This window comes from Sorex fumeus, unplaced genomic scaffold, assembly GCF_029834395.1.
Source record: "Sorex fumeus unplaced genomic scaffold, SorFum_2.1 ptg000207l, whole genome shotgun sequence".
Taxonomy (NCBI): Eukaryota; Metazoa; Chordata; class Mammalia; order Eulipotyphla; family Soricidae; genus Sorex; species Sorex fumeus.
In genome coordinates, this window is record NW_026606264.1 from 195,196 (window position 1) to 334,945 (window position 139,750).

The following is a 139,750-nucleotide window of genomic DNA, read 5'->3' on the forward strand; positions in this document are numbered from 1 at the left end:
CCCCTTTCAACTTGTACGAAGGGTTTCAATCTGCAAGCTAGAAGTTGGGGGCAGGAATTTCTGGAGCAGAGAGATGGGATGTGTGTGGGCAGGTGGGGTCAGGACTTAGTGGCTGGACAGCTGCCCCCTTCCTTTGATGACTGGCATGTTTGGGATCAGGGGGTGGTGTCACTCACGGCATGTCCCAGGAAGATGGCCTGGGCTTTCTGACCCTTTAGCTCTTTTTTTTTTCTTTTTGGGTCACACCCGGCAATGCACAGGGCTTAATCCCGACTCTGCACTCAGGAATTACTCCTGGCAGTGCTCCGAGAACCATATGGGATGCTGGGAATCGAACCTGGGTCGACCGTGTGCAAGGCAAACACCCTACCTGCTGTGTTATCGCTCCAGCCCCAGGCCCTTTCTTCATAAGGGCCCCTGTGCTCCGTGGCCTGCCCCCCGTTTTGGCTTGGAAGGTCACCCTGCTCAAAGTCAGTGGACTGGGCGCCAACATGCACCTGTGGGGGAGGTCGTGGGGGGGGGGACAGGCAGGACCCTGCATGGCCCTGAGCCCAGAGCTTCAAGCAGGCTCAGAGCCAGCAAAGGCCGAAGTGCAGAGTGGGCTGTGGTGAGAGGGTCAGGCAGTGGGACACCTGAGGGTCCACATGGGGAGTTCAGATCAGGGGTACTTGGGGCCCAAGGCACTATGTATGGGTCTGGTGACCTCAACAAACTGGGTTTTTCTGCTAAAAACGCTTCTGTTTGCGGTTCGTACTTGTGGTGTTTTCTTCCTGTGTGAACCGTGTGAAGGGCAGGGGTGACGAGCAAGGGGCAGGAGCTGCCCACTGCGCCAGACAGCGACTCTGCAGGCAATAAACAGGCTGGCGTTCTCCTAAGCGCTCAGGCGCCATGATAGGGCTGACTTCATCTTTGTTCCAGCGGTTGGCATTGTTTTTGTGGGATCTCTCCCAAGAACCCCATTTTCATGTTGTCAGAGCACCTCTGTCCCTGGACCCCATGGTCCTCCGTTCCTGCCAGCAGGCCTCCATGTGTCTCAGCCCGTTGGCCTCTGACGTTCTGGAAGGCTCCCTCGTGCTCACGCCTTGCCATTCTCCCTTTGCCTCTCAGAGTCTCAACATCCCATCTTCCCGCCCACTGGACGGCAGATGTTCCCCAAAAGTCTGGTCCTTCTGGCTGTGACGTGACAACCCACTGTGCCCTCTTCTGTGGGGGTGGGGCTTCCTCGGTTCCTGGGGTGACCCACCTGCAGACACATATCCCTCCACCCTTCCAGGATATTCTTACAAGCATTCCCTGTCGCAGATGCTAAGCCCTGTTTTGCCTCTCACCATTTGGAATGGTGAGTCCTGCTGTAACCTGATTAGCCACCGGGAACATTCATTTCGTCCTTCACAGACATTTCAGAATCAGCGTTTCACACTCATCAAAACAGCATGCAGAGCTTCATAGGCCTCCCATTACAGCTGCACATTGATTTCGGGGCTTCCGGGATGACGCGAGCCTTCCCGGGTTGCACATCACCTTGTCCCTCTGTTTCTCTCAGCAGGGTTTCCATTCTAGGAAGTTTCATTTTGCTCTTGCCAAACCGCCTCTGTTTACTTGTTCTTGTCTGCATTGCAACGTTCGTTTACCAGGCAGAAAATCAGACTTTATTCATTCCGTCATTTGTTTCTACTCGCGTGTAGGAATTCCTCCTTCTGTGTATTGATTTGAGGTCTGTGGGTCGAGCCGAATTCATTATTAAGAAATAACAATACGGCAGTTCCTTTCACTCCCGGTGTCACGATCACACCCTCTGCCAATGACCGCTTTTGTGTTTGCTCTTTTTCAAGTCTTCACCCGCCTGACTTCGCATTTCCTCTGCTCGTCTGATGTCTGGGGCTTCCAGCGGGACGATAAACAGAAGCTGCGACCGCAGCACAGCACTCTCCTCCCTGGGGTCCAGAGACAGAGTTCCACCAGCAGTGTGTGTGTGTGTGTGTGTGTGTGTGTGTGTGTGTGTGTACGTGTGTGGTCTGCTGGGGTCTGCGAGGCGGTACCTGATGCCTGATGAGCAGACCCTCTCCTCTGCTGTGACATTTATCCCTGGCTCTGCCCCAGAGGTGCAGTGTGGCCACCACACCCGCAGGAGTGGACACAGCCTCTTGCCTGGGGATTTTTCCTGCCTAAATGCGGCTCGCCTGTCTCAGCTCTCCCCCACGGCAGCGGCCAGACTCCGGAGTCTTCGTCATCAGGCCTGGGTGGATTCAGGTGAGGGTGGAAGACCAACTGCTTCCCGGGCAGAGGCGGACTGTGCCAGCCTGAGACCAGCACCAGCTCTTCCCTGGCGCAGCTGCCCCCTCTCACCCCTGGTGCCAAGTCTTGCTGCCATCGGGCTGGGGTTGGCTCAGGGAGCCGTGGGCCGCCTCTGACCTCTGCCCTGGGGTCGCCACTTAACCAGGCTGCAGGGCTGGCACTCCTGGCCTCACTGCGGCGTGGGCAGCTCCGAGGAGGAGGAGAATGCAGGAGAGGCCGCATTTAAAAGTCGGTGGCAAACAACCGCGACTCTGCAGGCTCAGCCCCTCTCCCCTCGGCGGGCGCTGAGACACCTCTTCTCCCCACCTTGGAACTGCAAGGCTCCCGGGAGAGCGGAACTCTGAAAAGACACAGTGAATCTAGCTCGGAGGATGTTCTGCACAGGGACTAAGAAGGGGCGTGATTGGAGGTACGTAGGCGCGATGTGATTGGAGCAAACTGGGACGCGCTATGGTTGGAGGGACTTAGGCACGATGTGATTGGAGCAAACTAAGACGGGCTGTGATTGGAGGGACTCAGGCATAATGTGATTGGAGCAAACGGAGACGGGCTGTGATTGGAGGGACTCAGGCGCCATGTGATTGGAGCAAACTAAGACCGGCTGTGATTGGAGGGACTCAGGCGCGACGTGATTGGAGCAAACTAAGACGGGCTGTGATTGGAGGAACTCAGACGCGATGTGATTGGAGCAAACTAAGACGGGCTGTGATTGGAGGGACTCAGGCGCGACGTGATTGGAGCAAACTAAGACGGGCTGTGATTGGAGGGACTCAGACGCGATGTGAGTGGAGCAAACTAAGACGGGCTGTGATTGGAGGGACTCAGACGCGATGTGAGTGGAGCAAACTAAGACGGGCTGTGATTGGAGGGACTCAGACGCGATGTGAGTGGAGCAAACTAAGACGGGCTGTGATTGGAGGGACTCAGGCGCGATGTGATTGGAGAAAACTAAGACGGGCTGTGATTGGAGGGACTCAGACGCGATGTGAGTGGAGCAAACTAAGACGGGCTGTGATTGGAGGGACTCAGACGCGATGTGAGTGGAGCAAACTAAGACGGGCTGTGATTGGAGGGACTCAGGCGCGATGTGAGTGGAGCAAACTAAGACGGGCTGTGATTGGAGGGACTTGGGCGCGGTGTAATCGGAGCAGAATCTCAGGTGGAACCGCGTGGGTTCAGATCTTCGGAGCCTGGTGGGACCCGCTGGAGCCGGGGTCACCCGGGGACACGCCCTGTGTGCCCCCAGGAGGAAACGTGCAGTCCTGCGTGCGGGCCCCACGCCCCTGAGCAGCCAGGAGCTGGACCAGTGTCTGAATGGACACGGTGCTCCGGCCCTCGGTGGAGGCCTCGCGGCGTCCTCAGGCCTGGCAGGAGCGAGCAGAGCAAACCCGCATCTGGGTCCACTTTCCGCCTCCCGTTGCATTCCGCGTTACTGCAAGGCTTCTGAGTGCGAAGCGTGGGGTCATGCTAGGTCCTTCGCTGCAGGGAGAGGGTTTTGAACGATGACTCACCGGTCCCGGGGGGCCCGGCCGGGAGGTGCCGGCCTCTGCCCCTTCCCCTCTCCATCACGTTCCTTTCCGCTGCTTACAACCCACCTCGGTCCTTCTTTGCACCCTGTCTGGCTCAAACCTGCTGATCCGTGTCCCCCCACAGCTGTGGCCTCGGGTACACGTGGGGGAAGGGAGGGAGGGTGGCACAGGTAAAGCTTTGGCCCGCCCTGACCGTCCACGTGGCGCTCCCTGCGTCCCCACCCCCGTGTCGCCTGGCTTGGCGACTGGAGATAAACTCAGGCTGTTTCCCTGACGCCCGGACCCGCTGACCCTGGCACGCTGGAGCAGCGGGATGGTCGTTTTCCAGGATCCTTTACTCAGAGCTCTGGTTCCTGACACAGGCAGGAAGTCTGCACAGCGCCTGGGAATGGACAGACTCAGCATTTTCCGGCAGCCTCCAGGAGGATCTGTGTGTCCCTGCAGATATGAAGCCTGGTTCCCTCCCAGCATCCCCACGCCGAGCACGTCCTGGGGTACAGACGTCGCCAAGGCTCACACTGGCTCACTGAGGCCTTCCCAGTAGCTGGGCATGATGTGATGGGGTCCTGCCCTCACCTCCGAGACCCCCAGTCTCTGGTGTGAGAGGTCAAGTACCCTTAAGGTCAGCAGGGGGTGCAGAATAGCCTTGCCCACTCATCCACACACTTTCCCTCGGTCCTTCCCTGGACACTTGCTCCTCAGTGGACCTCTCAGCAGCAGTATGAATTCCATCAGGGCCGCCCACTCCCCCGCAGGGAGGCCACGCAGCCCAGCCTGTCCTTCTGCTGAGTCCAGCTATGTCAGAGAAAACCGCAGACAGCCCAGGTGCTGAGTGATCTCATTTCCGTGGGGAGAGCGTGTTCGTCAGAGTCCAAGGAACAGAGGGAAGCACTCGTGGCCAGGGAAGCTTCCTGGCAGCCCTGTCCATCCAGGAGAGCCGGGGCCCCTGCCGCACGGTCCTGCCTCGATGGACTTCCTTCTACTGGCAGGGCCAGAACAGAACCACACAAGGAGGGTTCTTGCACCTTGCCACACTTTGGAAGCTTCTGGAAGACTGGAGAAGGATCACTACTGGGTTTAAAGCTGGGACTGAGTGGATGTGATGGTCACAGCAGCGTGTGTGGCCAACGGAGGAGGGGAGAGAGCTTCTCAGGGTCCCCGAGGGAACTGGACCTCTGAAGTAGAAAAGGTTGAGGGCTCCAAAGGGGAGAGGGCCCAAGTCGTGGGCTGCGTTCCTCAGCTGGCACCGGGTAGCCCACCACAGGCTCCAGACAGTGAGACAGTGTGAGCACTGGAGTAGGATGCAGAGTTCCTCAGACCAGTGCTGTTTACATGAACTCTAAGTCACAGACATGAACAGGATGATTTTTTTTTAATATGTGCTAACAGAAAGATACTTTGGACAACCTAGCAGGCAACCGAATGTAACCTGCCCACACGGCAGAGTCTGGCAAACTCCCCGTGGCGTGCCCAATATGCCAAATACCAGTAACAGTGATGGGTCTCATTCTCCTAACCCTGAAAGGGCCTTGAATATGGTACTTTAAAATCTCAGGTCTAGGACGAAGGAGATGTTACTGGTGCCTGCTCGAGGCAATCGACGAACAACAGGATGATCGTGACCGTGAACAGAAAGATGCAGAATGGAAGAAAGCAATCGTGGTTTGACTAATAGAAAAAAGGAGTAAGAGATGATGAGAAAAGGGAACGGGTGGGCAGGAGAGTAGACGAATGGATGACGGCTGGGTGGATGGATGTCGATGGGTACACAATTGATGAATGGAACCCGGGTAGATGCTGGATGAATGTATATGAGTGAACAGCGGAGGGAGGGCCAGGTGGACATACAGAAAGATGGAAGGCAGCAAGCAGACATGTGGAACGGCTGTCGGGAAGGCGGACGGATATGGTCTGTGAACCGAGGAATGTCTCTATCACAATCCTTCGGACTTGAGGACTAAGAAGACAAAAACTCAGGATAACAGAGCACCTAAGCGAATTGGCGAGAACAGCTGAAAATGCCGAGAGGATTAGGGGAAATGGTCCCCTGCCCTCTCCCTCTGCTAACTTCGGGCCTGACTGGGAGGAATGTGTGTCCCACCCGTGGGTGAACTGCCAGACACTTTTATTTGAAACTGGAAACGAATATCCTCGTCTGACATCTGGTTTTCACGTGTTGTGTGTGTGTGTGTGTGTGTGTGTGTGTGTGTGTGTGTGTGTTGAATCAAGGCCCACAGTGGCCAGATGAAGCTAGCAGGCTTTGCTATTTCAGGAGCAGGGGGTGCTGGGGGGCCGATGATCTCATCTCTGTTTTATATTCTGCCTAAAACATTTCCAAATACCCGCAGTGACTTTATAAGAACTTGGGGCCCACTCGGCCCCGTGAAGTCCTGGGACGTGTCTGTCGTTTCCAAGGAGTGTTTGCGTGTGGGTTTGTGTGGAATGACCCGTCTTTGCTGTCGAGCTCGGCTTGATGTGGAACAGCTGCTTCCTGCGCCAGCCTGGAAGTTGGCCTGCAAGGCGATCCGGGTGCGGCCAGGTCCTGGCTGATCAGTTACTCCGTTCAGGCGCGGCCAGGTCCTAGCTGGTCAGTTACTCCGTTCAAGGGCAGCTAGGTCCTGGCTGGTCAGTTATTCCGTTCAGGGGCGGCCAGGTCCTGGCTGGCCAGTTACTCTGTTCAGGTGTGGCCAGGTCCTGGCTGGTCACTTCCTCCGTTCAGGGGTGGCCATGTCCTGGCTGGTCACTTACTCCATTCAGGCTGGCCAGGTCATGGCTGGTCAGTTAATCCATTTTGTTGAAATGTGCTGTTGGCGCAAGCGTCCTGACATCACAGAACAGAGGCCAGGCAGACTCTAGAACTCACTCTGACACCCAGAGGCAGAGAGAAGCTTCTGGTAGCTGTGCTCTGGCTCAGTGGTTGAACTCTGCCGTGTCCACTAGTCACCGTTTCTTCTGACGCTAAGGCCAGGGCTGCCGTGGGCGAACTTGGGATCATGTGGCCGTTCAGGACAGGAATCCGAGCCGCTGTCACAGCTCCTCCATCGCTGTGGGTCTCACTGGACACCCCTCGGTCTATGTTCCAAGCATGCACGTGACCACTGGGCCAACACCCATCTCTGCGCTTCCCTCATGGCCACTCATTAGGCCAAACCCGGGTCTGGGTTTGGTCACTTGATAGGAGAATTCAGGGGGCTCTCTGAGTTCCCTCTGAGCATGTGGTCATTGCCGGGAGTCCCCTGCTGACCTCCTCGAGGCTGGTGCCCACCCATGCCTCCAGAGCAACTGCAGCTGTGCCCCTCTCCGCTTCCTCCCCAGGAAGGTCTTAGGCCCTGCACCCCGATTTCTGGTGCCTGCACTTTCCTCCCCAGACTACTCCCAAAAGGGCCGTGTGCATCCCCCCACCCCTGTACCTTCAGGGTGATCCCTGGGATTCCCGGCAGCAGTAAACAGCCGACTGAGTGACTGATGCCCAATGAGTGCCAGTTAGAGACACCCAAGTATGATATAGTTGATCAACTAAATATGTTCTTCATTAGGCCCCGTGTCTGCCAAGCTGCCAGTAGCTGAGTCTCACCCTGACCCTGACCGCACTGGGGCCAACGTCCTCCTGCCAGGTCCCGAGCCCCACCCGCCTCACCTACCTCCTCAACAGACACACTATTTTTGGGTCGCACCCAGCAATGCTCAGGGATTTCTACTGGCTCTGCACTTAGCAATTACTTCTGGCGGTGCTCAGGGGACCAGATGGGATGCTGGGAATCGAATCCGGGTCGGCCACGTTCAAGGCCAGAAGAAGGGGAGGGAAGGGCATGGATGCATTGGTGAGGGAATTGTTCTGGCTGGAAAGAACAAGGCTGGGGGAGCTCCAGGGATAGGTCTGGTTTCAAGGATATTATCAGGCAATGTCGGCAGCTGGGATTTTTTTAGAATTAGTCTTGGATTTCTACTGGAGGCACGTTGACTTCTAATACTAACGACGGTTTCGAGCAGACGGCAGGCACACACCAGGCCCTCCATCCCTTACCACAAGCTCGCCTCTGTAAGGGCGAAGGTCATTATAGTCACAAAGATGAGTGAGAAACTGTTTATTTGGAAGAGTAGAGAAACTAAAATGAAACATCCAGGATTCTTGATATGGAAGAAAATGAGCCAGTATGGAAAGTGAAGGAGAGAAAGACAGAGAGATAGAGAGTCAGAGAGGGGCGGGGCAGAGAGAGAGAGAGAGAGAGACAGACAGACAGACAGACAGACAGAGTCAGAGAAGAGAGAGGGAGACAGAGACAGAGAAGAGAGGGGGAGAGAGAGAGAAGACAGACACACAGAGAAGAGAGAGAACCGTGTGGCAGGAACGCCCACAGCCTTTGAGCAGGTTGGGAGCCAGTGAGCTGCAGAGTAGCCAAGGCCACGCTGATGGGTGACGGCTAAGACTCTCAGCACCTGTTGTCGAAGAAAACCCAGAAAGATGAACATCTTCCTGCCCCAAAGAGCTCCTCCAAACTTGACAGAGAATTACATTGTGTAGAAAGACAGGATAATAAGCATAAAATCTATCATGGCAGGGGACCGTGACCAGAGCACGTCAGGGCTGTGCTATCGTCGGTCTTTCTTACAAACACTTTCACAGAACTGAATTCAGCCGACCCAATTGGAGATTATTCTGGAAAGGGGGAAACGGGAGCCAGCAAACGCAAACGCTTTTAATTTTGATGCAGACAGCGTTTCACAGAGACTTATATCTGACCAAGACAGAATTCATTCCGGGGAAGAGCTGTTTCACAATAAGCTCCTCAGACCCGCTAATGGACGGTGCACTCCAAGTATTCCCGGAGCAGGAAGTTTCTGAGGTCAGAGCCTCATCTTAGCCCAAATGACTTGCATTGAGTTGCTCGAAATGGCCTTTGGATCGCAAGTCTGTTTGCAGTGACTGCTTCCCCTTTCCATTCTGGTGTATTCATAGTTTCTTTCTTCTCAGGACACTGCAGACATTTAGGAGCTCGCTTCAATGTGTGTCTTGCTTCGGGGCTGGGACACACCCAGAGCTCAGGGGCTATTCCTGGGCCCGGGCTGAGCCTGAGGTTCTCGGGGTTCACACTGGGCCCTGGATCGAACCCAGGTCTCCTGCAGGCACAACATGCCCTCAGCCTTTCTGGGCCTGAGCCTGAAATCTGGAAGTGAATTTCTATCATTCGTGCATCTGTTTTTCCAGGAAGGAAACTACATCTACTTTCAAAGGAAGTTGACAATGTTTCTGCGTGAATAAATAATTCGTGTGACGCCCAGCTGGTCGCATGTGAGAGAACGCTCTCCTGCCGCCCTGCCCCCGCGAGAGGCCCAGAGCTGAGTGGGTCCCCCTCAGCAGCTCGGACCTTCGGTTCAAGAAGAGGGAAAGTGTCCTTCCGGGCTGGGAACTGGCGGCCACCGGCGGTAAGTGTTTGCTTTCTCTCCTCGCTGTGGTTCGGCCTGTTGTTTTAGGCGGGTCGCACCGTCTGCGCCGGCTCTCTCCCCTGTGGAAGACCCACGTTTGCACTTTGACAGATCACCCAGGAGCCGCGCCCAGGTCCCGTCACTGACCGAGCGTGACTCGCCCTGGACTTGGGCCCCGCCGCCCCGAAGTCCACAAGGATCTCCCCTGGATGCTCACTCCATCCCAGGGCTGGGGCACATGGCCGCGTCAGCTGGGGGCCCCTCCTTGGCTGTGGGTGCCCCCCAAAAGTTGCTTTGGGGGGTTGGGACTTGGGCAGATGGAGAGATGAGAGACGGGGAGGGTGCGGGGCCTCAGCCTCCTGGTACAGCTTTCCTGGGTGTGCAGGAGGCTCCGTGCCCAGTGGCGGGTTCCTTCTTCCAGACGGACAGATGGAAGCCGCGTCTCTGCTTCTGCAGGTCAGAACAGAAGCCTTCCCTGCCCTTGACCCCTCCGTGTAGCGGTGGGCAGGATCGGGCCGAGGGGGTAGCTTTCCCACTTGGGGGTTTATCCCTTACCTGGAGGTACGGGGACCTGGGGACAGCTCAGGCACCATCTTTGCTCCCCATCACAGCCCAGGACTCACAGTCACATTTTCTGGGTTTTTTTTAACCTATTTTGGGGACCACAGCGACAGCACAGCAGGGAGGGCATTTGCCTTGCACGTGGTCGACCCAGGTTCGATTCCCAGCATCCCATAGGGTCCCCTGAGCACCACCAGGAGTAACTGCCGAGTGCAGAGTCAGGAGGAACCCCTATGCATTGCTGGGTGTGACCCAAAAAGCAAAAATAAACAGAAAAACTATTTATTTTTGTCTTTCTAGGGTTTTGTTTTAAAGAACTTTAGAACTCTTCCCCCCCCCCCACCCCGGCATGGTGCTCAGGGTTCATCCCCAGGGTCCTTGACCCCAGCTGCGTTGCTGGGCCCGTTGATGCTGGGTTTGAGGCCGCCCCCCCCTCGAGCTGAGGTGGGATCTTCTGACTTTACAGATGGCTCCGGGCGCCCAGGGCTGCAGTCTCCCATCACGTTCTCCCAGGGACGGGCTTTGGAGAGTGGAATGGAGCCGATGAGGCGGACACAAGCCACCGTGTCTACACAGCTGCTCCGTGTTCCTGCTCACTGAGTCACTGCTGGACACCAGCCATGGAAATGTCCTCCGGGTGGACGCTGCCTCTCCTGCCGGAGCCTGACCAAAGCACGCACAGCACAACAGCTTCTAGACCAAAGTTTGGGGCTCAGACTGCGCTGTGGCCTCTGTCCAGGCTGCCGCCTACTTCCAGGGTGACAGACCCTCTCCAACACAGCCACAGGAGCACTCAGAGCACGAGGACAAACGCGGGCTGTTAGCCACAGCATTGGGGGCTGTTTTGTTATGCAGCACCGAGCCACAGCATTGGGGGTATTTGTTTAGGAAACACTGAGCCACATTAGGGGGTTTGGTTACATGGCACTGAGCCACGGCATTGGGATGTTTGGTTACACATCACTGACCCACGGCATTAAGGTGTTGGGTCATGTGGCACTGGACACGGCATTGGGGTTTTGAGTTATATGGCACCAAGCCACGGCACTGGGGTGATGGGTCATGTGGCACTGAGCCATGGCATTAGGGGGTTTGGTTATGTGGCACTGACCCATGGCTTTAGGGTGTTGGATCATGTGGCACCGAGCCACGGCATTAGGGTATTTGGTTATGTGGCACTGAGCCACGGCATTGGGGGTTTGGTTATGTGGCACTGACCCACGGTTTTAGGGTGTTGGGTCATGTGGCACCGAGCCACAACATTGGGGTTTTGGGTTATGTGGCACCAAGCCATGGCATTGGGGTGATGGGTCATGTGGCACTGAGTCACGGCATCGGGGGGTTTGGTTATGTGGCACTGACCCACGGCTTTAGGGTGTTGGGTCATGTGGCACCGAGCCATGGCATTGGGGTGTTGGGTTACGCAGCACTGCTCTGTGATGACTAGCTGATAGTGAAGTGGTGCCCGTAGCCCAAATCAAGGAGGCGTTTACTCCTGCACATTCAGAGCTGCCCGTCTCGAAATCCCTTCCTGCTGAGATCACGGCTGTGGGAAACCAGGACTGACTTGGGGACCGTCACCTCTGCAGTACAACTGGCTATGGAAGCTTCCAGAAGCTGCAAAGACCAACGAGGGTCATCTCACAGGAACCCTCTCAGGAGGAGGGGTTGCTGACAGATCCCGAGGATTTCTGTTTCCGGCTGTGCCACGTAAATGTTTTATCTGCCTAATCAGAATCAAACACACCCATACCTGACCGCACTGTGCTCCTGCCGTGGCCACGCAGGGTCTCAACTGAAAGCATCTTCTCCATAAATGTTCCCAGCACCAGAATGGTCATACCTGTAGGCAAAACAGATGAATTTCTTTCTTTTCCTTTGTTTTATTATTTATTTGTTGCTTTTTGGGTCACACCCGGCGATGCACAAGGGTCACTCCTGGCTCTACACTCAGGAATTATCCCTGGTGGTGCTCAGGGGACCATATGGGATGCTGGGAATCGGACCTGGGTCGGCAAATGCCCTACCCGCTGTGGTGTCACTCCAGCCCCATCTTTTCCTTTGTTTTAGTGAAGCAAGTTTTGTTTTATTTTTTTTCTCCTCTTTCTTTCCTTTTTCCTTTCCCCACTGGATAGTTTTTATCGTAGAAAGACATGAGGGGAGGGAAAGAAAGGAAGATGTGAAGCGAGAATGTGTGGGCTTCTCTGGAGTGAAAAGACAGAGACACAGACAAGTGTGGAGACAGCGCTGGGGGACCCCAGGCCGAGGCCCCTGGATGGCAGCACTGGACCCCTCTCGGCGCCCCCTGCCCTGACGCCTTGAGTGAGCCGCGTGTGGGTCATAGCAGCCCCGTCTCACAGTCGCTGCCGACGCAGGTCCTGTGCAGATGGAGCCCACCTGGGGGTGCCAACGACCACTTCGACTTACTGGGCCTGCCACAGCGAGGGGTTATCACAATCCTCACTCAGGTACTGCCAGGTCCAGCTCTGCTGGCCATCGGGGACGTGGTGGAGACTGGCCATCGGTGGAAAGGACTGTAACACTCTAGCATTTCCTTTTTTTTTCTTTAAAAAAGCTTTTTTTTTTTTAATTGTATCACTGTGTGATAGACCCTTACAGAGCCGTACGTGTATATTGGAAGACTAACATCCAAGACCAGGGAAAACAGGGGCTAGGAGGCCTGGCCATTCTAGCACTTTCTCACACCCCCTGGAACCCCTTTTCCTGACATGCCGTACCTTTTTTTGCTCAACACTGGGCCCTGGGGTTATTCTGGGGGAGTGGGTGTCTGAGCACCCCTGGGCTTTGTGTCCTGGCCCCCTAGCTGAGGCTGCTGTGCGGTGTGTCTCTGTCCCCTAGAAGTGCGGCTGCGGGGGTCAGGGCTCCAGCCTTCCCCTTAAATTCATGACTCCAGCCATGACAGCCCCCAAGGCCCCCAGGGAGACACGGAGTAGGTTGGCTGTGGGTACCCGGCCTGGAGGCCCAGGGCAGCTCTGTCCACTTCAAGTCCACTGGGAACCTCTGTCGGGGCAGCCTTGACAGAGCCCCAGCCCTACTCTGAACCAGTGACTCCACTTCTAGACCCTTCCACGACCTTGTGGGGGCCTTGGGTCCAGGAACAGTGCAGGAGCACTGCTGGACGGTGAGATACAGCTCTGGGGGGGGGCTTGGGGTAGCCTTCTCTGTCCACGAGGCTTAGGGTGGCTTTCTCTGTCCGCGGGCCCTGGGCGGGTTCCTCTGTCCACGGGGCCCCAAGCCCCCAGAGTGGGCCTCCTCTGTCCGTGGAGTCGGGGTGCTGGGCCCCTCCGGGGATATGGGGGGGGGGGGGGCTGTGGCATCTGAGGCTGGACGGCCACTCGTGTGTCCCCTGCGTCTTGCCCGCCGACCCCGGCACCCGCCTCTCTGGGGGAGCCCAGAGCCCCGAGCTGTCCCGAGGCGCCTCCCCGAGGCCCTGCAGTGCCCGCTCGGCCCCGCGGCCCTTCCCACGGCCTGAGAGGGAGGTGCGTGCGGGGTGGGCTGCCCCGAGTAGCGGGGGGTGGGGGGCAGTGTCCGCTGTGTCCCTCCCTCCTGCTGGGAGCTCCCTAAGGGGGGTCCTGCTCCCCAAAGCGATAGCCCGGACTGGCGCCCGCTGCTCCCCCCACGCCTCTCCCCAGGGATGTCAGCCAGAGAGACCCGGGGCGGGCTGTGATTGGAGGGACGTGGGGGCGGGCTGTGATTGGAGGGACGTGGGGGCGGGCTGTGATTGGAGGGACGTAGGGGCGGGCTGTGAGTGGAGGGACGTAGGGGCGGGCTGTGATTGGAGGGACGTAGGGGCGGGCTGTGAATGGAGGGACGTAGGGGCGGGCTGTGATTGGAGGAACGTAGGGGCGGGCTGTGATTGGAGGGACTTAACGGCGGGCTGTGATTGGAGGGACTTAGGGGCGGACTGTGATTGGAGGGACGTGGGGGCGGGCTGTGATTGGAGGGACGTAGGGGCGGGCTGTGATTGGAGGGACTTAAGGCCGGGCTGTGATTGGCGGGACTCGGGGGCGGGCTGTGATTGGAGGGACTTAACGGCGGGCTGTGATTGGAGGGACTTAGGGGCGGGCTGTGATTGGAGGGACTTAGGGCCGGGCTGTGATTGGAGGGACTTGGGCGCGATGTGATTGGAGCAGAATCTGGGCAGGGCTGTGAGATGTACCCAGGCCCAGAACCAGCCCTGCCAGGTCCCCAGGCCCCTCGCATGTGGGGAGATGTGGGGGCGGGCACAGGGTCTCGTTCCAGCACTCCTGGCCCTGCGTCTCCCCCAAACACAGCTGGTGTCCCTGTGCGCTCTTGACCCGTGACCCCTGCAGGCGCATCCTGCTTCCGTCCGCACTGAGGCATCTCCTGGACCGCGAGACCCACCCCCACCTCTTCTGTCCGCAGAGATGTGGACCAGGCTGTCTCACAGCGGCTCCACCTACGACTCTTTCTAGAAAGATTTTTTTTTTTTTTTTTTTTTTTTTGCTTTTTGAGTCACACCCGGCGATGCACAGGGTTCCTCCTGGCTCTGCACTCAGGAATTACTCCTGGTGGTGCTCAGGGGACCATATGGGATGCTGGGGGTCGAACCCAGGTTGGCCGCATGCAAAGCAAACGCCCTATCCACTACCCACTGTGCTATCGCTCCAGCCCCTAAAAAAGTCCTATGACCTGCCTCCGGCCAGGCCTCACAGGGCAGGTGCTCCTGGGCCCAGGATTCACCTTCACATGCGTTCCCACGTCCTCATGATCCGCATGCATTTGGCCGAACCTGAGCTCTGGCTTTGCATCGCTCGGCTGCTCTGAGGAAAGCAGCCTGTCACATCGCCGGAGAGCGGGCGCTCGCCTCGCCTGACTCAGCCGGCCCGGGCCTGGCAGCCGTGGGACCCACGGGGGCTCTTGCAGTGGGAGGCCTGGCGGTGACTCACCCCTGCATCTTGGCGGCAGATGTGGAGCCAAGGTCACCAGCCCTGGCGTGAGTCTGACTCGGCATCCCCTGGGCAGGCCCAGGGCTGCGACGCCCTCGTGGCCTGGACGTTTGTCCCAGATCCGTCCAGTTCCCGGATCCGCGCTGCTGCCTCGGTGCTCGGAGGGGCCCAGACAGCAGCATCGGGGTCCGAGGGAGGTGGTGGCACCCCCTCCCCTGTGCAGGAGCTCTGGACACTCCTCAGAGCCCCCCGAGTCGCCGCCCCACAGTCCTGCCCGTCCATCTCCGACCCCGAGGCCAGCCGAGCCCTTTCCTCATGCAGCCTCGTGCCAGCGCTAGTGACCCCGGGAGCCCCACCGACAGTGGGCAGTGCCTGTACCCCGAGAGCCTCAGCATCCCAGGGAGCCAGGCCCACCTGGGGCTGAGGCAGGGCAGGCGGGGAGAGGGAGAAGAACGTTCCGGTGACGGGGTAGCACAGGGGCGCAAACCCTCCACAAGGACCCGGTGCAGCCCCTCAGGGACCCCTCGGACCCCACAGTCGCCACTGCCACACCGGGGGGCCGAGATGGGCCCAGAGATCCCGGTACACAACAGACACCTCATGCTCACACTTTGCGACCCCTGCTGTAACCTCCCTATCCCTGCACACTCCTCCCTTCCCCTGCTCGCACTTCTCCACCCCTGCTCCAACTTCCCCACCTCTGCACACACCTCCCTACCCCTGCCCAGGCTTCCTGACGACCCCTGCTCGCACCTCTCCACCTCTGCTCACACCCTCCCTACCCGTGCTCACACTGCCCCGTGTGCCACTTTCCTTCCTGTGCACAGAGCCCCCTCCTCCCCCGCTCCCCTTCCCCACCACGCAGTGGCACTCAGGCCCACCCTCGCAGCCCAGCAGGAAGCCCCTGCCCCGCTAAACCCTCATTCGCGCCGCCCCGGAGGGAGTGTCGGCGGCAGGAGCGCCTCTGCGCCCCCGTGTGCCACAGGAGACCATCGGGGGTCGGTTCCGGACAGGGCTGGGCTGGACCGCGCGGTCCAGACTCCAAGGCTGCAGCCCCCCGTTTATACGGAGCCGCGGCTGGACTCTCCGGCAGGCAGCCCCCCGACACTGAAGCTGGGGCCACGCAGCCTCTTCCTGTCCAGCTGCAGGTGACCGAGGGGGATTGAGAGTGACTGTGCCTGCTGCAGCCGGGGGTCAGTGGGCAGCCAGGGGTTCAGGGGTGGCCCAGGGGGGTCAGTGGGCAGTGCAAGGGTAGAGTCGGGGTCCCAAGTTTGGGGGCTCGTGTGTACCCTTCTGCCCGCTTGGCTGCTGAGGTCCCTAGCAGGGTCTGACCCTGGACCTGTCTCCAGTCCGGCCTGTGCCAAGGCTGTGTGGAGCAGCCGTGGCAAGCAGGGGGCCGGGCTGAACCCCCAGAGGAGTGGGCCCCAGGACCCTGACGTCTGTCCTTCAGCTCACGGGGGAAGGGCCCAGCTGGCCCTGGTGCTGCAGAGGCTTGGGGGCACCCGCCCATGTCGAGGAAAGGGGGTGCTCCCGCAGGGAGGGATCTGGGGGAGCCCCTGGGAAACCGGCAGAGCCCAGGTGGTCCAGGTGGGCCTGCAGAGGCCACAGGCTTCTGCCAGAGCCGGGCCCGGGTCCGAATCCGGCCCGCCTTCCTGCCATGCTGGTGCTCCCTGAGGGGAGCAAGTGGGTGGGACCTTGGGCTTCTCCTGGGTGCTCCTTCTGGGGCTTTGCAGGAGCGTTTGCTGCAGACCCTCCCCAGGTGGGCCCCGCGGAAGGACCCCACCACCCACAGCGCGAAGGGGGAGCCGTGACGACGTGGACCGGGCATCAAAACCCTCTGAGTTCACAGCCTTTCCTCTCCACTCTTGGGGGGGCTGGTCCTTGGGGAGACCCCCAGGGAACGAGTCTCTGGAAAATCAAAGAGCTTCTCGAGGGGGGCCCAGGCTCCCAGGAAGATTCTAGGTCCTCTGACTGTCCTGTCCGTGACGTGGGAGATCTAAGGAGCCCACAGACGTGTGGAGTCACGTGGGATTGCGGGGGCAGGGCTTCACCCCCACCAAGCGGGCAGTCACGAGTGGGATGGACAGAGGACAGACACCACGGGCCTGCTTCAGGGAGCACCGTGGGCCAACTTCAGGGAGCACCGCAGGCCGGTTTCAGGGAGCACTGTGGGCCTGCTTCAGGGAACACTGCGGGTCAGCTTCACGGAGCACCATGGACCGGCTTTGTGATTGTCCACACCAAGGGGCCAGTCATGTGTCAAAGCCCCAGGAACTGGAACCAGGCGGGGCTTCTCTGGTCACTGGGGCCCCAGGGGAAGCCCTTGTCGCTCTGAGTCAGAGGGCCCGGCTTCCTGCTGTTTAACGTGGGTCCAGTGAGTCCTGGGGCTTGGTCGGACTCTGCCCCTGCACAGGCTGGACCCACTGTCCTTGGTGTCGGGACCCCTGAGCTTCACGGCAGCATGTGGGGCACAGGGTGTGGACGGGAGCGCGGCGGGAGGAGCATTTGGGGTGCCCAGCTTGCTTGTGGGAGACCCTGGGACGGCTTGGGGGGGACTCGGGCCTGGGGGTCTCGGTCACCGCTCGGTCTCCTGGTGATGCCCTGGCCTGACTCTGACCCCAGCTCCCCCACTGACCCCCAGATCCTCCACTGACCCCCAGCTCCCCTTGGATGACCCCCAGCTCCCCTCTGACCCCTGGCTGACCCCCAACTCACTGGCCATCTCGCACTTGCATGTCACCCCGGGGTGAGTCCATGAGTCAGTCCTGGAGCCGGGACCAAGCGCCTCCCGTGGACAGGCCTAGCTGCGGGCGTCTGTCTCAACAGGGCGTGGCCAGCAGCAGGGACCTGTCCCTGGGGCCCCCGGGCCTTTGCAGGTGACACCGATAGAGAAGAGCAGGTGACCACTGCCTCGAAACATGCCCCCGGGCAGTCCCCACTCCCAGGGAGATGGGCCGAGCTGGGCAGGGCGGAGCAGAGGGCAGGGCCCATTCCCTGCAGCCCGGGGTTGGGGGGGCTTCACCTGAGACTAGGACAGAGGGCAGGCGGGCAGGTGCCCACAGTCCTGGGGACATTCCAGGCAGATGAAGGCGTGCGTCACTAATGGGGGGCACTTTCCACTTCTGATCTAAGTGATTGCTCCCTGCTCTGCCCTAAGAGGGGCCAAGGTCGGTGGGTGGGAACCTGGAGGAGCCGCCTTCCTACCAGGCGTCCTCTGCGACAGGCAGGGCTGAGGCCTCACTCCTGGCTGGATCTCAGAGATCTTCGTCCCTCTTGATGGTTTGGTTTTGATTATTGGGCCACAGCCGGCGGTGTTCAGGGCTTACTCCAGGCTAAGTGCTCAGGGATCACTCCTGGTTGTTCTCAGGGGACTGTATGCGGTGCCAGGAATGGAACCCAGGTCCAGTGTATGGGCGGCAGGTGGCGTGCCCCTTGCCCAAACCGAGTCGTCTCTCCTGGCCTCGGTCGGTGTCGCTAGCTGCAGGGTTTGGTTCTAGAAGCCTCTGTCCCATGGGAAGACCCCCCTGGTCTCCTCCGACGTGTTGATTGTCTCCCCTTGGTTAGGGGCACATGGGCATTGCCGAGCTCTTTCTCCGTTGCTGTGGAGACCGTTTGCTCCCCACCCCCCACAGGGAAGCCCCGTCACCATGCAAGGCCTTCACAGGGGCTGTTCGCAAGTTTTCAAATGTGAGTGCAAAGTTAGGTGCCTGCCACGTGTCTGCAGGAAGGTTGCCGATGAACAGTGTCGACCTCTAAGAGCTGATGCAGTTCAAAGCAGCGCAATAAAATTTCCAGTGGGCAAGTGGGTGCAACAGAGAACAGGGAAACTCTGGGTCCGACCAGATCCACAAACACGCGTGGGTCAGTCGCTTGTGGGGGACCCCACTGGGACAGGAGGGTGACCCCCACCCCAGAAACAGGAGAGCCAGGGCATGAAGACACAGAGTCATAGGTCATGTTTGAGAAAGTCTCATTGTCACTTCAAATCAATATGGAAAATGGACCTTGGATGAGACATTCCTGGGACAATTGCAGAAAACTAATAAATCTAGCTCTTTGGCTCGTTCTTCAAATTCAGATAAGATCCAGATGGATAGCCTACTGAAAAACAAAATATAAAATCATAAAAGAATGAGGAATGATTTTGAGTGATATCATTAATAGTATTGAGATTGAGTATTTCAAAATCAGAAGTTATAGAGGAAAAGAAATGGATCAGAATATACCAAATTATTCTTTAACAACAACAATAACTGATGAAAAACAGTTCAAAGGAAACTACTTGGACAGTTTTAATCACCAATGACATATGAGGGAAAAATATTTGCAACAGGAAACAGATGGCTCATTTGCTTAATAGACAAATGTGCTTATAACTAATAAAAAGATAAATGCACCAATAACAGGATAAAGGAAATTATTTTCCCTCAGCAAATCGTCACCAAAACAAACAGTTGCCAAGATTCAAGATCGCGCCTTGTCAAAGAACCCCAAAACAGATGAGGAATCCGTGAGGGGACAAGCCCGAACGTTTAGTACGAGTCTTAGAGACTGGCAAGAGAGCTGAGACATTTTTGTTCAAGATCTTCTCCAAGCTTCTGCAGAGTTAGAAAGTGAAATCTCGTCGGACAATTTCCTCTGTGAATTTTTGAATTTGTGAATAAGAAGCTTCCCCATCCTGAAGTCGGCATTTGCTTACAGTTGTTGTTTCGTAGGGGGTTGTTGCTTTGTTTGGTTTCACGGGAGCCTTTGACGCACTCAGGGTCCCCGTTAGCGTCTGACACAGGCGCAGACTAGAGCAACCACTTCAGCTTGTTCTGTTTCCCAGTTTCCGGGTGTGCGTCCCGCAAGGCCTCCTCCCGAGCTGTGAAGAGCACCGGACATGTCACGTAGCTTAGAGCAGCACCGCAGGTAGGCCTGTGTCCGCCTGTCTGTGCCTCGACCCCGTGTCTGCCTGTCTGCGCATCACCCCTGCCCTCCCACTAGGCTGCTCTCACTGCATCTGGAGGGACGGAGGCAGAGGCCAGCTGTGCCCATTCACAGGGCTGGAAAGTGGGGAGGGGCCTGTCCACCGCCCCAACCTCTGCTCTCCCGGAAACACACAGCCTCCGCAGGGTCACTCTCAGGGAAAGGGCCCCTCTCCTGGCCCAGTGACCACGCATCCTCTGCTCAGGAGGGGGGCACCCATCCTGCAGGCAGGGGCTGTCTCGAGGTCATGTCCTTGGCTGAGAAGAACGTGGCCATGTCCGTGGGTGGGACAGCGTGGCGTGGCTGTGGGTGGGAGAGAGAGTGTCCATGTCCATGGGTGGGGACAGTGTGTCCGTGGGTGGGAGAGCGTGGCTGAATCCATGGATGGGGAGAACGTGGCGTGGGAAGTGTGTCTGTGGGTGGAGGTGCGTGATGTGTCCATGGGGGGGAGGGCGGGGCTGCAGAGAGCAGGAACTTTCCTGATCCCCCATGAATAAACCGTGAGCCGAGAACTCAGTCTCCCCGAGCTCAAACCCCGGATGTGCGGCCTCTGCCTCAGTTTCTCCTCCAGAGAAGGGACACGGAGCTGCTGAGCTCACAGGCCATCCCGGTAGGGCCCTTGGCAAGGTGAGCGCCCACCCGGCTGTGGTGGCCATGCCGCTGTCCACTGAGGGTCTGGCCATCACCCTCAGCTGTTTCTACTAGGGCCTCGGCGCGGGGCCTGGGCCAGTCCTGGGAGCACGTGGCCGAGAGCAAGAACCTCTCAACTCGCAGCCCGGAAACGGAGCTTCCGTGCCGCCGTCCACGTGGGTATTCAGGCCCAAACTGCCTCCTGGGCTCGGTGCCGGTTCTTCTAAATCCCCTCTGTTGTTTGGGCTTTTGGGTTCTGCTGTGTCTGTGTTCTTGAAGGTCACTCCTGGCAGTGCTCGGGGCTCGCTTTGGGCTCAGTGCTTAGGGCTTGCTCTGAGCCTAGTGCTCAGAGGATCCAACCAGCCTCAACCCGTGAAAAGGCCTCCCCCGTGCTGTCTCCTGGCGCTCCTTGAGCACTGTTTCAGGGTTAAGTGGATGCACCCCGGCGGTGGTCAGGAGGCCTGGGAATCCTGCCAGTGACCTGGTGGGCCGTGGCTTAGTGCAGGGGCTGGAGGATGCAGTTGTCCGTGCCCTGCTGTGCCAGGGACCCTAAGGCCGCACCCGGTCCTGCCTGGAGCTCGTTGCCCTCCTCACGGCTCGCTCTGGAATTAAGGGGGACTTGTGGAACAGAGGAGAAGCAAACAGGACCTCAGGCCGCTCCCTGCTTCTTCCAGCTCGGGGGAGCAGCGCTTTCACTCACGGGGAAAATATTTTTAATATCTTATTCAATGAAAAAAAATTGACTGCAGAGATCAACTGTTCCTCTGCCTGCATTTTTGTCTCATGAAGAACCGACTGGCCTGTCCCGAGCCCACGGGCCGGGTGCCCCTCTCCGGAAACCGGCTGACCCCGGCCTGCCCGGCCAGAGCACACGTCCACTCACGCCGGGTGGGGCCCGGGGCCGTGTGTGGAATCCAAACTTGGGCCTGGCAGAGAGCCACACGCATGGCACGTGCGGCGAGAGCCCTAGGAAGTCCTCCCGGCTCCGGGAGCCCCAGGAAAGTCCTTTTGGGTTTTGCCGCCACCAGGAAGCCCCGTGATTGGGCCACACCGCTGGGCCCCAGGTGAGCGGCTGAAACGGGGCTCGTGCCAAACCTGAGAACTTCCTTTAAAATACGCTTGGTGATGGTCTGCTAGAGTCCACGTTGGTTTGCGGACCCCTTTGAGGCCAACCTCAGACGCTGGGGCTGCATTGAAGTCTCAGACCAAACCGGCCCGCAGGGGGTGAAGCTCAGGACAGCCTCCCCCACGCTCCCCACGCCCTCCCCCGTCCCTCCCCCACCCCCCGTCCTCCACCCCCTCACACCCACATGCCCCACTCTCCCACCACCAGCCCCGTCTCTCTATCCCCACACCCCGCACCCAACACCCCTACATCCCTCCCTCCCTCCCCACCCCACGCCCCATGTCCCCACACCCCCAGTCCCCAACCCTCCTCCGATGAACAAGAGCCCCGTGGTCAGCATGGCAGGATGGGCCCCTGGAGTTTCACTGACCTCTGCATGTTGGAGCTATGCCCGGGGGCCTCTCTGGGACTGTGGACGCTGGGCCACAGTCTCTTCCTCTCCCGGAGCGGCCCAAGGGACAAGCATGAGTCAGCTTGGGAACATTCTGGAAAAGTCCTTGGGAGCGGGGAGGGGGGATAGGGGGCGGGGATGGCCCAGTGGCCCCGCTGGGAACCGTCAGCACTAGGCAGAGGAGCAGGCGGCACCAGGCACCCATGGGACCCTCAGAGACGCTCCGACAAGGGATGGACGCCACTCGGGCTAGGCCATGTCCAGCCCCTCCCTGACCAGCCCCAGAGCCAGGACTGCCTGGTCACTGTGACCCACCTGTCCCCATATCCCACCCCATCGCTGTGACCTGCCTGTCTCCATGACCCGCCTGTCCCCAATCCAGTCCCGACACAGTCCTGTCCTGTCCCATGGCTGCTCCCCCCCGGTGGATGCTCATTGGGTGACAGTGGCCAGGGAGAGTGGCCAGGGGCGAGCAGGGTGACGGTCCCCGAAGCCTCTGGGTGTGAAGCGGCTTCTGCGGCCGTCCTGGCAGCCCTGGGGCCTAACTCTTCCCATCCTGCTTCCTTTAGCCCCTGGGGCCGGGAAACGCTCTGTGTTCCCGACGCCCAGATGGCTCCTGAGAGAGGATGGCCAGTGTGGGCGGGGGGCACCCGCGGAGGGTCTCCTCCGGCTGCTTCTATTTCTGCGGGGTTTTCATTGATCTCTAACATCCTGATTCACCGAGTCGTTCTCACCCAGCGTTTTTGGGCATTATGTGTCCCCCCCACCAGCCCCCACCCCGAGTGCGGCCTTCTCCCCACCAACACCCCATTTCCCGCCCACCCCCAGCCGGCAGGAGGGGCCCCGGGAGTGTCACACTCTCGCAGGCACCCGTTCCCTTCATAGCGTTTGGTCCAGCAGAAGGGCAAGTGGGATCATCAGAACCCAGATCACTGAAGGTCCCCTGGGATGGGCTCCCTCCCAGTGGGGGCCCTCCAGTCCCTGTCCTGGGCCGTCCTAGGCTGTGTGTCTCCCCTCAGGCCTGTGGGACTCCTCTGGCTGACAGCGCTGAGTCACAGCTGTCACTCAGCTTCCTGGCGCTGTCGGTGGTCTGGCCGCTTGCCAAGGCTGGGCTGTGGAGCTGGGCCACTCCTGTGTCAGGGTGGCTGGGGGCTCGGGACCTCAGGCAGCAGGAGAAGATGCCCACTCCCTCCCAGAGGTCCCAGGGTCTTCACCGGGGGCAGCAGTGTACCCGGAGACAGTGGTGTCTCTTCTGAAGATTGTGGCAGGGCGGGGTCTTCTCTTCGGGAGGAGATGGTGGGCGTGGCAGGTGCTTGTGTTTGTGTGTGTGTGTGGGGGGGGGGGGGATGGCATACCCAGCCACACTCAGGGGCTTCTTTGGACTCTGCGTGGGCGTTGCTCCTGGCTGTCCTTACGGGACACACACACACACACACACACACACACACACACACTCACACACACACTCACACACATACACGCAGCCCGGGCCCTCAGTGCTCAGCGTCACCCGTGTGGGGTGCAGCGTGGGAGGGCTCATTCATGGCTCCCAGTGTCGCCTGTCCCCCTCCTCTCAGCCCAGTGGCTTCTGTCCCTTCGCGGGGGTCCCTGCCCCTGGTCAGTGGCCAGAACGAGCACTGGAAGGGGCGGCCTTTGCGAGTCCTTCGGGCTGCTCAGGACAAGTCCAGGGCGCTTTGCCTGCAAATTTAGCCACTCCCAGGCCTGCCGGGAGGGACAGAAGGGCGGCCAGTGGCTCAGATGGGCATCTGGCTTACAGAGGTCGGATGCCCGACGTCACCGCCACCCGGCAGCTGGACAGGAATGGCCTCCTGGGTGGGGAGAAGGGACGGCCAGCAGCAGCCCCCTCTGTCTGCCCGCCACCCGCCTTCTGAGAGGGGCAGAAACGGCTCCCCACCACCATCACGTCCAAGCCCAAGGGTCTCAGGGCCCGGCAGCCGGGTCACGTGGCCCTGAGCCCGCCCCTCTCAAGGGCACGGTCCATGCAGTGGGTTAGAGCAGGACAGGGAACGCGGCCTTCGGGTCCCAAAGAGCATCTGCTTTGTCCCTCGTTCCTGGTGGTCAGCGGGGGAGAGACAATGGGTCACTGGGAGGCGCCACGATCGCGTCCCTGTGGTGATGCCGGTGTCCCAGGTTTGCGGGCGTCCCCTCGGTGTGGGCTGCGGGCGGGGTCAGAGGCGCCGGACACACAGTGTGGCAGGGCCTTGCGCTACAGGGCGTCCTGCAGGTGTGAGCGGACAGGCAGCCCCCGCGTGGGCAGTGGGGTCCATTCCAGTGCAGGGTCGGGGGACATCTTGGAAGAGCACGTCCCAGGGAAGGGGGAGACAGGTTGCTGAGGCTGGGGGTGGGGGCAGCTGCCCACACAGGCTCTGTGCTCAGTGAGGGGGTGGACACAGGTGCCATCCGGTCTAGGGCCCGTTTGGGCACGTGGGTCCCTCTGACGCCCCGGGCAGGCCGGCACCCTCAGCCACTAGGAATCGTCCCTCTGTGCCTCCACGGGGGTGGGGGGCTCCGGCTTCCTCCCGGCTCGCGTCATCCAAGCTGGGAAACGGCCGGTGTGGGGAGGGCAGGGGCCGAGCCTGGGAAGAACCAGCTGGAGGGTTCGGAGCGGGCACTGGGTTTCCAGCGCTGTCCTGAGGGAGGCTCTCGTGGCTACGCGTCTCCTGGCCCGCGGCCACCTCCGGCGATGTGGGTGCTCGCGGCACGCACCCCTGCACGTGGCCTGTCTGTGCAGGGGCGAGGCGGGACGTCAGCGGGAAGGAAGCGGCGTGTCACCCAGTGTCTGGGCGTCCTTGAGCCTCTGATTCTGGTTCCTCGGATGGGGAACAGCCCTGGCTAGCCCTGGAGGCCACAACGGCCAGGAGGGGTCTAGAGGTCACACCCGCGGGTGAGGAAGGACACCGGGGACGCCAAAGTTCCGGTCCTCGTCTGTCCCACTCTGACCCTGGGGCTCTGGGGCTAACAGAATCCCAGCGGCAAAGGCCCTGATTAGGGTCAAAGGATGCTTATTTGGATTAACGGAACCCGGAGTCACGGCACTGGGCCCTCAGGGACACGGAACACAGACACGGTCCCACGCTCCCTTCCCAGAAGCGGCAGCTCTCGCCACGCCCGGGTCAAATCCGCCTCCCGGGAGGTTCTCGGGGGTCTGTGGAGTGTCTGTGCCCGCCCCTGGCCGGCCCCTCTCTCCTCGTCCCCATCCTAACGCCGCCATGGCCGAGGGCCCGTCCCCAGGTCTGCAGGGGGAGGCAGTGACCTCGCGCTGTTTTGTGTCGGCAGCCGTCCAGCCCGGAGCACGTTACAGGATGTGAAGGGGGTGGGGGTGGGGTGGGGGGGAACGTCCTCGTGGTCCGGGCGGGTTTCCAGGCAGGGAACGTTCACGAGATCTGGGCCGGAATGTTCTCGCTTTCACAGCTGGGAGGGCTTTACGAGCTGGCGCTGGTCATCGGCTAAAACTTGGATTCAGTGGTGACCCACATTCACGAGGGTCACCATGTCAGAACTCCTGGAGGCCAGCGTGGAGGAGGCAAGTGCTCAGGGAGGCAGAGGAGGTGGAACTCACTCCCCTTCGTCCTGACTGTCCTCGGGAGGCCCCAGGGGACGCTGGGGATCGGGCTGAGCAGCACTGTGTCACTGTCACTGTCCTCCCGTTGTTCATCGATTTGCTCGAGCGGGCACCAGTAACGTCTCCATTGTGAGACTTGTTGTTACTGTGTTTGGCACATCCAATACGCCACGGGGAGCTTGCCAGGCTCTGCCGCGCAGGCAGGATACTCTTGACAGCTTGCCGGGCTCTCCGAGAGGGACAGAGGAATCGAACCCGGGTTGGCTGCATGCAAGGCAAACGCCCTACCCGCTGTGCTATTGCTCCAGCCCACTGAGCAGCAGCCCTGGGAAACGTGGAACTTCATGAGAGATGGGACAGGAGGGACTCACCATGGGAAGAGACCCCGATATCGCACCCCAGGATCCACGGACCCCAAGCGATGGGCCTGGGAGCCGCAGCGAGCGTCGAGGTGAAGTGGACTGCCAGGTCCGTGTGAGGAAATGCCGGACACCAGGGCTCGGTGCTTCCTGTGAAGAAACGGTTCCTCGGGTAGGGGGCGCCAGTGTTAGAACCGGCCCTTCCAGGGCCGGTGGGCACGAGTTTGTCCAGAAATAAGCTTTGCCCAGAGGCGGGGAAGCTGCACCCCGGCCGGGTCAGTGAGCCCAGAGCAACCCCAGGAGCCCGGAGGAAAGGCAGGTCGGTCCCCTCAGCCCTGGGGCTGCCCGGCGAGGCATCCATGGTGATCGGTGGTCATGGTAGTGGCTCAGGTGATGAAGCCCCTCACCGGGTGCCCAGGGGCCTCTGCTGCCCAGCATGGTGGCCCTGTGTCTGTGTGGACACGCGTCTGTCCCTACCGTCCCCCCCACCCCCGCTGGGAGGACCCCGTGGGACCCTAGACGGGGTGTTACCTCCACCCTGCCGACAGCGCCAGGAGGTTCAGGGAAGCCCTGTTGGACACCTCCCCGGCCTGGCCTGCCCGGGCAGCCCCATGGCACAGTTCCCACAGCCCGTGTGCTTCCGATGACAAAGGACAAGGACTGAGTCAGCACCGAGGGGCCCGCACCAGCCCACACTCTCCCTCCCCATCCGCCAGCCCAGGGACCCCCGTGAGTGGCTGGACCCGGGCACGGAGGCTGAACGAGCATCCTGAAATCAACGTCTGAGATTTGACGCCCTGCCCCCACCCCCACTTGGCCAAACACCCAACCCCCAAACTCAGTTTCCCCGCGGAACTCAGCACGAGGAGAGCAACACCCAAGGCAAGCTCCAGGGGCCGGGCTGACTTCCAAGGCGCCCAGGGGCTTCAGACTCCTGGGAACCAGTTGGGTGGGGGCTCCTGTGGGTCGGCCAGGCTGGCAGCAGGGACCCGACTGCTGCGAACTGGTGTCTCCTTGGCTCAGGGCCCCAGGTACACCGACGGCCACCCGGAGCTCTGTGGGCGGAGAAAGGCCGGACTTGGCGCATGAGTCAGTGTAGACCACGATGGTCTCTGCGCACGTCCCTGCAAGGTGCTGCCTCACTCACACCCACTCCCGTCTCTGACCCAGGCTCACCCAGCCGGCTGCTGCCCCCCCCCCCCCACCTCATTGATGAGCAGACGCTAACCCAGGCCAAATGTTTATCCTTCGCTGTCACTGTCACTGTCCTCCCGTTGTTCATCGATTTGCTCGAGCGGGCCCAGTAACGTCTCCATTGGAGACTTTGTTGTTACTGTGTCTGGCATATCGAATACTCTCGGTAGCTTGCCGGGCTCTCCGAGAGGGGCGGAGGAATCGAACTCGGGTCGGCCATGTTGGCTGCGTGCAAGGCAAACGCCCTGCCGCTGTGCTATCGGTCCAGCCCAAACGTTTATCCATCAGAGTTTATTTATTTATTTATTTTGCTTTTTTGGTCACACCCGGCGATGCACAGGGGTTTCTCCTGGCTCTGCGCTCAGGAATTACCCCTGGCGGTGCTCAGGGGACCCTTTGGGATGTTGGGAATCGAACCCGGGTCTGCCACGTGCAAGGCAAACGCCCTACCGGCTGTGCTATTGCTCCAGCCCCTCATCCATCAGAGTTTAAATATCTCTCCTGGCTGCCGCCCCTGGCAGGGACGCCAGCACGGCAGGCAAGGAGACGCCTAAAGTTCGGTGCTTCTGGGAAATGAGCCCCAGAGAGTGAGCGAGGCCCCCGAGACACAAACCCCAGAGGTGGTGAATCACCCGGAGTGTCCCGCCCTGGAGACTCACGCCCCGAGACAGAACCTTCTGGGAGAGTTGCTCTGGGACGGGCCCGGCCGACAGCCGCTGGCCGCCGTTGCTACTGGCCACCCGCCAGGGCCCTCCTCGGCACAGGCCACTTACCCAAGCTATCACTGTGGCGCCTGTCTCAGCCTGCTGCGTGGACGGGGGACACGCGTGTGCCGTGTGTTCATGGGAAGGGCCCCATGCGGAGGGACATTCCCGAGCGTCACACACAGTGGCATCGAGCTCTGGGTCAGTCACAAAGCCCGAGACCGTTTGTTCTGGCTCTTCCTAAGATGTTTGACCCCGTTGTACTGGCTCTGACTCTGTGATTCGGTGGAAAGTTGGCCTGCATATCGCTGGGAGCAGGGCGGGAGCCCCAGGCAGGTCAGGAGGACTACAGGGCGTGAAAAGATGCCAGAGAGAGAAGAGGGGGTGGGGCCCCCAGGGTCAGACCCTCCTGGAGCAGCTCTGGGTGTGCGTGGCTCCATCGACCCTGACCCGAGGGCACATCCACACCTTCCTGGCTCCCCCTCTCCGCTGCCGCCCCGGGATCCCCGGGGTCTCCATCACAAACACCGCCAACAGAGTTTGGCCCTACGTTGGCCTTGGAGGTTCCTGTGTGTCGCTACAGGTCAAACACCCCAACACGGGCGGATTCTTGGGGTAAAACTGCACTGTGAATCCTGTGCTCGCCGGGAGAGCAGAAGACTCTTTATTTTTTATTTTTATTTATTTATTTATTTTTGCTTTTTGGATCACACCCGGCAATGCTCAGGGGTTACTCCTGGCTCTGCACTCAGAAATTACTCCTGGCGGTGCTTGGGGGATCATATGGGATGCTGGGAATCGAACCCGGGTCGGACACGTGCAAGGCAAACGCCCTCCCCGCTGTGCTATTGCTCCAGCCCCCAGAAGACTCTTAAAAAAAATAAAAATTATAAAAAAGCGTCTGGCTGTCACGTGGAGGGGGGAGCGGCTGGCCCTGGGCCTCAGGAGAGGAGCGGGGTCCAGGCAGACGGGGCAGCACCCGTTCCTACGCCCGCTCTCAAGCCAGAGTTGCAATCTCCCTTCGAATCGCCCTGGTCCCGGCTCTCTCCACTTCGTGCCCACCCAGCTCTCCGCTCCAAGTGTGGCGGCTTCTCCGGGATCTTGGGGGCTCGGGTGGGGACGTTCACAGCTTCCCACCCCCTCACCAGCGGGCCTGCTTCCTTTGGGGACCTCAAGGACCCCCCCAGGAGTAGGGCAGGGCTGAGGGGAGGCCCAGCAGCCCCTGTGCAAATTTGTGCCCGGCTTCTGTGGTGGGCTTGGAGCCCCCAGAGGCCAGGAGCAGAACAAGAACACACGGGGGGGCTCCAGGCAAGGGGGCACTTTCAGCCGGGCGGGGACACAGGGCATGTGGACCCCCGCGTCTGGTTCTTTGATAGGAACCGAGACTTGCTTTCAGAAGACAGATGGGAGGGAGAAGATGCTGTGTGATATTTGACAGAGCACACGTGGTGGGGGGCTGGTGACCCTATTCTCACGGGGTGGAACACATCTCCCCAAATCAAAATCAGACGCGTCCCCCCGCATCCGGCCAGCCGAGAGAGGGAGGCGGCTGATAGCACCGGCAGATTCCAAATCCACCCCGGTCCAGCTGGGCCGTGCCGGGAACTGCCATTCGGCGGAGAAATTAAAAACCCATTTTCCTTTGAAGTCGGGGCTCCGTCTTCTCCTGTTTGTCTCTGCACTGAAAGATCCCAGTCTGAGGTCAGAGAAGAGCACGGGAGGAATTCCCCGGGCCAAGGGCGCTTGACTGGGTACCGTGTCAGCCTCCACGCCGCCTGGCACGCCCGCCGTGGACACACGTGGCTTCCAGCTTGGCCGCCTGGCGAGCACGGGGGGTGGGGAGCCGTGTCCGGCGTTTTCCTGAAATGGAAGTCTTTCTCTCTTCGCCGAAAGCTGGCCGAGGTGCCCAGAGGGAATGACGCACGCCCGCCCAGCGGCCAGCAGATGCTTTTCTGTGGAATGTTTTTAGAGATAGGGCCAGAACAAAGCTGCCCCCCGCCCCATGCCCCCAGAAGCCAATGCACAAACCATAAAGAACATATTTTCAATTAAAATGAACTTGGCCATATGTTTCTTCCGTGTCACGTTGGCTTTGAAAAATGTTGTCAGGCTGGGATTTCTTTTCTTTTCTTTTCTTTTCTTTTCTTTTTTATTCTCCTCAATTGGCGGCGGTTAGGGGAGGAAGATGTGGCCAGGGAAAGTTTAGTGGGGACAGCCTGGCCGGACGGGGGTCGGGGTAGCCAGGGCTAGGCCACCAGAAGGAGAAGGGCTCGGAGTAGCCAGGGCTAGGCCATCCTGGCGCCCAGAGGCCCAGCCCACGGGCAGCCCCATGGAGGTGGCAGTGTTGAGGCTGGCAGGGTCAGCGCAGGCCAGGCAGGGAACGCTAGAACTATGATTCACGCCATGGGGAGCACGCAGGGAAGGGCACCGGGGGCCTCTCATGGCCCGATAAAGGACCCTCGAGAGGGGCCGGTGTGATAGGACAGCAGGTAGGGCATTTGCCTTGCATGCAGCTGACCCGGGTTCAATCCCCGGCATCCCATCGGGTCCCCCGAGCACTGTCAGGAGTAAATCCTGAGTGCATGAGCCAGGAGTAAAAACCCCTGAGCATCGCTGGGTGCAACCCCAAAAAAGAAAAAAAGTGCATTGCGGCCAGAGTGACAGTACTGCGGGGAGGGCATTTGCCTGTCGTGTGCCAATGTGCCAACCCGGGTTCAATTCCCAGCATCCCATATGGTCCCCCAAGCACCGCCAGGAGTAATTCCTGAGTGCAGAGCCAGGAGTAACCCCTGAGTATTGCTGGGTGTGACCCAAAAAGAGAAAAATAAGAAAAAAAGGAAAGGACCCCCGAGAGCCTGGAAGAGTTGCCGCCTTTGGTCAGTCCCCCTGGTGGCCTCCCCTAGCCCACAGGGCGACTCGGGGGAGAGTGTGTGTGTGTGGGGGGGGGGGGTTCTGAGACTCAGAAACGAAGGCAGGCGGGAGGGAGAGGGTGTGGTCGGGCCTTCCACAGCTCAGGTCCTCAAACCTCTCTGCAGCGTCCGGAGCACGGGGCCCTCAGCTTCTCCCTTGGATTGGCAGCTGGCAAACAGACGCATGGAGCTTCACAGTGCTCAGGGGTCACGGCCGGCCGACTCTGTGGGAGACTCACAATGCACCCCACCCCCCCGCCAGAGGCACCCAGACAGCCCTCTGTCCCTCTGTCCATCTGCCGAGTTTGCACAGAATTGGGGTCAGGCCTGTGAGGGGCACTGAGGCTCAGCCCCGGCCCCCGTCCACCCCTCCCCCCCAGCAGCTGCCCCTCCCCCTGGGACTCAGGGTGGGTCTTGCGGCCTTTGGGCCAAACCCTGGTGGCAGTGGGTATTATGTTCTGCTAGAATTTTCCCACCACCATTCAAGTCTACCTGCCAGGGGCAGGCACTAGATAATCTATTTTCCGTTGCTGATTTTGAAGATCACGAAAGCTCGCGGTCACGCTGTTTGTGGTGCGTCGAGAAACGGAACAAGGGCGAGAGATGGTGGGCGCTGGACCCGGACTACAGAACCACGGGGAGCAGGTAACGGGGTCGCTCACGGGGGGCACCGCGGTGGACTGGGAGGGACACAGGACCCGGGTTGGTGCTGAACAGCCGCTGGTGCCGGGTGGGGACCCCGCCCACGACCCCCTCAGCATGTGGCCTCAGCCACAATCAGGAAACAGAAACATGAGATCAGTATTTTTTTAATGTGGTTAAAAAGAAAATAAGGTTATTTCCAGTTGTGGTCATGTGAGCAGAAGATCACTGGTGCCAGGTTGATGTTTAAAACTTTCAGAAGTGTGTTTTCTCTCCGCAGAGTCCTTTTCCCATGAAAGAACGATCTGGAAGAAACGGGGCGGGCTCCGTGCGGGCAGCCGCAAGCTTCCTCGTCATCTTTGTCACCCTCCCGGGCAGGCCTTCAGGCTCGGAGGGAGGCCGGAACCTTCTAGAGTCATGTATTATTTCTGTCAGCTCAGGCGATGTCACAACCTGGAAAAAAAAAAAAAAGTGAGGGAAAGGGAAAAACGGGATCACTTTTACTATGTGGTTTAACGGCTCCAGGCTCCCAGAAGCTTCTCGCGCTCCCGTTTCTTTTTCCTGTCAGGGATTCAGCCCCGTCCCTGAGCTACTTCAGACGGGAGCAGAGCAGCGGGGACGGGGACGCAGCCCCGTGGTCCACGTTCCACAGCCTGGCGGGCTCCTCGGGCGCGTGTCTGACGGTCTGAGAATTCTCAGTGTCTCGTGCTGTTTCCCGGGGCGGGGAGAAGAGCAGGCGGGAGACGGGGGCCCAGGAGGGGGGAGACCCTGCCACACCCGCCAGCCTTCTCGACCCCCAGACAGTCCTGCCTCGAGTCGGCCAGGAGCCAAACCCCGTCAGAATCGCCTGGTGCTTGCCCGCCAGTGGCTGGGGGCTCCTCCCTGTCTATGGTCCTGTTGCTGGCTCCACATTTGTCCTTGGGACCCCCCCCGCCCGTCCCCTCAGTTGGGATCCCTAAAAGCAGCCAACTCCGCTGCCCACCAGGGCTGCCCAGAGCCCGTGGGGACCCTCTCCTGGGCACCTGGAGCTGTTGGTGCCGTCTCGGCCCCTTGTACAACACAAGGAGCCAGCATGTATGGGTGACGTGCGTGGGTGACGCGACACACAACCCGGGCCAGGACCGGGGGACCCAGGAAGGGCGCCCTGCGGACCCGCGGTGTGGCCACGCTGGCTAGCACGTGGCTCGGTGCCCGCAGAACGTGGCAGGCTCACCGGGAAACAGACTCAAGGTTTCCTGGGATCTGTCTCTGGGCAACCGGCTGAAAGAGTCAGGCCCAGCACTCGCCGGTGAATCAGCACTGGGCACGAGTGGTCCACGGCCCGCCACCCCCCACCCCTGCTGGCTGAAAGGGCTGTGGGTGGAACAGCCAGGACCGTGGGCGGGAGTGGGCTGTGGGCACTGGCCAGCCGTGGCTCAGGCCGATGCCTTCAGGAGCGGGCCCCACACTGGCTTCTGCTGCTGCGGCCTGGCCAACAGCTCTGTGAGCCAACCGCCAGCCAACACCGGGCTCAGACCCAGGGGTGCAGGGGCCGGCGTCGGGGTCTCTGAGCAGAGGGAGCCCGGGAGTAGCCGGCATGCATGAGATAGCCGGCTGGCTCTGGCACTCAGGGCTGACTCTTGAGAACAGGGAGGAGACGAGGTGAGGGGCAGCTTCTCCCCAAAGGCCCAAGTCCACGCTGGACCTGCCAATGGTGTCCCTGCTTCTCTGACTTAGACAGAACCAAATAAAGTGGCATTGGAAACTCCGCTTTTTGCCTTGCACGCGGCTGACCCGGGTTAGACTCCTCCGCCCCTCTCGGAGAGCCCAGCAAGCTACCGAGAGTATCTGGCCCGCACGGCAAAGCCTGGCAAGCTGCCTGTGACGTATTTGATATGCCGAACACAGTAACAACAAGTCTCGCAATGAAGATGTTACTGGTGCCCGCTCGAGCAAATTGATGAACAACAGGAGGACAGTGCTACAGGGCCACCCCAAAGGCCCAAGAGCTCTCTTCAGAGAAGCCCTCTGTGCACCTGTAGCTCACGGGAGCACTGTTCAGTCAGCCGTACCCCGGACATAACCCAAGTGTCTCAGAACCACTGTCACTGTCACTGTCCTCCCGTTGTTCATCGATTTGCTCGAGCGGGCCCAGTAACGTCTCCATCCTGAGACTTGTTGTTACTGTGTTTTGGCATATGGAATACATCACGGGGAGCTTGCCAGGCTTTGCCATGCGGGCAAGATACTCTCGGTCGCTTGCCGGGCTCTCCGAGAGGGGCAGAGGAATCGAACTCGGCTCGGCCAGGCCAGCCACTCACCAGGCAAACACCTTGTCCGCTGTGCTATTGCTCCAGCCCGTCTCAGAACCACTGATGGATAAAGAAGCTATTGGTACATCTGCACAGCAGGATAACCCCTGGCCATAAGGAAAGACGGAACCACGTGCTTCGCTGCTGTGTGGATGGTTCCGGAAAGGCTCATGCAGAGGGCGTTAGTCAGCGGGAGAGGGACAGACGGAATGATCTCTCCCGGCGGGTACTGGGCGAGACACAGACCGGGTAACTCGTGGCCAGAGGCAGCGGAAACCGAGCCCTGGTCTTTATTAGGCATCTGACCACAGGGGCCCGGGGGGGATAGGATGGTGGGGGACCCAGGGACAGTGCTGGGGCGAGGGTGTGGTGCTGGAATGTCTTGGGCACGAAGCCCTGCCATTGGCAGCATCATAAATCACGATGCCCCAAATAAAACTCGTAAAGGATCCGATGCGCTGAAATGAAAGCGGCAATTACTCGCCGTCTCTGAACGAGACTCCACCCAAGGCCCAGCACGGGAATAAATCATCGCCAGGGACAGGGCAACCGTGTCGCCCATCTGGGAACATCACGACCCAGGAGAAGGACAGGCAGCAAGTGGAAGGATCATGCACAGACCCGGAGCTCATGATGAGACATTACAGCTGGGAGTGAGCCCTGAGCACAGAGCCGGGAATCAGCCCTGAGCACAGAGCCGGAAGTGAGCCCTGAGCACAGAGCCGGGAGTGAGCCCTGAGCACAGAGCCGGGAGTGAGCCCCGGGCACAGAGCCAGGAGTCAGTCCCGAGCAGAGCCGGGAGTCAGCCCCGAGCACAGAGCCGGGAGTGAGCCCTGATCACAGAGCCGGGAATCAGCCCTGAGCACAGAACCGGGAGTCATCCCTGAGCACAGAGCCAGAAGTGAGCCCTGAGCACAGAGCTGGGAGTCAGCCCTGAGCACAGAGCCAGGAGTCAGCCCTGAGCACAGAGCCAGGAGTCAGCCCTGAGCAGCACCACAGGGCCTGAAACCACAGCCCTAGGAACAAGTGAGCCATAGAACGCGGCTCTCTGTGCTCTGGGAGAGTCTGTGTGACAGTGACACTGAGGAGAAACTCACCCAGGGAAACCAGGGACACGGGCTGCCCTCTGACCTGATGGGCACTGGGCTGCCCTCTGTCCTGGCGGGCAGTGACCTGCCTTCTATCCCCTTCTGTCCTTCCCAAGCAGCCTTCGCTGTCCCTGGTCACGCTCCTGTCCTGAGGCAGAAGCCGAGCCTGTGTCCACCCTGTGTGGCATCACTGTCCAGCGTCCCCTGGGGCCTGGGCTCTGCCCAGCAGTGAGGGGCTGGCGGCCTCCATGGGGTGCCAGGGCCGTGGCTCCTCTCGTGCCCATGAGTGGGGGCGCGTCCTCTGGAGAGAAGCGTGTCCACGCACTTTACGCTGGACAGTCACGGGGCGTGAGGCTGTTCCCGCCAGGTGACCTCATGGCTCCTTTGCCCTGAGCCCGTCTCTGCGTCTGTTCAGCGGCCGCGGGGAGCAGTGTGCGCGTGAGAACCCTCGGGAACGGGTGACGAGAGCCTGCACCGGGGGCCGTGTCGCCCAGCCAAAGTCAACAGCCCAGGAGCTGTCACCCTGGCAAGGCTCTTCTGGAAGTTTCCCGGTCATTCCTCACCCTCAAGGGCAGCTCCCGCAAGAGCTCCATCCTGACACCCAGAGCTGGAGGCCAGAGTCCATCACCGCCAGGCCCCGCAGGGACCTAGGTGGGAGCCTTGCCTCACTGCCACCCGCCTGTCACCTATTCCCGTGCTCAAGTGTCCCTCAGACCCGGCCTCCCGCTGGACTGCGGGGGCAGCCTCCCAGCCCCACTGGCCTCGAGGTCAGACTCTGTGACAGCATCTGGAGGTGGGGGGTTCCTGGGGGTCTCAGCAGGCAGGCCTGGGATGGACTTTTGCTGCCCCTGGGGATGTCCAGTGAGCCACACTGCGGCCACACGGGGTCACTGCTGCCCGTCCCCCCACACACACATGGCCATCAAGGAGAGTAGCGGCACCCAGCTGGGCCCACCTTCTCCGCTGCCCTCCCAAGCCCCCGATTCTATCAGGAGACGCTCCCAGGCAGAGCGTCTCCCGCGGGACCCTGGGGTCAAAGGGCAGTGGCTGGTACAGTTGGCCTGGAAACGGGAATTCCCCTCTCGGCAGGGTCGGACCAACCAAGGGTCCAGGCTGAGCCTTCGAGGCTGCTGCAGGCCAACACCACGGACAGGTGACCCCCGGCTGGTGGACCCTTCTTTGGCATGTCTCTGTCCAAGAGGGGACATGGCACCCGAAGGTGGGCAGACAAGGTGCCCAGGGGTCACACCGAGACACGGGGCAGGTCCCCCATCAGCACCCCCCAGCCAAGCACCAACCAGGCTCCCCCCTGACCCGAGACCCTGTGCCCAGCCCCCCCCCCCCCAGCAGCCTTGCCCCTCCCCCACCCTGCTCCTTCCTGCCCTGTGCCCGGAGGTGGGGCCTGGATGCCAGTGGCTTTGGGAGACGCCCAGAGAGCCCTGGGCACAGGCGGGGCAGCGTGTCCACTCTGCTGGGGCCGGGGACTTGCTGAACAGCAGCCCGCTGGGCCCGGACCCAGCACAAGCCGGTTCTACCTGCCAGCACTGCCCACTGTGCCTCACATGCCCACTGCCGTCAACCACATGAGATCTGACTCCGCGCCAGGCCCATCACCCGGCTGGGAGAGCAGGGCCGGGTGTGCCCGGACATCTGGTATTCGGGAATGTCGCACGCGAGTGTGGGCATGGGGGAGGAGCAGGGACCGTCCCTGCCCACGGTCTGTCCCTGTGTGGGACGGAGGGGCAGGGGCTGAGCCAGTGACCGCGCCCCGGCCCACACCCTTCCAGGAGGGTCTGTCTCCCACCACCCCAGCACCCCTCCCTGCAGCCCTCCTGGGGGTCCCCACACTCCCAGCTGGGCGCGAGAGCTTGGCCCCGGGCACGCCCTGCAGGAAACGCTCCCTCGGACTCTCACCCCGAGCTCCGGAACCCACTGATAAATCCCCATTTTACAACATAATCTGGATCATTCTCGCGCCAGAATGTCATCCCGACCTCATTTCCAACCTTCCTGGAAGAAAGAACCGGAGCAAAAGCCGCACAAAAGAACAAGAGCTGAGGGAGTGTTCTGCCCGATTGCGAAGGGGGTGGCGGCGGGGAATCCAGGACACTGGCGGCAGGAAAGGACACGGGTGAAGGGCCGGGGGTTGGGACGTTGTAGGACTGAAACCCGATCACGGACAACTTTGTAACTATGTCACAGTGATTCCATCTTAGAAGATAATTTTAAAAATGAGACCCATCATTTCTGAGGTCAAACTCTGCAGGTCCCCTGGTCGCCCCCAGGAAGATGCTTCGAGGGTCTTTGCAGGGATGAAAGGGCCCCAGGACTTGAGTTTTCTCTCTCTCTCTCTCTCTCTCTCACACACACACACACACACACACACACACACACACACACACACACACTCCGCATGGCACCTCAGTTAACTAGATTCAACTGCGAACCAGGTTCTGGTCATTCAATCTGTGGGTCAGTCAAACAACCTTTTTTTTCTTTGTTTCTTTTTTTGTCTTTGCTTTTTGGGTCACACCCAGTGATGCTCAGGGGTTACTCCTGGCTCTGCACTCAGGAATTACTCCTGGCGGTGCTCGGGGGACCATATGGGATGCTGGGAATCGAACCCGGGTCGGCTGCATGCAAGGCAAACGCCCTCCCCGCTGTGCTATCGCTCCGGCCCACAACTGTTTCATTTTAACCCTGTGAAAATGTTCTCCTAAAACATCATGTCCATGGGAGTGACCGTCTGGAGTGACCTCGCACCTTCTTGGCTGAAGGAGGGGCAGCTATTCGGGGTGTACAGCCGGACTCAGCAGGAAGGAGACAGGCCCCTTCATATGCTTGTTAGTTTCCAATCAACTTCCCTGCCGAGACAAATTTCACAAGGACAGAAGCCCAGCCTGTCCCCTGCGCCCAGCACAGTGTCCGTCTCTGGGAGCCCACAACAAATCCGCCTCCGGGCGTCTCTGAAATCAGTCCAGCATTTATTCATTTTCTCCCATTCTAGAGCATGACATCAGCCCACACAGAGGAGGATTAATTGTTGGAATCATTAGGGTCTTACTGTCTACACAGAGCATTTCCATATGGAAAATCAGAATATCTAGACAGTGACCCTAGAGTCCTTGATCTTAAAATAAGCGTGAATGATTTTTTCATGCTTAATTAAGAACATAAGGTGAGCTAAGAAAGGTCCCTGATATCTAGCATCCTGGTGGCAGGTCCCAGGGATGCCCTTGGGCTTGGGGAGGTCTGAGGGTTTGGGGAAATGGGCACAAGGTGGGAGTTGGGGAGAGTTGGCCGAGAGGGAGAATGAGGTGGAGGATTGGGACAATACAGCTCCAGAAAGCCCGGTGGAGAAGACACCCCCAGGCCTTCTAGAAGACCAAAGAAAACCACCTGGGCCAGAGCAATGGTGTGTGTGGGGGGGGGGGGGGAGGTTGCCTCACGTGCAATCCGCGATCCCCAGAATCCCATATGGTCTCCCAAACTCACCAGATTCCTCAGCAAAGACCCAGGAGAAACCACCGAGCATCACCTAGTGTGACCCAAAAGCCTAACAAGAGAAAGACAAGAAAATCATCAGTGGCTTTAGATGACCATGAGGGAGCTGCTGGAACTCAGGAAGGACCAGAACCCAGGACGAGGCCTGGTGCCCCACGTGTGCTCGCGTGGGAGGTGGGTGACCTCCCTAAGGGTCAGTGGGAGCACACCAGCTTGGCCAGGGAAAGGCGGGAGGCCAGACCCCCAGACCTCTGACTGGCCACTTCACAAACTCTTGTTTGCAAAAGGGCAGTTTGGCTGGTCAGTTCCCCAGACCCCCATTCACACGGGGCAAAGCAATCAGACCCCAGAAGCAGCTGAGGGGGAGAGACAGCCTTTGTGTACCAGCCCAGGCTGGCGGGAGGCTGCCTTGCACAGCCAGCGCGGGCGGGATGGCACGGAGACCGTCTCTGGGCGTGTCTGGCGGGAAAATGAACTGAAGCCAAGTTCTGGGGGTGGTTGGCACGAACCCTCCAAGCCACAGCAGGAAAAGCAGATGGACCCCTGCCACCCCGATCCTGGGCCGTGTGTGGGCCAGGGAACCCCACCCCAAGAGAGGAGGCACAGCCTGTGTCCACGCTGAGTGGTCAAGGCGTCTGGGGCCCAGGACTGCCCCATCTTGAGAAATCCCATGCTGTGGGGTCGGGCAGGACTCAGGAGCACTCAAGGCCCGAGCAGGAGGGAGAGAAGAATCCAGAAGGCCAGTCCCGACCCCTCACCTCGCCTGTTGCTTCCAAAGACCCCGGAAACTGCCGCTTCCAGCTCACCAAGGCCAGAGCCCAGGCAGCGCGCCCATGGGGTGCCGAGACAGAGCAGGAAGTGGGGGTTGGGGGTGCCCCGGCACCCACACATGGCCCCGGGAACAGCACCCTGGCAGGGTCCGAACCAGGTCTTGTCTGGAGGCCACTGTAGAAGCAGCGAAGCTGCTGGCATGAGATGGAGAGTTCAGTGCTCGGTGCCACAGACTCGTCTGCTTGGTACAGGCTGGGCCATTAGAAATCACAGCCTGCAGGGAGCAATCACAAAACAGCCCACGGTCAAGAGACAAAAGATCACAGAAGCAGATGGAGAGCGCCCGGAGACGGTCTAAGAACAACAGAACGGCGTTGGGGCCAGGCGGGCAGCATGGGGCGTGTCCCCCACTCCGGGCTTGTGGCTAGCCCATGGTTCCCTGAGCACTCTCAGCTGGGTCCCGGGAGCCCCAGCACTGCTGGTCACCCAGCTGGTCCCCAGCACCCTGGGCCTGAGCAGTGCAGTGCTCGGGCCCTGCCCTGTTGTCAGAGAATGGCGGGGAGGGGTCCCTGGGCCTCCTGACCTCCAGTTGGGAGGTCCTAATAAAAAAATAAATAAAATAAAGCAGGTGTGTTGCAGTCGTGAGATTCTAGGGAAATGGCATGCGTGCGCAGGTGAAAAAAAAATTATCAGGGGAACTGGAGAGCGTGGAAGTGGGAAAATCCAACAAGCGTGGTTCCCTGGGGCTCACCACAGGTCTCAGCTGGCCCGACGTGCCAACATCAGTGCAGAGAAAGAGGAGGACCCCGAAGCCGGGGGCCTGTGGAAAACTCAGAGACGGACTCAGCATCCCGGGAAGAGGGGGAGGAGGAGAGAGGAGCCAGGTCACAGATGGGCAGTAGGTGATGGACGACTGGATAAAGATGGACCCACACAGAGGAGTGACTCGAAGCGGATGAAGCTTGCAGATTTGGAGAGTAAGTTCAGCACGGAAGGGACAGAACACAGGGAGACACGCGTGTTCCAGGCCAGGGGGGACGAGATCGAGGCACAGTCCCGTGGGCACAGGATGCCACCCAGGGAAGCTCAGGACCCAGCGGGGTCTCACCCGGGGCTGGAGCTCGGCAGTGAGGCGTGGGGGAGCGAGCGTGTGCGCCCTGGTGGGCCGGGTGCCTGGTGTGGGACGGGGGTCCCAGCGTGGCACTCAAGGGTCTCTGCCACAGCACAGGAACCCGGCACGCACACTGGCCAAGGAACCCCAGTGACGCACAAGCAGAGAAAACGCACACTGAGCAGATTTTATCTCCGAGGGGCCCATGTGGAGGGAGGGTCTCTCCGCTGCCGGGTGCAGAGTAGCTGCGAACCAGAGCCGGGAGGGAGCGAGCCAGGCCACGCAAAGCTGGCACTGTCACTGCAGCACTGTCCTCCCGTTGGTCATCAACTTGCTCGAGCGGGCACCAGTAATGTCTCCACTGTGAGAATTGTTGTTACTGTGTTTGGCGCATTGAATACACCACGGGGAGCTTGCCAGTCTCTCCCGTGCGGGCGGGATACTCTTGGTAGCTTGCCGGGCTCTCTGAGAGGAGCGGAGGAATCGAACCCTGGACAGCTGCATGCAAGGCAAATGTCCTACTCGCTATGCTATTGCTCCAGCAAAGCTGATGCCCAGTGAAAATAAAATCCATGTGGAATGTGGTGGCACATTGAGCCTCCGTGCCTTAGGGTATTTCCCGGGGGTCACCAAGCACCAGGGGAGGGGCTAGAGTGGCAGTAGGCGGGGGTGGGGGAGGCCGCTTGCCTGCTTGAGCCCACCTGGGTCTGATCTCTGGCATCCCCTGTGCTCCCCGAGTGCAAGGCCATTCATTAGTAAGCCCCGGACAAGGCTGGTGAGACTCAAACACGTTAGAAAAATTAAAACTAGGGGCGAAAACCTACAGGTAACACAGATTCACTTTTTAAATTTAATCTAATTTAATTTAATTTTATGTTATTGCTTCTTGGGTCACACCCGGCGATGCTCAGGGGTCACTCCTGGTTCATGCACTCAGGAATTACTCCTGGCGGTGCTCGGGGGACCCTATGGGATGCTGGGAATCGAACCCGGGTAGGCTGAGTACAAGGCAAACACTCTACCCGCTGTGCTATTGCTCCAGCCCCACAGATTCACTTTAACCCCAGATTTCATCCCAAATCTGACGTGTTTACCTGCAAGCACACCCCCGCCCCAGCCTTTGTAAAGAGAAATTGTTAGGCCGGGGGGTGTGGTGCGGGGGTTGGCTGGGCCATCGCCCAGGGCTCAGAGTCTTGCTCGCTGGAGCCCAGGTTCTGTCCCGAGCATCGCCGAGTGGGACCCCAACAGAACAGATGTCTGCGTACTGGGATCCATCCCTTCCTCCGGGGTCCTGAGTGAGGAGGGGCGCGAGGCCTCGGGGGGCGCCGGGCCAGCGCCTTAACGCCACCCGTTTGGGAGGCTGAGCTCAGCAAGTGAGCATGAAACAGCCAAAGGAATGCGAAGCCCACAGCGTTTATGGTCTGGCCGCGTCTTTCGAAGAATCCTTTCCCAGCAACTGTTACCCGGCTGGTCCGCAGCCCTGGGGCTGCCCGCATCTGGCCGACCAGCAGGGGGCGCTGCCTCTTGGGGGTGGTCAGGCTGAGGCCTCTGGCCCTTGCCCCCCTGGACTCATTTCCTTCACATCCCCTTGGAAACACAGAGTCTTTGCGTCCTTTGTCTAAATGTGGGAACTGTACAGAAAACGTCTCGTTGGAGATCGGTTTCTCCACCGTTTTCTTGGGACTGTGCATGCCCAAGGCCTGGGTTCGAGGCTCAGTCCCCGGTGCCACACTGTCCTCCAAGCACCCGAGCGTTGCTGGGTTTGGCCCCCAAACCAGAACAAAACGAAAGGAGGCAGCTATGCTCCGAGCTAGGGGCCAGAATGGGGCGGGACTCCGCCCAGCGCTCCGAGCCCTTCGTCCTGGGCAGAGAAGCCCGAGACTGGCCCTCACTCCGCTGGGCGCCCAGGAAATGCCAGCCTTGCTTTTGCCCTGAGACCTTGGACTCCTAAGACCCGGGCGAGGAGAGGCAACTTGGGCCCCGTTTCCCTGCACGCGCAGATGCGAGTGGAGACTCTGAGGCCGACTGTGAAGTCCTGCTGGATTTTCACACACTCCCACGTCCGTCTCCGAATCCCCAGTTAATAAAAAGCCTCAGAGCTGTTTGGGCCCGTTTCCATGGGAACCACGTGCAGCACAAACGTATATCCTACACAAGGGCCAGCTGGGAAGCTCTGGGGGTGGGCTTTGCGGGGGTTTCTGTCCCGGGGGGTCCCGGCTGGCCGCGGTCCCTCCCGCCTGCTGTTCCCTGCCCTCCCTCCCGCCCACGGCTCCCCGTCCTCCCGCTGTGCTCCCTGTGGGTGCCGGCCCGGGGCCCTCCCGGCCCAGGCCCCACATCTGGTTTCCATCTGCGCCGTTTCGCCGAAACCCGGCCGCCCCAAATTTCCTGTTCATAAATCAGGCCCCATCTGGAGCGCACTCGGGCCGCGGCGAGGACACTCCCTGGCCGCGGTCCCTGTGGGGGCGGCCGCCTCCTCTCACGTCCCGGGCGCCCGCTGCCGTTGCTCCGAGGCCGGCCTGGGCCGTGTTTCTTTCTGAAAAGCGAGCAAAAGGCGATTTTCCAGCGGTCAGGGATTGAGCCGGCGGGCATCGAGCTGGGCATGGGTCAAGCCTCAGAGTTGGTTGAACTTCGGACAGCGAAGCCAGAAGCCCACGGGAGGCCGTTGTCTGGCTTAGTTCCTGCCCCCTGCAGGCACTCGGGCGGGTGGGCTCAGGCTTCAACACCTCTGGTTTATTGAATAACAATGTCCAATCACAGTGACAATCAATATCCTCACTGAGGCCGTGCACGAGTGAGCAAACCCAGCCGAGAACATTCCTGTAACTAATACAATAATATTCCCCACCGGATTCCCACTCCGGTCGGCGGAAACCGCAGCCCAGTTAGACTCACTCTTAGCGTGGCGAGTCTCGGCGTCTCGTGGCCTCCCCAGTCCCAGCTCAGGGCTGTCCTGTCCCCCCAGCGTGAGGCTGGCAGAGGCGCGTGGTCATCAGCATCGGCCTCCAGACAGGTTGGTGACAAGCAGGACAGTCCAGCCCAGTCCCAGGAATGCTGGGGACTAGGCCAGCAGGAGGCTCACGCCAAGTGCCAGTACCCTGGAGACGGGGAGGGGCCCCCAGGTTCCTCGTGGGCCTGACGGGGCTGTCAGAGCCTGTCACAGGGTCACAGAATTGGCCAGTCTGAGTTAAAGCGGGAAGGACCTGGCCCGCGCTGGTGAGGAATGTCAGGCCCGCGGCCACGTGGTTATCGGTGGCCTTGGCACAACTCACAAGCTCACCACATCACACACAACATGTTGCAGGAAGCCCACACAGGGGCGTGGCTTTAGCTCTCAGGGAATGGAGCGCCGGTTCCTCACCGGGCACCCGCATCTCAGTCACTTCCTGGAACCCTTGGAGGCCGGGCAGCGGGGCCCTGACACGGCCTGCTGGGGGGACACCCCTCTCCTGCACCTCTCAGTCGTGAGACGAGCCCATTGCCCGGACAGGGCCGCAGAGGCCCAGCTGCAACGTCTCCGCTCTTCCCCGGCCCCACCAAGCAGGCTCTGCCCTTGGTGCTCAAGGCAGGGCCCCTCCAGGCCGCCTGCAAGTTGCAGTCAACCCCGGGAAGTTTCCCATCCCTCCACATGCAGCTCAAGTTAAAAAACGTTCTGAAAACCTTTTGCCTTTGCGAGCCCCACGGAGGACGCAGGCTCCACAGGCGGGTGTGAGTGTGTGTGTGTGTGTGTGTGTGTGTGTGTGTGTGTGTGTGGTCACCAACAACAGGGACTCATCCTTCTGGAACCAGCCAGAGAGGGGCACGATGGGCTGGAGCAGACACTCAGCATGCGGGAGGCTGGGGTCCGAGCCCCAGCATGCATGGTCCCTACACTCCACCAGCAGTGGTACCTGAGCACCCGGGTAGGAGCACTCAGCAGTCTTCGAGCACCCATGCGGGAGCACTCAGCGGTCCCTAAGCACCCAGGTAGGAGCACTCAGCAGTCCTCAAGCACCAGGACGGGAGCAGTGAGCAGTCCCTGAGAACCTGGGAGGGAGCACTCAGCAGTCCCCGAGCACTCAGGCAGAAGCACTCAGTAGTCCTTGAGCGCCCACGCAGGAGCACTCAGCAGTTCCTAAGCACCCAGGTGGGAGCACTCTGCGGTCCCCAAGCACTCGAGTGGGAGCACTTAGTCCCCGAGCACCCGGGCAGGAGCACTCAGTGGTCCCCAAGCACCTGGGCGGGAGCACTCAGCGGTCCCCAAGCAGCCAGGCAGGAGCACTCAGCATCCCCAAGCACCTGAATGGGAGCACTTAGAGGTGGGCAGGAGCACTCAGTGGTCCCTGAGCACCCGGGCGGGAGCACTCAGCAACCCCGAGCACCCAGACAGGAGCACTTAGAGGTGGAAGGGAGCACTCATTGGTCCCTGAGCACCCCAATGAGAGCACTCAGTGGTCCCTGAGCACCCGGGTGGGAGCAGCTCCTGAGCACAGTCAATGGTGCCCCCAAACCAAGCCAACGCCCTGGAGTGGGTCAGACAGGGCTTTCCCGGCCCTGGGAGAGTGATGGGGAGGCTGCTGCGGGGACCAGCCGCTCCAGCTTCCTGCCTGCCCTGCCGGTGTCGCCAGCAGCCGAGCCTGGGACCCTCCGTCCCCCGAGAAGAGACGCTCAGACCCTGGCCCGGCCACCCCTCCTCCCCCGGAGTGGGCACTGTGGACGCCCGGAATGAGAGTCTGGTATGTGATGTTGCACCCGCCGGAGGCCAGGGGAGCACAGCCACGCTCGGGGATGCCAGGGCGGGAAGCAGGGCAGGCGCCCTAGGGGCCCGTAAGCTCCCTCATTAGAGGCGTTTACAAGCGGGGCCTGCTGCCTGTACACCCACGGGGCACGCCATCTGCTGTGGCCCAGCCCGTGGCCCCTTTCCTCCCTGCTGAGCCGAAGAGACCGGCCACCATCCAGCCCTGCTCTGTCCTGCGTTCGGGCAGACAGCGCCGTGTGTCGGGCCACCTCTCCCTGCAGGCCATGTGGACGCGGGCGCCAGGGGGGGCACAGATGCGCAGGGAGAGCCGACATGTGGGAGCCAGGATTGTGGGGCCCACACAACAGCTGGTCAGGGAGTTCTGTGAACTGGCTCGAGAAACTCCCCCAAGCCCCCGTTTCTCAGTGTTTTCTGTTCCTTAGGAGCTAAGGACCATCAGGGGCTTGGGCTACGTATGAGACAGTGACGGCGAGGTGGACTGACGAAGGTCCTAAGGGTCTGCCCTGAGGTGGGGGGTGACAGGAGTCCCGGCGCCCCGCCATGGCCACCCAGCAGACGTGGAGGAAGACGCCCGGTTCCAGGATGCTCTGAGCACTCAGCCTGTCCTCTGGGAAGAGCAGGAATGGCCTAAGCTCACTTCCTGGTGCAGGAAAGCGAGGTCCGGTGAGGTTACACTCGCTAGGGAAGTTCTCTCCCTGGCCAACAACACAGCATGAAACTCAGATACTGGCGAAACAACAGCCCTTTGAAAGCACTGTCACTGTCCTGTCCTCCCGTCGTTCATCGATTTGCTCGAGCGGGCCCAGTAACATTGTGAGACTTGTTACTGTGTTTGGCATATCAAATACACCACGGGGAGCTTGCCAGGCTTAGCTGTTCGGGTGAGATACCCTTGGTAGCTTACTGGGCTCTTCAAGAGGGGTGGAGGAATCGAACTCGGGTCGGCTATGTCAGCCGCATGCAAGGCAAACGCCCGACCCGCTGTGCTATCGCTCCAGCCCCACTTTGAAAGCAAAGGGGAGATTTCCCGTGACTAGTATGGAAGGCCTTGAGAGATATGGGTGCCCGCAGGGGCGGCTCCGGGGATCCACACACTGCGCCAGGGGCCTGTGGCTCCCCCGGACCCTAGCAGGGCCTCCCCCCGCCCACACACACACATACCCCTGCCCTCAGCCCCCAGCCCTGCCTGGATGCCTGGGGCCTGCTCAGCTCCGCCCTCCCCAGCACCAGTGATCCTCCTCTCTCCCTCTCCCTCTCCTTCTCCTTCCCTCTCTCTCTCCCTCTCTCCCGGTCTCTCTGTCTCTCTCCTTCTCTCTCCTCTTTCTCTCTCTCTCTCTCTCCTCTCTCCTCTCTCTCTCCCTCTCTCTCACCCTCCCCCCGTCGCGTGGCACCCCACAGACCCCAGTGCCGCCGGCCCATGTCTGAGGGCGTTTCGGGAAGGCTAAGCTCAAGAAACAGCCAGTAGACCCAACGCCGGCTGTCCCAGTGGGCTGGAAGCTCTGCTCTGGGCCTGCTTCCGGCAGCTGCCACACGGAGCTTCCCATGCCCTGTCTATCCACGTGGGGGGTTTCTCCCATGCCCGACCACCACGCAGGGCTTCCCGTACCCCCGTCTGTCCATGTGGGGGGATTCTCCCATGCCCAGCCGCCATGCACAGTGGGATGAATCATAGGGGATATTCCTGGGGACTTTCCACATCTGGCTAGGGACGGTCACTGCTCACATGACCCAGGGGTTGCCTGGTCAGAGTTCAGGGTGTGGGGTGCGGGCGCTGGTGGCAGGGAAAGCCTGGATCGCCCCTTGAGAGCCTCTGGACATGCCTGTCAGGTATTGCCCGGATGTGTTGGGCCATGGCGGCAGGGATGTGCCTTCCTGCCCCGTGCCTGCCGCTTCTCCCACACTCAGATCCGGGAAGACGAGAGCCTGACGGAACCAGGGTGTGGGCACAGGGCACCCTGAGGCTCTCTCCAAGGCCACAGAGACCCACATCCCCGAAAGGAGCCTGGGGCCCAGTGGGGCGAGTCTGGGCTCACCAGGAAGGCCCTGTTGGAGCCTGAGCAGAGTCCTGAGGAAGTCCCAGGAACTCTGCCTTGCAAACGAGGCCGTGTCGTAGCTGCAAGCCGCTAGGACCCCCCTTGGAAAGGTCCCTCAGCCCCCGCTGCCTGAGTTGGGCTGGGGTCAGCATGAACCAACGCAGCCGCTTTCTGTTAGAGATTAACTGTGCCGTGATTGCGTGGAAGTTCAGCAAAGACCTTCGTGGGCTGTCGTGGAGGCGGGCGTAGCTTCTGATGTGGAATGTGTGGAAGGTGGGATGTAAAGATCTACGAGGGGGTCCGATTCGCTTCATCAAGAACTGTGTGCGTCCTTAGGCCCCAAAATCATATGCACTTTAAGGTCTTTTGATCTTCTGCATTTTGATCTTCTGTATTCTAGATGCTTTGATCGTCAACCCAATAAACAGGGGCTGCAAAAGCCAGTTAATGCGACACGGCCTGAGTGAGCTTGAGCCCTCTGCCTTCCGCCTTTCCTCACGCCTTGCTTATCTCTGTGCCCCGAGCGGTCACTCGATCGAGAACCAACAACCCTGGCGTGGTTTGGACTCTGGAGAAGTTCCCGTCGTCTCAGCCTACGCCCCAACCCAGCCCCCTAGACTGTCTTCCCTTCCAGTTGTGTCCAGGATGGATTACACAGACCAGCTCATTCCACACCCCCTGAGCCCAGCACAGACGGACGCCAGAGCCAGGAGGTGGCCCTGCAGCTCGGCCTAACATGGCGGGCACCCTGACAGCATCCAGGGCACTGCAGCAAAGCTCCCCCAGCCCTTCCTGCCCGCGTCCCAACTGGATACTGCAGCCCCAGCTCTGGGGAGCCACGTCCACGCATGCACCACGGAAGCGTCCTGACTCCTGAGCTCACCGGACCTGTCCTCTCCACGGTGAAGCATCTCAGAGACACACCCAGGGGCATTGGCCAGGCTGGACCCCACTTGGAAAGGTCCCTCAGCCCCCTGCCGCGTGTATCCTCCTCCACCCTCTGCCCTGGCTGGCGTCAAGCCCCCAAGCTAGGAAGAACAGTGACCAGACAGTGACCAGTTCTGCGGGATGAGGCTGAATGCGGGCGTTCGGGCATGGCTGATGGGAACGTTGATTCCGGCCATCTAGGTATTCACGTCCTGCTAGCACTTACTCTGCTGGGGCCTGTCCCTCCCTGGGGCCCACCCGTGACAGTGCTCTCCCAAGCACCCACCAAATGAACAAAGCATGGGGTGAGTTGGATAGCATGGGTCTGGGAGCCGCCACTGTGGAAGTGCAGATGTGTTTCTCAGAACTTGCACACACGCCATCGTGGACTGCCAGGCTCTAAATTAGGGTCTCAGGTTATCCTGGAGGGGAGCCTGGGGCAGGAGGGGGACTCACGGATATACGGGGACGCGTATCCCCCCCCATTCCATCTTGGCCTGGCGCCTTCCCCTCCCACGCCCCCCTCCCCCCCAGGGCTGAGTGTGGCAGCCCTGACTCTGTCAGTCCCCAGTGCTGAGAAAACGGCTAAGCAAATGCTGGGCTGACGCAGAGCAAATGATCAGCACAGCATTTGGGGGGCATCCTGGGACATGGGAGTGTGGGCTCTGGGGTCCCTGAGTCAGCTGCTGCTCTGGACACCATCAGTCAGCGAGTAGCCGCCGCCTGCGCCCAGCCGCCTCCGTGTTTCCCCCGAGTATCCACGGTCAGTCAGCAAGCTCTCGTCGAAGGCCTTGATCAGGACCAGATGGCGGAGAGTCACCGCGGGTGAGCGGGGACAGGAGCCGTGTGTGGCTCTGGGTTTCTCTCAAGGGACAGGAGATGTGTGTGGCTCTGGGGCTGCTCTCGAGAGCGGTTCCCCGACTGTCTGCCAAGAGGGGTTCTGCAGCAGTGGCCTTGCACAAGAGCACAACCGTCCCCGCTGTGTCCCGGAAGCAGAGGCAGGAAGGTGGGTCGGGTCTGCCTTCCTCGCCCTGGTCCGTGTGCCTTCCTGGGAGACCGCGAAGGACCAGAGAGGACGCTGTGATGCCCAGCTCTGCGCCCTGGCACCATTTCGACCCTGAGCCCCGCGCTGGGCCTTCCCCGCTGTGGAAACCCGAGCGGCAGGGATGCCTTCGGGGGCACCACGTCGGGCACATGGCGGCGTGAGGCCACCCCACGGCGTGTGGAGAGCAGGAAGCACACGTCGGCGTCATGGACTCGCCTGGACAGAAGGTGGACACGAACCAAGCACACGAATCCCCCGGGTGTGCGAGCAGTAGCTACACAGGCTGGGAAAGTGGGTGACAGGAAGAATAAAATCTGTCGCTGATGGCCACACGGGCAGAGCTTGGCCACAGGGGCAGGGCTTGGCCACATAACCAAGACTGGAGGGTCCCAGGCCCCTGTGACCTGTCAAGAAACAGAGCAGGAGGAAACGCAAAGTCAGACCGAACCACCCAGGACTGAGGCGGGCAGGCTGGTGTAGGGGGCCGGGGCAGGGCACCGTGGACTCTGCCAGGGGGCAGCGGGGTGGGGGGACCCCATGTGAAGGGGCTGAGTTCCCGACACACGCAGTGCTGCTACCCAAAGTCGCCTGAGAAAAGGAAATCTCGAAGACGAGAGACAAGTCACAAGCCCTAAGGCACTCGGGCCCGTGAGAGGAGGCTCCTCCTGGCTGGTTTTAAAAGAAATTTCATGGTTTTCCAGCCCATCCGTGTTGACGAGCGCGCCTGCCCACAGCCGGCGTCCTTGTTGGTTCACCCAAACAAAGAGTCAGACTTGGGGGTGGAAGTTGGTATAAATATTTTGGAAAACGGCCGGCGCGTCCCCCCCGTCCCCCCAAGACGCTAAAAATAGAGCGATCCCAGGCTCCAGTGGGCGCACTCGGGCAGCCGCTGAGGAAAACGGAGACTCTGACTCAGAAAGCCTTGTTCCCCCCCCAGGCCCACCGCTGTGGCGCTTCAACAGCAAACACAGGGAAATGGCCCAAGTGTGCAGGGCAGATGGAGACTTAGCGTGGCACACCCAGCGGAGTATCACTCAGCTGGGGCAGGCGACTCTCTCCAGGCTGCACCCTGGGGCGAGTCGTGTGGAGAGTCCAGAGGAGGGGAGCCTGAATGTGGCCCCTGACCGCTCACGCAAAGCAAAATGCAGTAAATGGTGCAGGCGACACTGAGGGTCCCCCCTACCCCCCGCCCTGAGGGTGTGTGAAACGAGAAGGGGCAGTTTTAGCGGGTGGAGTGGATTCATTTTCTGGTTTTGTTTCTGGAAACGTTTAAAAAAAAAATAGAAGGAACGAAAGAAAGATGCCAAGAATAAATATTCACACACACACACACACACACACACACACACACACACACACACACACGGAAGGCATTAGCGAGCCCTGTTGATGTTGTTCTGTTTTTGTTTTCTGGGCTACACCCAGGGCTCAGGGAGGCGCCTTGTACTCACCGTGGCCTCACCCAGCCAGGGGCCCTGAGTGGGACCCAGGGGCCCTGAGTGGGACCCTGGCTCCCGGAGCTCAGCCTGGCCACAGCTGCTGTGCGTGAGCGTGGGTGACCCGGAGACCACCCAGGACAACGGGATCCCCCGTTCCCACCCACGCACTGCAGCTCACTGAGAGGTGAGTTGTGTGAGAACCGAGGGGGACCGAGGCCCGCGGGGAGAACCAGCCCTCCTGGCTGGAACCCGAGTCTGACACCTCAGCTTCCCGCCGTCGCCCGAGACTCCTTGTCACGGTGCTCAGGACTTCGTCCTGCAGTGTTGGAGGGGCAAAGGGAAGCGGCCCATCTGCAGGCCGGACCCGGGCCCGCCCTGGTAACACCAGCTCCGGCTTCCTGCCTCTGGGCCAGCCCCACGGGTGACTGCCTCTGACCACAGCACAGGCCCAGCGTGGAGACGGGACTGCGTGCCCTGCCTGCGGTTAAGGCGGCCTCTGTCAGTACGCTGAGCTCGTGTGAGGACCCTGGACTATGCAGGAGACCCCCTTAGCCAGAGGGATTCCAGGACAGAAATGCAAATCCCTTCCACTTTGGGGGTAGTTTCGGGTGTTGTTGGGTCACAAGGCGAAGGCTCAACAGTCGGAGAGAGAGAGAAAACGCCTCCTTAGACCTGGGTCCTGGCCCCTCGACCGGGCGCCCAAGGGCTGCATCAGCCTGAGTGACCGGCGGGCATGGTGGCTCTGGCCCCGGCCGTGGTGGCAGGAGCTGGGCCAGTCCCGAAGCCCAGGAAGCTCCGTGCTGCGGGCGGGCTGGGCGGGAGCCACCACAGGGGCCAGAGGAGGCACATGGCAGGGTCCTGGGGCCGCTCTGTGCCCGCAGTGAGCCCATGCCGTCCCTCCCGGAGCTGACCACTGTTGCGCTGACCATGTACAAGGAGGGTGGGGAGCCCATGGCCACTCCCTCTCCTGGCTGGTACCTCCACTGATGGGCTATTTGGGTTTTCTAGAGTTTGGCCCACTCCCAACTATACTCAGGGTTTACTCCCAGCTCTGTGCTCGGGGCTGACTCCTGGCTCTGTGCTCAGGACTGACTCCCAACTCTGTGCTCAGGGCTGACTCCGGGCTCTGTGCTCAGGCTCACTCCTGGATCTGTGTTCAGGGCTGACTCCCAGCTCTGTGCTCAGGGCTCACTCCTGGCTCAGTGCTCAGGGCTGACTCCTGGCTCTGAGCTCAGGGTCACTCCAGGGGGCTCAGGGAACTGTGTGCATGCAGGGTGGGGATGGGGCTAGTGCCTCCCCACACTGTCTCTCCCGCCCTCTCAGGCTTCTTTCTACAGGAAGTGCCTGGGCCCGCTTTTCTCTTGGAGCTGATGACTCCAGCCGGGCCCTGGACAGGGCAGTGGGAGCCCGTTTCCTTCCCCCTCGGTGTCCCCTGACTCCTGGGCTCACTGCTGCTACCGCTGCCGAAACAGCCTGGGGCGAGGCAGAGAGGGGCCTTTCTCCGCCGCCCCAGGCCCAGAGGAGAGCCGGAGACCAGCAGCCCCTCGAGGCACAGAGCACCTGTGGGGGGCGGGGAACCACATGCCAGTGACTCCGCGGGGTCGGGGTCCCACATGGAAGGGCCCTGTCCTCCCCCTGCCCAGGGCAGCGCCTCGGTGCCTCGTGGCTGGGACAGAGACGGCACAGAGCAGAGCTGAGACCCCCTCGCGCTTCCCTGCACCACCTGGGAGGAAGCTGTCGCCTCCAGCCCCCCGTGAGGCCTGGGGCCCCCAGCTGCCCCCAGCTGCCCCCAGCTGCTCAATCTGCAAGTCCGTCAAGTGCCAAGAAGTCCCCAGGACGCTGCAGTCCCCAAGTTGCACCCGTACCAGGACAGCTGGGAGGGGGTTCCCACGAGAACGGGTCTCTCTCTCCCTCACGTCTTTCTAAGAAGTTTGATCAACTGAAAAACTACCTTGTTCACTGCACTGCACTGTCCTCCCATTGTTCATCGATTTGCTTGAGCGGGCCCAGTAACGTCTCCATCGTGAGACTTGTTGTTACTGTGTCTGGCATATCCAATACGCCACGGGGAGCTTGCCAGGCTCTGCCGTGCGGGCGAGATACTCTCAGTAGCTTGCCAGGCTCTCCGAGAGGGGCAGAGGAATAGAACCCGGATCAGCTAAAAAAAAAAGTCCCCAAAAGAAATGCCAGCAAGCAGGACCTCCAGAGGCACGAACAGGGGCCGCCCACCGTGTGGCTCTCAGGGGGCTGGCCTCTGGGTGGCTGTCCACGACCCCAGGAGCAGGGCAGGAACAGGGCATGGAGACACCGCTGTCAGCCTCAGCGGGGTCTTCAGGAATAAATTCAGCTTAAAACATTTTAACTTCACCAAAAATTCCCTTTTAATGTGTTTGCTGGGGGGCTAGACCACAGCCAGCGGTGCTGAGGGCTTGCTCCTGGCTCTGTGCTCAGAGATCACTTCTGGGACTCAGGGACCCCGTAATGACGCTGTTTGAACTGCCCGCGTCCGCTGTGAGCCCCGCCCAAACCTTGTTCCCTTGGGTTCAGGGTTCTGCGTGGAGCGGCCCGGGAGGCTGGACTCGAGCTGGCCAATAATGACCCGTCTGTGTTTGCATCAGAGTCGGTCCTCGGTGGTCTTTGGGAAACTGAGTCACGGGCGTACCAGGGGCAGCTCCCGGAAGCCCAGAGGCTGCAACCTGATTTCACGGTGGGTGAGGACGACGGGTTGTTCTGCCAGAGAGAACCCCCTTGGCAGCCCCTAGCAACGCCTGCCAGGGCCACCCCCCGCCCAGCCTCAGCCCTCCCCAAGCCTCGCTGGCCGGGACGGGCCACGTATCCAGGGAAATGCAGCCAGGGCACATCCAGGCCCTGGGCTTCCGGGAAGGACGCAGGTTTATGGGGGTGGGTGAGCTCACGAGAGCCCCGTGTGCGTCCCGAGGGGGCAGGCCTTTCTCTCTCCATCTGGAAATGCCAGTGGGGAGGAGTGCCCGAGGGGAGGGCAGGACCTTTGGCACCTTCTGAGGAGAGTCCCTGCTGGCCAGGTGACAGGGAGCAGAGCGGGAGTCGCTCCCCGGCCCCCGGGGCTCTGGCTGGCCGAGCAGCTGCTGCCATTGGTTGAGTTTGATGCAAAACAGGTGCTGGGCTCAGGGCCCGGCTCTGCCCAGCAACTGCACAAGGAACTCTTGGCTGAGCCAATGCCGGGGGGCGGGATGGAATGAGAACAGGATGGAGAGAAGAACAGAGCGGGGTTCACTCACGGGGACTCTAATTTGAGAGCGCTGCGCCCAGTGATTGAAAGCGTGTGCTGGCTCTGGTTCCTGGAAATGGTCGCTTGGCGTTCTGTTCTCCTCAGCTGGGTCTCGTGCCGAGAAGCAGAGACTCTCCCCAGATACGGGATATTTGGAGACTCTCCCCCAAATAAGGGGACATTCGGGGACTCCCCAATAAGGGGATGCTCAGGGGCTCCAGGGATAAGGGGACACTCAGGGGCTCCCCAAATAATGGGACATTTGGGGACTCCCCAGATAATAAGGGGACACTCAGGGGCTCCCTGGATGAGGGGATGCTCAGCACCGGCTGTTGTGTCCACGGGGCCAGGATGTGCTGCCCAGGTCTCGTCCTGCTGGAGGCCAGGCCCAGGCACCCGTCCAGCCTTGTCACAGGTCACAGTGTTAGATCAGGACTGGCAAGGGCCCAGACGGGGGAGGTGACTCTATGGGCCAGGCATCAGGCAGGGCCCCAGGGGAGGCCGGGAAGGCCGCAGTGAGTGTCCAAGAGCAGAGCTGTGCCTCCCTTTCCCGCCAGCTGCAAGATCCTTGGTTCTGGTTCTGACAGAAACTACCGAGAATTCAGCAGGAAAACAGTGTCCCCCAGGCGTGGGCTGTCAGCTGAGCCTGACCCCGCAGCTGTGGCCGCGGGTCTTGGCACCGGCCCACGGTTCCCAGGCTCTGCAACATTTGCAAGAGTGAAAACACTGACCAATAAAATGCTCAGACTCAGAGTTGGGAAGTAGACGTGCGTTTATTGGAAACGAGGGTCCATCTACACAATGGGATACTATGCTGCTCTTAGGAAAGGTGAAGTCACGAAATTCACGTATAAGTGGATGGACATGGAGAGTATTATGCTGAGTAAAACGAGTCAGAAAGAGAGGGACAGACAGAGAAGGACTGCGCTCATTTGTGGAATATAAAGTAATATAATAGGAGACTGACACCCAAGGACGGTAGACGCAGCCAAGGACAGTAGATGCAAGGGTCAGGAAGTTTGCTCCATGGTTGGAAGCTGCCTCATGAGCTGGGGGAGAAGGTGGTTGGATGGAGAAGGGATCACTGAGTCAGTGGTGGTTGGAGGGATCGCTCGGGACGGGAGATGTGTGCTGAAAGTAGATCAAGGACCAAACGCGATGGCCTCTCGGTATCTGTATTGCAAACCATGAAGCCCAAAGTAGAGAGAGAGTAAGAAGAAAAGTGTCTGCCATGGAGGCAGGGGTGGGGTGGGGTGGGATGGTGGGAGGGATACTGGGGACATTCATGATCACGATCATGGTCATCCTGTTGTTCATTGATTGCCTCGAGCAGGCACCAGTAACGTCTCCTTCTTCCTAGCCCTGAGATTTTAAAAAAAAGCATATTCAATGCTCTTTCAGGGTTAGGAGAATGAAACCCATCATGGTTACTGGTATTTGGCATATTGAGTACAACACAGGAAGTTTGCCAGACTCTGCCGTGAGGGCAGAATACTTTTGGTAGCCTGCCGGGTTCTCCAAAGGAAAAATGAGAAAATAAGATGTCGCGTGGCCACAAATGCGGCCGTGCACTTCCTGGAGCTGGGTTGTATAGTCTCTGCGTCTTGGCCATTGATGGGACCAATCTGGCGCTGGTGGCAGCTGGTGGGTGTGACGCCTACCTACTGGAAGATGGGGGTCTGGGTGGAGAAGGTCCAGTCCCGATCCGAGCAGGCTTGGAGATCTCAGCCCCGGGACCCGCATGCCTGGGTTCCTCTGCCAGTTCCTTCATGCATGAGGCTTGTCCGGACGTGTGGAGAGTGGTCTCAGCATGGCTGTGGCTAGTTCTGGAGGTCTTTGGCTGCTGGGGCTCTGCTTGGGGTGGGGGAGGGAAATTCAACCCGCCCCCCCCCACCAAGGGGCCCCTGTGAGGACAGCCAGGTGTGGGGGCAGGAGACTCTGTGCTGTTCTCTTCCAGGAGCTGGGATTTATAGTCTCTGCGTCTTGGCCGTTGATGGGACCAAACTGGCGCTGGCAGCAGCTGGTGGGTGTGACACCTACCTACTGGAAGATGAAGGATCTGAGTGGCGAAGGCCCAGACCCAATCCAAGCAGGCTTGGAGATCTCTGGGGACATTGGTGATTGAAAATGCAAACTAGTGGAGGGATGGGTGTTCGATGTTGTATGACTGAAACTCAGTCACAAAAGCTTTGTAACTGTGACTCACGGCGATTCAATTAAAAAGAAAAAGAAAACAAAAGTTTATTGGAAGGTAGAAAGGAAAAGGAGTTTCCAAGGGGAGGAGCTGGGTGCAAGAAGGCCTGGCACAGCCGTGCGGGGACCGGGCCACACTGTGAGGGTCTGTATAGCAGAGCTGGGCCTGCGTGTCACAGGACGCAGGTCTGAGAGACAAGGCTTTGCTGCAGGGGCCGTGGAGGTGAGAATCATGCTTTGCCTTTCTTTCAGCTTGACAGGAGCGTTGCAGAGAGCCGGGGATCCAGCACCTTTGCCGGCCGCTGGCCTGCCTGGTGCCCACGATGGCCTCGGGGTGGGCCTGCGCTCGGGACATAACTTTATGATGGTGGCCATTTGGTAGCTTCCTGTTTCTCAGAAAGAGCCCGGGAACTCTCCGGAAGTCAGAAATGTAAGATGAGCCAGCCCAGAATGGGAGCTCCCAGCAGCGGGCGGGGAAACTGAGGCCCCTCCTTCCAGGCCACTGGTATGTGTGGACATGCATGCCTGGACACACCAGTGCACACACACGGTGATACTCCTCATTGAAGCACACATGCACATCTACACACGCACATACAAATGCATGCACACATGCACATACATGCATGTGCACACATGTTGTGCACACAAACACTCATGCACGCCATGAGATGTTCACACCATGAGATGTTCACGCCACGTCCCGACCAGGCTCTCCGCTCCTCACTGCTGGCTGCCGGGGTCAGTCTGGGCCACTCTGGTCGCGTCAGCTGGGGGACGGCCCCGTGCCCAGCTGCACAGGTAGATGCTCCGTCTCCCCAGACGCCCCCTCCTGGGTCCTGCAGCGCCTGGGTCTGCCTCTCCCCCCCACCCCTCCCTGGCAGAGCACGGGCGTCTCTGGCTCAGACGCCGACACACACAGCCGGCCCCGCCCTGAGCTTCACCGGCGCCAAACTCAAACCACAGAGACACTCTCAACCCACCACCTGCCTCTGCAAGGAAGAAAAGTGGCCACGCGAGCGGCCACCCCTACTCTGGGTCACGCCCGGCCAGAGGTGGCATCTGTCACGTAGTCTTGATGACCGAATGCCAGCAAACGCCTGGGCCCGGGGCGGGCAAGCTCTCACCTGTGTGCTTTCTCCCCAGCCTCTGCAGTATTTCTTGTATTTTTGTGGTTTTTTTTGGGGGGGGGGGGGTGTGCAACCAGGCGGTGCTCAGGGATCACTGTTGGCTCTGCGCTAGGAATCACTCCTGCTGGCGTCAGGGATCCAACCCGGGCCGGCCGTGCACAAGGCAAACACCCTCCCCGCTGAACTCTCACTCGACCCCACCCCACCCTAGCCACCCCCCTGACATGCTTGCTCTGGGCCCTCAGCCCAGGCCCTGAGCCTGCTCTGACCACAAGCACCCTTAGAGTGACAGCTGTGGTCCTGAGGTGACCCCTGACCCTGAGCCCAGCCCATTGAGGGTCAGGGCTCATTGCTGGGCCCTGGACTGCCTCCAGGCTGGTCCCCAGAGCCCCCAGTCCAGGGCACCAGGAAGCGCTGAACCCTCTGACACTGCAGGCTGGCCTCCCACCCACCCCGAGAGGGCAGGACGCAGAGGGCAGGAGCGGAGGTGGACGGTCCTAGCCTGGGCAGGGGCCCGCTGCCCTCCCCAGCTGTGTCGGCATAGGGGGCCCAGAGCAGCAGCTTTTCTGAGTCCTGCTGGGATTTGGGGACGCTTCCCCACCTGGGGCTTCTTGGGGGCCCGCCAGCAACGGGCAGGAGCATCACCCCTGGCTGCGGCAGGGAGGCCGGTGCCCCTGCACCTGGGGAGTCCTGGTCCTGAGCAGGCCACAGAGGGGGGACGGAGAGGACACTGGGGTGAGACACTGCAGGTCACAGAAGTCCCCGGGGCTGGCCAGGGCAGAAAGGCCAGTTCCTCATTGCTGTCCCAGCACCGGCGCCCGTGAGTGGACAGAACGGAGAGGACATCTGTCCTCCGTAGGCAGCTGAGTCCTGGGTGGGTCGGCAGGGAACGGCCGCTGCGACCGTCCAGCTCTTCTCTGTGAGCGGGAAGTGACCGCTGGGCCTCGCCGGGCCTGCCCGGGAATCCGGTTCCAGGGATCTGTGTTCTGTGAGGTCACGCTGACTGCGAGCACCACCCCGGTGGACACAGTCCATCCTTCTCGAGAACTGCTGACCCGTCCATAGCGCCAGGCTAGAAGCCCCGAGGCCGGCCAGGAGGGAGGGTTGGACGCGGGCTCAGGGGCAGGACAGGGTTCGGGGAAGGACACAGGGAGCACGTGGGGAAATGTCCAACGCTGCAGCCACGACAGAGGCCAGCGGCGGTCAGCTGAGCGCGTGTGTCCACAGGCTGGGAGGGGAGCGCACCCCCGGCCATGCTGCCCTGGGCCACAGCCACCCACGGGAAGCTCTGGGTGGGAACAGCGGTGGCCCAGGCCAGCACAGGGCTCGTGCCCATCGCAGCACAAAAGCCAGGGAGACAGAAGCACTGAGCAGACGAGTCTCGGCCGGCTCAGGGCCCCAGGACCATCCCTGGGCGGGACAGAGTCAGGCTGGTCCCCGCTCCCATCCCCGAAGGTTGGTATGAGCCCTGGGAAGGCGGCAGCCAATCAGGACGCGACACTTTCAACATACTTTATTAAAAAGTTTCTTTGTGTAAATTTCCTAAAAATTTGAAAATTAAAATTAAACCCCCTCCCCCCCACAAACCCCGGCAGGCACGTGCTCGGAACGGTGTTCCCGGGCCATGAGTGGGACCATCCTCACGACAGCCCACATGGGCCCGGGGCCGGCTGTGGGAGGCCTCGGGACAAGAGCACGAAACCCCCGCCGGGACCCTGGCCAGGGTGGGCGGGCAGCTCTGCTCATGGCCCTGCGGGGCCTCAGCTGGGCCGTGCTGATCAGCGGGAAGAGGAAGGAGGAGCTGGCAGAAGCATCTGGAAGAACGGGGCTGGGGGTTGTTCCGAGCCCCACTCCTGCCTGGCAGAGGCAGAGGAGCTCGGGGGTCTCTCCGGGGGTCCCGTCCACACAGCCCCCGGCGGCGCGAGGGTCCGACGTTCCAGGGGGCAGACGTCCGTGCGGAGCTGGACAACACTAGCTTCCACAGACACGTTTAGCACCAATGGGTGGGTGGGTGGGTGGGGGCGGGGTGGGCCCCGAGTTCGAGCGTCCGGCCGCAGGAGCGGGTGTGCTTCTGCTGACGGTCACTTCCTTCTCCAAGAGGTATGTGTGCCCAGCGGGCAGCCTAGGTCCCCAGCGCAGTGGCCACTCCGGACTTGAGCAGCACTGGGCAGGGGGCAGGGGAGAGAGGAGATGGGGAGGTGCTTACTGAGCAGACAGATGCCGCCTGACCGGGGCCCACACCCAGTCCGGGCCTGGGGGTCCCTCGGGCACCTGAATCCTCCCCAGGCTTGGGTGTGGCTCTGTCCAGCACAGGCCTGACCACCCCCCGCATCTATATACATATTAGTGAGGGGGACTCGGCATTCCCACAGGGAGAAGCCACCGGCCCTGAGCATCATCGGAGGCAAAATACACAAGGTGGGTCGGAGTCGTAGCACAGCAGGGAAGTCCCGGCCGACCCGGGTTCGATCCCCGACATCCCATAGGGTCCCCCGAGCTCCGCCAGGAGTGATTCCTGAGTGCAGAGCCAGGAGGGACCCCGGAGCATCGCTGGGAGTGTGACCCCTCACAAATGCGGCTCTGGAGGAAACGCCGAGGAAGCAGGGAGTGATGCCCATGGCCTGTCTCTGCCCTCCCTCCCCCCCAACTGCATTTCCCACTTTTAAATGACCAGCGACAGGCCCGGTCCTTCCTCTAGTTCCAGAGACCCACACTCGGCAGCAGAGGCCACTCACCTGGGTTGCAGACCTTTTCACATTCTGACTGTGAATTGAATCTGTTCTCGTTCCCGCCGCAGCCTCCGTACCAGAAGCGCGCGCAGCTGTTGGTGTCCACGTCGAAGTACCACTTGAGGATGAACTTCCGGCAGGTGCCTATGTCCTTGGCCAGCCGGCATATGTCTAGGTGGGTCGGGAGAGGACGGAGCTGGGACTGGGAGCGGCCAGCCACGCTGCCCTCTCTCGTGACGTCAGAGAGAAAAAGATGCCTTCTCGAGGGGCGCTGCCTGGACCTCTCCCCCGCAGCCTCGGCCCCTGGGACCCGCGGACAGCCCATCCAGGAAACTCAGCGGCATGGGTGGGAGGGTTTGACTAGCTCAGTCCAGACCCCCGGGCCAGACACCAGTGCTGGAGTCTGGGTGACACGGAAGACATGAATGCCCCCTCTCTGTCTGTCTCTCTCCCTCCCTCTCTTCCTCCCTCCCTTTCTCCCCTCTCCTCCCTCTCTTCCTCTCCTTCTCTCCCTCTCTCCCATTCTCCCTCTCTCCCCCCTCTCCCTTCATCCCTCCCTCCCTCTCTCTCCCCTCTCTATCCTTCTCTCACTCCCTCTCCCTCTCTTTCTCCTTCTCTCTTCCTTTCTCTCCCTCTCCCTCTCTCCCAATCTCCCTCCCTCTGTCTCTCTCTCTCCGTCTCTCTCTCTCTCTCTCTCTCTCTCTCTCTCTCTCTCTCCCCTCCCCCATGATGGCCCGCTTGTCTCTGCAGCTCTTCCAATGCCAAGTCCCCCGGGAAGAAATCAAATTATACAACCGCAAGTGGGACAAAGTTGCGTTCAACGTCATCAGGAAATAGTGGAGAGTGGGCTGGAGGTCAGAAGGACAGGCCGGGGGGTGGGGGGACTCCGAGCACACGTGCACACGTGTGTGTGTGTGTGTACATGTGTGTGCATGTGTGTATATATATGTGTGCATGCACATGACTGAGCGCCTTGTGTCCCACCCAAGGAGCGAGCAAGTCCAAAGTAGCCCTGACCCAGGCTGGGGCCAGAGGGAACTGCCCCTTCCCAGCTGAGGGTATTTCTGACGGAACCCAGGACAGAGGAGAGAGCCCGGCGGAGAAACACGGGCAGCTTCTGCCGACAGAGTTTTCTGGCCAGCTCCAGGCAGTGCTGGGAAAGAGACCTGCTACATCCGCCTTATCTAGAAGTTGGGGAAATGCCAACTTTCCCCTAAGCCCCCCAGTAAAGAATGTTCCGTAGGAGCAACTGTGTGGATGGGACCCGCCCGCCCACACCCTGGTCCTTAATCCCGGTCCCACACATGCCGGGGGTCTCAGCCTCACTTCTGAGCATGAATCCCAGCCCGGGGGCCTCTTCCTCCAGCCCGTGGGTGCACGCCCCCCTCTGTATTCACGCAGATCTGGCAAAGCACCCCCAGTTCTGTCGGGCACTCAAGGGGGGAAACCACGGCATTAAGCCACTAGCACACACACATATACACACACACACATGCGCGCGCGTTCCCAGTGACGTCACGCCAGGCTGGCCCTGGCTTCTCTCCAGCGTGGAGCGCAGCCAAGCGAACGGCCGCTCCACCCGCTCCAAGACCCCTAACCTTCTGGGGGACGGTTTCCCAGAGTCCCTCCACGGATGGCCCAACAACACCCAGCAGGCTGGGGACGGTGCCAGCCGCCGCCGTGTTAGCTGGGAGGCCGAGGGGAGCGAGGTCCCCCAGGGCCCAGCGGGGCCCGCACAGGGGTCCCCAGCCGCTTTCTTGGCCGGCTCCGGGCCCGTTCCCCATCTCGCCCACACTGCGGCTCTTCTGCAGATGCTTCCTCCACGCCGGCCACTGAGGACTCTGGAGGGGAGGGCACTGGCCGGGGCAGCAGTGCCCAGGGCCCCCGTGGGCAGTGCTGGGGTCAAACCCAGCAGGCCGCACCCCAAACCCTCAGCCCCCGCTGTCTCCCGGGCCGTGAAGACCCTCGGTAAGGACTTGGGTGGGTTTGAGCTGCTGAGCAGGGCCCCGAGTCCGGGCCTCAGTGAGAGCGAGCACGGCAAATGCTCCCAAGACGGGAATGAGGAAGCGGAAGGAGACGCCGGGAAAAAAGTGACACGCACGAGAGGAACAGAAGGCGACTCCAGCACTGCCCACCCGCCGCTCAGGCCCTGCAACCCCAGTGTGTGCCCTCGTCGGTGCCCCAGCGGGCAGTGCTTGAGTCCTCTCCAGACAGTGCTCTTGAGGCCACTGTGAGGACTGGCTTTGAAGAAAGGCGGGGGTGGGGGGAGAACACGCCTGGCAGAGGACTAACCCAGCATCCCAGAGGGTTCCCTAAGGTGGAAAGAGAGAGAGAAAGGGAAGGGAGGGAGGGAGGGAGGGAGGAAGGGAGGGAGGGAGAGAGAGAGAGAGAGAGAAAAAGAGAGAGAGAGAGAAAGAGAAAGGGAGAAGGAAGGAAGGGAGGGAGGGAGGGAGGGAGGGAGGAAGAAGAGAGAGTGAGGGGCTGGAGCAATAGCACAGTGGGTAGGGCATTTGCCTTGCACGCAGCCGACCCGGGTTCGATTCCCAGCATCCCGTATGGTCCCCCGAGCACCGCCAGGAGTAACTCCTGAGTGTATGAACCAAGAGTGACCCCTGTGCATTGCCGGGTGTGACCCCAAAAAGCAAAAAAAAAAAAAAAAAAAAAAAAGAAGAGAGAGGGGAGAGGAGAGGGGAAGGGGAATGAGGGGGGGAGGGCAGTCTCATCTGAGAGGCCGTGCAGGGGCGAGGGCACCTGCCTTCCCGCAGCAGACCCCCAGCTCAACCCACACAGCCCGGGGGACCCCCGGGTAGCCCCGGACCCCCGGCCACAGTGAAGGGTGGCTCTGAGACAGACCCCCGGCGGGGGCAGTGCTGGAAGACCCCCCCACAGGACAGTGGCCCGGGCACCTTGCGCCCCCCTGGCCAGTCACCAAGCCCAGGGCAGGGGGGGGGTCACCCAGCCCCGAGGCACAGAATGCCCCCAGGTGGCTCCCACAGGGCCTGGGGGCGAGTGGATGGTGGGGGGCCTGGCGTGGACACGTACCTGCCTCCCGGGACCGGCCAGGTCAGGGCTGACCACGAGACTGATGCTGGAGCTGGAGGCCCGCCCGGCCTGAGGGGCTGCGGCCAGGACGGTCCCTGCAGGGAGGGGGGGGGGGGGAGAGGGCAGGAGCTGCTGCCACTGAGCTGGACCCCACACACACGGACCCCTGAGGGCGACTCAGCCCAGGTTCGGGCAGCCCCCGCCACTGAAGGCCGCCACTGATTCTGTGGGGCCCTCCACCCCTCGCCATCCTGGGGGTCCCGGCACTGACACACCCGCCTCAGTCCCGCCCTCCCAGAGCCAGCCTGGCTGGACGCGATCCCCCCACAGGTCAGGGACTCCAGGGGTCCCGAGGGAAGGAGGGGGGGGCGGGGCCGGAGACACGCCCCCATCTCCTCAGACCCTCCCCTCCCCATCTCCTCAGACTCTCCCTCCCCATTTCCTCAGACCCTCCCTGCCCCCATCTCCTCAGACCCTCCCCTTCTCATCTCCTCAGACCCTCCCCTCTCCCATCTCCTCAGACCCTCCCCATCTCCTCAGACCCTCCCCTCCCCCATTTCCTCAGACTCTCCATCCCTCCTCTCTCAAACCCTCTCCTCCCCTGTCTGCTCAGACCCTCCCCTTCCCCATCTCCTCAGACCCTCCTCTCCCCCATCTCCTCAGACCCTCCCCTTCCCCATCTCCTCAGACCCTCCCCTCCCCCATTTCCTCAAACTCTCCTCCCCCCTCTCCTCAGACCCTCTCCTCCCTGTCTGCTCAGACCCTGCCCCCTCCCCCACCTCCTCAGACCCGACCCTCCCCCCATCTCCTCAGACTCTCCCTCCCCCCTCCTCAGACCCTCCTCTCCCCCATCTCCTCAGACCCTCCTCTCCCCCATCTCCTCAGACCCTCCCCGCCCCCATCTCCTCAGACCCTCCCCGCCCCCATCTCCTCAGACCCGACCCTCCCCCATCTCCTCAGACTCTCCCTCCCCCCCTCCTCAGACCCTCCTCTCCCCCATCTCCTCAGACCCTCCCCTCCCCATCTCCTCAGACCCTCCTCTCCCCCATCTCCTCAGACCCTCCTCTCCCCCATCTCCTCAGACCCTCCCCGCCCCCATCTCCTCAGGACCCTCCCCCGCCCCCATCTCCTCAGACCCGACCCTCCCCCATCTCCTCAGACTCTCCCTCCCCCCCTCCTCAGACCCTCCTCTCCCCACATCTCCTCAGACCCTCCTCTCCCCATCTCCTCAGACCCTCCCCGCCCCCATCTCCTCAGACCCTCCCCCGCCCCATCTCCTCAGACCCGACCCTCCCCCATCTCCTCAGACCCCTCCCCTCCCCATCTCCTCAGACTCTCCTCTCCCCCATTTCCTCAGACTCTCCCTCCCCATCTCCTCAGACCCGACCCTCCCCCATCTCCTCAGACTCTCCCTCCCCCCCTCCTCAGACCCGGACCCTCCCCCATCTCCTCAGACTCTCCCTCCCCCCCTCCTCAGACCCGACCCTCCCCCATCTCCTCAGACCCTCCCCTCCCCATCTCCTCAGACTCTCCTCTCCCCCATTTCCTCAGACTCTCCGTCCCCATCTCCTCAGACCCGACCCTCCCCCATCTCCTCAGACTCTCCTCCCCCCCTCTCAGACCTCCTCTCCCCATCTCCTCAGACCCTCCCCGCCCCCATCTCCTCAGACCCTCCCCGCCCCCATCTCCTCAGACCCTCCCCCTCCCCATCTCTCCTCAGACTCTCCTCTCCCCCATTCCTCAGACTCTCCTCTCCCCCATCTCCTCAGACCCTCCCCTCCCCCATCTCCTCAGACTCTCCCTCCCCCCCATCTCCTCAGACCCTCCTCTCCCCCATCTCCTCAGACCCTCTCTCCCCCATCTCCTCAGACCCTCCCCGCCCCCATCTCCTCAGACCCTCCCCGCCCCCATCTCCTCAGACCCGACCTCCCCCATCTCCTCAGACCCTCCCCTCCCCATCTCCTCAGACTCTCCTCTCCCCCATTTCCTCAGACTCTCCCTCCCCATCTCCTCAGACCCGACCCTCCCCCATCTCCTCAGACTCTCCCCTCCCCGCCCTCCTCAGACCCGACCCTCTCGCCCCATCTCCTCAGACTCTCCTCCCCCCTCCTCAGACCCTCCTCTCCCCCATCTCCTCAGACCCTCCCTCCCCATCTCCTCAGACCCTCCCCTCCCCATCTCCTCAGACCCTCCTCTCCCCCATCTCCTCAGACCCTCCTCTCCCCCATCTCCTCAGACCCTCCCCGCCCCCATCTCCTCAGACCCTCCCCGCCCCCATCTCCTCAGACCCGACCCTCCCCCATCTCCTCAGACCCTCCCCTCCCCATCTCCTCAGACTCTCCTCTCCCCCATTTCCTCAGACTCTCCCTCCCCATCTCCTCAGACCCGACCCTCCCCCATCTCCTCAGACTCTCCTCCCCCCCTCCTCAGACCCTCCTCTCCCCCATCTCCTCAGACCCTCCCCTCCCCATCTCCTCAGCACCCTCCTCTCCCCCATCTCCTCAGACCCTCCTCTCCCCCATCTCCTCAGACCCTCCCCGCCCCCATCTCCTCAGACCCTCCCGCCCCCATCTCCTCAGACCCGACCCTCCCCATCTCCTCAGACCCTCCCCTCCCCATCTCCTCAGACTCTCCTCTCCCCCATTTCCTCAGACTCTCCCTCCCCCATCTCCTCAGACCCGACCCTCCCCCATCTCCTCAGACTCTCCCTCCCCCCCTCCTCAGACCCTCCTCTCCCCCATCTCCTCAGACCCTCCCCTCCCCATCTCCTCAGACCTCCTCTCCCCCATCTCCTCAGACCCTCCACTCCCCATCTCCTCAGACCCTCCTCTCCCCCATCTCCTCAGACCCTCCCTCTCCCCCATCTCCTCAGACCCTCCCGCCCCCATCTCCTCAGACCCTCCCCGCCCCCATCTCCTCAGACCCGACCCTCCCCCATCTCCTCAGACCCTCCCCTCCCCATCTCCTCAGACTCTCCTCTCCCCCATTTCCTCAGACTCTCCCCTCCCCATCTCCTCAGACCCGACCCTCCCCCATCTCCTCAGACTCTCCCTCCCCCCCTCCTCAGACCCTCCTCTCCCCCATCTCCTCAGACCCTCCTCTCCCCCATCTCCTCAGACCCTCCCCGCCCCCATCTCCTCAGACCCTCCCCGCCCCCATCTCCTCAGACCCGACCCTCCCCCATCTCCTCAGACCCTCCCCTCCCCATCTCCTCAGACTCTCCTCTCCCCCATTTCCTCAGACTCTCCCTCCCCATCTCCTCAGACCCGACCCTCCCCCATCTCCTCAGACTCTCCCTCCCCCCCTCCTCAGACCCGACCCTCCCCCATCTCCTCAGACTCTCCCTCCCCCCCTCCTCAGACCCGACCCTCCCCCATCTCCTCAGACCCTCCCCTCCCCATCTCCTCAGACTCTCCTCTCCCCCATTTCCTCAGACTCTCCCTCCCCATCTCCTCAGACCCGACCCTCCCCCATCTCCTCAGACTCTCCCTCCCCCCCTCCTCAGACCCTCCTCTCCCCCATCTCCTCAGACCCTCCCCGCCCCCATCTCCTCAGACCCTCCCCGCCCCCATCTCCTCAGACCCTCCCCTCCCCATCTCCTCAGACTCTCCTCTCCCCCATTTCCTCAGACTCTCCCTCCCCATCTCCTCAGACCCGACCCTCCCCCATCTCCTCAGACTCTCCCTCCCCCCCTCCTCAGACCCTCCTCTCCCCCATCTCCTCAGACCCTCCTCTCCCCCATCTCCTCAGACCCTCCCCGCCCCCATCTCCTCAGACCCTCCCCGCCCCCATCTCCTCAGACCCGACCCTCCCCCATCTCCTCAGACCCTCCCCTCCCCATCTCCTCAGACTCTCCTCTCCCCCATTTCCTCAGACTCTCCCTCCCCATCTCCTCAGACCCGACCCCTCCCCCATCTCCTCAGACTCTCCCTCCCCCCCTCCTCAGACCCGACCCTCCCCCATCTCCTCAGACTCTCCCTCCCCCCCTCCTCAGACCCTCCTCTCCCCCATCTCCTCAGACCCTCCCCTCCCCATCTCCTCAGACCCTCCCCTCCCCATCTCCTCAGACCCTCCTCTCCCCCATCTCCTCAGACCCTCCTCTCCCCCATCTCCTCAGACCCTCCCCGCCCCCATCTCCTCAGACCCTCCCCGCCCCCATCTCCTCAGACCCTCCCCTCCCCCATCTCCTCAGACCCTCCCCTCCCCATCTCCTCAGACTCTCCTCTCCCCCATTTCCTCAGACTCTCCCTCCCCATCTCCTCAGACCCGACCCTCCCCCATCTCCTCAGACTCTCCCTCCCCCCCTCCTCAGACCCGACCCTCCCCCATCTCCTCAGACTCTCCCTCCCCCCCTCCTCAGACCCGACCCTCCCCCATCTCCTCAGACCCTCCCCTCCCCATCTCCTCAGACTCTCCTCTCCCCCATTTCCTCAGACTCTCCCTCCCCATCTCCTCAGACCCGACCCTCCCCCATCTCCTCAGACTCTCCCTCCCCCCCTCCTCAGACCCGACCCTCCCCCATCTCCTCAGACTCTCCCTCCCCCCCTCCTCAGACCCTCCTCTCCCCCATCTCCTCAGACCCTCCCCTCCCCATCTCCTCAGACCCTCCCCTCCCCATCTCCTCAGACCCTCCTCTCCCCCATCTCCTCAGACCCTCCTCTCCCCCATCTCCTCAGACCCTCCCCGCCCCCATCTCCTCAGACCCTCCCCGCCCCCATCTCCTCAGACCCTCCCCTCCCCCATCTCCTCAGACCCTCCCCTCCCCATCTCCTCAGACTCTCCTCTCCCCCATTTCCTCAGACTCTCCCTCCCCATCTCCTCAGACCCGACCCTCCCCCATCTCCTCAGACTCTCCCTCCCCCCCTCCTCAGACCCTCCTCTCCCCCATCTCCTCAGACCCTCCCCTCCCCATCTCCTCAGACCCTCCTCTCCCCCATCTCCTCAGACCCTCCTCTCCCCCATCTCCTCAGACCCTCCCCGCCCCCATCTCCTCAGACCCTCCCCGCCCCCATCTCCTCAGACCCGACCCTCCCCCATCTCCTCAGACCCTCCCCTCCCCATCTCCTCAGACTCTCCTCTCCCCCATTTCCTCAGACTCTCCCTCCCCATCTCCTCAGACCCGACCCTCCCCCATCTCCTCAGACTCTCCCTCCCCCCCTCCTCAGACCCTCCTCTCCCCCATCTCCTCAGACCCTCCCCTCCCCATCTCCTCAGACCCTCCTCTCCCCCATCTCCTCAGACCCTCCTCTCCCCCATCTCCTCAGACCCTCCCCGCCCCCATCTCCTCAGACCCTCCCCGCCCCCATCTCCTCAGACCCGACCCTCCCCCATCTCCTCAGACCCTCCCCTCCCCATCTCCTCAGACTCTCCCTCCCCCCTCTCCTCACACCCGCCCCTCTCCCTAAGCCCCGCCCCTCCCCTAAGCCCCGCCCCTCCCCTAAGCCCCGCCCCGTCCACTCAGCCCGCCCGGCCCCGCCCACTCACTGGTGCTGAAGGTCCCGTGGTAGACGGCGCGGACCTGGGCCCGCAGGTGGGCGAGCACCGAGACGCGGTACGCGTGCCCGGCCCGGAGGCCCCCGACGACGCGCTCGGTGCCCGAGAGGTTCTGCCTCAGCACCAGGGACTGGTCGAGCGCCGAGGTGACCGTGAGGTTGTAGGAGTAGGGCCCGGGGGGCTCGGGGGGCTCCCAGCGCAGCCGGGCGCTGCTCTCCGTCACCTCGGACACCTGCAGCTCCCGGGGCGCGGGGCCTGCGGGGGGGGGGGGGTCACGCGGGGTCACGCGGGGCGGGGGGCGTCCTGGGGGCCCCTGCGGAGAGCGCCCGCGCCCTGCCCCGCCTCTCCCACGGGAGCCCCCTGTGCGGGAAGCAGCGGCCCCTCCCCCTCCCCTCCCTCCTCCCTTCCTCTCCCTCCTCCCTAAGGGCTCCTTCCTCATCCCTTCGTCTCAGCAGCTGGATTCCTGACACCCAGAGGGAATGAGGGGCCCCCAAGACCCCCCCCCGCCCCTGGGCGGGCTCCAACCCCTGGGGGGCCCTTAGGAGGTGCTGTCCCCCCTGTCCTTCCTGTCCCACCTGCAGGCTTGGCACTGTCCGGCCTGGAGGAGGCAGGTTTGGCGGTCTGGGCACGGGGCGGCTCGGGCTTGGAGGCCACTGGTTTGGGCACCGTCGGGGGTCTGGCAGCTGCTGGCTTGGTGGCCCCAGACGACTTCCCTGGTCCTGGTCTCACAGCCGTGGGGGTCCTCACGGGGGCTGCCTTCGTGGCCCCCGGTCGGGCGGGGGTGGCCGGCCTGGCCGCGGGCATGTGGTTGGTCACTGCCGGCCTCGCCGTGCTGACCGCCCGCTCGGTGGTGGACACCGGCTTCCGTGTGCTCACAGGTTTGGAGGAAGCGCTTGCAGTGACGTTACTTGGAATGTTTCTGTTGAAATAATAGAAGTAACGTCTTTCTTCTGTAATTGTTTTCCAGCAACTCCAGTTAGCAAGGACGCGCCCGTGAGCCCACGTGACACTGCGCGTTCACATCACGGCTGACTCCCAGGGGCTCAGCTCCGCACACACAACACCCCTTCTCAGGGCTGTGCCCCCAGAACGATGTCCACGGGCAAAAGTGGCAGAACCGTTTCCAGGGAAGCCCAGCAGGCCCCGAAACGCTCCTCACATCTTCCCAATTTATGAAGGAAAGGCAGAGACAGAGTAAAAAGGTGACGGTAACTTTAACGTCAGTGTCCGTAAGACGGAAACAGTGCTCGAATATCCTAAATATGAAAGTCAGCCAGGGGCCATATAATCTCATTAACGGCCATGATCCAACTCAACAATAAACCTCTCGGAAGGAGCACAGAATGATATGCTTTAGACATGCCGCCAGACCCCGTGCCAGGCTGTTTCATCTGGGGCAACCCGGAGGGGGCAGGTTAGACCCTCCCTGCCCCAATGGACCCAGCCCGGGCAGCCGAAAACCCCCGGAACTCAACCGCCATCAACGCTCATGGCCACTCTCCACACGCTCGAAGGAGCTTCACCTTGTGAGTGAATCTATTCTTAGATATCTCATATTTTGCACCACCGATATACCAAGAGTAGCACGCCACATTTGATGGGGTTTAAAGTAGAAGGCAAGGAGCAATAGCACAGCAGGGAGGGCATTTGCCTTGCACGCGGCCGACCTGAGTTCGATTCCCGGCATCCCATATGGTGCCCTGAGCACCGCCAGGAGTGATTCCTGAGTGCAGAGCCAGGAATGACCCCCGTGCATCGCCGGGTGTGACCCAAAAAGCAAAAAGCAAAAAAAAAAAAGCACATTAAAACAAAAAACGTCAGCCAGCGGAAACGGGCATGTGGCCCGCCACCTGCCACCCGTGGCCCCTCGGCCCATCTCATGCCCGAACCTTTACCACATGCCGGACGACCCTCCCATTGCCTTTGGGGGTGCTCGGGCCCAGGAGCCTTAAGGAATGCAGAGCAAGTCCAGCCGCGACCCCAAGAGAGGCCCAGCTTCTCTCCCGTGCCCTGCTGGACTGCCTGCTGGACAAAGCCATCCTCACTGACAGTAGGACACAGAGTTGAGGCCTCTGGCTCCCCGTGCCCTGCAGGGAGCCGCTGACAGACATGAGTGACCGCAGGTTGAGACAACACTGGCTGGGCCAGACCCACCCCCAAACTGCCCCCCACTGTGGTCAGACAAATAGTGGCACTGTGAGCCACTGGGTTAGGTCAGTCGGCTGCCCAACCTCAGACAGGCGACTGAGAAGGAAGACCCTCGACCTTGGTACTTTTCACTTCCGGGTCAAGTGCTAGCAGGGGCTGCAGCCTGCCCGCCCTCCAGGCCACCACGAGGAGACCACGGTCACTTACATGATCACCCCTCGGTGGGGAGTGAACTTCACAGCTGTGTTGGCCGGCTGGTCCTCTTGGAACCAGTCACACTGCTTCCTGAGGTCAGGGGACAGGTGAAACGCATTCTCACCTGTGGGGAAGAGATTTCTGGTCACTTCCGGTCAGTCACCTGCTGGGGGGCCCATGGACAAGTACACGGGAGTTCCCGGATGTGCCTGCGGGGTAGATGCTTGTAAACAAAGTGAGCACAGTGCTCTAAGAGCACCCGGTGTGCACTGCTGGCCACAGGATGGCCGAAACACCTCCCTCCCCCTGGGGACCTCGGGCCAGGCCAGGGGTCCAGTGGCCACACGGGGTTGCAAGGGGAGAGGAGGCGAGACTCGAGAAAACTCCGTCACAGAGTCGAGAACTTCCCAGCTCTTGGTATCATTCTATTCAGATTCACATTTCCTCCATGTTGGACACGACTTTAGTGTATAACCCGGATGAGCAGGGGGGCGTGTCCGGGGTCAGCACTCCTGGCACTAAGACTCGGGCCCTCCTGCCCCACTATCTCCCCAATGCCTCTCTTCAGTCTCCTGCTCACTCACGACCTCAGACTGCACGCGATGGTCACGTCGCGATGGACATGGTGAGTCCGGCCCCAAGTCAGGGAGCACTCACAGGCAAGGGGAGCACCAGCAAGGCCTGCTCCGAAGCAGCGCACAGGCCTGGCAGGGCCCACTGTGGCAGGGCGGCCAAGCCCAGGGCCATGGCACCTTCTAGAAGCTTCCCTGAGGCCCCAGCAGAATCCTTGGCCTCCTCCTCTGCCAGGCGGGACACCCACACATCTGGCCTGCGCCCCCCGATCTCACATTCTCTGGGTGACTTTCTGGGGCTGGGAAGGAGACCCCCAAGTCGGTGGGATCAAGGTGGGCTCGGGGCACCCGCGTCTGCGTCTTCTCTGCAGGACACGGAGGGTCCATGCCGGGTCCTGGCGCCCCAGCGGGGTGGGCTGCGGGCTCGCCCTCTGACCTGAGGCTGGGCGTGGACGGGCACCTGGGAGGAAGCTACCGGGTCTGGCCACCCGTGCCCTGCCGCCCGCCCGCCCGCCCCGCGCCCCGCAGACACTCACTGCCCACGAAGGAGGGCAGCAGCCGGCCGAAACGCAGGAGCGGCTCCTCCCCCAGCTCGCCCGCCTGGTCCACCAGCTTGAAGAAGACGTCGCTGGGCTCGCTGGCGAAGGCCCGCACGTCCCCGATGTTGAGCGCCCGGCCGATGCCCAGCGTGACGAAGAAGTAGCCCTTGCACTTGGCGCGCAGCACGGCCGCCTGCGCCTCCCGCAGCTCCTGGCCCCTCACGGCGCCCGTCAGCAGCAGCACCACCAGCCTGAGGTCGCGCGGGTGCGGCGCCTGCTCCAGCACGCGGCCCACCGTGTGCTCGATGGCGCGGCCCAGCGCCCCCGTGCCCTGCAGTGGCCGCAGCCCGCGGCCCAGGAAGGCCAGCAGCCGCTCCTTGGAGCTGAAGCTGGTCAGCGCGACGTCCACCTGCACGGGCGCCAGGCTGGCGTTGTCCGCCGCCCCGTGGGGCGCCTGCTGGATCACGGCCACCCGCGCCAGGTGCGGCGAGCCCTTGGGGTCCGGGCTCAGCTCCAGCTGCCGCACCAGGTGGGCAACATACTTCTTCATCTCGTTGAACTGGAACAGGGAGGTGGTCTCGGAGCTGTCCAGGATGAAGGCCACGTCCATGTCCATGTTGCTGCCTGCTGCCCTCCGGTCCCGGAACGCGGGTCTCCAGCTGCCGAAGCCGCAGGACGGGTCGATGTTGCAGACGTCTGGGGGGGGGGGAGCAGGAGGCGCCTCAGCCCGGGAGGGAGATGCTCGCCCGGGCTCCCAACCAAGCAGCCACGGAAGGGGCCCACACGCCTGCGCCGACAAGGCCCTGGGCTCGGCCACGGCTACACACATGCGCACACATGTGAACACACATGCACATGTGAACACACACACTCATACACACATACACACACTCAAACACACACATTCAGTAGTACAGGCGGGAGGGCACACTCTGTCATGGATGAGGCCCTGGGCTCGATCTACACACACTCTCTCTCTCTCTCTCTCTCTCTCTCTCTCTCTCTCTCTCTCTCTCTCAAACACACTTACACACACACACACTCAATGGCAGGAGGTAGGGCACAAACCCTCATGGATGAGGCCCTGGACCCAACACACACACACACACATATACACACACACACTCTCTCTCACACACACACTTCACACACACTTCACACACACACAGCACTCTCACATACACACACTCATACAAACTCTCACGCACACACTTGATAGTGCAGGAGGTGGGGCACTCTCTTTCACAGATGAGGTCCTGGTCCACAACACCACGCGCACACACACACACGTGCACACACTCACATGTGTACACACGCACACACGCTCATTAGCACAGTAGGTAGAGCACTTGTTTCGCGTGTGGGCAACCTGGGCTCGATGCCTGGCATCACACAGCGGTCCCCAAACAATCTTAGGAGGGATTCCTGAGCACAGAGCTGGGAGTACGCCCTTAGCACCACCAGTTTTGGTCCTCAAACCGAAATAATAACAATAGTACAGTGAAGAGAGTCTGAAGTAACTGGGCACATGCAGACCCTGAATTGATCCCTGGCATTGCGTGACCCTCCCCGTACTCCCCCAATATTGGTTCCAGGCCCTGGGCACCCCGGGGTATTCCCGTTATATAAATGGAACCAAAATAACGGAGACTGAGGAAAGCGAGGCTGAGTGTTGGCCGCCGGGCCCGTCATCCCCTATGAATGCCGCATGGGGCCCTTCCCCGCACTGGCTGCTGGAGGGGCCGGCCACTGGGCAGATGGCAGCATGCCAGGCCCGCAGCTGGGCAGCAGGACGTGCTCCTTACCCAAGCACACGTGGCAAGTCAGCACCTTCTTCAGGAAGTCCCCGAGGTCCCTCCGCGCAGGCAGGACGAGGGTGTGGCCCACGGCCGTGTTGTTGATCTGAAGGGGACAGGGCGGGGGTGGCGGCTCGTCTGTCAAAGAAGCTCCCGAGAGAGGGGGGCATCTTCCAGCTGGAGAGGGGCCAGTGCGGCCGGAATGCACCGGGATGCACGAGCTTTTCCGAGCTGATTCGGAGTCGCCCCATGCCTGTGCACGGGGACCCCTGACACACCCCCACCCCCCTCCCGGGCCAGTGTGGATCCCAGGTTATATACACTCGCAGGGCCTGGCCAGGGGTCTGCACACTCAGCTATCACCAGGCCAGCAGTTGCGGGCACTCCCGCTCCCCCATCTCTGCAGGGAACCCCGGCAGCTGGGAACAGAAGCTTCCGGAGGTCCCCAAGGCGCCTGGCCATGGGAGGCCAGCCCTGGCCGGGAGAGGCGGGGCCCGGTGCGGACGGAGGTGGATAGGCCTTGGGGACACATTGATGTGGGTGAAAGGACGCTGGGGACGCTGGGTCCTCCTCGTCCACGGGGACATCTGGGACTGGGAGGGGATCCGGCGGGGGGAGAGGGAGACCCCCTCCTTGTTTGGCCCGGCATCTGCCCACTTGAACTGGACCCCAGGGCCGGCCCTGAGAGGAGCTTGCTGGCGACCGTGGGAGTCGCCGCCCCATGGTGTGCGGCCACGCTGCTTCCTCCCCTGTGGGACATGCCTGTTCTCCTGCAGTGACCCTACAGCTGCCCGCCCACGCTCTGCTAACGGTGATGCTTCCTCCCTCCCCAGCCTCCCGTTCCCACGGAAACTCACAGATGTAGCCGTGGGAGTAAGAGACCACAGAACCCGAGGCCAGGCAGTGGACAGGCAGGGCCGTGGCCGTGGCCAGGGCAGGGGAGCCCTCACCCCGAGCCCCAAACAGCTAGTAGGGGAGGGCAGAGGTGCGTGGGGGTCTCACAGGGCCGGGAGCGAGAGGCACTCCCTGGACCCCCAGGGAGCTCCTGGTGGGGGGTCACGAGAGACCCGGCCCCAGACGGCCACAGATGCCACGGGGATGAGGTATAAGATCCCCCCCAACCTTAGTGGGGCCCAGCACGAGACTCTGGACACCATCACTGCCACAGCAGTCGTGCCCACCCAGAGGTCGGCTTAAATGACAGTCGACGGGTGGTGGTGACAGATGTCCAGGGAACTCGCTGGGAGACCGTTGCCCTCCAGGTGGGCCTGGAAGACCCCCCCACACACACACAGACTTGCAGAAGGGGCCCGTGAGCAGCAGCAGCCCGGGGTCTCCGGGCCCACATCGTGCTCTCGTGGGTGGCCCCTGGCCCCGGGCTGGGCCCACCGAGCCGGTACAGACCTGCAGGGCGCTGGCCAGCTGGCGGTCCTCCTGGCTGGTGAGGAACAGGGGCGTGACGCCCGCGTCCGACAGCTTCAGCACGGCCTCCCGCAGCTCGGGCGAGGCGCGCACGGGCTTGTTGCTGAAGAACACGGCCACCTTGCGCAGGAGGAAGCCGCCACGCACGCGCTTGAAGGTGTTGCGGGCCACGAAGGCCATGGCCGTCTCCAGGCTGGGCTGCTTGGACGTCAGGGCCACCTGCAGGTTGCGGATGCTGTCCAGCAGGGCGGCCTTGCGGCGCGAGTCGGCAAAGCGGATCTCCGTGGTCACCTCGTTGTTGTAGGTGAGCACGGCCACGCGCGCCCCCCGCGGGCAGTTGCTCTCGGCGATGGTCAGGTCGCCCACCAGCCCCAGGAGCACGTCCCGCATGCGGCTGAAGACGTCCTGGGTGACGCCCTCGGAGGTGTCCAGGGCGAAGGCCAGCTCCGTGGGGAAGACGGGGCACTCCAGGGGCCCTGCGGGGACGGCGCTCAGCGGGGGACACGTGCCGGCCGGGCTCTCCGTCCTCCCCGTAAGTGCCGCGGGGACTTACCGTAGCAGCAGGCTGGGGGAGAGAGGGGAGGAGGCGGGCGTGAGCGGCTGCCAGGGGCAGAGAACCCCCAACGCGCGCAGGGGGGAGGGCGGGAGGGGGCGACACTTACGGCACTTGTCCTTGATGTTCTGGATGAGGGCGCATTGCTGAGGGGGAGGAGAGGAGACAGTGAGGGGGCAGCGGCCGGCGGGCGGGCAGGCAGGGGTCATGCTTGCAGGGTGCATTTAACTTACGTCCACGGAGTCACCACGGTTCCCTTTGTGACCCTGTGAAGGCAACGGGACGAGCTGACGCCCGGCGCCAGGAGTGCGGGCAGATGCCCCCTCCCATCCATTTGGTGCTCCAGAGCCAGCGGCCTCTAGGGGCCCACGTGCTTGCTCAGACGCCGCACAGGGCCACCCCGGCACCCAGTCTTGTCACCACACACGCGAGCTGTGTGGGAGCACTGTCTCCGGAGCACAGTCTCCTGGTGCCGGTTCTCAGGGCCGTGGGGGCCACCTGGGACGCCTCCCTAGTCTGCTCTGCAGGGCAGCCCCCCCTGCCCTGACCCCCAATGCCACTGACCACCAGCCCCTTCCAGATGCTCTCCGCACCCTCACTCTGCCTCCTGCCCGCGTCCAGCCCTCTGGACCCCAGGCCGCCCCCCCCCCCCCAGAAGAATGTGTCCGTGTCCCGGCTCTTCCCTGTCCGTCAGGTGTCCCAGTTGGTTTCCGCACAGGGACGGCCCCAAATGAGGGACAAAGACCCCGAGGACGGGAGGGGAGCGAGGGCCTCCCCCTGCCATGGGTGGGGCTTGGAAACCAGAACCAGCACCTGGGGGGGCTGATTTTAGGGGCCAACGAGATGCTCCCAGATGGACGCGATGGGCAGCGAGTACCTGGACACCCCTCTCCTTCGCAAATCTCAGACCTACTGACACCAGCGAAGGGTAAAGGCCGGGGATGTCCCCCCTCGTGTGAGCCCACAGGAAGCCACTCGAGAAGCTGCATTTCTCCAAAGCAGAGAGGTCTGGCTCCACGGGGAGCACCAAGGAGGCGGCTCTCCGTTAGGGAGCACCCAGCATCGGGAAGCACCAAAGGTGAGGCTCTCCCTGGGGAGCACCCAGCATCAGGGAGCACCAAGGATGCGGCTCTCTCAGGGAGTACTCAGAACGCGGCCCACCAAGGGGAGCACAAATTCACAGCGTGAGTACACAGACTCAGTGATGAGGAAGTGGAGCTTCCCCGGAGTTCAATCGGGGGGAGAGGTTACTTACGGGGGGTCCTGGGTAGCCAGGGTCGCCCTTCTGCCCTTCGGCCCCTGGAGGCCCTGAATTTCCCTACAGGGACAGAAGATGCGTGTGTCAGCCTGGCGGGCAGTCCGCGGCGGCTGGTGAGATGCCCGCTGCCCTCCACGCTGTCTCTCAGCTCCCGGGGGGGGGGGGGTCCCGGCTGTCTCTGGTGCTGGGGTCTGGGTTGGTTTCGGCCTGTTTTGCCACACCCAGCGGTGCTTGGGGCTTACTCCTGGCTGTGGTCACTCCTGGCGGGGCTACGTGGTGCCAGGGTTGAACCAGAGCCAGCTGCGTGCCAGGTGGAGACATTCCGGCCTGTGTCTGTCTCTGCAGAGTGGGTGCAGTGGGCACCCCCCGGACAGGGCATGGGGGCGTCTCCTGGCCTTCGCCAAGAGAAGAATGAGGGGCAGAATGAGGCGGGCTTCACTTTACACCAAACGTGCGCCCGGCCAGGCCCCAGCCCTTGGTCAGGACGTGCTGGGACCCCATCTGGGAGACACACCCCCAGAGGAGCCGACGGAAGAGCCGCTGACCTGAGGGCCAGGGTGGCCACCTGGCTGCCAGCGAGCCTGGACCCCCTGGAAGGACGTGCCTGCACCCAATCCCAGGCAGCGCCACCTGGCAGGTCTGCCCGCGTGTGCAGGGACCCCGCTGCCCCCTCCGGGACCCGTGAGCGCCCTGGCAGGGGTGCGGGGGGGGTCCCGGGACACAGACAAGGTGGGGCTCAGGCCCCCTCCCACCCTGCGCTGTGGCCAAGAGAACAACTGTGAAGTCCACTCACCCTGCGTCCTCGGATGCCCTTGGGCCCTGGAGCTCCGCCGGCGCCCGGCTCCCCGGGGGTGCCCTGTGGGGAGCAGCGGGGTGAGGGGGACGTTCCGTGCCGGAGCCATGGGGACAGCGGGGGTCCCTGCACCTGGCGTCTCGGCCACTCAGGGCTGACCAGCAGCACTGCCAGCAGGCGGGACAGCCTGAGTCACACACCAGGGGCCCGCAGCCCGGCCTCAGTGGACGAGAGGGCCCAGGGGCCTTTGGGCAGCCCAGACCCACCCACTCCCTGGGACCCCGCTGTCTCCCGCCGATGGGTCGTGCCCCCCAGAGCTCTTTCCCCACTCAGGGACCGTCAGTTACCTTCGGGCCTGGGTATCCGGGAAACCCTCTTTCTCCCTACAAAAGAACAGCAGGTCACTCCTGGGGCCAGCAGAATCTGGCCCAAACGCGTTCCCTTGAGCAGAAGAATCCAGCCCCACGGTGTGTTGGGAGTCACGGCCAACGGCAGCCAAGACCCCGACCAGCCCGGCCCCACTGCCCATACCTTCTTGCCTCTGCGTCCGTCGCCGCCAACCCCATCACGGCCATCATCTCCCTGTGGGGGGAGAGGGACACTGCAGGCCCGTCCCCCCTGCTGGGGCTGGAGCAGAGGGACCCCCACCCCGAAACGGTCCCAAATCCGGGCCCAGAAGCTAGAACACGCCCCCCCCCACCCCGCTTCCGGGCAGAAGCGAGGCTGGAGGCTGGAGGAAGTGGACACTGGAGAGGCCCGGTCAGCTGCTGGACCACCGGCACACAGAGGACAGAGTGGCCAGCCGGGCACCGAGAGGCCAGCATGCGGCTGCACGCGCCCTCCTGTACCAGAGCAGGAAGAGACTCACCGTCCCCCGCCTCGGCCCAGCCCCGCCGTCCCCCTCCCGTCCACTCTGCCTGCCCCACCCGAGTCTCGAGGGCCTCACAGCCGCAGCGTCAGGACACCCAGAGCCGGGGCACGTGGACACAGGGCTTTCCAGCTCGCGGGGAGGAAGGCTGGGGGCTTCTCCCCGGCCGAGGCTAGGACGGGAGGGACGGCCGTTGCGGTGTCTCCGTTTCGCATCTTTCCCTCCCTCCAACTTCAGGAAGCACCAGGGAAACTCCAAGCGCCAGAAAACTCTTCCCAGCTCTGTTTGGGTTCCCGGCCATCCACACACACTGAGTCACCACGCTGGAGTCGCGGGCAGTGACTCACGGCCGAGGCATGCCCACCGCGCCGTGGACGGGAATCTCGGCTCCGAGGAGTTGGAGTGTTTTAAACAAGGGTCCCCAGCAGAATCCGGAGGTCACGGACTTCGCCTCCGTCAAAGGACACTGGAGTCTGGACATAACGTTCCTCGAATCCAGTTCCATCTTACCCGAAGGATTAGATTTCTTTACTTTGTTGTTGTTGGTGGTGGTTTGGGATAGTGCCCAGGGGTCACTGTTGGGCAGTGCTCAGGGGTCATTGCTGGACAGTTCTCGGGGTCAGTGTCAGAGCAATGCTCAGAGTCAGTGTTGGGCAGTGCTTGGGGGTCACTGCTGGACAGAGATCGGGGGTCACTGCTGGACAGTACTCAGGGTCAGTGTTGGAGCAGTGCTCAGAGTCAGTGTTGGGCAGTGCTCGGGGGTCACTGCTGGACAGAGATCGGGGGTTACTGTCGGACAGTGCTCAGGGTTACTGTTGGACAGTGCTCAGGGGTCAGTGTTGGAGCAATGCTCAGGGTCAGTGTTGGGCAGTGCTCGGGGGTCACTGTAGGACAGTGCTCAGGGGTCATTGCCAGACAGTGCTCGGGGGCCAGAGTTGGAGCAATGCTCAGGGTCAGTGTTGGGCAGTGCTTGGGGGTCACTGCTGGACAGTGCTTGGGAGTCACTGTAGGACAGTGCTCGGGGTTACTGTTGGGCAGTGCTCGGGGGTCAGTGTTGGAGCAATGCTCAGGGTCAGTGTTGGGCAGTGCTTGGGGGTCACTGCTGGACAGTGCTTGGAGGTCCTCCCTGCAGTGCGCAGGGCCGTGTGGTACCTGGGATCAAGCCTGGGGTTTCCACAGGTGAGTCCGTTGAGCATCTCTCCAGACCAGGATTTGATTTTAAGGGACATACATGACCGGGCTCAGGGCTTCCTCCTGACTCTGCACTCAGGGAGGCATTGCTGGGGGGCTCAGAAGGAGCCCCCCCCGGTGCTGGGGATGGAGCTCGAAGGCCTTTACCCTGATGCATGTGTCAGCCCGGGCCAGGATTTTACATCCTTGCAGAAAAACCTCCCGGACTCGACTCCCGAATCCTTCGCAAGACCAGGAACGACGGCCAGTCTCAAGCGCTCACTCCCGGCAGGGGAGGCCAGGCAGGTCCCGCGAGGGGGCAGGAGCTTCGGAACCACCCAGCTCCGCTGGAGCCACTGATGGCGAGTGCTTCCCAGGGGGCCAGAAATCCTCCAGCCCAGCCCCCCTTCCACTCCCCCAAGCTCTTACCGTCTCCCCTCGAGGGCCGCGGTTCCCGACACTGCCGGCAGGTCCCGGGTCTCCGGGCTCCCCCTGCATGGGAGAGACGAGTTAGGGTCCATCTGCAGAGTGGGGGGCTGTGGGCGCCTCCCCTTGCCTCGGTGGTTTCCAGCACAGCGAGTTTCTCAATTTCTTTGCTGTAGGTGGGTTTGGAAGCCACACCTGGCAGTGCTCAGGGTGCTCCTGGCCCAGTGCTCTGGAGAGGGCCTGACAATGTCATGTGGAGCTGAGCTGGGAGTGGAACCCGGGTCACATGCAAGGCCTGAGCACTGGCCCTCTGAGCCATCCCCACCGGAGCCTGGGGGTGGGGGGGTTAAGGCCACCAGGAGGCCACCGGGAAGGCAGAAGGAGGCCCAGCCTCGCTGAGAGACAAGCCCAGGACCCAGAATGTCGCCCTTGGGCCCGGCTCTGGCTGGGCTGTTCTCGGGGGTCTCAGAGCAACTGGGGTGGCGAAGGGGATCAGCTAAGAGAGACACGTTGCCAGCCAGCTCTCAGAGAGCCGTCTGGGCTGCCTGGCGGGACGCGGGTCCCCCAGGCCTGCTCTGCAGGAGCTCTGCCCGGAGTGGGGTCCCCCATCCCTCCTCCAGCCGGCTGGGACCAGCCAGACAGGCACAGAAACGCCCCGGGGGACTGGGTGCGGGCGGCTGGGGCCTGGCGTGTGGGGACCCACCTTCCTTCCCAGGGGGCCGGTCCTGCCGCGGTCTCCGGGCGCTCCGGGGGGGCCTCCGTTTCCCTGCAACAGCGAAGGGGCCTGTCAGTTGGGGTGGGGCGGGCAGGGGGCGACGCAGAATTCCGGGGGACTCTGGGCCTCGCCAGGGCTGCTCGTCTGAATTCCTGGTTCAGTCATGGGAGGCCCTGGGCTTGGGGCTACATCCTGGGGCAGGGGCCGGAAGCCACGGAGTGGGCACACCCAGCCAGCCCCGGTGACAGCAGGGGAGGGGAGCAGGGACCCGGCAAAGCCACCCCAAGGAGACATGCCACCACGGATCTCAACAGAGAAGCACCACGGCACGCCCACCCCCTCCCCGCCCCCCGCTGCCTGCCCTCACGGCCCTCCTTGGAGCGTGAGGGGTGGGCGCCCTGGGCGGGGGCCTCGCTGCAAGGCTGGGCAGGCCCTGCACTGAGCACTCCGGGGGTCTGTGCCGGGGTCACAGCCCAGACTCAGCCAGGCCGGGGGTCTGTCCCAGGGGTCTCAGCCCAGATTCAGCCAGGCTGGGGGTCTGTCCCAGGGGTCTCAGCCCAGACTCACCCGGGCACCAGGAATGCCTTGTTCCCCAATCAGCCCCGGGGGGCCGGTGGGGCCAGGAGGACCCTGTGGAGGGAAGAAGGGCAGGGTGAGGGCAGGGAGGGGCCACGGCCCCCTCCAGGGAGTGTCCTCAGCTGTGAAGGATGCGGATGACCATGACCACAGGAGAGGACTGGACATGGCAGGGGACACGGCAGAGCCCTCCCCCCACCCCCGCAAGCCCTCAGGGACACGGCTCTGCTCATGGGAATCTCCTGGAACTCCGAAACCCACAGAGAAGAGCGGGAGGGAGCATGACCAGGGCTGGAGGGGGGCAGATGGGAGGGTCTGGGCGGGTGGAATGTTCTGGATCTGACGCAATGCCACACACAGCAACGGGTATTCCTGGTGTTGATCCCGTTCACTGACTCCCCCCCCCCCCAGGTCCCACCAAAGCAGAAAGCCAGGGACGGGGGTTGCCACGGGCAGGCGGGGGCCACTGACCTGCGACCCTCGAGGTCCCTGTTCGCCCACGAAGCCCTGAGGGCCAGGTTCTCCTGGGCTGCCCTGCAGAGGCAACAGGCACGTCAGGGCCAGGTGGCCAGGGCACCCGCAGGGGTGGGGCAGGGACACGGGGGACAGTCGGGGACACGGGGACAGATGGGAAACACGGTGTGGCCGGGACACGTCTCATGTGCCTGGAGCCCCAGGGCGCTGGCCACCACCTCAGAGCAGGGGCCCTGAGGCCAAGCGGGTCAGTGCTGTGACTTCGCACGTGCCCACCCGAGGCCGAGCCCACTGTGGCCCAGGAGCTGCAGGGCCCTCGCGGGGCTGGTGCCGGCCAGGTCCACGGGCACCTCCCGCCCCCATAGGCTGCCAGGTGGCTCTGGGGACGAGGCGGGGCCGGGGGCCCTGGGGTCTGCGGCTTGAGGATGGACTGGCTGTGTCGTGTCCCCCGGGTCCCGGAAGTGACCCTCCACCCTCCCCGGCTCACCTTGGCTCCCGGTGGTCCCCGCCGGCCTAACCCGCCCTGTGGAAGAAGCAGACTGTGAGGCTGGGGACAGCGCTCCCCTCTTCCTGCGGACCCCCAGCAGGGAGGCCCCTTCCCGGCGGCCAAGCCTGCTCTGGGCGCCAGCCACAGGCCGGGCACTTAGCTCGCCACGGGCACTGCTCACGAGAGCGAGTTCCAGAAGCGCCACTTTCCCGCCAACCAACTGTGCTGGGTTCCATGGCATGGCAGGCAGCTGGGGCAGGGACGCTGGACGCTGCCTGGGAGACCCCTGCGTCGAGTACAGTATTGGGGGGGGGGGGCGCAGCCCCTGCACACGGGGCCCATCCCTGCCCACTGGGCCACACTGTCTCCATGGACGCAGCTCTGTGTGGGCAGGGTGGGGGGTAGGCACAGGCCTGACTACCGTGTGTCCTGGGTCCTGCTCCTGCTCCTGACCGTGGAGCTGCCACCATTGCCCCCTGTGCGTGGGGTCCCAGCCCCCTGCCAGGCCGTGCAGCCGAGTAGCCGCGTCCAGGGAACCACCCAGCCCTGCACGTTTCCCAGACCCCTGTCTCGCGTCCGCAGAGGCCACCCCACCTCATCTCTGCGCCATGCCTGGCATGACCTAGGGACCAGGCATGCCAGAAGCTCTGCCAGGTCTCCAGGCAGCTGGTGTGAGATAGAACCTTCCAGAAAGTGGAATCTAGTTCCACAGCACCAGGAACAGGACTCGAGGGGCCGGACCTCCAGACTAACCCCGTTCCCTCCCACACCCCCACTCCCAGTTCTCCTGTTCCTGCTGGATTCTGCTCATGTTTGCTGGCATTGGGCAGCAGAGAGAGCACGAGAAGGCCCTGGCCAGCCCTGGCCAGCCCCTGGCCAGCCCTGCGTGGCCCCTGCCCGGCCCCTGGCCAGCCTCGAGACCCACAGCGGGGCCCTGTGTCCCCCCCCAGTACTCACGGCTTTCCCAGGAACACCGGGGCTCCCCGCGGCGCCATCCAGTCCAGGCAGGCCCTGGGAGGGAACCGAGTGTGAGTGGGCGGCTGGACAGGCACCCTGCCACCATGGGGAGTGGGCGGGCAGGGTGCCTCCCTCGGGGCACACAGCCGACCGGGGGTGCGAGGACCCCCCCAGCTCACGAACTGAGGGGCCCAGGGACCATACCATGGGGCCGATGTCCCCGACTTCACCCTTGGGTCCCGGCTGCTGGCTGTCCCGGCCGGACTCTCCCTGAGAGCAAGGACAGACTGGGGTCAGAGCGGCTGGGGGCATGGGGGACCCCAGGGCCCTTCCCCAGACACGCCCCTGCAGCAGAGAGCGTCCCATGGGCAAGACATGAATCCCCAATGAGGACAGCGGCCAGTGCTCGCCCCTCCCCACACCGCCAAGGTCCACTCCCTCCCACCCGCAGGGCTGCCCTGAGAGCTGATGGGGATGGGGATGGGGGTGGGTCACTGGGAACACCCATGAGCCCACCTCACCCCTAAACCAGTGCCACACCCCCACCTCTCAGCACAGAGCAGTGGGCGCCCCAGAAGCCACGCCCCATCCCAGAAGCCACGCCCCTCCCTCCAGCGCCACTCCCCTCCTCAGAGCCACGCCCTCACTCCCGATGCCACGCCCCTCCCAGACACCACGCCCCTCCCAGATGCCACGCCCCGCCCTCAGCGCCACGCCCTGCCCTCCAGATGCCACGCCCCTCCCCAGATGCCACGCCCCTCCCGGACGCTACGCCCCCTCACTCCCGATGCCACGCCCCTCCCAGACACCACGCCCCTCCCAGATGCCATGCCCCGCCCTCAGCGCCACGCCCTGCCCTCCAGATGCCACGCCCCTCCCGGACGCTACGCCCCTCACTCCCGATGCCACGCCCCTCCCAGATGCCACACCCCTCCCAGATGCCACGCCCCGCCCTCCAGACGCCACGCCCCCTCCCCACAGGCCAGGCAGGTCCTCACGGGGTCGCCTCGGATGCCGACGTCTCCTCGTTCTCCTTTGATGCCCTTCGGTCCTTTGTCGCCCTGAGGGAAAGCACAGGCAGCTCACCTGACGGTGCTCGCTCTGCCGGGCTGGCCAGGGGCCGTGATCTCTCAGTCACATAACCCGCAGGCAGGACCAGGGGCCCACTCTGGGCTGATTCAAACAGGGCCCCCTGCTCTGCAGGACTCACACCAGAAAACAGAACGGGGCGTGTCACAGCCCACCGGGCCCCCTCCGGATGCAGCGTTCACTCACCCGGGGGTGGTCAGGGAAGGCCGCCTGGAGGAGGCGGTCCCAGTGCGCGCACACACACACACACACACACACACACACACCCAGAAAAGAAACTGCCCCGCGCGGAGAGCCCAGCACTGGCCCGCAGCCGCAGCCCTCGGGAGGCGACTCACCCTTCTTCCCAAGCTGCCCTTCTCTCCAGAGGAACCCGGGGTCCCTTTGTCTCCCTGCCAAGGCAAGTGTGGGCGTCAGGCCCGGCCCAGGCTTCCCGTGGGCCCGAGGCCAGCGCCGTGTGACCTGCTCACCTCCTCTCCGTCCAGCCCGTCCAGGCCGATCTCGCCCAGTTCTCCCTGCGGGGACAAGAAGGAGTGAGGGGGGGCAGGGGGGAAGGGGGGCGCGGGGAGGGGTCGGCTTCCAGTCGGGGACTCTGGGCGGTACCTTCTCTCCGGGGAATCCGCGGGAGCCCTGCGGGGGAGAGAGGGGGGGGTGAGTGCCCAGGCCGGGCCAGGACGAGCCACCAGGAGGGTCCCCGGGGAGAGAGGGGGTTAGTGTCCAGACCAGGATGCCCCGCTCAGGAGGGTCCCCGGGAAACTACCCCTCGCGGGTCTCAGCCACGGCCCAGACAGCACAGCCCTCAGCCCGGGGCCCTGGGGAGGGAAACGGGGACCCCCAGGACTGGCTCCCCCCAGCCCACTGTACCTTGGTGCCCCTCTGCCCCGGGCAGCCCTGGAAGCCTTGAGTGCCGTTCACGCCCGGGGGTCCCCGCTCGCCCTGACAGGAGAGAAGGGTGTTACAGGTGGCAGCCCGCCCCCACACCCAGCGTGCGCGGGCCCGGCCCCTTCCTCCCGCCCGTGGGCTCACGTTGGCACGTCCAAGCGTCTCTGTGTGACCGGCCCCGGGTCCGGCTTCCAGGCCCCTGCAACTCCCCCCACTCAGCCGCACCCTGAGTCCAACCAGCAGACCCCACTCTGAGTGGCTGCTCCCAGTGCGGGGGTCCCGAGCCTACTATGTCAGCACCTGCCCTGGGGGGGGGCAGTGCCTCCCGCCCCCGCAGGGCCCCGTGAGGGGGTCTCGGGGCCCAGGAATGCGGGTCCATACTCACGGGTCCACCCTCCTCGCCCGGGTATCCTGGGAAACCGTCTTCTCCGGAGACGCCCTGAAACAGAGTGAGGGGTTTGGGGACACCCATGGCCGCCCAGCGCCCGTCCACACACCCCCAGACACCTCCAGAGCTTGGGGTAGCTTGGCCGGGTCCTTCAGGTCACAACTGATCCCGCCATTCTGCAGACAGTCACTCAGGGTCTGCCCGACAGACCTGGGGGTCTCCCGCCCTCCCCGCCTGCAGGAAGGGGCAGCGTGGGTGTCCCCGAGCTGCGGCCAGAGCCGCTGGTCTGAACGTTTCCGTGAAGAGGAGCCGGGGCATCCCCCCTTCCCCGGGAAGCCCTTCCTCTGCCCCTCCAGCCCCCACTGAGGCCCTGGAGCCCTGGGGCGGAAGGTGAAGCCCCCCTACCTTGGGTCCGATGCCGCCGACAGGCCCGCGGTCGCCCCTCTGTCCCGAGCACTTGCAGGGGACCCCACAGCAGGTTTTCTCGGCGATGTTATCCTGGAGGAAGGAGACACGCTCGGGCCTCACACACGAAAAGGCGGGAGCGGCCCGTCACACCCGCCTCTCCATGCGCCCCACAGAGCAGGAGGTCTCATGGCGCGACAGAGCTGGACCTGGTCGGGGGCGGAAGGTGGCCCACCCAGAGACCCGCACAGCAGACCCCGGCCCCCGGCCGGCCACGCCGACGGACCTCCAGCCCCCTGCCAGCCACACCAGCCGCGCCGACGGCCACTCACCAGCTGCTCGGCCAGCTCGTAGTCGAGGTCCAGCAGGTTTAGTCTCAGGGGCCTGTTGTACATGAAGCCGCGGCCAAACTCCAGCTGCATCAGCCGCTCCAGGTCGGCCACGCGCTCCAGGCCCACCAGGATGAAGGCGTGGACCCCTGCAAGGACACTGCTGGCATCCGGGCTGCCGCTGCCCCCCAGAACTTTGGGGACTTGGGGGGCTGTCTTTTAAGAAAACATCAGAGAAGCGCAGCCCCCTCCCCGAGGAGTCGAGCCAAGCCCCAGGTCGGCGTTTCTGCAGCTCCGACTCTCTGGCCTCTGAGCTCCAGCTGCAGGGACACCCTAACGCCCTGAGTGACGTCCCCCATGGGCTCCTCACTCGCCCCAGAGACGGCAGCTGTGCAAGGAACGCCGACTAGCTCCCCTGATGCCTCTGATGCAGCAGCCTGGCTTCACGGCGTGGGGAAGCGAGTGAGAGGACAGAGCAGCTGCCGGCCAGTTCTTCTCAGACCTTTGCTGTCACCTGTCTCCGAGAGGCAGTGCCTCACCCCCTCGAGACCAGTCTGAGCCACTGAGGGGCAGTGTCCCTGCGGTAATGGCATCCACCTCCCTCAGCTGTCCTGGAAGGGTTCATTGATTTGGGGTGGTTTCGGGGGGACCTGGGGATCTTTGGGTTTATTTGGGGGCCATATTTGGGGGCCATATTTGGGGGGTTCGAGGTTCACTCCTGGCAGCATCAGGGCAGCTTATAGGGTGCCTGGAATCAAACCCAGGTCAGCCGCGTGCAAACAAGCGCCCTACCCACTGGGCTATCTCTGTGGCCCCTTCCACTGCTTCTTTTTAAACACAGTTTTACATCCATGCCGTGCGTGTGAGTCTCGATCACGGCAAGCTGGAGACGCAGCCCCGTGTCTTTTCCAGAAATGATTTCCTAGCTCAGAGGCTGCAGCTCAGTGACCAGACCCTTCCGGATCTCCTGCCAACGCCTCATGCTCCCCAGATGTCAGAACCGGAGGAGCTCAAGAGGCCGCGGCAGGGCCAGGACAGGAAACGCGGCTCACTCGGCCACCGCCCCAGCCCACAGCTCCGCCCTGAGCTCCCAACCCTCCCCCCAACCCCGTGCCCCCGGAGCCCCCTGCGGGCCTGCCCGGCCCACCCCTGTGTCCGGCTCACTCCCGTCCCCAGAACCTGCCTTCTTCTCGGAGCAACTCTGACGTTTTCTGGAGAGCAGCGAGGTCTCCGTCCGCCCCGTCGGTGAAGTGAATGACCACCTAGAAGGAAACCCACGTCAGCCTCCCGGGACGGGAAACCATCAGCTCTTGTAGGTGCTCAGGATGAGCGGGGTCGAGCCCACGTTATGGATCTGAAGGGGAGGGTCTCTGGGGAGCTGCAGCCCTGTTCACAGCCCTCCGACGGCACGGGAACAAGGGGCCGAGAAGCAGGGGGGCCTGAGGATTAGGTCACACGGAGAAGGTCCCTCTCATGTGCATATTTATGGTGACGGCCTTGCTGGGGCTCAAGTCGTGCTGGGTGTGTGTGTGTGTGTGTGTGTGTGTGTGTGTGTATGTGTGTGTGTGTGTGTGTGAGAGAGAGAGAGAGAGAGAGAGAGAGAGAGAGAGAGAGAGAGAGAACATGGTTGCATTTGATAGCGGGCTTGGAAAGGCGAAGTTAAGTGGACGAGGTCATTCGTGCAGAGGCTGGGCCTGGCAGGACTGGCCTCCCTCAAAGAACATATCTGCACAAATCCCTGTGTGGAGAGGCCCCTGTGGCCCACGGGGAGTCCGTTGCCATCCCCACGGCCTGGGCCTCTAGCCCTCTGGACTGGTGAAACGGGGTTTGGCGGTTCCCAGCCGGGATGGGGTATGAGTGTCGTGTGGCCAACGGCTAGCTACTGCCGTGTGCGTGGGTGCGTCTCCACAGTGTGGACACGGGGGGGGTGCATGCACATAGGTGGGGAGATGCAGCCCCTCAGGCACCCTCGGCCCCCCTCATTCCGGAACAGGCGTTCATTCCCATTCCCAGAACGTCGGGCTGAGCACAGTGAGGAGGACGCAGATCGGGGCCGTCCCGCATGCAGACAGGCGGCTCAGTGGGCCGCGCCGAGGCGAGCCCAGAGGCAGAGACGGGCCGGGCCGCTGACCTTCACGCTGTCGGGCGCGGACTGCTGGAACTTGTTCTGGTAGAGCTTGAGCGTGTCGGCTGTGAGCACGTACGGGTGCTGGGCGCGCATGCTCCGGACCTTCTCCAGCAGCTCCGGCTGGTACTCGGCGAAGTCGAAGGCCTCCACGGGGCCCGACGGCGTGTTGCCCACCACGGACACCCGCACGGTGGGCGCCTGGCCGCCGCTGCAGCTGACCCTCTGCATCTGGCTGATCCTGCTCAGGATGAGGTCCACCTTGTTCTCCAGGCCCTTCTGCGCCGCAAACACGTTCTGGCTGCTGGAGCCGTCGAAGCCCACGATCACGTCCAGGTTGCAGACTGGGAGGGAGGGAGCAGCCGTGAGCGCTGGGCGACCCGGGAGGAGAGGACGGGCGGGGGGAGGGGCGTCCCTCCACGGAAGGCGGGTGCCCGCAGCAGAGCTGTCCCTACGTCCTCGCTGCCTGCCGGGGACCCAGCTCAGGGCGGGACACGGGACGGAGCCCACGGGCGCCCAGGTGGTGGATAACCTCAGGGCAGGTGAGGATGAGCTCAAGCAAGTGACCTCCTGGCAGGGGACGGGTCTCACGGAAGGCTGTGGGCAAGAAGGCCTTGAGCACGGGTTCTGGGGGCCTAGGCTGGGGCTGGGGGGTAAATCCGGTAAGGCCAAGAAAAGCCCAAGTTCCACCCGCTCCCTGCCGGGTCATCTGAGGACACTGCCTACTGCCCCCGGGCCTGGTTGCCGTGGCCCCAGGAGCAGGCGAGACAGCAAGGCTGACCCCGGGGCACCAGCATGGAGACCGTCAGCTCTGGACGGCACGTCAGAGAGACCGTCGGAGAGTTAGACGCCAGACGGTGCAGCTCTGCGGACAGGCTGAGGTGACAGCCGGGCACAGTGAGAGGGCCGGGACATGGTCGAGAAAGGGGCTGGGGGGCAGAGCCGACGGCGATGACTCAGTCTGCACGGCCAGTCTGCAGCCACCACTCAGGAACTAAGCCCGCAGCACCTCTCGGTAACTAAGCCCGCAGCACATCTCGGTAACTAAGCCCTCAGCACTTCTCAGTAGCAAAGCCTGCAGCACCATTCGGTAACTCAGCTCACAGTACCTCTTGGTAACTAAGCCCACAGCACCTTTCAATAACTAAGCCGCAATACCTCTCAGTAACTAAGCCTGCAGCACTTCTCGGTAGCTAAGCCTGCAGCACCTCTCATTGACTAAGCCTGCAGCACCTCTCGGTAACTCAGTCCACAGCACCTCTCGGTAACTCAGCCCACAGTACCTCTCGGTAACTAAGCCTGCAGCACCTCTCGGTAGCTAAGCCTGCAGCACCTCTCAATGACTAAGCCCACAGCACCTCTCAGTGACTCAGCCCACAGCACCTCTCAGTAACTCAGCCCACAGCACCTCTCGCTAACTCAGCCTGCAGCACCTCTCGGTAGCTAAGCCTGCAGCACCTCTCAGTGACTAAGCCCACAGCACCTCTCAGTGACTCAGCCCACAGCACCTCTCGCTAACTCAGCCCGCAGCACCCCTCAGTAACTAAGTCTGCAGCATCTCTCAGTGATTAAGCCTGCAGCACCTCTCGGTAGTTCAGCCCACACATCCAGGCTAGACACCGGCCGGGCAGGCAGCCCCTCCGGACGGGCAGACCTAGCATCATCTCTCGATAACTGGAGTGGCCGCCAGCTCGTGGCCAGTCTCTGGACCCCCCAGGAGGCAGCCAGCCCCGAGGGGCAGAGGGAGAGGGGCTTGGGGCGGGGGCGGGGCTTCACCTTTGGAGACGTCGGTGACCCCCGGGCACAAGGTCTCGTGCATGGCGTCGTACAGGGTCTCCAGCACCTGCTCGCTGAGCTCGGACAGCTCCTGGACGGAGCCCACGCGGAAGGCCGTGGCGCTGTTGGACGCGACCCTGCCCACCTCCTGGGAGTCGGCGTCCCTCACGCCCACGGCGAACACCTTCACGCCCTGCCGCGTGAGCGCCAGGCTGGCCTGCTGCGCGTCCTCCACCGACTTCCCGCCCATGACGACGAAGGCGATCTGCGGGACCCTCTGGTCCAGCCGGCTGCCCGCCTCGGGCACGAAGTGGCGCTGCTGCAGGTGCTGGACGCCCACCTTGGTGTTGGCGTGCCGCCCGCCCTTGTACACCACCTTGCCGATGGCGTCCAGGACCTGCTGCTTGCTGGAGAACTCCCTCAGGAAGAACTCGTCCGTGGGGTCCGAGTTGTACTGCACCAGCCCCACCTGGATGGAGTCGCCCTCCTCGTACAGCGTGTCCACGATCCCCGACACGAAGGTCAGCACCTCCCGGAAGCTGTCCTTCCGGAAGTTGATGGACCCGTCCAGCAGGAACACGATGTCCGCCTTCTTCTTCTCTGAACACGAGGCAAAGGAGGGTGAGCGGGAACTCAGCTCCGGCCGGGGCGCGAATGGGCAGACGGTGACGAGGACGCCGGCGGGCCAGGCCTGGCGACAGACACCCGCTCCGGCACGCGCGAGGCCCGGGAGGAAAGGAGAAACGGGCCGCCCGCGTCTGAGGCAGATGGCGGGGCCTGGGCGCTGGCACCCTCCACAAGGTCCCAGAATCAGGCCCGACCCCGGAGAGCCGAGGGCTGACGCATGGGCTGTGGGCGCCTCTGGGTGTCGGGCTCTAGCGTCAGAGTCTGTGTGTCACCGGGAGTGGCCCCCGGGAGCCCCCCACCATCTAACAGTGATGCCGAGGGAGGCGGGGGTGGGGGCAGGTGTCGCCGGGGCAGAACGGAGTGAGTAGGAGAAGGTTATGAAACAAGGTGTGGACCCCGACCACCTTCGTGAACTGCTGAGAACACCCGGGCTTGGGAACAGCCCCTGATTCTAACTGATGGAGACGGGAGTGGCCCTGCGGGCGCCGGGGACAGGGGAGAAGATGCAAGTTGGAGGGGCTCCTGGCGTCGGGTCAGCCTGAGGGCCACAGCTCCTTCCTCGGGTGGGCACCCCCAAGGACACCCTGACTCCCAGGGAATCACTCCTCCACTGTTTCACTTGGGGGTCCCCAAGGGCACTGAGTATCCGGCAGTATTCAGGGGTCTCTCCAGCAGGGCCACGGGGACCCTGGGGTCAGGGGGGATTTGGAGACCCTCGGGCCAGCGGGGAACTGGCAACCATATGTGCTGGGTAGGCAGGAGCCGAGGCCCTCCCTCCTCCCTGGAGTCCCAGCCTTTCCTTTCTGGAAGCTTCTACAGCAACTGTGACAAGCCCGTCCCTGTGGGCACCTACCTGGCCGTGACGGGGAGGGCGTGTCTATGTCCGGAGGTGCAGGTGTGACCCTGGGCCCACCGAAGGAGTCCATGACCTTGTCCTCCACCCTGGGCAGCTCCTTGAACTCGCGCACGGTGACCACGTGGCCCGGGTTGCTGGTGATGACCTGCATCTCGGTCCTGTCGCTGTTCCGGTCCCCGATGGCCAAGCTCATGATGCCCGAGTTCCGGATGACCTGAGAGAACCTGGACACGTCGTCCTGGGACCTGCCGCCCAGGAAGAGCACCAGGTGCTGGGGCACCCCGTCCTCGATGCGGCTCCCGGCCGACTTGACGAAGAGGTTCCTGGCCACGAACTCCAGCGCCTTGCCGGTGCTGAGGGGGGCGCCGCCCTTGAAGCGCAGGCGGCGGATGGCCTCCAGCATGGGCCCCTGCGCCCTGTGGGTCTTCAGGTAGAACTCGGGGTGCACCTCGTCGCTGAACTGCACTACGCCCACCCTCACCCGGCTGGGCCCGATGCTGAGCTTCCGCACGATCTTGCCCACGAAGTCCCGGATGTGGGCCAGGCCTTCGGGCTTCACGCCGTCCGAGCTGTCGATCAGGAAGACGATGTCGGCCGCGTCGCTGGGCACGTCTGCGGGGGAGAGACACGTCAGCGCGGGTGGCGCGGGTGACTCGGGACGGGAACGCACTCGTCTCTGAGGCGCCCCGGACCCCCGGGAGGAGTCGGGTGCACCCAGGTCTGAGGGCTCCTCTCATGCACCTCTCGGTGGCATCACCGCAAAGGGACCCCTTCGCACCCCAGCATTTCTGCTTCCTGAAATGGCTCAAGTTGTCTCAAAATTTTCTCTGTGGCGGGCGCTCTAATTTGGGGCCTGCGGTCCCCGTTTCAACTGGTTTCCACGGACAAATCAGCATTTAGAAATAGCGTGAGGTCAGCGCCACTGACCCTTGATTCTCACCTTCTTCCGGCCCTGGACCTATCTGACTCAGTTTTCCCCCACTGGCAGGTTCCCCCTTACACGTTTTCTCTCTCTGCTTCTGGTTGATAAACGCTAACCCGCGGGATCACAGACCATTCCTACTGGGAGGGGCCAGGTCCTTGTTGGGGACGAGGGAAAGAGCAGAGGTCAAAGGGCAAGAGTCGCCCCCATGACATCTGGAGGGAGGAAGGATGACTCGGTATTTGCAGTTTCTGACTCTCACTAGGATTTTCGGGCTTTCTCTACCCAAGTTCGTTGTTAACTGTCTGTGGAGTCTCCGAGCAGAAGATGCCCCACACCTCCCCGAGCCTCCACCTCCCTTCAGGAAGGGCCCAGGTGGCCACGGACAACCCCACCTCCCCTCTGACCCTGAGCCAAGGTCCCCGGGCTGACGGGCATGTGGCCCTGCCCACGGAGAGGGACAGGCTGGCACAGAGCCCGAGGCCCTGGATCCGGCAGCTCAGTAGCACCCAGAGAGGCCCCATGGGCAAAGGCTGTGTAGGGACACAAAGACTGACAGACAAGCCCCCTGCACGCACACACACACACACATACAAATGTGCACACATGCACATACACACATGTGCACACACACCTGCACACGGACACATACATGCCCATACATGCATACATGCACACACGTATACATCACACACATACATGCACACAAGGCACTGGCACACATATACACATGCACACATAAGCACACACACACAAAACACACACTTATGTGTTCCCCAGGAGTGTGCTCTGATCACAGAGCCACTCAAAGCAGGAGTTTCAAATCACAACAACCCAAATGAACAATGCACCTGCTAAGGGGGAAGCCTGGGGGTGGCAAAGAGCCTGTGGCCATACCTGGAGGGAAGTTGTCCCTGGAGGTGGGATTGCTGATGGCACAAAGCTCACCTGAAACTCAACTGTGATTCACTATGTAAATCAGTTGCCTTAAGATTGAAACACTTTTAAATGCTAAAAAAATAATTAAAAAAAATAAGAACTACAACAATTCTCAGGAATCATAAATAGTATCAGAGGAAAGAGGTGGTCCTGTCCCAACACTCACATCATGGAGGTGGTTGTACCCTGACATTCTCCTCAGGGAGGTGTTCCTGTCCCAACATTCACTTCAGAGAGGTGGTCCTGTCAGGGCATTCACCTCAGAAAGATGTTCTGTCCCAACATTCACCTCAGGGAAGTCGTCCTGTCCTAACATTCACTTCAGAGAGGTGGTCCTGTCAGGGCATTCACCTCAGAAGGATGTTCTGTCCCAACATTCACCTCAGAGAAGTCGTCCTGTCCCAACATTCACTTCAGAGAGGTGGTCCTGTCAGGGCATTCACCTCAGAAGGATTTTTCTGCCTGACATTCACCTCAGGGAGTTGGTCTTGTCCTGCCTTTCACCTCAGGGAGATGGTTCTGTCCCGATATTCACCTCAGGGATGTGGTTGTACCCTGACATTCACCTCAGGGAGGTGGTCCTGTCCCAACATTCACTTCAGAGAGGTGGTCCTGTCAAGGCATTCACCTCAGAAGGATGTTCTGTCCCAACATTCACCTCAGGGAAGTCGTCCTGTCCCAACATTCACTTCAGAGAGGTGGTCCTGTCAGAGCATTCACCTCAGAAGGATGTTCTGTCCCAACATTCACCTCAGGGAAGTCGTCCTGTCCCAACATTCACTTCAGAGATGTGGTCCTGTCAGGGCATTCACCTCAGAAGGATGTTCTGTCCCAACATTCACCTCAGGGAAGTCGTCCTGTCCCAACATTCACTTCAGAGATGTGGTCCTGTCAGGGCATTCACCTCAGAAGGATGTTCTGTCCCAACATTCACCTCAGAGAAGTCGTCCTGTCTCAACATTCACTTCAGAGAGGTGATCCTGTCGGGGCATTCACCTCAGAAGAATTTCTCTTTCCTGACATTCACCTCAGGGATATGGTTGTACCCCAACATTCACCTCAGGGAGTTGGCCTTGTCCTGCCTTTTACCTCAGGGAGATAGTTCTGTCCCAATATTCACCTCAGGAATGTGGTTGTACCCTGACATTCACCTCAGGGAGGTGGTCCTGTCCCAACATTCACTTCACAGAGGTGGTCCTGTCAGGGCATTCACCTCAGAAACATTTTTCTGTCCCGGCATTCACCTCAAGGATGTGGTTGTATCCTGACATTCACCTCTGGGAGGTGGTCCTGTCCCAACATTCACTTCAGAGAGGTTGTCCTGTCAGGGAATTCACCTCAGAAGGATGTTCTGTCCCAACCTTCACCTCAGGGAAGTCATCCTGTCCCAACATTCACTTCAGAGAGGTGGTCCTGTCAGAGCATTCACCTCAGAAGGATGTTCTGTCCCAACGTTCACCTCAGGGAAGTTGTCCTGTCCCAACATTCACCTCAGAGAGATGGTCCTGTCAGAGCATTCACCTCAGAAGGATGTTCTATCTCAACATTCACCTCAGAGAAGTCGTCCTGTCTCAACATTCACTTCAGAGAGGTGGTCCTGTCAGGGCATTCACCTCAGAAGAATTTCTCTTTCCTGACATTCACCTCAGGGATATGGTTGTACCCCAACATTCACCTCAGGGAGTTGGCCTTGTCCTGCCTTTTACCTCAGGGAGATAGTTCTGTCCCAATATTCACCTCAGGAATGTGGTTGTACCCTGACATTCACCTCAGGGAGGTGGTCCTGTCCCAACATTCACTTCACAGAGGTGGTCCTGTCAGGGCATTCACCTCAGAAACATTTTTCTGTCCCGGCATTCACCTCAAGGATGTGGTTGTATCCTGACATTCACCTCTGGGAGGTGGTCCTGTCCCAACATTCACTTCAGAGAGGTTGTCCTGTCAGGGAATTCACCTCAGAAGGATGTTCTGTCCCAACGTTCACCTCAGGGAAGTTGTCCTGTCCCAACATTCACTTCAGAGAGGTGGTCCTGTCAGGGAATTCACCTCAGAAGGATATTCTGTCCCAACCTTCACCTCAGGGAAGTCATCCTGTCCCAACATTCACTTCAGAGAGGTGGTCCCGTCAGAGCATTCACCTCAGAAGGATGTTCTGTCCCAACGTTCACCTCAGGGAAGTTGTCCTGTCCCAACATTCACCTCAGAGAGGTGGTCCTGTCAGAGCATTCACCTCAGAAGGATGTTCTATCTCAACATTCACCTCAGAGAAGTCGTCCTGTCTCAACATTCACTTCAGAGAGGTGGTCCTGTCAGGGAATTCACCTCAGAAGGATGTTCTGTCCCAACCTTCACCTCAGGGAAGTCATCCTGTCCCAACATTCACTTCAGAGAGGTGGTCCTGTCAGAGCATTCACCTCAGAAGGATGTTCTGTCCCAACATTCACCTCAGGGAAGTTGTCCTGTCCCAACATTCACCTCAGAGAGGTGGTCCTGTCAGAGCATTCACCTCAGAAGGATGTTCTATCTCAACATTCACCTCAGAGAAGTCGTCCTGTCTCAACATTCACTTCAGAGAGGTGGTCCTGTCAGGGAATTCACCTCAGAAGGATGTTCTGTCCCAACCTTCACCTCAGGGAAGTCATCCTGTCCCAACATTCACTTCAGAGAGGTGGTCCTGTCAGAGCATTCACCTCAGAAGGATGTTCTGTCCCAACATTCACCTCAGGGAAGTTGTCCTGTCCCAACATTCACCTCAGAGAGGTGGTCCTGTCAGGGCATTCACCTCAGAAACATTTTTCTGTCCCGGCATTCATCTCAAGGATGTGGTTGTATCCTGACATTCACCTCAGGGAGGTATCCAGTCCCAACATTCGCTTCACATACACGCTTGGGGCTTCAGTCCACCGGCCATAGAAATACATGTGAAAGTAAGCAAACAGCCTCACAGCAGACGAAAACGCTCTGATTGTGTAGAAGAGACCAACACAGATCCCACAGGTCACACTCTGAGCAGGAAGTCTCACACGTCCCACACCAGACTGTGCACTGTAGAGCCAAAACATCAAGCACAAGACACCAGCCATCACAAAACATGACACGGAAACAGCACAGTCGCACGTCAAGGAGGCGCTCAGCAGGACTGACTAAGAGACACGTGGGCCATCGCCCCAGAGCCAGTGGCTGCACCTGTGAGAGTGGCGGTTTCCAAAAGACCGTCAACAGCGAGGGCAGCACAGGGAGAGGGCTGGCCCAGGGGGGAGATTCTGACACCGCTGGCAGCAGTGGGAATCACTGCAGTCTCTGGGGAAAGTGGTACGAGGTGAGAGAAGGCCCCAAAGTGGGAATCCACAGGGTGGAAGGAGACCTCTCGGGCCAGGAAAATGCTCGTCAACTGTCATTTTTCAGGTTGTTTGGTCCCTGAGCCACCAGCTGCACCATTCACAGTCGTCAACCCAAGTGCCACAGGACCCAGAAAAATGACCATGTCCCTGTGCTCTGTGGACAGAAGTTAGGAACAGGACGGCAGCATCTGGGGACCCCTCAGTGAGGTGACGCTGCTGAGTGGAGGAGGACAGGAAGTGAGACGCTTTCCTGAGGGAATCGGCTCAGCAAACAGCAGCCTGCACTCGGGGGCCCTTGAGGGCTGGTCAGGAGCCCCCGTGGCCAGTATTTAGCCACAGCTGGAGCAGTGAGGCAGCTCCCTAGACCCTAAACGCCCTGGGCCTGGGAGAGTGACTGAAGGTGCAGCCCTGCCCGCCGCCCCCCCCCACCCTCGTCTCACCTGGGGGCGGGTAGGTCGAGGCGTCCAGCAGGTGCTGGATCTGCTGGGTCGTCAGCGTGGTGATGGGCGTGAGCAGCTTCTGCTCCAGGGTGGGCAGCTCCCGGAAGGTGCTCAGGGAGAACACGTACTCGGGGCTCAGGGAGATCTTGAGCAGCTCCTCGCGGTCCACGTTCCTGGCCACGGTGACTGGGGCCACGCCCGCCCGCTTGAGCTCGGCGGCCGGCTCGTCCACCTCGTCGCTGGACCTCCCCGAGGAGATGAGCACCAGGAACTGGGGGACGCCCTCCTCGATGCGGCTGCCCAGGGGCCTCCTGAAGATGTTCCTGGTCACGTACTCCAGGGCGCCGCCCAGGTGCACCTGCCGGCCGCCCTTGGGCCGCAGCGCCTTCACGGCGCCCAGCACCTCCTCCTTGCTGGAGTGTGTGTTGAGCAGAAACTCCACCCGCGGGTCCTCGCTAAACTGGACGACCGATACGCGCGTCGTGTCCAAGCCCACGTCCAGGAAGCCCACCAGCCGCTCGAGGAGGGTGCGGATGTGCTGGAACTCGGGGCCCGCGGCCTGGGAGCCATCGATGAGGAAGACCACGTCCCTCTTGCCGCCCACACCTGCGGACCAAAGGTCACCGTTGGCATCCCCTCCTGGGACCCCCACTCTCAGCGTCAAGGAATCAACGTGCCACGGACCCTCCATGCGTCTCTACACCCATGGCCGGACCCCACCCCAGGGGCACCCGGGCAGGTGGGGGCGTGTCAGGCGGGGCACTGCAGCCCATCTCGGAGGGAAGGGTGACCCCAGTGGGGGCAGAGACGGAGCCTCATGGACTTCATGGGCACGGAGACGTGGCAGACGAGGGTCTTGGCCACTGTCACCCAGGGTGGGGTGACACCCACAGAAGGAGCCCAAGAGTCCTAGGCTGACATCTGGGAATGGACCGCTGGGGGGAGGCTGGGTGGGGTCAGAGGTCAGGGCAGAGCATGAGCGGACAGAGCTGCCCCGCAGGGTGCTGGGACCGAGGAGGGTCTGGGCCAGAGGGTGAACACCGTGTGTGCATCACACACAAGCACACACACACACTCACACCAGACACACACAACCAATACTCACATCATACTCATACATACATACAATCCACACACCCACACAATACATCATATATTCACTCAAACACACATACACTCACTTCACACACACACAGTGCTCACATCACACACTCATACATACATATGCTCACTCCACACACACAATACTCACATCATACACTCACTCATACACACATACACTCACTGCACACACACAATATTCATGTCATACACTCACTCACACACACAAACACCACACGCATGCACACAATACTCCCACACGCCCAACTCACGCACATCTCGCAATGCCACACACACTCTCACTACATACCACACACAAACACACTCAGACATACACACCACACAGACCTGCACACCACAGATGCCCTGCACACCACAGACGCTCACAGGCGCATCCCACACACTGCCAATACAAACACGCCCACACCGCACACAGCACCCTCACCAGCCCGAGCAGGGGTGAGCGGGGTTTTCATTGGCTGCCCCTGGGCTGCCCACTCTGCCCTTTGAGACCAGTCATCGGGCAGAGCGGTGGCGAGAGCTCGGCCACTGCCCAGCGCCGTCCCCTGGCACCCCTGCCCGCCCCCGGGTCCCGCCTCACCTGGAAGCACCGGCTGCCGGATCCGGGCGACCTCATCCCGGCTCAGCTGCACCACACGCTCGGACAGGACCTGCTGGACGGTGTCCAGCTGCTGGAAGTCAGGGATGGCCACGGCGAAGTCGGGCAGGAGAGAGATGGTCTGCATCTCGCCGATGTCGGCATTGCCGATGCCGATGCCGATGGGCACGGCCCCCCCGCTCTTCAGGGCGGCCGAGGGGCCCCGCACGTCGTCGCCCGACCGGTCGGCCGTGAGGACCATCAGCAGCTGGGGGACGCCGTCGGAGATGCGGCTCCCCGCGGACTCCACCAGCACATTCCGCAGCACGTAGTCCAGGGCGGCCCCGGTGTTGGGGCCGGGCCCCCCCAGCAGGCTCAGCCTGCGCACGGCGCTGACCACGCCCTGCCGGTCCAGGTGGGTGTTGAGGTAGAACTCGGGCCGGGTCCGGTCGCTGTACTGCACCAGCGCCACGCGCACGCGGTCGGGGCCCACGTCCAGGCTCTCCACCACGCTCTGCACGAAGGCCTGGAGCAGCGGGAAGCCGGCGCGCACGCCCTCGGAGCCGTCCAGGAGGAACACCACGTCCCTCTCGCCGGAAACTGGGAGGGAGGAGCCGGGTGACCACGGACGCCCCGCCCCGCCCAGAGCCGGGCCACGGGGACTCGGGACACTGGCGCCCCCGGAACCCCAAAGGGAAACATCACTCGCACGGATCAGGGCCTGGAGCGCAGGGCAGGGGAGGCGCTGGCCTTGCACGCGGCCACCCGGGTTCTATCCCCGGCATCCCATAGGGTCCCCCCGAGCCCTACCAGGAGGAAGCCCCGAGCACTGCCAGGTGTGGCCCCCAAGGAGTAAATAAATCCGAATTTAAGGAGAAGATGGGCTTCCCGGGGGACAGGAGGCGGGAGGGCGCTTGCCTCACTCATGCCTGGCCTGGTTCCGTCCCCAGCACAGCCCAGACGGACCCTTGGCGAGGTCTTCGAGCACAGTGCCAGGAGACGCTCTGAGCTCGGTCTGGGGGGCCCACGCCCCCTCCAAGAAGAGGAGGGTCAGAGAAAGCGGGAGTCGGGGTGCCTGGGAACGGGGTGGGTCAGTATGAGCCCCAGCACGGCAGCCCCTGAGCCCACACAGGGCGGTCCCCCGAGACACCACCACGGTTTAAAAAGGGGACCCGAGTCGGGGGTGGGCCCAAGAGTGCAAGCGGCTTGGGGCAGGGCCGCTGGGCCTTTGGCAGAGGCCAGAGGCAGCGGGTGACCTTCTGTGGCACGTGGGGGTGGTCGGGCCCTCCCAGGAGGACAGTCCCCTGTGCCCGGAGTCTCCTCAGCGTAGAGCTCTGGGGTCGGGAGTTCGTCTGCAAGAAACGCCCCTTTGCCTCAGAGCCTGACTGAGGCGCCAGGCTGTTCCTGCATGAGGACGCCAGGACGCTGGGACACAGGAGCACTGGGACGCTGGCCAGGACAGCCGCCCGGGAGCTGGGCACCCAGGCCTGACCGGTGGGAGACAGGCGGGGACGCACAAACCAAGTACGGGGACGCACAGCCACTCACGGGGCCCCGAACACAAATGTCTGGGCTCCTGTCAGAGTCACAAGGAAATAGTGCGGCCATTGAGGCGTGTGCACGTGCGTGTGCATGTGTGCGCATGCATGTGTGTGCGTGTGTGCGTGTGTGCATGTGTGTGTGCATCTGTGTGTGCATATGCATGCGTCTGTGTGTATGCATCTGCATGTTCATGTGCATGTGTCTCTGTGTGCATGTGCATGTGTGTGCATGTTTCTGCATGCATGTGTGTGCATGTGTATATGCATGTGTGTGTGCATGTGTGAATGTGTGCATCTGTGCGTGCGTCCATGTGTGTGTGTTCGTGTGGTTGGGAGTGTGGGTGCATGTATGCGTGTGTGTGCATGTGTGTATGGGTGCATGTGTGTGTGCACGCGTGTGTCATGCGTGTGTGTGTGTGTGTGTGATGTGTTGGGGGAGCTATTTGAAATCAGCGGGGTTGATGTGAGGTCACTGACTTCTCCGTGGGTCCATCGCCGGGGAGGACTGAGCTGTGCTCTGCTGCTGGGGGGAGGGAGGTGGTGGCGGCTGTCCTGTGGGCCTGTCATGGCCGCGGCCGCCGCTGCTCAGCCCTGGCATCTGGCATCGTGGCGAGGGCAGGAAGTGAATGTGGCCCCAGGGGACCCCGGAGTGAGACACCCGGGACTGTGAGGATGGGGACGGGTGGGCTCTGTGCGGCTTCAGGACACTCGGTGGGCAGCAGCCTGGGCGGGGCTGGCCCCTCTCAGCCAAGGGGGGCCGGAGGATGAGATACTGCCAGGGACCACCAGGTCACTCCCTGCGCTGTGCTCAGGGCTCACTCCCAGCTCTGTGCTCAGGGCTGACTCCTGGCTCTGTACTCAGAGCTGACTCCTGGCTCTGTGCTCAGGGCTGACTCCCGGCTCTGTGCTCAGGGTTCCCTCTTAGTGGGACTCAGGGGACCGTCACTGGTGACAGGGACTCAGCCTCAGCCGACTGTCGACTGTGCTCAGGAAAGGGCCCTAACATGGCGTCATCTGAATCCTTATTAGCAAATGTTCTAGTCTCCCGGGAGTCCCCGATGTCCCTGTTTGTCCAGGAGCCTGAGAGGGGAGGGAAGCCCCCAGGGAACCCTGAGGAGGCAGCGACCCCTCGCCCCCACCGCCCTTCCCCTAAGTCCCAGGAGGGGACCTGCGAAGGTCCTGGCATCCCGGCAGGGGAGAAGCCCCCCGAGGTGAGGGGCCTGCTGCACCATACCTGGAGCCACCGCCCCGTTCTGCACCGTCTTCAGCAGGTTGACGATCTGAGGCTGCAGTTCCCCGATCTTGGGGAGCGACTCGGTGACCAGGATGAAGGCGCGGGAGGGCACGACCTGCTCCAGCTCGGCCGGCTCGGCGCTCTTGGCCTGGAGGACGAAGGGGACCACGCCGCTCTGGCGCAGGGCCTGGGCCGGCCCGGCCACGCCGTCCGACGACCTGCCGGCCACCAGCAGCACCAGGAACTGCATCACGCCCTCCTCCACGCGGCTCCCGGCCGCCCTCACGAACAGCTGCCGCAGCGCGAAGTCCAGCGCGTAGCCCAGGTTGAGCGCCTTGCCCGTCTTGATCTTCAGGCGCTTCACCAGGCCCAGGAGCTCGGCCTTGCTCTGGTGCTCGCTGAAGCGCGACTCCACCCGCACGTCGTCGCTGAACTGCGCCACGGCCACCCGCGTGCCGCCCGGACGCACGTCCAGCTCCTCGACGACCTTGTAGAGGAAGTCGCGCACGGCGGGGAACTGGCCCACCAGGTTGGCCGAGCCGTCCAGCAGGAACAGGATGTCTCGCTTGCTCTCTGCGAGGGACAGGGCGCGTCCAGTGAGGGCCGGAGGGACGGCGCTGCCGACCACCCCGGACCCGGCCTGGGACGACCCCGCGGAGACGCATGGCCTTTGGCAGACCTGAGGGGCGCGAGTCTGACAGGACAGCCGGGGACCAGGAGGCCAGGCCCGGGCAGTGCTCAGAGGACAGTGCTCGCCTCTCGGCCTGAGACACCAGCAAACCAGCAGCCGGGGCGGCGGCTCAGGGCCTGAGCCCCACAGTATCTCTGAGCACTGCGGCCAGGAGCAGCCCAGTGAGGCCCCAAGCAGACGCAAACCGGCGGCCTGAGCAGCCAGAGGGCGCGTCCCAGCCCTGGCCAGACCCCTGCCCACAGCCGGCGCCTCTCCCGCCCGCACGCCCCGCCCCTCCCTGCACCCGGGCTCAGACATAGGCCTCGCCGCCCCCCTGCAGGAGCCTCTGTGGGCCCACCCTCCCCTTCCCCCCTTCCCTCCTCCCTCCCACCGGACATCCTCTCCTTCCTTCTTTCTTTTTTCCTTCCTTCCTTCCTTCCTTCCTTCCACTTTTCTCCCTTCTTCCTTCTTTCCTTCCTTCTCTTTCCTTTCTTTCTTTCTTTCTTTTTGCTTTCCTTTCTTCTTCTTTCTTCTTTCTTTCCTTCTTTCCATCCTTCCTTGTTTCCTTCCTTCTTTTCTTCTTCCTTCGTTTCTTCCTTTCTTCCTTCCTCTTTCCTTCCTTCCTCCCTTCCTTCTTTTTTCCTTTCTTCCTTCCTCTTTCCTTCCTTCCTCCCTTCCTTCCTCCTTCCTTTTTTCCTCCCTTCTTCCTTCTTCCTCTTTTCCTTCCTTCCTTCTTCCTTCTTTCCTTCCTATCTTCGTCTTTCCTTTCTTCCTTTCTTCTTTTTTCTATTCTTCCTTTCTCTTTCCTTCCTTCTGTCGTCCTTCCTCCTTTCTTCCTTTATTCTTCCTTCCTCCTTCCTCTTTCCTTGCTTCCTACTTTCCTCCTTTCTTACTTCCTCTTTTCTTCCTACTTCTTCCTTCCTTTCTTTCTTCCTCTCCTTTTCTTTCCTCTCCTCTCCTTCTTTCCCTCCTTCTCTCTCTCATATTTCTCCAAATACAACTGTTTTACTTAAAAAACACATCTGTCCCTCGTGACCAGGGCTGATGCAGTCCCTGACGGGGGTCCCCAGCACACATCCTTGCTGTGGCCTTTGCTCTGTGGTGTGGCTGTGGGCTGAACCCCCGCTGGTGCCCGTCCTCTGTGGTGCGGGCTGCCAGTCCCGACCCCGGGGCTCTTTGTCCGAGGGGCCTCACAACCCCCGAGCACCCTCGCGGCTGGGGCACCACGGCCTGGCTGACCGGTGAGTGTCGTGACAGTGGCCGTGACTTTGGGCCTCCCGCCTGCAGAAACCTTCCTGGCCGCAGCGTCCAGTAGCCCCGAGTGGGGTCAGGGCAAATGGCTCAGATGGAGGCAGGCAGGGCTCGGTCTGGGTGCGACTGACCCGTGTGACCCCTGGACCCTGTGGTCCCCGAGCATCACCCGGGACAGCCCAGTGGCCCCGGCAGGGGGATCCTGGGGGTCCCCGACTCTGTGCCGCGTCCTCGGCCTCTGTGCTCACCCCCAGGCCCCGTTGGACCCCGAGACCAGAGAGACCCCGACTGCTCTGCGGCACCCCTGCGCCGTCACCCCGTCCTTGTCCTCTCCGTCCCCGAGGGCGGTGGGCACCCCAGGGCGGGCGGCCCCGGGACCTTCACGCCTGGCGCGTACCTGGCTGGGCGAGCGGCAGCTCCTCCACGCCCCCGCTCACGTAGGTGCTCAGGGGCGGGATGAGCTGTGGCGGCAGCGCGGGCAGGGAGCTGAGCTCGTCCGTGAGGTACACCAGGCCCGGGTTAAAGGCGATCTGCTCCAGCTCGGCCCGGCGGGCGCCGCCGGCGCCCACGCACAGGGTGAGCACGCCGGCCCGGGCCAGGCTGTGGGCGGCCGGCAGGTAGGCGTCGTGGGCCGGCCCGGCCACCAGCAGGAGCAGCAGCTGCGGCACGTGGTCGGCGATGCGGCTGCCACCCGCGGGGGTGAAGAGCCTGGCCAGCGCGTGGCCGAGCGCGGCCCCCGTGTTCCGGCGCGCGCCCCCCTGCAGCCGCAGCTGCGCCAGGCGGGCCAGCACGTCCGCCTGGGTGTGGAACGTGTCTAGGCTGAACTCGGTCACCGGCGTGTCGCTAAACTGCACTAGCCCCACGCGGACGCCGTCGCGGCGGACGTCCAGGCCGCGCACCACGCCGGACACAAAGTCCCGCACGTGAGGGAAGTTGGTCTCGCCCACGTCCAGGGACCCGTCCAAGAGGAAGACGATATCCCTCCGGTTGGCGGGAGCTGCGTGAGCAGAGAACAGAGTGAGACGGACGCGGGGCGGCCATGTGTGTCCGCCACACGGCACACACATGGCCACGCGTGGCGGGGGCCGCCCGGGACACGGACAGAGCGCGTCCTGCGGGTGGCGGTGGGCTGGCGTGCGGTGGGGCGTGACGGAGCAGGAGGGCAGCGTGGAAGCGGGGGCGTCTCGGCCCAAAGGGCCCCTCCGTCTGGGGCGGGCCTGGCCCTGGGCCTCCGGTGTTCCCTGAGACCCCGGGGTGTGTGCACCAGCCCAGCCAGAGTCTGCGTGGATGCGGGCCTGACCCCATGTCCACTTGGTCTACTGGATTCTCTTTTCAGGGGCTGCGGCAGGGGACGACCCCCAGCAAGGGGCTCGTGGCCAGACAGGGCCCCTGCTTTGACCCATGCAGGCCATGGACACAGCACAGGAGAGACCCCCAAACCGGTTCTGCCCGGCCCCAGGAAGGGGCAGCACCTTACTCCACCGGGTTCTGTCAAGCTGCATCTGCGGTGAAAGGCGGCATGGGAGGCAGGAGGAGAGCGAGAGGGAGGCAGGGAGGCAGAGGGGAGAGAAGCTTCTAGAAGCCCAGCGAGCCTGAGAGGGCGCATGCAAGAGGCCGTGCACCCACGCATCCCGTGGGCAGACTGTGAGGCAGGAAGCTGCCAGGATATCCGTCTCCCCCCTGGACGGGGCCTGCCCTCTGCACCCATGGGTGGGGACCCTAGCAGGGCCGGAACCATGCACCGCCCACTTCCCGGGACATGGGTGTGGGTATGACCTGACCCCGGGGGATGTGGCTCCTGCTTGCCCTGTGGTCTCTGGCCTGCACTGTCCTCCCTGGCCCCGCCCTGGTGGCCAAGATCATGCCATCGTCCAGAGTATCTGAGCCAGGGGCGGGCACAGGGTGGCCAGCTTCTGTCTTCCCGGAGAGCAGCCCTGCCCCCTCTCACGGCCCCAGGAAGCCCACCTTCCATGGCCCGACACCCCGCACCCCGGAACCTCCTGTGGTTCCAGACTCCTGACTTCCTGTGGCCCCAGAAGCCCCTTCCCCATGCCCACATCAGTACCCAGACGCTGTCCCCCCCAGGTCCCCAATGGCCCCTCACCTTCACCTTCCATGGTCCCTGAGAGGGTCCTGAGCGGGGCCAGCAGGCCGGGGAGCAGTGCGTGCAGGGGGGCCGTGCGGAACTCGGCCGGCACGAAGACCAGGGAGTTGTCGAAGGCCACCTCCCGCAGCTCAGCCTCATCAGCCGCCTTGCTGCCCACGGCAAAGGCCATGATGCCAGCGCGTCGGAGCTCCTGGGCCGGCCGGCTCACTTCATCCAGTGACCGCCCACCCGTGACCAGCACCAGCAGCTTGGGGACGCCCTCGGAGGCCCGGTGGCCGGCAGCGCTGGAGAAGAAGCGGTCGCGGACCAAGTCGAGGGCGGAGCCCGTGTAGCGGGCGGCGCCATCCATGGGCTTCATCCTGCGCAGGGCGGCCACCACCTCCCTGCGGCCCGGGTGAGTGTTGAAGTAGAACTCGGGCCGGACCGTGTCTGCGTACTGGGCCACGGCCACCTGGACAAGGTCCTGGCCGACCTCCAGCTTCTGGATGACCTTGATGAGGAACTCGCGGATGGCGTTGAAGCTGGCCTGGCCCAGTGACGAGGTGCCGTCCACCAGAAACAAGATGTCCCTCTTGTTGACCTCGACGACTGTGGGTAAAACGGAGGGAGTCAGTGGTGGCCCGACCCGCCCGCTGTCCCGCGGCCCCACGACCTACCGCAAAAGCAGGCGATGCGGGTGCAGGGCAGGGGGGTCTGGCCATGGCACACGCGCCCCACAGACTGCAGCCGGCCCACCTCCCAGGTCCCCCTGTGCGACCCTGGCACAGAAATCCATCTCGTCCCCGCCCGTCCCCTAGACGCGGCCGGACTGTGGCCTTCGAATCTCAGTTTGGGTGACGGGTCACCTCTCCCAGCGGCCCTGGCTCTGGCCTAGGGGTCACGAGTCCCTGACACGGCAGGGCTGACCCCACAGCACCCTCTTCCACTGGGACACAGTGACGGGGCCCCTGAATCTCACGAGCAGGAAGCCCAGGTCCAACGGAGGCAGTCGTGCTGGCTAGCACAGCGGTCAGGCCAGGGCACGGCCTGGGTGGTCATGAGTCGTGCCTGCTGTCCACCGTCCAAGCACAGATGACCGCCTGAGTCGGGGGTGGGAGCCAGGACTGAGTGCTCCCAAAACAATGCTCTGAGGGCATTGCACATGCAGGCAGGCAGGTCGGCCTCTCGAGGGGCCGTCAGCAGCAAGGAGCCCTCACGCGGGACCTGGTGGCATCCACTCACTGCCGTCACCGTCCTGACTTTGACTAGAGCGGTAGGCTGGGCAGAGCCTTTCCTGGCTCCTGAGCACGAGGCAGGGGTCTCAGGCGCCTCCCCCCAGCACGTCCTGTCCCCACACGGGACACACGTATGCGGCTGGGCACGAGGGACACGGGGCCCCCCATGCCCTGCAGGGACGCCCGGCCACACAGGACAAGAGCAGAGGACAGTGGCTGGCCACTACCCTGCCCCGCCCGCCGCCACTGGGGTCCTAGGCAGAGTGTGCCCCCCTGCCAGCTGCAAGGTCATCCCAAGGATAAACAAAGGTCCCTGCAGGAGAGGAAGCCCCGGGCAAGGGGAGAAGGGAGGGCAAGGGTCGCGGCCCCTTCCTCAACCCACACACGGCTGACAGTGAGAATAGGTGAGTGCAGTGTGTGTGTGTGTGTGTGTGTGTGTGTGTGTGTGTGTGAGTGTAGGATACTTGCTTTGTCCTTTCTCCCTTGCCACAGGGAGCTTAGGTTGGTCGGGTTGCACCCATCACAGTGCTCCTGAGTCACTTCCATTCCTTTGTTTGTCTGTAACCACTTCTCTATGCTCTCCTCCCCAACCAGTTAATCAGCTTTTCCCCTAATCAGAATCTGCTAATCTGTAAGGTCAGAGTCTTTTAGGACACTGGACTTGTAAGTTGATATCGCCTTTCTCTTCTCCTTCTGTCTTTTGAATAGTTTACTTTAAGGCAATGGCCTTTTTGTATGGACACAAGAAGATAATTCATATTGTGCTTTTGTAGCTTGGGACTTAATTGGCTTCGAATATTATTCATTCCTGGGCAGCTGCTTTCTTAACTGCAGCCTCAGTTGCCCTCACTTCCCAGAATCCCCAAGAGCAAGGTCCTGACGAGGGACTGGATGGAACCAGGGCAGGCGGTGAGCTATGTGCTACCCTGGCATCGAGATGGGCCAGGCCAAAGTGCCACGATTCTTAACTAGAAGTTAGGAGTTTGATCATAGACAAATGCTGTCATGATCCAAAAGTAACGATGAGACTAGGACCCTGCTAGGGATAGGAGAGACTATCTGGCCTGAGCACGGTAGTCTGAGATTGAGATGGCCCTGGGAGAGCAATTCTATAAGCTTAAAGAATTTCTTACTGTGTCCACACAAAATGATTTATATTATGTATGCTTATATGTTGTTGGACAAGGAGAGGAGAAACACACCCAGGGGATTCCGTTCTAGGGCGGGTTTTTCTGCTAAATGAGAATCTGTCCTAGAAGCGGCTTTCCCGTGTGTCCTGACTAGCTTGGACGAGGCTGAACATTTCCCCCTTCCAACTGCCTTCAGTAAGTCATTTCAGTACATTGTAAGAAGCAGTTTTCCTTTTCTCACAGAAACCTGGCTGGCCTCAGACATGCAGATCTCAGGTGCTAGCCAGGCCTGATCTTTGGGATGCAGATTCCAGGCTCTAGCAGACTAGTCTTTGGGATGCGAACCCAAATGCGTGTAGCCCGAGAAAGGTTTCAGTCTTGGTTTTGTATCTTCTTTCCAGAGGCCAAAATTACTGGGCTGCATATGCAAAGAAACAATGTATGTTTTGCGGCCTCAATGTTCTTTCTGTAACTCCTTTTTAGAGGGACCATGATCGATATAAGGAGGTTTCAGGGCTCTCCACAGGTGACGGTCTGGGAGAACCGGGGGTCACAGGTCTGAGAGAACCTGGGCCCTCCATGACATAAATTTCTTTTATGGGATATAATGAGACTGTAAGAGTGGGCTGGGAGAGGCAGCGGAGAGACGGGAGTGAGTGGAGACAGGATTGGAGTAAACTGCAACTAAGACCAACCAGCCTGGCCCTCGTTTCCTTCCTTCGCCTGCCCATCGCCATCAACCTTCCTGGGGTGGGGGAAACGGCCTGGGACTACCGAACGCGGGCGGCGGGAGAGATAGACTGCTGCTGTCAAAAAGACACTTATATATAAGTGTACTATATATATCAGTACACTGGGGTGTAACATTCTATAACACAGTACTGGGTACTCTGCTCAGTGGACAGTACTCCGGGGTGTCCCATCTATACCACGATACTAGATACTCCTGCTCTGTGGGACAATACCCTGGGGTGTCCCATCTCTGCCACAGTGCTGGTGCCCATCATGGCTAAGGGCCCTCTGTCCCAGTGTCCTGCTGCTGTGCAGTGTCCTGTGGCGCCCTGTATCCCTCGACAGCACCCCATGCCCGCGCATATACACATCTCCTCGCCCGCTGTGGTGCTGTTACTCGCTGTACCCACGGTGCTGGGCACTGCAGCCTGACCGTCAGGACAGTTGAGAGACCACACTTGCCCTGCCTGAACCCGCAGCCCCAGCAACCCGCTCCCGCCCCCGGGGCCCATCATGCCCCCCACTCGGGCAGCCCCTGAGCTGGGGAGTCCAGGGAGAGTGACGGCCACAGCACTCCACACAAGGGCCGGGTGTGGCCCCTGCCCCGCACGGGAGACTTTGGGGGCCGCCCTCCCGGGTCTGGGCCCTTGGGCAGGGCCCCCTGAGAAGCTGTGCCGGACCCTGGTGTGCTTCCCCCCAGAACCAGGGGCCACTTGTGTGACCCGGGCCCCAGGGAGGGGGCAGTCCTGGCAGACACAGGGCAGGCCTCGCCAGTCAGCCTGAGTCGCCTTCCGTGGCTCCCACGTCCTCCCCTTTCCCCTTCCAAACAGCCCACACACCTCGTCACGCTCTGAAGCCCTCTTGGGACCCCACGCCGGGTATACTTACAGCATCTCCGGGCCAGTCACCCGCCGCCTGACTGCCCCCAAAGCCAACACCCAGACGCGCCCTCCCGCCCACGCCCGGAGCATACGTACCTTGCGTGACTATGGTCGGCGGCTGCAAGACCAGGCGCCTTTGGGCCACGTCAAGAAGGAAGGGAAGTAACTGTTCCTGCAGGCGCCCCAAGCCGCGGAACTCGGGGGCCGTGAACACCAGGCTGTCACTGCTAGCCACCTGCTGGAGCTCGGCCCGGGAGGCCGCCCGGGCGCCCAGCGCGAACACGAACACGCCGGCCTGCTTGAGCGCCACCAACCCGTCCCCGAACTCGTCGCTCGACGGCTGTGAGCTGATGAGGACCAGCACCTGGGGGACGCCCTCCTCCGCACGGCTGCCGCCTGCCCGCGTGAAGTGGTTCTCGGCCACAAAGTCCAGGGCCAGCCCCACGTTGGCCAGCTCCCCCCCTGCGAAGCCCACGGCCTTCACGGCCTGCAGGACCTGCGCCCGGGAGGGGTGGGCGTCCAGCGAGAACTCGGTCCTGGGCTCGTCGCTAAACTGGACCACCCCCACTCGGACCTGCTCAGCCCCCAAAGACAGCCTCTCAAGGAGGGTGACAAGGAAGTCACGCACGATTGCGAAATCGGCCCTTCCGGTGCTGTTGGATCCATCAATAAGGAAAATTATGTCAGCAGAGTCTTGTGCTTTAAAGGAAAGAAATGCAGGGGAAAAAAAAAAGTGAAAGCGTTAGAACCAGTGATCACATGCAGTCTTCCGTGCTCTGACCTGTTTCTTGGGGAAACAGTGAGAAACATGAAACAAAGTCACACAACACACACAAGGACAAGGGGACGTGGTGTTATCTTTGGGGTTCTGCATTCGGGATGGATAAGAGGCAACTCCTGAGAATTAGAAAAATACCCACTTTTCTCTGGGGCTGTCTTTGGGATTCAATTTCCAACAGTATCCACTTCTCTGAGATAGAAATGTGGGACCCGCGTTCTGGAATTTTCTACCAAATTTGGAGGGAGCCACGGTTCTGTGGGCACACGTTACGTACACATGACCGCAACTCCCGGAGACACCACGGGCCATTAGCAAAGGCCGGAGAAGACGTGTAATTTATACACATTTCTCCTACGACCCGCGGTGCTGACAGGACGCTCCCCGGCCAAACCCACAGCTCCCAAATGGAATCTCGCCTTTGTGGTTTGCTGACTCATCATCCCAGTATCTGAGACGCTCGAGTTCCTCTGAGCAACTGGGATTTCTTTTTCCTTCCCAGACCAAAAAGGCAGCACCAAGCAATAGGGGAAGGTCCGGCGAGGGCGAGGGCCGCGTCTATAGTTTTGGTTCTAGACCGTGTGGGTGAACACGGGTCGGCTGTGCTGAGCGCGGGGCCCTCCTGGTCCACGTTGCCTCTCTATGCAGCCACGGAATGCAGAACCACGGAGCAGGGACAGACAGCCATGACACCATTATCCAACCTCCTTCCACGGCGCCCAAACCAACTCACTAGGGTGGGGACCATTGCGGGACCCCTAAGGAGAATTCATCCCAGGTCCCAGGAGCAATGGGGGGGGGGCCTCGCCGCCCCCCCCCCCCCGCCTAGTTAGGAGGTTAACAACTTTAATGTATATTTGGAATGAAAAATTGAGTGTGTGTGTGTGTGTGTGTGTGTGTGTGTGTGTGTGCGCGCGCATATGTGATATTTATCTTCCTGGAACTTTAGGAGGCAAATGGGGGTAGAATCATGATCTCATTGATAAGTTCATTCGTTCTGACCGTTACAGCAGCAACAGGGACTACTTTACAGCTGGAGCTATTTTGGTCTTGGGGTCAGCAAAATTGCTTTTCTTTTTCCTGGGGGAGGGATCCCAAGGCTGCAGACCTTATGGGTCGACCCACAGCCTGTAGCGAGGTTCCGTTCCTCGCCACGTCCGCTCAGGGTCCGGCCAAGCCTGGGGCGCCCCTCACCCCACATCCGTCCTTTAATCCCCAGATATGTGATCAGGAGATCTTTGTGGAGGGATTCCTCGCATACCCAAGGAAACTTGGAAAAGCTGCGTAAGGTCGAATGGGTTCTCTTCACTACGGTGCTCGAGATCCTGTGGTTTGAATCGTCACACAAACGTGCTCACTCAGCCTTGTCACTGCGGCCCAGCTAGGATCTTTGGGGGGGTGGGGGGACAGTGATGTGGCCCACCTGGACCTGAGCCACAGTCTTGCCTCACGGCCTCCGGCCCCCAGCCCCAGTCCTCCACAAGGACCCAGGGGACAGAGGCTGTGTCACTTTGCCAGAGCACGACAAGGGAGGACTCGGCCTCGGGGCACCCCTCCCCCCCTCAATACGGGGCCTTGTTTGGGGGCTGAAGCTGATAGCAGCTCAGTAAGCTGCAGGCCCCGGGGTTCGGGCGGGAGGGGAGCGGCCGTGGGAACCGTTGGATAACCCGTCATGGCTGAGGACCCACGCGTCACCCCCCACACGGACACGGGCAGCAGCATGCGGTCAGCCGGGCAGCGGCAGCCTGGCATGGACGGAGAGCCTGACCTCGGGGTGGCACCACGGGGAGGCGTGGGCAGCCCGCCTCTCCGCGCCCGGCCTGCCCCAAACACAGTCACCGACCTGGGTCGCCCAGGCAGGCGAGGTCGCACAGGCACAGTGAGGAGAGGCTCCCGCTAGCTGCAAGCGCAGACGCGGGCAGGCCGGGACTGGGCATCTGATGGTTGCAGAGGCCCCAGCCCACGCTGCCCTTCCCGTGCGGTGCAGTCTGGCCTTTGCCTTAGCATGCAGCGAGGAACCAGCGGTGCTCGGACCCCACCCAGCAGTGCGGGGACATGCGCAGCCCAGAGCTTTGGGGGCGCCCCTCGTGGGATCCAACCTGGGCCACCGGGCAAGGCATGAGCCCTGTTGAGCACCTCTCAGGCCCCCCAGCAAGGGACTCGGGAGCACGGTCTAAGTCGGGTCACGTCAACATCCAGAGCCTCCCTGGGAAGCTGGTCCCGCCCGCGTAGACACCCCCAGAGCCTTCCGGGTCCCGGCCAGAGCCTTCCCTCCTCTGGTGTCCCCGGGCTGGCACACAGCGGGCGAGAGACAAGGGCTACAGAGCGAAGCAAGCCCAGGCATAAAAACAAAGGTTCCAGCATCTCTGGGAGACTCGCTCCAGACGCACCGAGTTTGTCAATGGTGGGCGGTGGGGGGATGGGGGGGCTCTGTCGGGCAGGCGTGGAGGGGACCGAGGTGTGGCGACGCCCGGGCAGCCCAGACCCACAGCCCCCGAGCTGCTGCTGGCCTCTGACGAGGGGTGCCCCAGGCCCTTTGCCTCGGACGACTGAGCGTTAGGGAGAAGGGGCCCGCCTGGTTGGTCCCCAGCACTTTGTGTCTCAGACCTGGTGGGGGGGACACTGTGTCTTAGACGGGGTGACGGGCCGTGTGGGGCGACTGGACGTTTCCAGAGTCAAAGACGAATAATCCTGATGTATCAGCCTGATTGATCGTCCAGATCAATCAACTGAGAGCTGAAGCCAGGGTGGTCCCTGGGAGCCTCTGGGTGATCACTGACTGGGGCGGCCACCCCCACGCAGCCTGTTTCGGGCATGCTGGCCCTTGTGCCTGACCTGAGTCCTCGCCGCCTGGCCCCACGTGCCCCCGGGCCCGCCTTCATTTCTGCTCTGGGGACTTCCTAGGGGTGCCCATCTGGGAAGCTCAGTACGAACCCTCTCGTCTGCCTCCCCCTGCCCTGCCCAGTGGGATCCCGGGGTTTCCCACACCACAGCCCCTCTTGTCTCTCTCTGTTTCCGTTCGGGTTTAGTTTCTGTCATTCACTCCCCCCCTGGCTCTGCGCTCAGGCCCACTTGGATGCCGGGGTCAGAGCCGGTGTCCGCCCCGTGCCCGCCACTGCCCGGCCCCTCTGTCCCCTCGCTCACGGCAGCTCCAGGTCGGGACTCCCAGGGGCTGCGCGTCACTCAGGCACTGCTGCCTGCCCGGTGCCCCCCACGCCCTGCAAGGCTGCGCCCGGCTGCCCCGCTCAGGCCCGGGCCTCGCTCTCCAGCCTCACTGCTCGCCAGGACACTGAGGCCGTCCACTGCGGAGACGCCACATCCCCCTGCTATGTCCCTGCCTCAGAAGGCCCAAGTCTACTCCAGGCCCCGGCTGTGCTCCCATCCCGCACACCCCCAGGAAATGCCGGTCAGCTGCTCAGCGGCCACCCAACCCATCTCCTGCCCTCGATGCATGGTGGGCAGCGCCAAGGCCTGGCCAGAGGGCAGTTGCCTCTGTGTGTCTGTGGGCACTTCGCGCGGGGAACGGCCACTGGTCTCAGCAGTTAAGGGACTTGGCAGCCCATGACCCGGACACAGCACCGGCCAGGGGGCACATGGTCAGCTCCGGGCGACTGTAGGGGGTCCCGGCAATACTGCGAGACCCCTAGAGGGAGAGGTGAGGCCCAGAGCCCCCGCGGCCGGCCGGCCACCTGGGCGAGACCCAGCTCTGCCCATGACTTGGGGCGAAGTCCTGCTGAGTCTCAGGCTCCCCGATGGGGCCAGCAGGGCCTGCCCAGGGGCGCAAACGCTCTCTCCTTCTGGGCGCCATCCGTCTGCTTTCTAAGCATTTTCCTCTCCAGTCATGTTAGGCAGATCACCGTCTGCGTGTTTTAGGGGTCACCGTCTGCTTGTTTTGGGGGTCACCGTCTGCGTGTTTTGGGGGTGCTGCTACCAGCCTCCCCAAAGGGCCGGCTTTGCCTGCTGCCACCCACTGTGTCCTAAACTTGCGTTTCTTTCCCCCTTTTTGGTTTTGGAGCCACACCCAGCGGTGCTCAGGGCTCAGGGGACCCCGTGGGGTGCCGGGACCGAGCCCAGGGGCCCCCACTGCGGTGCCATCTCTCCAGCCCCGACAGTTCTTTTTCTCGGGAAGTGAAAGGCGTGGGCCCCGGCACGGGGATGTCAGAGCTCAGGTCTCGGCCGGACGTGCCGGGTCCCTCTCGGAGGGGCAGGGAAGAGCCAAACCTTTGTTTTTAAGCCCGTGACGGCGTCTGTCCCCGCAGCACAGCAGGCGGGCAGGGCACGGGGGCGTTACCTGTGAGGTCTCTCGGGGCCTCCCGCCGAGCCGCCGCGGCTCGCACCCAGGACACCGAGTCGCCCACCAGCCCGGGGAGGGCGGTCAGGTTCTCTAGGTGGGACACGCGCATTTTGAGCGGCGGCAGTGCCGGCCCAACCAAGACGCCCTCACTGGTGTCGGCGGACATGAGCCCGGCAGAGGGCAGGCCCTGGCCACCGCCCAGCGCCAGGATCAGCTGTGGGACCCCGTCGGCGGCCCGGCTCCCGGCCGCCCGCGACAGATGGGCCCGCACCGCGCTCTCCACGCCGTCGGGGGCCGGGCCGCGGCCCCCCGTGTAGGACAGGTTGGAGAGGTGGGACAGGACTTCTTGCGGGGAGCGGTAGGTGTTCAACAGGAACTCGGTTTGGGGGTTGCCGTCGAACTGGACCAGGGCAAAGCGGAAGTCCTGCGGGCCCGCGGCCAAGGCCCGCACCACGTCACAGAGAAACTCGCGGACCAGCCGGAAGTGCTCCTTCCCCACGCTCCAGGCCGGATCCACCAGGAAAACTACATCGGCCGCCGCGCCGCTGCCCGCAGCTTCAAAGAGAGACGACGGTTTCAGGCTCTCCGGCTCCGGCCTCCCCCGCCACACCCTGGACTTCTCTGGCCCCACCTGCGTCCAGGTGCACGGACGGACTTACCTGGCGGGCGGGAGCATGGCGCGTGGCCCCACCCGGGCATCAGGCGGCTCCCATAGGACCGAGAACTCATTCCCGGAGTCCTTCGACCCAAACATGCCCCTTAGTCACCCTCAGCACACCCAAGCCCACCTGCTCGGACCCAGAGTCCGTCGGCCCGAATCACAGCCGTCTTGTCAGAAACTCACCCTGAGCTCAGGGCTGAGTGGCAGAACCCCGAGGACCCTTGACCTGAGGCCAAGATGTTGCTCCCAACTCTGGTGGGAGAAAAAGCTCCCCTGTGCCCATCTCTCAGAAGCGGGGACCCTCTGGGATGTGACCGCTGTCCCTCAGTGCGCCTGGCCGGGCCCAGGCTGACTGTCTGCTCAGAGACCCCCAGACACACACCCCCAGAGGCAAGATCCCCATGCCTCTCGTCTGAAAGCTGCAGAGAAGCGTCTGCTCACCAGGCAGGAAGCAGGAGGCGGGTCTTGCTCTGACGCGCAAGGCAGGCTCACTGCCCACGCCCGGCCAGCACTGGCCAGTGGGCCTTCCAGAACCTCCCAGAGAGCCCGGGATGGACTCTATAAAGGTCCATGGTCCCGCAACTCTGTCACCCGGATACGCGTCCCCCTGCGCCTGGGTAGTGGGGCTGCCCTGAGCTGGGACCCCCGTTCCGCGGTGCCTGCAGGCCCTGCCCTGCGTCAGGCCCCCAGAGAGCCCTGGGGAGGATGAAACATTTTCAGCTCAAATGTTCCGCTCGCGCAACTGTCCAGACAAGCCCCCCAGGCGTCCACACAGTCACGGGGACCAACACGCCTCCCACAGCCCGGGACCGGGCAGAGCAGAGCCCGCCAACGGCTCCTTCTTACCTGCTGGCCCCTGCTGGGCCCGCACGGGGGGGACGCCCGCGAGGAAGAGGCAGAGCAGGGCCGCGGCCGGCCAGCACCGCTGACACCTCATGGCTGCAGCTCGGAGGGAAGGGACCTGGGGAGAGAAGCAGGCAGAGCCGTCAGCGCTGGGGTGGTCCAACCCCCACTGGGGCCACCGCACCCCCTGCCCCACCCCCGTGCCCGCCCGGGACGGGACTCCAGGGCCCTGAGCCCCTGTTTCCTCCCCAGCAACGTGGGAGCAAAATAGGAAGAGTCTCTCTTGCCAGCCTCAGCCCCAGGAGCTCAGAGCCTCGTGGAAACTGTCAGGAAGAAAATCGAACGAGCGACTCGGAGCCCGCGGCGAGCAGAGGGCGGAGCTGGACTCAGACGGGCTGAGGCCGCGGGGGCAGGAGAGAGCCCGAGAGACGCCCCTGGACGGAAGCCGACGGGGAGATCGCACAGACTCGGAGACAAAAACCGGGAACCCACACAGAAAAGACACGGGTTGGATCGAACCGTCACAGCCATCAAAGGTCCTCACGTAAAGCCTGGACTATAGGCCAAGAATAAAGCCCAAGAGGGCCGCTCGCTGCCACTGGGCTCCGTAGGGACTCCAAAGTCGCTAGCACATCGCAGGTCATGAAGAAGAGAGGGGGCTCGCGCAAGGAAACGCCCGCGAAGGAGGCAGTGTCGGAGAGGGGGGATGCCGCAGACCCCGCGCCAAGGAAGCCTCACATCCGCCCAGACGCCCCCTGGGACCCAGCAACAAAATAGTCTGATTCTGGGTTTGGTTTGGGGCCACCCCGGCAGGCACGGGGCTTACTCGGCTCGGCCACCCTCCTGCCGGGGCACCAGTCCTGGTGGGCTCAGGGGACCGGAGGGGGCTCAGGGATCGAACCCGGCTTGGCCACGGGCAAGGCAAGCGTCTGACTCCTGTACCAGGTCTCTGACCCCCGAAACAATCTGACTTTAAGACGACTGGTCGACTCTAGAGGGCTCGGCTAAGGCATCGCTGCAGAAATGAAAAGTGTTTTTCTCCAAAGACACAGAGGTGGAAAGCCGGCCTGTGGGAGACACTGAACGGCTTCATCTCAGAAACGGGGACAGAGCCAACGTGCAGTTACCCGCCCCACCCAGGGAGATGGCCACAGTCCCCGGGACAGGACATGACGGGCTGAGCAGAGGAGAGGACGCAGAGAAATCAAACTGCTGTGGGCTGTTGGGGGGTCCACAGTGGAGCGAGGCAGCCCCGCTGACTACCAGGGGGCCCGGCTGCCACGTAACTCAGTAATGCCACCAGGGTACGTATCCCTAGTAACGGATATTGGGGCCGGGAAGGGAGACTGCAGCCCTGGGGGCCACCACATAAATATCCATCTTCCGTGGACAGCAGAAGTGTCCGCTCTCTGGCTGAAGAGCGTGGGGTGTGCCCAGCGGTGTGTCCGCATTAGGGCACGTGTCCAGCCTTGAGGAAGAATCCTGACATGTTCCAGCACACGGGTGAACTTTCTGGCCCACGGTGAGCCACCTAAGACAGCTCATTGGGCCGGAGTGATAGCACAGCTGGTAGGGCATTTGTCTTGCATGCGGCCAACTCAGGTTCGATCCCCAGCATCCCATATGGTCCCCCAAGCACCGCCTGGAGTAATTCCTGAGTGCAGAGCCAGGAGTAACCCCTGAGCATTGCTGAGTGTGACCCAAAAAGGAAAAAAAAAGACAGTTCACAAGTACCGCGGTGTCCCCTTATTCACGGAACCCAGAGTGGCCGGCCATCAGGGATGGACATAGAATGATGCTGATGGTCGCAGCACTGCCCAGTGGAACCAGAAGATGGCCCGTTTCTGAGGGGAGTTCGGTCGCTGCTCAGTGCTGTGTCCTACTGGCCCCAAGAAAGGAACAGGAGATGCCGCCTCCCGTGGCTGAGGGTCTGGCCACTATCTCGTCGGGAGCACCGTGGATTAGTAGGAATGATCAGAGGTATCACCTTCAGAGGGGCCGGCTGAACGTGAGGGCGTTTAAGAGCTCCAAGGGGAAACTGAGGCAGCTGAGGCTTTTGGAGCACGCGTAAGCTTTTATGTGGCACACATTTGGCGCCTGTTCCAGAGTCCTCCCGTTGTTCATCGATTTGCTCGAGTGGGCCCAGTAACGTCTCCATTGTGAGACTTCTTGTTACTGTGTTTGGCATATCGAATAAGTCACGGGGAGCTTGCCAGGCTCTGCCGTGCGGGCGAGATACTCTCGGTAGCTTGCCAGGCTCTCCAAGAGGGGCGGAGGAATCGAACTCGGGTCGCCCATGTTGGCTGCGTGCAAGGCAAACGCCCTACCACTGTGCTATTGCTCCAGCCCGTTCCAGAGTAACATTCAGAAAAGAGAAACACCGGCAGCGAACACGGCGGCAGGAGAGTGTCCAGAGAACACCAGATGCTCCCCACACGGTCCTGCCCTGTGCTGGACCCTGACTCGACAGATGGACATTCCCTGAGGCTCTCATTTGCTGTTAAATCTGTTCTATGTGACCGTGCCCAGGAGAACCCGGACACCACAGGAAATTATGTCCATTTCAATTAATAAAAGATGCCAAGCCGTCCCCATGGACACCCAGGCTGGCCCCAGAGACAGAGAGGAGAGGAGAGATGTTTGTGGGGATCAGGCGGGAAGGACACGGTCACCCCTTCTCCCGGCCCTGCGGCTGCCCCAGCTACAGCCGGGAAGCTGCCCAGGTGGTCTGCCCCGCACCCAGAGCCCCAGGGCCCCCCAGGACCCCCAAGGCCCCAAAGGATTTGACTCAGAGTTGGAAGGGGAAACTGGAACCACCCCCACCCACAGGACCAGCCTCAGCTGCTCCTCCGTCCCCGGGCTGGGGGTGCTCCTTCAGTCAGCTCGGCCGCCAGGGACCCCGCGACTCTCCGCTCAGCGGGCCTCACCCTGACAGGGTCGGAGCTGCCTTTCCTGGGGGACCTTCCCACCACTGGGTGCCTCCCCCTTAGACGAAAGCTCTGTTCATTCATCTCCACAGACCCCCCCCCCCCCCGCCCCAGAGCGATTCTTCGAGCGCGAGAAATGAGTTTCCGAGAAGTCTGCTCGAAGGCGCCTTCAGCTCCACGCCCGGAAACCTGGTTTACAAAGACCCCCGCACACGAGGAATCACTTCCAAGCAAGGCCAGACCTTCAGCGCGGCCACGCTGGCGTCCTCGGCCTGCGTCCCCCGCTCTGCGCTGCTCCCCGACGGTGCTCACTCCCCCGGGGCCCTTGACAGCGGGAGCTGAGCCAGCACTTGGGCTCAAGAGCCCCCCGCCCCCCACAAGGCGCCCCCGGCTGTCTGGCTGTGCCCCACCCGCTCCTTTGTCTCGTGTCTGTCTGAGCCTTGAGAAAGGGCCGCTGCCACCCGGGGAGGAGGCTGGGACCGTCGGGTCCTGCGGGGCGGGCATGGCTGTGGCCGCGTGCCGCTGGCGTCCAGCTCCGGCTCCTCACGCCACGCCAGCCCTGCTGGGCAGAGGCTCCCCAGGCCTGGACGCAGCTGCCCAGAGCCGGTGCCTCTGGTCAAGACTCGGCTTGGCCCCTCATCTCCCGCTGGCCCCTGGCTGGACCTGGACCAGCTCTGCTCCTGGCCAGCTGGTCAGCCAAGGAACGAGATGCCTTTGCAGCCCTCTGGGCCAGGGGGAGCGGCTGCAGCAATGTCTCAGCCGAACACCCGCCACGCCTGGCAGCCCGACACCCCCAGCTCCTGATTCGGAGCCTGTTTCCCCACCAGGGCAGCCCAGAAGGCCTCGAAGGAACGGCCCAGCCCTTCGGAAACCGAATTCGACCTCCTGGAGCTGGAGGTCGGAGCCGATGGGTAGAGAAGTTTCATCTCCGCTGGGCCGGCCGCAGCCGGGCGCCGCCTCCCAGGCACTCGGACCCTCCCTCCTCCTTACGCCAAGCAGCCGGGCGCAGCTGGGCTCAGCCCCGGGTCCCACTGGCTTCCGGCCAGCCCCGGGTGCGGGAGTGGGGCAGGGGGCTGGCCAGCACTCTGGTGCTTCCTTCTTGGCCATGACGCCGGGGAAACGGCCCTCCACGGCACATCTTGCAGCGATTGTGCTGGGACCCTGAGCGGCTGGAACGAGTCCCGATCCTTAAGGGGAAGTTCAGCATTTGCCTTTGTTTTTTTGGCATCTGGATGATGATCAAATCCAGAAGCAATTTATTTAAAAGTGAGACTTTCTAAAAAAAAAAAAAAAGTCCACTGAATCATGGGATCTCGTACTGCCTGTATGGGACTGGGCACTCAGCGCCCAGACACCGCAGGAAGTGGGTCACACTGCTTGCTCCCGCATCTGCTGCCCAGTCCTGCTGGTGCTGGGCTTCCTGCTCCCCCAGAGACAAATGCACACACACACACACACATCCATGCACAGGCATACACATGCATGCACACAGACATGCATGCACATGTACACGCGCACACACACACTCGACACACATGCACGCACAGACATGCACAAACATGCACACGTGTACACACGTATGCACACAGACATGCCCACACATGCATCCACACATGCACCCACACGCACACCCACACGCCACACAAGAACACACGCATGCACGCAGACATGCACACATGCACTCACACAGTCACACAGCACCTCAGCGCACCTGGCGAGCTCACTGGAGCTCTGGTGGGGACAGGGCGGGAGGTGGGGGGCGCCCTGGGCCGCCGAATCGACTGATGAAGATTCCAGAAAGAAGAGCCAGTTTCCTGGAATGGTTTCCCGCGAGGCCTGAGTCATCCCCAGCTGCTGTTCAGATTTTCACTTTGGAATGGAATCGGCCCACGAGTTCTCCCTCCCGCGCCAGCTCCCCGGGCCGGGGCCCCGCGAAGGAGCGCAGAACTCCTCCCGCGTCCTCCCGCGGTGCTCCCCCGCGTCCCCGCGGCTTCTCCGTGTTTCCCGCCCCGGGAACCTTGGGCGGCCGGACAGCAGAGCACTGAGCCTCGGGGCGCTTGGCGGAACTCCGCGTCTGTCTCTCCCTCGCTCCTTTCTCCCTCCAGATTCTTTAGACGTTCGCCTGGTTCAGTGACCCTGAAACAGGCCCCTCCGCAGAGGCCGGCGAGGGGAGGCCCTTCCTGCACAAGACCCTCGGCTCGGCCCTCACACGCCCACCCGCTCGCCGAGATCCGGGCCCCAGACACGCACTCTCTCCCAGGGACACACCCGCTCACTCTTGCACACAGCGAAGCGAGCACACACACCTGCAGACACTCACCCATCACCCACTCTCGTGCTGCCACAGTCTCCTCACGCTCACGCCCAGCACATCCGCAGCTCACGTACACTCACACTCACACTCACACACGCGCACTCACATAACACTCAGTCACACGTACGACACACGACACCCAGGCTCACACGCTCATTCACATATGGTCACACACGTGCCCTCACATGCTCACACACGCACACTCACACTCTCACTCACTCACACGCTCACACATGCACACTCAGGCGCTCACTCACGTGCACACCCACATACTCACACACTCCCCCGCGCTCACACCTCACACACTTGCACACACATGCTCTCACGTTCACATTCACAGCAGCACACACGTACTCCCATGCTCACATTCATATGCACACACATGCACACTCGCACACTCACACTCTCACATGTTCACACACACATGCACTCACGTGCTCCCACACATGCACACCGACAGGCTCACTCACACACTCACACACTCACCCACTCACACACACTGACATACACTCACAGGCTCACACACTCCACACACACACTCACACTCACACACTCACACATTGCACTCACTCATTCACACAGACACACACTCACCTGCTCACACACAGACACGCACTTACAGGCTCACACACGAAAACACACACATGCATACTGACATGCTCACTCACGCTCAGCTACCCACAGGTTCACACACAGACACACACCCACTCACACAAGACACACACTCACAGGCCCGCACACTCCACATGTAGGACTCGGGATGCCCCTGGGGCTGTCGAGGTGCCCCTTGTGCCATCAGAGCCGCGGGCAGAGCGGAGAAGCCAAGGCCGGGCGGGCCTTTCCCCCAGAGGCAGCGTGGCCGTCCCTGTCACCCCAGCCCCAGGCCCTCAGGTGCGAGGCTGTGACCCGTTGGACAGCGTTCCGATTGCGGAGACCCGGCCAGCACCCATGGGGGTCCGAGAGTGGGGGTCCCCCCAGGAGGATTGTCCATCTGCCCCCCCCCCCCAGGACAGCACAGTGAAGGGCGGAGGGTGGACGTGGGCTGGAGCTCCCCCGGGTGCGGCCACCAGAACCCGCTTCCTGTCCGAAGGCCACGGCTGTGCCGGGCGGCCCTGCCCTGCTGAGGCCATTGTGAACGTGGGCAGCACGCGGGGGGCTGACCCTCCCCCAGCCCGGACGTGCTTCCTGCAGAGCTCGGGGGATCAGGGGCTTCACCGTCTCACCTCCAGACTCAGGCCTGGCAGCCGAGGAGAACAAAGCCTCAGCCCGCACTCATGGTCACGGTCTCCGGGCGAAGAGCGCGTGGACCGTCTCTCGGCACCCCCACACTGCCCTCCCGCTATGGGCGAACCCACGGCCACTGGGAGCCCAACCACGCGGTGCGAGGGGGGAGGCGGCCCCTGGAGGCTGCCAGGCAGCCACGCCCTCGGACGCAGGAAGCTGAGTCCCCACTCTTGGGAGACGGAGACACAGACACAGACACGGGCGCGGGGGCGTGGGTTTAGCACAGCATCGAGAAAGGGGGCTCCGTAGAGGCCCCTGTGTGTTTTGGGACTCAGGGTCTCGGGGCGCAGGTCAGGGTTAGCTAAGCCGCAGAAGTTCAGCCACCACCCCCCCAGACGGACACGGGGGCTGCGGGACACGCTTCCAGGGGCTTCGGGTTCAGTCCCCGATCGCAGTGCTCTAAGGCTTGGACAGGAGCCGCCGGACACTGGGGCAGCCGAGAGGGCGCTGGCCCTGCACAAGGCAGCCTATGCCGGCCCCACATGGTTCCCAGGACCACCAGGAGTGACCCCTGAGCACAGAGCCAGGAGCCAGGCTGAGCAGGGCGGGCCGGCCACTCGTTGCCCGGCTCTTTCCCACCTCAGGCTGAGGGCCGGGCTCTGTCCTGCCAGGGCCACTAGGGCCCCTCTCCAGGGGCCGTGGCCCCACAGAGACTCGGGGTTGGGGGCTCTCCCCGGCTTCTGGGCAGACCCCCATGTCCGTCCTCACCCCCTCCAAGAGAGAAGAGCTCCTCCGGGCCCCCAGAGGGACTGGGAACGAGACTGTCTCAGAGGGAAATATTCATGTGAAATCCTGGCTCGGCTCTGGGCCCAGAGACCAGCCCCGCGGTTCCGAGAAGCCGGAACCTACCCGAGGAATTTCACATCTGTGGGCAGCGGCCGGCCACGCGGACGCTAAGGAGACACACGCCTGCAGGCCAGCACCCTGGCAGGAGCCCCCAAGACAGGGCCCAGTCACGGGGGAGGCGGGACGAGAAACCCCGAGAGCAGGGCCCGGGGCAGGCGGGGTCCCCGTGGGGGACCACACACACATGCACACACACTGTGCACCTATGGGCATGTGTGCTCATGCGTGTGCATGTGTGTGCATGCGAGCACGTGCGTGGGTGTCTGCCATTCTAGAAGCTTCCCCAGCCCCCTCCCAAAGGTGCGGGGATCATAGACTGCAAGCCCAGGACACACACGCACGCCTCAGCCAGGGCCGCGCCCACGGCCTCGCGCCAGCCCAGGACACAGCGGAGCCCTGCAGCGTGAGTGGAAAGAGCCGCCCGCGGCCAGGCTGGGCTCACTCCTTTCACTCTGCCCTCGTCCCCTGCACCAACCTTCCGAGGAGCCGGACCCCCACACCACCCCACCCCCACCCGGCCCGGGGCCCAGGGAGGCTGCCAGTGCCAGGTCCGGGCAGCGCCCCCCCCTCCCCCAGCTCCTGGCCCGACCCTCCTGACTTCGGACACAGCCCTGGGGAGCATCAGCCAGCGCCCAACGCTGCTGACCGGCCCTGTTGGGTTGGGCCAGGCCAAGAGCCTGTCCAGCGGTCAGCTGGAAAGTGGGGGGGGGGGGGGGCTGAGCCTGCTGTCCGCCTCCCGCGGGGTCAGAAACCCCCCACGGCCCCTAATATCTCGGGGCCTGATCCTGCATCTTCCAAACCTGGACCCCCTTGGGCACCCCCAGCAGGAACCCCCCGTGGTCTCTGGCCAGCAAAGACCCAGCAGCCGCGTGCCCGACAGCCCACCTGGCAGTGTCATAGGGTCACAGCACGGGGGGCTGCACAAAGGCTCTCAGGCTTGACCGTGCAAAGCGCTGAGACCCCCGGGCGTGGGGTGCCCGTCACAGTGACCACCTGCCCACGGCCTGCTCTGAGCATGGCCAGCTCCGGGCTGGGGCACGTGGGCTCCACTCCCCTGCCCTCGGGGTGCAGGGCCCCTTGCTGGGCCCGCAGTGGGTCCCCAGCCCCGCCAGGCGCCTTCTGAGGCAGCGGCTCCTTGAACCCGGCCCCGGCAGGCTGGCGTCTCTCTGCCAACACTTTCCACTCGGCGGGAGCGAAGACCCAAGCCCCGCCCTGTGCTCCTCGCGTCCACCCTGCCCACAGGAGAGCCCTGGCACCGGGGATCCTGCCCTGCCCACCACCGGGCACCCGCCCCAGCCTTCTGCCCTCTGCCCCTGGGACTCCTTGGGGCCACTCCCGGAGACTAAGACTCTGTGGAGACTTGGGGGGCCCGGACGGCGAGGCCAGCACACCCCGAGAGCAGACGTGCTGCCTCCAGCCCCAGGACCCCGGCAGCAGGCGCCAGGCCGGGGCCAGCGGCTCTCTGCTCTGGGGTCACTCCCAAGCCCTCGGCAAAGGCCCTTGTGCAAACAAAGCAGGTCCCCCGGGAGCAGTTTGGCAGGAGACAAGCCCCTCCGCGCCCAGCCGCTGGGGGAACATCGAGGGGGCGAGAGCCGTGGCAGAACGGAGACCCGCGTCCCTCGGGGACCCCGGCTGGCACAGGACCAGACACGGAGAAGCAGACAGAGGGGCGCGCTCAGGGCCCGACCCGGGGCCCTCCGACAGCCCCACCAGCCAACCCCGCGGTCTCAGGAAGGCGCTTACCCCAGGCAGAGCACAGTGAGGGGCGTGGGTCCCCGTGTCTGTCCCTGTCGCCTTAGGCTCAGGCCGAGCGCATGGTCCCGTCTGTCTGTCCGTCTGTCTGTCTGCGGGGGGGCGCTCGGCTCCGACGTGCTCTCGGAGGCTGGCCGCGGGGAACTGAGCCGCCTTTGCAGGGAGAGCGCGCTCCTCACTCCTCGCTGGACAGCGTCCAGGGGTCCCGGCAGGCGCCTCCAGCCCCGCCCCCGCCCGCCCTCCCCGCTGCGGGGTTGACCCAAACCAGAAGGAGAGGCAGAGCCCCCGCCGCCCCCTGCTGACGACACAGCCTCGGCCCTTGCCTTGCGTGTGGGCTGCAGACCCTGTGCTGGGGAGGAAGGCAAGCCGCCCTCCTCCTCTCCCTCCTCCCCTTCCTCCTCCCCTTCCTCCTCCCCCTCCTCCTCCTCCTCCTCCTCCGTCACCTTTGGGGCTGGGCCTACCGCAACAGAATGAATTTTGGAATTTTTTTGTGGGTCTCCATAGTTCCCTGCAGTGTTTTCCAACATTCTCTGGAGGGGAACAGGAAATGCATCCCCCCCTCACCACGCCCTCCTCGCCGCCTGGAAGCTTCTGGAGACTTCTCACCGCCCCCCCTACCCGACCCACACGGCCACGGCAACCCCCACTCTGCAGTGAGCTCATGGCCGCGCCTCCATCTTCAGCCTGTGGGTGCCGGCAGGCATGAGGCTGTCCATCCGTCCGTCCGTCTGTCAGTCCAGGCAGCTCCGGGCAGCAGCCTGTGGGGCCCCAAGCTAGGTGCCCAGCCTGTCGGGTGAGGTGCTGGCTCATTGTACAGATGAGAAGAGCCCCAGAGGGGGCAGAACACGCCCTTCCAGACGCCCCGACCCTGTCCAGCTCTGTCCCCACGCGGCCCCCCCGCATCAGGTCGCCGCAGCATCGGGAGACCTCGGGGCTGGCGGTCCCCCAAGTCCCCTCCAAGCAGAACTGGAGCGGGGGGCACGGGGCGGGGGTGGGGGCTGGGCTCCCACCTCCTGGCCACCAGGGGAGGCCCAGGGCCGTGGCACCCTGGGGTCCGCGGGCTGGAGCCCACGGGTGAGGGGCAGCCTGCACCCGGATCCCTGCGGGTCTCCCTTGAGCATGACCCCCACCCGACACTGCACTGAGGAAGCACCCTGTGGGGTCCGGGATCCCAGTGCCCCGAGGCAGGGCTGTGTACTGCTGGGAAGGGATGGGAGGAGCAGAGACCCCAGTCCTCGGGACCAGACCCCAGACCCGCCCTGGGATCAGCAGCCCTGTGGAAAGTTCTGGAGAGTTCCAGAAACTGGTGGGAAAGGTGGGGGCCACCCACGTCCTCCTGGTGACCCTCAGGTCCATCCCCGGCTGGACGTGGTGCCCCGACACCGTCTGACGCCTGTGGGGGCAGGTGTCCCCCTCATGCCCATGGTGCTGGCTCGGGCTGGGCCAGCCCCTCCTCCTGATGGCCCAGGGTTGGCCCCTCCCCCGCCCCTGCCGACCCCACCCCCTCTGGAGAACCCCACGGGCCGGAGGCTGCAGGCTCGAGTGTCCAGCAGCCCTCCGGAGGCCAGTGGGAGTCACAGGGCCCCCGGCCAGTCGGGCTCCCCAGCCCACTCCAGGCCCCACCTGCCCCCTAATCCCCACCTGCCCCCTAATCCCCACCTGCAACCTGCAGCTCCCAGCAAACGCCCACACAAAGCCCCTCCCCGTGCCTGCCCCCACTGTGCTCGGGCAGCAGCTGCTGACAGTCCATCGGCGAGGAGAGCATGGGGGGAGATCGCCTGTGGCCACTCTTAGGGGCCTGGGGGCGGGGATGACGCTCTGGGCAGCCCTTCACCCAGCCTCTGGGTAACCCCTTCCCGTTTCCTGGAAAGCCTCGTCCACTTGCCCGCAACCCTGCCCACACCCCTGCCCTCACCCCTGCGCACACCTCTGCCCATACCCCTACCCTCACCCCTGCCCACACCCCTGCCCACACCCCTGCCCACACCCCTGCCTGCACCCCTGTCCAGCCCCCTGCCTGGACCTTTGCCTGCACCCCTGCCTGGCTCCCAGTCCACACCCCTGCCCACACTCCTACCCGCACAGCTACCACACCCCTACCCACACCCCTACCTACAACCCCTGCCCACAACCCCTGCTCACACCCCTGTCCGCACCCCTGTCTGCACCGCGGCCCACACCCCTGCCCACACCCCCCCCGCGCCCCTGCCCACACCCCTGCCTGACCCCAGAGCAGCACTCCCGCATGGATGAGCAGGACAGGCTGCTGTCCAGGTGTGGGTGAGCCTCTGTCCCATTGCCCCGCGCCCCAGCCCCCGTGGGGTCAGTGCATGAGTCTTGGGTTTTGGAGCACCAGCGAGGGCGGGAGGTCCTGAACGTGCCGAGACCAGAGTCAGCTGGAGACCGGGAGCTCCCACCTGGCCCAGCCAGGAGCAGCCCCCTGAGCCCCGAGCCGGGACGACGCCCCGACAGCCTGGTGTGGCCCCAAATACCCTCCCCCAAAATCAAAAGAATTAAAAAATAAAAATCAATCGCATGAAGAACCCGGGTTTATCCGCAGGACTCGCCCAGGGCTGGCGAGGGGGTAGGGGGTGGTGTGAGGAGCCTGGTCCGACAGACCCCGCCCCGCCCCACCCAGGCCCCTCTGACGTGCTCCATGGGTCCAGAGGCTGCGTCTCCCCCTCGGGGCTTCCCACAGACACGCGTGACGCTGCGTGACGTGGGTGCAGAGACCCTCCGAGCCTCTGGACACTCGCCCCCCCCTCACCCCGCCCCGCTCTCTGCAGAGAATGCCGGTGAGGAGATCTCTGTTCACCTCGAACCAGAAGTCGGGGCGCAAAGACGCCCCCCCCCCCCGCCATTGGGGTGATGAGAAAACCTCACACTCAGAAGCCATCTGCCGGGGGAGCGGACTAGGAAAATTAACGTAAACGGCCGGTTTAAAAATACAGCGTTCTTCCCAGAATTCTGTGAGCTATAAACCACGCTCAGCCGATTAATTTTAAGGCTGTCAAACGACCCGCGAGAAGGGCCAAGAAGCCTGTTGGCAGCTGTCTGGAATTCAGGCATCTGGGCGAGGGGTGCTGGCTTTCAGAATGAGCCGACTACCGGGCTCCAGCTGGGGCCTTTTTTCGGCTGCTTTGAAATCTAAATTTCCGCTGGCAAGGGGTGGGCGCTGGGTCCTCTTTCTAACGGTCTCAGCCTGGGATGGGCTTTCTCGCAGCAGCACGTCCGACGGCTCCGCCTGTGGCGTCCAGGCCGTCTCACGTCCTTGGTCCCTTCAGCCCCACTGAGGCAGGAGCGGGTGTCTGAGGCCAGGCTCCCCCAGGCCCGGGCAGGCTAGGAGAGGACGCGTCCCCCCAGCGGACACTTGCTCTGGGAACAGCCGAAGGCCACTGAGGCCCCAGTTCTCCTGTGAGACTTGGGGCAACGGGGCTGCTGGGGTGTCTGCCTGGGGGACACCCCCCCCAGAGAATCTGGAGAGTAGCTGGCTTCATGGGCAATAAAGTCAAAGGAATGCAACTCCCAGCCCCAGTGCTGAGAGCAGAGCCCCCAGGGAGAGACCCCCTGGCACCCACGCCAGGAGGAGGGTCAGAAGTGCCGCCACCACTGGGGGCTGGAGCAATAGCACAGCGGGGAGGGCGTTTGCCTTGCATGCAGCCGACCCGGGTTCGATCCCCAGCATCCCATATGGTCCCCCGAGCACCGCCAGGGGTAATTCCTGAGCACAGAGCCAGGAGGAACCTCTGAGCATTGCCGGGTGTGACCCAAAAAGCGAAAAAAAAAAAAAGTGCCGCTACCAAGGGCGTCCCCACCTTGGCTCCCAGCTGGACATGTGCAGCTGGGTACAGGCTCTGTCCGTGCTTCCTGGGCATTTGGGGAGGGTCAGTACGAAATAGCTGGATGATGAGGTCGGGGGAGGTGTTGCCCTTCAGATGGGAGACAGAGAATCTCAGGGTCCCCAGCCCCCGGCTAGAGGAGTCACGTCTGTAAATGCAGCCGCTGTGAGTGGCACTCGGGCATCTGGGCACTTGGTGGTGCAGGAGAACCTTCCTCCACGGTAGCTAACCACGCGCTCTGCACAGGGGTTTCCAGGGCGGCGCGGGCGTTCCCCCAGCTGAGGCGCAGGGACCGGCATTTCACCTGCTGAGGCTTTCTGGCCCACGGGGAGCGTCTCCAACTGGGTGCAGAACCTCAGCTCACGAGGATCTGTCTCGGGTGAGTCCTGATGCCGCCACTCTGCAGGAGTTCATGTATTTAAGACCAGCCCTCTGGGTCCCTCCCGACTGGGAGACGGCACTGTCCATGCGGAAGTTCTCATCCTTGGGGGCTAGAACTGTCCCGAATCCTGCCGGACCCGGCATCCTGCCACTGAGCTGAACGTTGGATGTGGGGCGTCTGCGGTCCAGAGGAAATTCTGGTGAGGCAAACTCAGGGCAGTGAGGACCACATGGGGGTCACGGGCGGGGGACTGGCCATCCCAACCGAGACTAGGGGTTGGTTTCCAGCGGAGCCAGGAAGAACTCCAGTTTCAGTGTGAATTAAACGGTGGGTCCTATTTTAAATTATTTCAGGGAGCCGAGCACTGCTCCCGCCTCAGTCACCTGAGTCACCCCAATTTTGCACAAGCCCTCCCTGGCTGGCCGTGAAGGGTCCAGAGCACCCACTCCACTCCCGTCTGGCAAGACTGACCGACCACTCGGAGGTCCAGCTGTTGCCGTGAGCTTCCATGGAAACGGTCGAGGGCTTCGTGCCCGGCTGATTTGGAAGCTGAGTCTCGAGCATGGAAGGGCAGGACGGACCTGGCTGCCTGTCCCGGCCAGGAGGGGCCGCACGGCCGGGTGGGCCGCAAGCAGATGTGGGGACAGTCTCCCCTCATGCTGCCGCTCTTGGCTCCGGGCAGGGGAGTTTGCAAAGGCCAGCGCAGGAGAGGCCGCCCGGGCGCACACAGAGAATCGCGTCCCACGTCGGGGCCCCGTGATGGGCTCCTCCTTCCTTTCAGATGCTTCACCGTGCCGAGTGCCCAGTGCTGGGGCAGGCAGGGCAGGGCTGCCCCGCGGGGAACCTGAGGGGGCCTGAGAGCACTGTGGGTGGGAGAACCACGCCAGGCAGGGACTGGCCACATGGGAGCATTGCAAGCCTGAATGTTATTGGGCAGGGGAAGGGAGGGAGAAAAACAGGCTACAAAGATGTGATCGTCAGGGTCTGAGCAGGAGGGGCTCCTCGGGGTGGACACAGAGTCGTTGAGCGTGGCTGGGTGGCTGAGTGGACGCAGCTGGCCCTCTCTGTGCGACTCTGCCATGTTCAGGCTTGTGTCACTGGAGCTGGAGGTTTGGGCTCAGGGTGCGATGACGGGAACCGAAGCGGCTGATCATTGCTGCTCCGCCACCCCACGGGGACAGAGAGAGGCTAGTGAAACCTGGGCCCCTAGCCATTGGCTTAGGCTGAAACTGAGAGAATCCAGGGCCTTGGGGGCCACACCCAGCTGTGCTCAGGGATTCTTCCTGGTGGGGCTCAGGGAACCACCCGGGTGCCAGGGACTGGGCATCACACCTGTCACACTCTCTCCCCGGCCCTGCTTAAGGTTTGACGCCATTTAACTGTGTCAGGAGTGATTCTCAGGGGGTAGAAAGCAGCAAGGCTGCCTGTGGCCCCAGACAGGCAGGCGCGTGGTGCTGGGCTGAGCCTGGGCCCCAGGGAGCTGGGAGAGCAATCTGTGCCCAAGAATGTCTGGGGCGGGCGGGTGGGCAAGGAGCAAAACTGCGGGGGACTGTGGACGTGGCGGGGCAGATGAGCACCATGGAGGGAGTCCCTGGGCCGCTCACAATCCCTTCTCGCAGGCAAAGTGACTCAAGGAACAAATTCGGGGACAGAATCATTGGTGCATGAGAATGAGATGAAAGCGACAGAGAAAGACAGGTGGGGTGAATTTGGGGAAGGAGAAGGGGCGACGAGTGCAGGGCTCTTGCCTCCAGCCAGACAAGGGTGGGCATGAGAGCGCCAGCCCTTGCCCCGGTGTGGACCCCCAGACACGTGGCGGCACCAGAGAGCAGGGTGTCTGCTGATACCGGGCGCCCGCATGGTGGAGCCCACACCCTGTTTACAGAGCCCTGTGGGGTGGGAGAGCCTGGTGGCTTCTGAGTTGCCAGGGGCTGCAGGAGCATGGCTGGCCCTGGGGCTGGCGGTCATGGCAGAGACGGAGCCCAGTGCTAGAGCTTGGTGGCAGCGGGGATGGAGAATGGCAGAGAGGGTCGCTGTCCTCCCTGACGGGACGGGTCGGGGGCAGGACGGCGGTTAGGATCTGAGGGAGGCTCTAGAAACACCAGCCTGAGACGTAGGTCGGCGCCCAGAGGCAGCTGTGACTTAAAGTCACTGAAGGAACTTTGCAGAGATCGAGATGGGGTTTGTGTAAGAGTCTCAGGGGGAGTCTGAGGGGAGGGGAGGGGGGTCTGGGGAAAGGTACCAAGGCAAGGCACAGTGGCTCTGCCCTGCAGGTGAGTCTGTTTTAAGGTGATGTCACTTGTTGGGCTTCTCCTGAGTGCCATAGGGGTGCTGTCCACTCGCTGCCTTCTCCTCAGTGTCCCTCAGGTGAGTGACAGCTGTTGACTCTCCGCCTTCTCCCCTGCATCCCTCACGTGAGTGACAACTGTCCATTCTCCACCTTCTTTCTCAGCGTCCCTCAGGTGAGTGACAACTGTCCACTCATCGCCTTCTCCTTAGCATCCCTCACATGAATCACTGCTGTCCCCTCACTGCCTTCTCCTCAGTGCCCCTCAGGTGAGTGACAACTGTCCACTCATCACCTTCTCCTCAGCGTCCCTCACGTGAGTGACAGATGTCCACCCACTACCTTCTCCTTAGCATCCCTCAGGTAGTGACAACTGTCTACTCGCCACCTTCTCCTCAGTGTCCCTCAGTGAGTGACAGCTGACCACTCACCGCCTTCTCCTCAGCATCCCTCAGGCGAGTGACAGCTGTCCACTCGCTGCCTTCTCCTCAGCATCCATTTGCCACCTTCTTCCTCAGAGTTCCTCAGGTGAGTGACAACTGTCCACTCACCGCCTTCTCCTCAGTGTCCCTCATGTGAGTGACAGCTGTCCACTTGCCACCTTCTCCTTAGCATCCCTCAGGTGAGTGACAGCTGTCCACTCGCTGCCTTCTCCTCAGCATCCCTCAGGTGAGTGACAGATGTCCACTCATCGCCTTCTCCTCAGCGTCCCTCATGTAAGTGACAGCTGTCCACTCGCCACCTTCTCCTCAGCGTCCCTCATGTGAGTGACAGCTGTCCACTTGCCACCTTCTCCTTAGCGTCCCTCATGTGAGTGACAGCTGTCCACTCGCTGCCTTCTCCACGTTGCCGCTAAGTGAGTGACAGCTGCCCTGAGAGGTCACCTGCATCTACGAGGCAAAAACAAATTGCCCGTGTCTTCTGGGGAACTGCAGGTCCTGGGTTCACCCCATTCCTCCCAGCGGGCAGCCTGTGGCCTCCCAAGGAGGTTCAGAGCCTGGGACTCTCCTGATGCCGTGCCTCTCTGGAGAAAGCGCCCATGGGGGAGGCAGCTGTTCGGCGGGGGCCGAAGGCAGGGTTGCACCAGATCCTTAGAGCCCCTCACGTCGGAAACAGTCATGGACAAACAAGGGAGAAGCCTCCACCTCACCGAGGTTCAGCTTGCCAGCCTGCTCTGTCCCAAGCATGGAGGCGAGAGCGTGAGGCGTGGAGGGGAGAGGCAGGGGGGGTTGCGCCCTCAGGAGGGGAGAGCTGGCTGTGGTGTGGCCCACACCCCAGAGACAGGGGCGGTCTGAGGTGGATGGTGCAGGGCTCATAGGGAGGCTCAGCTCGGGCTCCAGGCCCTGCTGCATGGCGGGGGGCGTCTCCCGCTCTCTGGGACAGCCCTGGCAAGCCCACGCCAAGAACCGGGCGGGGAGGCCACCAGGGAGTGCCAGAGGCCGTTTGGGCCTGGGATTCTGGGAGCAGGTTCGGAACCAACACCCGGGTCAGGATCAACCTGATGGGCCCTGAGAGATGGGAGGTGTGGGGAGGGCCCGCGGGAGAGGTGGCGGAGGGGCTTCCCCTGAGGGGCCAGGGAGGCACAGATGGGACACTCACCCTGCATGGGTTCCTGGGCTCCCTGCTGGCCCAGGTGGCCGCCAGCGGCCAGCCGGGGTGAGGGAGGTCCTGAGGGGGCAGAGTGTCAGACCCTGAGGAGGGGCCACGGGGGAGGGGCCTTAGCAGGGGCTGGGGGGAAGGACTTGGAGGGAGGAAGCTGGAGTATGGGGGCTCCAGGGAAGGAAGGAGTTCGGGGCAGAGCAGGGTCGCGGCTCTCACTGTCAGGAGAGTCGCCCAAACAGCAGTTTCTAGGTATTTCTTCTTCACGGAAGACAGGTTGATGGGGGCCATTATAGCCCCCCAAGGACCAGACCTACCCCCACTGTCAGAGCATTGAGGCCCAGACACTACACTAGCCCACTGCAGGGTGAGTACTGAGGCTAGGTCACTACATCTGCCCATTGCTGGGTGGGTACTGAGACTAGGTCACTGCACCTGCCCACTGCGGGGTGAGTACTGAGGCTCAGTCATTAAAAGTGCTTGGGAGAACATTCTCTCTGGTCTACCAAGAGGGTTGGACAGAGGAGGAGGCTGAGTCCTTGGACGTGCCCAGAGGACTGTGCTGGCCCCATCTTATCCGAGTCGAATGAAGGGGAGGGGACAGAAAGGCAAGCCCAGGAGATGAGGGAAAATTCACTTCCACCCTTGAGCACCCCCAGAAGGAGTGAGGGGGGCTGGCATGGAGGGTCGGGAGCAAGGGGATCCTGACTCCGGTCCACCGCTGTCAACCTCTGAACGAGCATGATGGCACATGTGCTGCCCACACACCTGAGCTGACCCGCCTGCACCATAGTCTTCCTCCCGTGAGCTGTGTGTCCCTGCCAGGACGCATGGGCACCCCAGCTCCAGCTGAAACTGGTTCAGATGTGGTTTCCCCATCCATAGACACAGAGGATTCTTCTGGTTTGGGGACCCCGCCCTGCCGTGCTGGGGGGCTATTCTCGACCCCCTGCTCGGGACGTGTTCCCAAGGATCCGAGGCAGCTCAGACGGTGGCAGGGGCCACGCCCCAGCCTCGAGATGCCAAGCGCACGCTCAGCCCCTGGAAAGGCATTTGATCTCCACAGCCCCTTCCAGTTCCAGCTCTGGGTAGGATTTCACCCTCAGCCCTTTCCCAGAAGAAAACCAGCAACTTTCCCCTTGGAGAGAGTCACGGGAAGACCCGTCGGGCCAGTGCCACCGGGCAGGGCCCGGCGGGACGAGGCCAGGCCAGGGGACCCCGTGAGGCTCCACGCCACAGGCCCAGTCAGCACAGCTTCCGCTGGTTCTCAGGCCCTTTCTCCAGGAGAAGCGAGCATCCAAGCCCTCGAGGAAAACTCCTAAATAAGAAACAGAAACTTAAACAACAAGCAGGAGCTGATGAATCGATGAATTATGGAATCAAAGAAGGATCAGAAGCAAAGCAGGAAGCGGCGAAAACGTTCCTGCAGGAAACGAGGAGCCCCACAGCGGCCGGAGAAGCGGCTTGCACGCAGGAAGGGAGGAGGGAGGCGATTTTCTCCACGAGAAAGCTTACTGAATAAGGAATCTCTCAGAAGTTAAAAATACCCTCGAAGTCTCTTTCAGACGGACAAGTTCTGAACAATCTGACTCATAGACGCAGAGAGTGGATTCGTCGCCGCCTGGGGCTGGGGAGAGGGTCTGGGCGTGATGGCAAGGCGACAGACAAATCGTGTCGGCCGCTTGTCACTGCCACGCTGGTGCCACACGAGGTCCCCAGTTCTCTGGAGCGTCAAAGGCAGAGTCAGGACGGGGTTCCCGAAGCAGTTCCTGCCCACAGGTGCCCCCAGGTTCAACCTCAGAGTCCGGAGAAACGCATGTCTGGCTGAAGGCATGAATCTGAAGGCTGGCGCGATAGCACAGCAGGAAGGGCGTTTGCCTTGCACGCGGATGACCCGGGTTCGATTCCCAGCATCCCATAGGGTCCCCCGAGCACCACCAGGAGTGATTCCTGAGTGCAGAGCCAGGAGCATCCCCTGTGCGTCGCTGGGTGTGACCCAAAAGGAAAAAAATGGGGGGGGGGGAGGTGACTGGAGCAATAGCACAGCAGGTAGGGTGTTTGCCTTGCACGCAGCCGACCCCAGTTGGATTTCTCCGTCCCTCTTGATGATCCCAGCAAGCTAATGAGAGTATCCTGCCCACAGGGCAGAGCCTGGCAGGCTCCCTGTGGTGTATTGATATGCCAAAAACAGTAACAACAAGTTCTCACTTGTTACTGGTGCCCGCTGGAGCAAATTGATGATCAGTGCAACAGTAACAGTAGTAACAGTTGTGTTTTCATGATTTCTAAAGGAACGTTGACAAGATTTCCTCAACCCGGAACACCCTGGTCATCACCTTAGCCAGAAGTATAAGCAATGACCTAAACGCGAAGCCCTGGGCCCGGGTTCGAGTTTCCTCAGTCCCCAATGGGAGAGAGTCTTCCCCTCATGCCCGGCCCAGCTCTCCTGTGCTCTGCCGACATACAGCCTTGCCGACACCCGGGTGCACTGTGCCGGAGAAGCAGACTCCAACCTCAGTGGATCCGCAGTGATCATCCTGTGTCTGGGGGAGAGGTCTGGGGTCGGCCAGGATTCTGCATGCGGAGAGGGGAAGGTTGAGGGAGACGCTGTCTGCCAACCCCCTCCCCTGTCACGCGGCGCCTTTAAGCTCTCTGCAAGTGTTTGTGATCATCCTTCTAAGACAAAGCCCTTGCCTGGGAAGCTTCCAGACGTTTCTACACAGGCCTATAAATAACTGCTGTTCGTGAATTCGAAATGAGCTGCCATTTCTTGGCTCCAGGAATTTGCTCGGCTCAGGGAAATCTCCAAAGACCGTTGCGAGCACTCCTCCCCGAGACGTACCTGGTTCCGCCCGTAACGTTCACGGCAGCTTTTGTGATGTGGCCCACCGGAAGCGGCGTCTGAAGGCCGCGGCTCGCGCCCACCCGACCATCTGTGTTTGGCCGTTCGTTAGCAACTTGGACAAACAAAGCAGCATCCAGTGTGGCGGGTCCAGCTGACGGCCAGCCGCCACCGCTCACGGCCCACGGGCAGCGCCAGGCTAGTGCCTTCCCACGTCTTCCAGGAAGAGGAAATGTGGCAGGTGCGGGGTGGGGGACTGACGTCCTCCCCCAAGTCCTTCTCTCCCCCAGCTGAAGAGGCCGCCCGGTCCCAGTTGCCTTTGATGCTCAGTCCCTGTGTCCTGCAGGTGACAATTCCCACCCCCCTTCAGGCCACACCAGGTGGTGGCGTGTGACCGATGCCCGCTGCATCACGGGGCTGGCACATGGCCAGCCCAGGTTCCATCTGCAGCACGTGTGGTCGCTGAGGCCCCGCCAGGAGCAACCCCCGAGGGTAGAACCAGATGTAGGCCCTGAGTAGGGGTCCCGCCTGCTAAACACAGACAGCCTCGCCCGCCCCAATGGGACCCTGAGATGACGCCCACGAAATGCCCCCGGCTCCTTATTAAGCTCCTAAACGTCCACGACCCAGAGACACACAAACGGATCTCGGAACCAAGCAGCTCGCTGCAGAGATGCCTCCGGACTTTGCAATAGGCCACTTTGGCTGGCCACTCCAGACGGGGGCAGGTGCTGTCCCTCCGCCTGCCCCCTAGGAATCCCGCGGCCGCCAACTTCTAGAACTCAATGAAACGCCAAGGTATGCGGGAGCAGTAGCAGAAAACTCCAGGCCTCACAGGACGGGGAGGAGCCGGTGCCTCTCCTTCTCCCCGGCCCAATGGGACTCGGGGATGACGCCCACAAACTGCCCTCGACTCCTTATTGAGCTCCTAAACGGCCACGATGATCCAGAGACACACAGACGAATCTCAGAACCGAGCAACTCGCTGCAGAGATCTCTCCAGGCCCTGAGTATTAAAATTCTAGAATTCCACAAGCGGCCAGGCGACATCTGATGCTATCCATAACACGCAATACAGAACAAATTCTCTAGCATTGCCTTTTCGACAGCTTTGAGTGGTGGTGGGAAAATTCCAAGTAATAATGATGGGACTATAAAATCCAGCTCCTGGAGCCGCGCGGCCGCATTCCCGGCCGCGCGACAACTTATCAGGACATCTTTTATGACATCTTATTATCTCATTCCTACTTTGGACAAACTTGCAGGCTATCAAATGTAGCCTGCCCACACGGCAGAGTCTGGCAAACTCCCCGTGGCGTAGCCAATACGCCAAATACCAGTAACAACGATGGGTCTCATTCTCCTAAAGAGCCTTGAATATAATCTCAGGGCTAGGATGAAAGAGACATTACTGGGGCCTGCTCGAGGCAATCAACGAATAATAGGATGATGAAAAAAAATGGTGGGACTGGTGTCAAAATATTGAAGGGAATCAAAGTAGAGAGAGGATATCGTGGAAATTGCCTGCCACATAGGCAGGGGAAGGGTTGGGATTGGGCGGGGGGACACTGGGGACGTTGGTGGTGGCGAACGAGCACTGGTGGAGGGATGGGTGTTGGATCATTGCATGACTGAAACGCAAACATGAACGCTTTGTAACTGTAGCTCGCGGTGATTCAATAAAAAATAAAAATAAAGTAAAGACAGAAAGCCCCATCTGCTGGGGCTGGGTTTTGTGGGGTCTTGTGGTACAGGACCCAGTGACAGTGACCAGCACTGCCCTAGGCGGGGCCCCAAGGACACCTCCCACCTCACCAGCCTGTGGACCATGAGAGAAGCGTCGGCGGAAGGAAACGTGTTCGGGGGAAGGAGAACAGCGGCTTCGGCTTCTCATAAATGGGGTAGCAGAGAGCTGACGCCGGCCTGCAGAGAACAGACGACGCGACCCGTCAGTTGGACGCAGGCCAGCTGCCACGGGACACAGAGGCCCAAAGGGCTGGGCAGGGAGGCGCTTTGGGTCTCCTTTCTCCATCCAGAACTCTCCCCATACCCCACATTTCTTCCTTCTTCTGATCGCACAACGTCTGCCGAGAGAGCGGAAGCAAATGCTTCCTCAGGTCCCAGCGTGCCGGCAAAGGCCTGGCCAGCTGGGCTGACCTCGCCGTTCTAATTGGGTATTGGCTGTCGCCCGTTGGTGAAGGAGAGAGATGCTCAACCCCCAGCTCTCTGTGGATCCTGCCCCTCGCTCCCGCTGGGAAGGGCGGGCACCCGGGGAGACCCTCACGGCCCGTCCGATTGTGTGCAGGCCACTGAATTGAATTGAACACGTCCTGGGGGGGTGGCTTAGCTCGTCCTGGGACAGGAGAGAAAACCGAGGCCATAGACGTGGCCCGCGGTCAGCCTGTGGCCGGACCCTGCTCCAGCCCTTGGGCCTCAGGTCACCTCCCTCAGGCCTTGACGTTCTTTTCCCAAAAAAACTCGGGCTGCTCTTTTCTCTCTCTGCTGAGTTTCAGCCTCTGCCGGTGTCAGTCTTCTGCTCTCCCTCACTGTCCCCCGCCACGGGAAAGCCGCTTCTTCCCCCCCCCACCCAACCCTCGCGTCCCCACACAGCACTCAGCCCTGCCTCGGCCCTTCCCTGCCCCCCTCCCAGGCCGGGGCTTAGCCAGAATCAGAGTGTGGTGAGATACAGCCAGCTCTATAGAAAGGTCCTGGTCTCACACATCTCGATCCAGAGGACATGCATTAAAGTGTGTTGTGTGTGTGTGTGTGTGTGTGTGTGTGTGTGTGTGTGTTGTATACGTATAAACCATGTATGAGGACAATAATTAAGGGCAAAGCAAATGTCGGACTGGGGGCGGGGGGATATTCTAATTTCATTACCTCCAAGAAGCAAAATTATGTCCCAGACTTGGTGGAAACTTCCAGCACGGGCACTGACCAGCCTACTGGACTGTGACTGACCTGGGTCCCTGAGTCCCACCATACCCCGGATGGGGGGTGGGGGGAGGCACAGACACTGTGCAACCTTGTCCCCAGCCCCTCTGGTTTCCGTCCAGCCCCTGACTCTTCCCAATGGTTCTCGGCCTCAGGCTCCCTCCCGGGCTCACTGGACTCTGAAAGCCCCAGCCCAGTCTACCTCCTGGGCTCAGTGAGGTCACGTATCAAAGCCGCGTTCGCTCAAGACGGAGCCAGTGTGAAGGAGGAATAACTGAAGGCGAGACAAACTCTTTTTGTTTTCTGCTTCTCAAAGTAATAATAGCGCCAGTGTCTGAGTGGTTTTCACATGTGGGTCTGAAATGAGAGGCAGATGCACTGTGGGGCCGAGGGCGGAGCAGGGAAGTGCCACCACACAGCCCCTGGGACACTGTCACACAGCCTCTCGGGAAAGTGTTACAGCATCTCAGAACACTGTCACAGGGTCTCTCAGCAACATTGTCACAGCATCTCGGGATACTGTCACAGACTCACAGACACTGATACAGCATCTCAGGACACTGTCACACAGTCTCTCAACAACATTGTCACACAGTCTCTCGGGAGACTGTCACACA

General features: G+C 62.1%; 1 protein-coding gene across 1 annotated transcript; it reads right to left on the reverse strand.

Annotated features, from left to right (window-relative positions):
* Positions 1-58,816: 58,816 nt before the first annotated feature.
* On the reverse strand, positions 58,817-116,226 carry LOC130017627 (collagen alpha-3(VI) chain-like). The gene is made up of 42 exons (XM_056108350.1): positions 116,131-116,226; positions 114,621-115,178; positions 109,648-110,250; positions 105,598-106,182; positions 103,885-104,484; positions 101,567-102,139; positions 98,795-99,391; positions 97,093-97,698; positions 91,448-92,062; positions 89,968-90,567; positions 88,198-88,535; positions 87,250-87,328; positions 86,070-86,215; positions 85,738-85,830; positions 85,330-85,383; positions 84,927-84,998; positions 84,666-84,692; positions 84,533-84,577; positions 84,401-84,454; positions 83,972-84,034; positions 83,178-83,243; positions 82,974-83,027; positions 82,003-82,052; positions 81,527-81,584; positions 81,047-81,109; positions 80,468-80,530; positions 79,768-79,830; positions 77,832-77,882; positions 77,648-77,683; positions 77,301-77,363; positions 76,505-76,567; positions 75,483-75,515; positions 75,359-75,395; positions 75,250-75,261; positions 74,679-75,172; positions 73,284-73,380; positions 71,476-72,174; positions 70,380-70,491; positions 68,600-68,943; positions 68,016-68,279; positions 59,496-59,660; positions 58,817-58,923 (listed from the first exon to the last, which is right to left on the reverse strand). Exons 1-42 carry the CDS (start codon positions 116,219-116,221, stop codon positions 58,883-58,885), a joined length of 9,327 nt encoding a protein of 3,108 aa, XP_055964325.1. The 5' UTR covers positions 116,222-116,226; the 3' UTR covers positions 58,817-58,882.
* Positions 116,227-139,750: the final 23,524 nt, after the last annotated feature.

Bases quoted from the DNA above. Each gene is read 5' to 3' on its own strand.
- LOC130017627 (XM_056108350.1), bottom strand. From the start codon at position 116,221: ATGAGGTGTCAGCGGTGCTGGCCGGCCGCGGCCCTGCTCTGCCTCTTC. The intron at 106,183-109,647 runs GTACGTATGCTC...TTTTACCCACAG, and splicing joins GCCGACCATAGTCACGCAAG to TCGTCGAGGTCAACAAGAGG. The intron at 92,063-97,092 runs GTGAGACGAGGG...TCTCCCCCGCAG, and splicing joins CTCGACCTACCCGCCCCCAG to ACGTGCCCAGCGACGCGGCC.